At 38.5% G+C, this 144,179-nt stretch overlaps 1 protein-coding gene across 11 annotated transcripts; it reads left to right on the top strand.

Annotated features, from left to right (window-relative positions):
• The first annotated feature begins 46,674 nt into the window (after nt 1-46,674).
• On the top strand, nt 46,675-102,364 carry CYRIA (CYFIP related Rac1 interactor A). 11 transcript variants are annotated; one of them, XM_088162432.1, is made up of 14 exons: nt 46,726-46,861; nt 62,514-62,564; nt 64,357-64,426; nt 82,893-82,972; nt 83,150-83,229; nt 90,667-90,788; nt 91,709-91,814; nt 92,839-92,975; nt 93,060-93,137; nt 93,411-93,527; nt 93,622-93,701; nt 95,127-95,253; nt 99,036-99,106; nt 100,224-102,364. In XM_088162432.1, the coding sequence occupies exons 5-14, from the start codon at nt 83,157-83,159 to the stop codon at nt 100,285-100,287; spliced, it is 975 nt and encodes a 324-aa protein (XP_088018558.1). In that variant the 5' UTR covers nt 46,726-46,861; nt 62,514-62,564; nt 64,357-64,426; nt 82,893-82,972; nt 83,150-83,156; the 3' UTR covers nt 100,288-102,364. The 11 variants fall into 11 exon arrangements, 8 of the variants coding, with proteins under 8 accessions (XP_088018557.1, XP_014750445.1, XP_088018558.1 ...); XM_088162433.1 differs by lacking the exon at nt 46,726-46,861 and adding an exon at nt 46,986-47,162; XM_088162431.1 differs by lacking the exon at nt 82,893-82,972 and having other exon boundaries at nt 46,675-46,861.
• Nucleotides 102,365-144,179: the final 41,815 nt, after the last annotated feature.

Genomic DNA, 144,179 nt, shown 5'->3' with positions numbered 1-144,179 from the left:
TCTTCTGTATTTCATGAGAAATCCATGGTTTCTCAAGCTGAAGGCTGTGATATTTAGTGAACAGCCTCACTGCTTTGCTGACGAGAGATCAGCCTCACTACAACCTTTCCAAATGCATTGCTTCTTCATTTTTATGCACCACAGCCACCTCTTTTCCTGCAGACTAGATCAGTCTCAGTATTAGGGGGATTATACTGCTGTCAGGAAGCCCTCAGCTTTTGCCTCACATTGCTCTAGCATGAGGCTACATATTGAAGACTAGATGAGCTTGTCATTTCATTTCACCCATTCAATATGCAAAAAATGGAATTTTGCTTGAGGAAAAAGTGATTCCCATAGAACCTTATGTAGTTTTTAGGACAGACTCCCTCTTCTTTGTGATCTAGTTAAAGACAAAGGTCCTTCTTGAGTACAACTGACCAAGAATTCATTTAGTGCTTAGCCAAAAACAACCTGTAAATGTTGTAAGGAGCTGTAGGCAACATTTGGTAGAGCAATGGAAAAAATGGGGAAATACAGTCAAGATTTCTGAGTTCTGATCCTCTCTCTCACTCGGTCTATGCTGTGGCTTAACCTATCACAAAATAATTTTTTCTCTATCCTTCTAAAACTTTGGAGAAACTTGAAAGCTTTTTACTATTTTTGATAAAAACCTGCCAAATATTATGATATCAGTCATGTTTTAAAAAATATAAAGTTACATCAACTTATCAAATTTTTCTCCCCAGCAAAGCTGCATAAGCACTTACAGCTTTGTAATTTCTGGTGCCTGTGGTTTGGAATGGATCATACAAATAACAAATTTCAAAGGAAACTTCAAATTTAGAAAAGTGCTTTTTAAAAATAAATCACATGTTTACTCAAGAGCTCCATTCTAGATAACAATGTAGTTCTATTCTTAGTAATGGCTTCATGGTAGTTGGACTTTTGTTTGTTTGTTTGTTGGTTTTTGTTTTGTTTCTCTAATATAAATCTTTCACTCCTGAGGGGAAAAAAACTGAACATTAATAATCTCAGCTATGTATTTAGGGGAAAAAAAACCAAAATCCTAAAAAGATAGAGAAAGAGTAATGAGAAGATTTGTCCAAGGTAATAAATGGATTGGATCATTTCCAATGTGATTAAAAGAAAATTTAGGATGTAATCAGAAGGGAAAACAACACTTAATTTAGAGATATTTATTTTGTAAGGCAAGATTCTTCTATCTTTCACTGTCTCACAGCGTTCCTAATGCCTTAATTTTCCCACTTGGCTTCATCATTTTGTTATTTTCATTTGAAAAGTAGAAGTTAGAAAGAAGAAGTTACATGCCTGCAGCCTCTCAGAGGATTTTTGGCTGCATCTCCTGAAATAATGTGTAATGATTTGTTTATGTGAGTGGCTCAATTGCTGCTTTTAATGTGTCCATGTGGATGTGTAAGAATTGCCAAAGTGGATTCCAGTTACCAGAACTGACAGTAAATTTTGCATTCCTGGTTACTTCGGGTAACTGTGCATGTAAATGGAAATAAATCCAAAAATCTGGGGCAAGTCAGAGTGTCCTGTGGACTGGGGAGCACAAATGTGCAGTTAAAATTGTGCTAAAGTCAGAGGATGCCACAGAGTGTTCAGGAAAGGCTGTGCTGGAGGGTCCCTGAGCTTGTGTAACTGATGGTGCTGTTATACAAGTTGTTTTGTTTTGTACTGAGATTAATATTAAATGTCTTTACATTTCTTACCAGAAGGGTTCCTAGGAAGAGAGAGTGTATATCTACAGTCAGATTTATGGTGAGGAATATTGCCTTTTATTTTCTTTTGTGGGGTGGGATTGTTTTTTTCCCCCTTCTTCCTTTTACATTTTCTGTTTCACAGTTTCTCTTAGTCCTCTCTCACCCCAGCACTTCCTTCTCTAGAAGAGTTCTTCAGCCTTTTGGCTGTTCCTCCTACTTCTTGTTGATTTGTTTAAGGGCATCATTTTAGTATGGTTGATAGTGAAATTCATTGATAAAGACTAAATCAGGCCATGGAAATATGTTGGCCAGATATCTGACCTCCAGAGCACCTGTCATGTGAAGGGTTTGGGGGTTTATTTTTTTCTTTTGCTGTATGCTAAAGGTTTTAATTTGTGATGAAAGTGCTGAAAGAAATGGGAAAATTTATTCTTATTTTCTCCAGTGGTAAATATGAATGGGAGTAGGCCCTTGTTATAACAAAGAAATTACCATTTCTGTCACTTTGTCCTGATCTGAGCATGAAATAAGCAATGGAGCAGAGCAGCAAGACCAGAGGTTCAGGCACAGCCTTGGGAGGCTGCTTTAGCACAGGAAGACAAAATGTGGGCTGTTCCTTTGCCACAGGCCAAAGTGGGCACAGCAGCAAAACCCAAGCCATGTGCACAAGAACAAAGCAACAAGCACATTTAATTGGAGGCTGGGTTGAGTTGCCAGACAGGTGAATTCTCTCCCCATGCACTTGGTCTTACTTGCAGGGCACATCACTTCTTTGTCCTTCCCTTTCTATTGACTACATGTGATGGGTTTATTGTTAATTTTATTTTAAAATATCTGCAGAATTATGTAATTTTTAATTTTAATTATAATAATATAATTTTTGAAATTATCTTTTTTTTATACATGGAAAAAAATTAATTTCTCAACAATTTTTTCCTAAGTGTTTATGAAACATAAATAGATTAAATACTCCTGTGAGGTAATGAAAGAAGAAAAACAATGCAAAACCAAAACTGCAGATGTTAGCAAATACAGTTTGTCAGGAAATTTTGGAATAGTTTGGTTTCTGTGCCAACTTGTGCTTTTTTCCTGTTTTTATAGGTTAGAATTTTATCTAAGAGCAGCTGACTGGGCACTGGCTATTTATTTTAAAATTGTACACACCTCTTGCCTTGAAAATAGAACTGCTCATTGAATAGCTTACACATGGCTTTTCTCCTTTCTACCCACAAGATATTCACAAAAGCATTTAACCCAGTCATATTTCTTCCAAATCTGCAGCACTCTGCAAAAGCCTGGTTTCACAATCAGGAATTGCAGATGAATTCTCAATTCCCATCCCTGAGCTGGAATGTCAGAAGTTCTAAACCAGGATTTTCTCTTTAGATTGATGATTACATGAGGCAGGAAGTAGCTGGGGAAATCTGACCAGTCATTGTCTGAATTAAATTACTTCCAAGTGGATTGAACTCTGTCAGTTAAAAGATTTTTTTTGTTGCAGGATTTTTGTTTTTTTTCTTTGTTGGTTTTTTTTTTGTGTATGTGTGTTGACATTATAACCCATGATAATAAAGTTACTTAGATAGAAAAAGGTGTCACAACAAAAGTAAAAAAATAATAATTTAAAGAAATAATATCAAATTAAAAGGCCTCTGAGTTAAACGTATTGCATAGGTCTGATTTTCAAAAGAATGGGGGAGCATTTGTTGTTCTCCACAGTGCACAGCTGCAACAGTGATGTGAAATTAGAGAATGGTCTGTTGAATTTGTACTCACATTGGTGACTTATTTGTATGAGAGTTCCCATCCAAATGAACAGGAGACATCTGAAGTTACCTGTTACCAGTATTTAATAACAATACTTGAGATTTCACCTGCGCTTTGTTTTTCCTTCTTTCTACAAGCAATCAGCTCTTACCCAGATTTTATTCAGAGCATGATCCTTTGAATGTAGTGATGCCAAATGCCTTCTCCTGTTCCCCTTTTAAACCATGGCTACGGAGTAGGTGAGCATTTGTATAAGCTATTACACAAATACAAATAGGACATTTCAATTTAAGTGTATATAATACATTTGGTTTATATGAGAAGAATTGATGGAGTTGCAGCTGTCAATAAAGCCATTAGCTTCAGGGAAATTACTCACTGAAGCAGGATGTGTTTTGGATTCCACAGAGGAAGGGAAGATATGAGCCGCTTGTTTTTCACTGAAACAACCCTCCTGATACCACTCCCTAGGCTGCTCATATTAAGCTTGTGTTTTGAAGCACTTCAAAGCTGCAGGGCTGCTTTGAGGAAAGCACATGCTGAGGTTCAATAAGCTATACTACAGTTAATAATGTGGTTTAAGTTTTGAAATATATACCAGAGATATGAAATCATATGAAATCTTTTTATTTTCCTAATGACAGACTGTGCTCCCACAACTATGCAGTGATGTTCTTGTCTTTGGTCCAAACATGTTTTGTTTTTTTATTTCGTTAACATAATTAGGTGCTAGTCAATATAAGAAAAAATTGTAGATTTGAATCTGCTGGTTTTGGAGAGGAGCACAAAATCCCTTGTTTTACTTGGAAAAGAAAGAATATTTATATCCAGAGGCCCATCCTTTTCCCTTCTCAGCTTTGATTAATTTATTTACATATTAACTTGCAGGTTACCCCTGAGTGGGTCTCTAATGTCAGTAGCTGTTGCAAATACTAATCCTACTCTACCCTGTGCTGATGGATCTGACTGCCACACACGACATTGTGGCCCAAATTCTTCTCCATAAAAGTTTGGGAATAGGACGTGGCTCACCTTGGAGCTCCATGTGGACCAGGATCAGTGCTGAGCAGCACTAGCCATGCTCTGCAGGAGCCAGGCTGAGGGCACTGCTGTCACATTTTGAGTTTCATCAGGGAGCGTTTTGGAGATGGCTGTAAAGCTGCATTAATCTCATTAAACTTCTTCCTGTGATACAACATGGGACAACAATGCTCCTTCCTTGCCACAGGGGGGAAAAGGAAACTGGAACATTAATTAGTGCCTGGGAGTATGTTTGCATCGTGGAAGAGTGGTAAGTAGCAAACTTTACCATGTCACTACATAAGATCATTACAATATAGTGATAAACTCTCTATAAATACTAAAACAATATTTGTTGTAACATAGCTCCTCCTAGGCAGAAGTAGAGCAATTGTATCTTTGGGGGTAGACACATTACAATTTCCAGAAACTTCCAGTATTGTGAAGGGAAAAAGGAGTTCTCTAAAGATTAAAAAAATTAATAAAGCCACTCCAACTTATTACTGTTGCTGCTATGGAAACTGAACAAAGAACAATAACTACTTGCCAATTTCTTCTGGCTTCTACAGTGAATAAGCCTAAAATACTGACATTTCAAGGACATGAATTGCTGTCAATAGCTAAATATTTTGCTATTCTGGGATATACCAGCACATTACCTTGAAGGTGTTTAATTTCTAAATCTTTGTGAAATTCGTTGTTTTTTTTCCTGAAGTACAAGACATTACAAGTACATGATGCATGTTGTTATGGAAAAGCAAATCATTTTTACATGGATAAATCAATTAAAGGGTCAATCTAGTCTTGAAATTAGGAATGTATTCACTATATGTTATTTGTATTTATAAAGGACAATGTTTTTACAAAAAGAAGAAACACATTAAATTTGCAGATGTGCCTAGCCCTGCACAGCACCTGGGAGGAATGAAACATCCTTGTTTAGATGTTTATAATAACTCAGTTATAATATGCTCAGTGCAGCTGTATCTGTGTAAGTGGCTTCTGCTGAGACTCCTTTCTTCTGACTCACAGGTGTTTTTTCTCTGTACAGGAGAAGCAGCCAAAGCATTTCTGTCCAATAATAATGTAAGGTTTACAATATATTTTTAATACATTCTGCAGTTTGGACTTCATCAGAAAATGAAGGTGCAGTTATTTTAGGGCACAGAATAAATATTTAGTATGCTTTCACGATGTTTTGCCACTTCAAAAACAATAACTGAATTCTAAACTTAGTGGAATGCAATGGCAGCATTCATTGCTTGGCTTGGCAAAAATATTTACTTGTTAAAATTTAGAATAGCATAGTCAAAAATAACCACAGGAAAGTTTGTATTTGTGGGGGGAAAGGTATCTAGACTCTTTTGGCAAGTAAAAGGTGAGAGAATTCACTTCTGTTCTCCTTTGCCTAGATTTACTGTGGGTGTTCTTGTTGAAAAATATCTCTGCTGTGAGAGATGGACATTCTTTTATTCAAGTTCCTCAAAATATTCTCCATCCTCTTTCTCAGTCTGTGTTAAGGCATATGGTATTCTTCCAAGTAATTCTCTCTGTCCGATGTTAATTTGAGTATCCTATGTGCAACAAAAAGAGATATAATTGAAATACCTTTCAACTATAATTTATCCTATGACATCTCAGTGGCAGGAACATAATTGATGAGGGTTGGAGAGAAAAAGAAAAGTGATGGGACAGAATGGGTTATGAAGGCCTTTCAAACTGAACGACAAGATGGGATCCATCCCAGGGTGATGAGGGAGCTGGTAGATGAGCTTGCCAAGCCACTCTCCATCATTTACCGTCATTGCAACAGTCCTGGCTCACTGGGGAGATTCCAGGAGACTGGAAGCTGGCCAGTGTGACATCCATTCATAAGAAGAGTGGGAAGGAGGATCCTGGTAATTATATGCCAGTTAGCCTGACCTCAGTACCTGGTAAGGTAATGGAACAGTTTATACTGATGCCATCACACAGCCCTTACAGGATGGCCAGGGTATCAGACCCAGCCAGCATGGGTTTAGGAGGGGCAGGTCGTGTTTGACCAACCTGATCTCCTTTTATGCCAGGTGACCCAGCTGGTGGGTGCAGGAAAGGCTGTGGATGTTGTGTACCTGGACTTCAGCAAGGCCTTTGACACTGTCTCCCACAGCATTCCCTGGAAAAGCTGCAGCTCAGAACTTGGACAGGAGCACTCTGTGCTGGGTTAAGAACTGGCTGATGGCTGGCCCAGAGAGTGGAGCTGCATCCAGCTGGGTTCAGTCACCAGTGGTGTCCCCCAGGTGTCTGTGCTGGAACCAGTTCTGTTCAATATTTTACTGATGATATGGATGAGGGTATTGAGTCATCCATTAGTAAATTTGCAGATGACACTAAGATGGGAGTGTGTGCTGATCTGTTGGAAGGTAGGAGGGCTCTAGAACAGTTGGATGGATGGGCAGAGTCCATAGGATGAAGTTTAATGAGTCCAAGTGCCAAGTCCTGCATTTTGGCCTCCATAACCACCTGCAGCATTACAGGCTGGGGATGGTGTGGCTGGACAGTGCCCAGGCAGAAAGGGACCCGGGGGTGCTGGTCCACAGCTGACTGAACATGAGCCAGAAGTGTGCCCTGGTGGCCAAGAAGGCCAATGGCCCCTGGCCTGGATCAGGAATAGTGTGGCCAGTAGGAGCAGGGAGGTCATTCTTCCCCTGTACCTGGCACTGGTGAGCCCACACCTTGAGTGCTGTGTCCAGTTCTGTCCCCTCAGTTTAGGAAGGACATTGAGACACTTGAGTGTGTCCAGAGGAGGCAACGAGGATGGTGAGGGGCTTGGAACACAAACCCTGTGAGGAATGGCTGAGGGAGCTGGGGGTGTTCAGCCTGGAGAAAAGGAGACTCAGGGGTGACCTTATCACTCTCTACAACTCCCTGAAAGGTGTTTGCAGTCAGGTGGGGTTTGGTCTCTTTCTCCAAGCAGCAACTGACAGAACAAGAGAGCACAGTCTTAAGCTGTGCCAAGGGAAATTTAGGTTGGATATTAGGAAAAAGTTTTTTACAGAAAAAATAAAAAAATACTGGAATTGTCTGCCCAAGGAGGTGGTGGAGTCACCATCCCTGGGTGTGTTTAAAAAAAGACTGGATGTGGCACTCAGTGCCATGGTTTACTTGAGGTGTTAAGGCATGGGCTGGACTTGATGATCTTGAAAGTTTCTTCCAATCTAGTGATTCCATTGGGATCTCGGTCTGACCCCTTAATTATGAACTCTAGGAAATTTTACACAGTTTTCCAATACCATTTCTTAAGGACCTTTTCAAGCATAATTAATGTTAAGGGAAATCACAGATGATAGGGAAGGCCACTTACCATCAGCAACATTCTCTAGAAAGGGTCAGTGATTTTCCTATAGTATCATTTCTAAATGGTTTTGCAAGTACACTTCAGTCATAATGGGTGTGATAATCTGGAGGAGATACTATCATTCAGAATACTAGCAGCCTCAAAGTTAGCACCTTAATTCCCAAGCATTTCCAATTCAATTAGGTTCTTTCCTACAGAAGAGTTTCATAAATTAATTTCAGCCATTTACAGGAGCCACTGGAATTTCTAATATGGCCTTTAATGTAAAGCTTTCCTGAATATAATTAATATAATATAATATAATATAAGCACAATACAGCACTGTCAGTTGTTACTCTTTTTATTGCATACTTCTTTTTACGACAGACAACTTTAAGACATTTTCCTGTCAAGAATGCATAACTCTGGAAATCCCTTGCTGTTACAGCATATAGCAGAAGCTTCTGCTTTTTTTTAGGAGGAGTTTCCAGTTGTATTTTTCTTCATCATTACCCCAGTATAGCAATGAATGCAAATGACATTTCTGCCTGGGGCTTTTCAGTGTGCAATCCACTTATGACACAAACCTGCCTCTCATTTGTCACTCTCTGTCCATAGACAGTAGTTAGTCCTTCAAATGTGGAAATTTAAATTAGCTATAAAATCTTAGAATTATAGCATTGCAGAACTGATACAGTAGGCGGGGAAAACAATGAATTTAAACCACAGAATAATTATCTTATTGTTTTAATATAACTGCAAGGTATCTGTCTCTCACACATAAAGTTATATTTTAAACTAATTTGCTTGTATAGCTTGTCATTGTCTTGTATTTGTTAGTAAATTTAATTCAATAATTTTGACAGGATGAAAGTAATAGTGGATTTAGTACACTGAATAAAGATTCTTTCTTGTCTCTCCTCCAATAAATAGAGATACTTTCAAATTTTCTGATAATTTATTTACGAGTTAAATAGAGAGAGAGTTAGGAAATATTTGCAACTAAGATCACCTGAGTTTCACCATACCATGAGTGGAGGGGAACGATTGCAGAGATAAACTCTGCAATCCTAAATATAGGTCCATTAAATTTGTCTACAATTATATCAAGACTAATCAGAATTTTGTCTACTACAAACTTGTCTATCTTGTGGTAGCAGCTCACTTCAACACTTACAATATAACAGGTGGATTTTTGGCTGCATGAAACTGAAGGGTAAAATGCTTGTTATTCATAGAGAAGCCAAGATTACACACTGCATTTTTAGATGTTTTCAGAATAAAGACATCAGGAGTGTTCATCTGCAGGAAGTGATTTCCCTTACACCAGACTTCCTTTAAAAACATGTCATTGCTTGAAGTCACAGCTTACATTAGTAAAGTTGTGTTATTGAAGGAATCATTAGGACCAGACTTCATGGTCTGTAAAATTGGTTCAAGACTATGTCAACATATTACACAGTTTGGTGTCAGCAATTTTGAATGCATTTGCAATTTGATGCATATCCTACATACACACACAAAAATAGGATTTCTACACCATAATATCCTAGAGCAGTCATTTCTTCTCTCCAAACCAGAAGTAATATGAAATGAAGCATTAATGACACTTTTGGTTAGTTCAACAGTTTAAATGTCACTCCCATTTGCTGGATGACCCCCTCCTTCCCTCTGAAGCAGATATAATGGAACCATGGAGGAAACACTTTAACAGAGGCCTTAAAAGGGTTAATAAAAACTTAGCAAATAATTTTCTAATGAAAAGTAGGGAGTTTTACATAAATGTTTCTATTTGTATTCTTCTGCAGAGAATGGGTCTTGTTGCTTCTGCACTGGTAAACTGAGCAGGGAATGGACCTGAGCTCTGTCACTCTGCTCTTAAACAAGTGAGATCCACGGCACGGGTCTCACTCCAGCTCACTAATGCTTCCAGACAATGCCTGGATGTGCTACAAGGTCAGCACCTGCCAGCACCATGAGCGACAGAAAGTTTGGGTTTGAACCCCCTGTTTTGTGGAAATAAGGAAGACCAGCTGTAAGGACACAGACTGCATCATGATCACAAACGTGCCTGATCTATTTCATTTGCACAGATGTTGCAAATGAGAAGAGAGAGAAAACCTACTCCTAGAGATGTTTTTGTAGAAGAATAATATTCACTAGGTGAAAATTATACTTCTGTGAGAAGACTTGCAAATATTTCATTAACAGCAATCATGTTTTGTATGAGATTAAACTGAATCACTAGATCAGCTTCTGCTTTCATGCCACATTCCCTCACTGCTGCTTGAAAGAAATCAGGAATATTTGAGCTACTTGCTAGTGGGATCAGAAAAAGACACTTGGTCTTCTGTTTGTGTGTGAAGCCAAAAAAGAAGAATGGTAGTATGGTTATGTGTGCTGCTAGAAGATTGATTTGTCATGTCAAATGTGTAAGAAAAAAGAGGCATCAAGAACAAAAGAACGTTGTTGTGTTTTAAGTAATTATCTATTTATCTATTGTGTTTTGTTTTGCTTGATTGGTTGTTTTTTATTAGCTCTTCCTAGGTACTAATCTTTCAGCTTTACTTTTTTTCTTTTTTTTTTTTCTCCTACCTGTTGATTTTTCTTTATCTTTTGGAGAGAAGTTGTGAAATTGTTGGTTTCTTATTGGCAAGCATGAAAGCTTGGTATTTTATCATCAGTATTCACTGCAACATTCAGATAAGAATTCATTCTGAATATAATCCTGTGTGAGGAGATTTACTGCAAATTACTGCTCTCTGTGCAAGGTTACAAATGCCAATAAGATACTGGAGGCTCAAAGATCATGCTCAGCCAACACACAAGGGTCAGCTAGATAAGTTAAAAAGCAGATTGCTTTCCATGACACTGATAATTTCTATTTCATTTGGCATTTTGTCCCTGCTTAATTATATACTTTATCTAAATCAAGTAGAATCTGAGAAACTTTTTCATTAAGATTTTTGCATTTAAATAAAAAATAATTAAAATCATTTCTGTGCAAAAGAGTGGAAAATTTTGAGTTTGTATTGAACAGATCATGCTAATGCAAGCAGCCACATGAAAAGATGTTTCTAAATTGTCTTTTCTTTCTCTCAAAGTGGAAGCAGTCACAGTGTCAGCACATTTCACTTGCAGATTCATCACTCAGATCTTAGTGTTTCTCAATAGTATTCATCTCCAAAAAGGATCAAAGTGGTGAATAAACATCCATTTCCTGTCTCTAAGCTCCTACAGCTTGCAGTTGTATTAGGTTTGCATCCACTGACTCCCCTTTTCCTGAGTTCATCAGGAAACATCAACACAAATAACCGTGTGGAGAATAAATATATTTGGGTACTATAAATAATTAAAATAAATATATTTGGGTACTATAGCACTTAAATCACCAATATTTGGAGTTTTGTGGATGGGATGACTTCCCTGGGCTGTGGTGAAGAAGGTGCAGTGGGAAAGAGAAGCCAGTTAAGTGAACATGGGTACACAAGCCCTTTGTTCCATGTGAGAGATGGCTCCTGCTTGCAGCCTTGGTGGTGGGCACAGTTCCTGCTGGGAGGCTCCCATGGGCTCTCCCTGCTCCATGAGTCCCCCAGAGGGAGAGATGGTCCCCAGTCCTGGAGCATGGCTAGGGGACTTTCCTCCCCAGAGCTATTTTCAGACAATTTTGTTTATCCCCATACCCAAACACACTTGAGTGTTCTTATCTTTAGTAGTGGCTAGAGGAAACCTTGCTGATGATCAGACCGTTTCAGTTTTGATTTGCTGTTGGTTTCTGCTTTGCTTCACTATTGCTGGCGCTCATGATATGCTTGTTCTGGACACTATAAGTGGGACTTCTTGAAAATCTACAAGTTGTTTTGCCAATTTGGCTACTTCCTTGGTCACAGCAAAACTATTCTGCTGCCTGAGACAGGGGGATGATCGTGTTTTCAGCCACGAATTTTAGACCTCTGATTTATGAAGAATCGGACTGGGATTCAACACATAAATATATTTTATCCTGTTCTAGAAGGAGATCCAGGAATTCAGTCTGGACTATATAAACCTGTATTTTTTTAGTCTACACTTGACCTTCAAATTCTAATGCCTTAAGTAGAGAAATTTGTAACCAAGGAAACATGAATTATTTTCCTTATTATTCAGTAAATTTGACACAAGCTACAGAAAGCATCCATCCATTAGCACTCTAAAGCTAGAATGGTGTCCTACTTCCTTTCCTATAATTTCTTTCTGTCTTTGATAAATGACTTATAGCTTCAATGTCAGATATCATGGATATACAGACCATAGTAGAAGAAATAAAAAGAAAATAGCAATTATGCTCCTTGACATATATGAAGAAAGATTTATGATTTCTCTTTCATCTGTAGATGAAATATTTCTTGCAGAACTATAGTACATTACCCAGCAGTTCCCTTTGAAAAGGAGAGGGGAGGAGGTGATGGGAGGGGGTGGCAGTTGTGTCAAAGATCTCAGATTGTTATGATTATCTCTGGTTTTAATTAACAGTTTTGACACCTTTCAGACAGAGCTAATTCTGAGAAAGTGCTGATAAGAATAGTGATAATGTTATGATTAATGCACATAATCAGGACTAGAAAGACCAAAGTTAATACTGTTGGTTGGCTACAGAATTCTCTGCTCTGTTTAAAACAATGTTCAAGATTTCCTAATCTTAGTTAGACCACAGCCAGGTTGAGTATTGGAGAAAATATGAACATGCCTTTTATTGAAAGATAGAAGGTGATTAGAAATAATCAGTTAATGCCAAATGAACACTTTGGCTTCTGCTGCAGAAATAAAAATAACATCCTGTATGACTTTTAAAGGTAATACTGAATTTTCCATTCTTTGGGTTTATGTTTTCTGTTTCTTCTTTCTCTGTCCACAGCCATCTAAAGTGTACCAAATAAACAAACATACACAAACCAGAAGAGTTTCCCAGCTTACTATGTATGCAGATTTTTTGCAGGCAGCAGTCATCTTAACTAAAAACTTGCAAGGAATCCTTTCTGTGAAATTTCTTAACAATTTGAGTTGAAAATCAAGGTGTCAAATTGTGAAGGTAAAAACAGCAGTGAAATTCTTCAGAGCCTTTTACTTTAAGTACACAATTTATTATTATCTCTCATAGTACCAAAACAACTGGTGGCTGGGGAAAGAGAAGGAAACTTGACTTGGTGTGCATAGAAATTAAGATTAGTTCAAAGCCTTCCAGTGTAACTATATCAGATTGGCAATATGATATAATTTATGGACTGTTAATTAAATCTCCCTTCTCTGTGTCATTATAAATATCTTTATCCAGACAACCAAGCCATAATTATCTGATGAGTGTACATGGCATACTGATGGAAAACTAGACTCAGCTCAAAACTTGGCAAATATGGCAATAAAAGACAACCACAAGCAGAATACATGTCAATTATTCACAAATAAAATAGAACATAAATAGTATTTGCATTTTCTGTAATCATGTAATGGAAGTTATAAATATATTGAGTGAAACCTCAGCCAGTTTGCCAGTGACATTGACACCAGGCTGTGTGGTGTGATCTGTGCAAGCCTCATGAAGTTGAGTCAACAAGGGCAAGTGCAAGGTCCTGCACCTGGCTCAGGGCAATCCCAAGCACAAGGACAGCCTGGGTGGAGAATGGATTGAGAGCAGCCCAGAGGAAAAGGACTTGGGAGTGTTTGTGAATGCAAACATGGAACGTGCACTCACATCCTGGAAGGCCAACCACTTCCTGGGCTGTATCAGAAGATTATATGGTTCAGATTACATAATGAGGGGGGAAAATCACTAGAAGAGGGTTTAGACACTAGAATAGCTGCCCAGGGAGATGGTGGAGACACCATCTCTGGAGTGTTTAAGAAGTGTCAGGATGTGATATTTGGGGATATGGTTTAGGGGTGTTAAATTGGTGCTGGGTTGACAGTTTTACAATGGGACTACATTATCTTGAATATCTCTTCCAGATGAGTCTGAGATGAGCACTGTGACCAGTGGGACAAGGCTCTCATGAGCCCTCACCTGGAGTTCTGTGACCTGCTCTGGAGTTCTCAGCACCACAAGGACATGATCTGTTGGAGCAAGTCCAGATGAGGTCACAAAGGTGCCCAGAAGGCTTGAGCACATCTCCTATGAAGACAGGCTGAGAAAGTTTGGGCTGTTCACACTGGAGAAAAAAAGGCTTCTGAAAGACCTTATGGCACCTTTCAGTACCTAAATGGGCTTCTAAAAAGCTGTTGAGGGACTTTTCAAAAGGATAGGATAAGGAGAAATGGCTTCAATCTGAAACATCAGATATAAGGAAGAAATTCTTCGTTATGGGATTGATCAGACACTGGCACAGGTTGCCCAGAGAAGTTTTGAATTCCCCATCCCTGGCAGAGTTCAGGGCCAGGTTGGATGGCATTTTGAGCAACCTGGTCTAGTGGAAGGTGTCCCTGCCCATGGTAAGGGATGGAACTAGGTCGTCTTTACTGTCCCTTTAAAGCAAATCTATTCTACAGTTTTATGATTCATTCATAAAGTAGATTTGATTCTATCTGGCTGATAAAGTTACCAAAGGTAGGGGTTTTTATTTGAGAATAACTTTAAAACTGAAAAATAGCTAATTATTGTTACTATATTATGGTTAATCTATTGACAATTACATGGGAATTAGCTTTGCTCAGCAAATAGAAGCTATATCTGTGGCATTCAGGTCTATATATTATAATGGAAGCAATCTCTTTCATAAAATGAGTTGTGCAAGGGTGCATTTCTCATCACTTGATCCATAAAAGAAAAATACTTTCATTAAATAGCTTTGAGCTCTAGCAGCTCCAGATAAAAACTCAGTACTCTTAGAACAAATTTGGGTTTTTTTCTATGTAGTGTCATCATCTGGCCCATAACTTCTAGTATACATAACATTATTGGACTCCATTAAAAGAAGCATCAAAATGGAGCGGTAGAATATTTTAACAGTTAACATGCAGAAGAATATTATAAAAAGTTAGATTTTATGCCTCTGTAAATGCTAGCTAAATCTTGATCTTCTAATTTGCTTGAGTAAATAAATTTTAATTGTTCTGAGAGTTCGGACAGATAGGATGAGTCCTTTTTGCTGTAGTATTCTGTATTTGCATAGCACCTCTCCTCTAAAAGGGGAGCTACATGTGACAGGTAAGTATTGCTTATATTTCTGTCTTCCTTTATCCTTCAGCCACATCATCGTGGTCTCTGTTTCTTGTTGTCTACTATGTTACACCCTATTCAGCATTATGGAAGACCTAATGCTGATGGCATTGCTATTCTACAATTTATCAACACAGAATAATAGTGAAATGGGAAGGGATAATTACTAAATGTCAGAAAAGAGGTCAGGTGAAAGCATTCTATAGTTCTGATATTATTGACATAACATTTCTGTGAAAAAAATTAAGAAAACTCAAATTATTTTTCTTCACAATATTCACTGGTTCCAGTGCTGTCACAATTTCTTTTTCAATAAAAGACAAGTAAGCACCTTAAAGTAATCAGATCATTAATTCTGGGAAAAGTACATGGGATAGAAGGGAGAGCTTTTGTCTATGGTACAAAACTTTCATCACGTCTACACGACATTAACATCCTTCACATCAATTTCACTTGATTCTCTGTGCATTTAATTTCATTTATTTTTCCTGACTTCTATCTCTTGTTATGATGGTTTGGATGCCCACCAAAACCACTCCATCACTGCTCTCCTCTCCTGGGCAGGGGAGAGAAAATAGAACAAAAGGCTCATGGTTGAGATAAGGGCAGGGAGAGATCATTTCCCAGTGACTGTCATGGGCAGAACAGACTCAGCCTGGGGAAATTAGTTTAACTTATTACCAATCAAAAGCAGAGCAGGATAATAAGAAGTAAAACAAATCTTAAAACATCTTTCCTTTACCCCTCTCTCCCTTCCTGGCTTAACTTTATTTGCAGTTCTGTATTCCTCCCCTCCCAGTGGCTCTGGGAGGTGTGGATGGGGGTTATGGTCAGTTCATCATGCGTTGTTTCTCCTGTAGCTTCTCCCTCAGGGAGAAGAATCCTTCCTCTGCTCCAGCGTGGGGTCACTCCCACAGGACAGACTTCCAAGACCTTCTCCACCAGGAGACCTTCCCATGGGCTGCAGTTCCTTGTGAGCAGGACCCTAGAGTGGAACCCTCCCAAGGGATGCAGTCCCTCAGGAACAGCCTGCTCCAGTGTGGGTCTCCCATGGGGTCACAAGTGCTCCAACGTGGGCTCATCCCTCCACAGCCACAGCTCCTGCCAGGAGCCTGTTCCAGGGCAGGCTTCCCACAGGGTCACAGCCTCCAGGCACCCACCAGCTCCACCGTGGGCTCCTCCCTGGGCTGCAGGTGGATCTCTGCTCCCCCATGGTCCTCCTTGGGCTGCAGGGGCACAGCTGCCTCTGCATGGGCTGCACCAGGGCTGCAGGGGAATCTCTGCTCCAGCACCTGGAGCAGCTCCTGCCCCTCCTCCTGCACTGACCCTGGGTCTGCAGGGCTGTTGTGCTCATGTGTTCTCATCCCACTCTTCTCTGCCCACAATTACTTCTGCCCAATAACTTTATATTTCCTTCTTAAATATTTTATCACAGAGCTGTGGCCACCACTGCTGATTGGCCTGGCCTTGGCCAGCAGTGGGTCCATCTTGGAGCCTCCTGACCTCAGCTCTGTTGGATGTGAGGAAACTTCTGGCAGCTTCTCAGAGAAGCCCTCCCTATTGGACCCTCTGCTATGAGAACACTGCCACACAAGTCCAAAACACTTGTTCTCTATCCCAAACAGAGAGACAACAGAAAATTCATTTGTCTGAACATTAGCATTCCTGTCTATTTGAGTTAGCCTAGAGATGCCTCCAGCTGCTGCCGCAGAACGGTGAGAGACTTGCCAAGACATGTGCTGCATTTGTCAACACCATGCAGGTGTTTGGACAGAGTGTGACATCCCAAATCACGTGTTCAGGGGTCTGAACTGAGACCACACACATTTCCACACGCACATTTTCAGAATATAACTCATCCTCTTTGAACCAGGTAGCTCACAATGATGAAGTGCATTGGGAGGAGGCACCTACCATTTCCCTGCATTTCTCAGAGAGAGTTTCATTCAACTGAATTTCATTCAATTGGCTTCTGTGGCTATGCTTGTCACTAAGTATGTGTTCAACGTTAATTGACAAAAATGGAAAAATTTATTTAAGCATAATATTTCATAATATCAACCTTAAAAATTGAACCCAAATTAGAAGCACCACCACCACCCATTCTCCCCAAAAGTGTCAGTAGACATTAAGGTTATCCTCCTATTGTGAAACTTAATCTTCTACTAGGAAGAAACCATTCGAGATTAATTTAGGAGCAATGGCCTATGAGAAATTCTTTAAAAAGAGGACTGGAATAGTTTTGTATTTCTATTGTCAAATATGTCAACACAGAAGATAATGAACTTTTGGGAAAGAAACCTCTATTGGATATTTTTGCAAATATGTTAATAAATCACACAAAATGGTATCTTCCATGAAAAACTGAAGCTGGCACTGAAGTCCCAGCAAGTAAGTAGTTCAAAAGTTAGAAAGTTAGACAGAGTTTAATTTCTTCCTCCAGTTTAGGCCTTTTTCTTAATTTTCAATAGTATGTTGGCCACTAGTATACAATATCCTTCTAATCTTTCCTGACTGATCTGTTCAGGTGTGTATAAACACACAGGTGTGTATAAACACACCTCAGTAGGTGTCTGATTTCTCTGGGCCTGTCCTAAGCCCCACCCTGCAGAGCTGGCCAGGTGCCCCATCCCAGACTGTGGCTGCTTCCACAGAAGCTCCAGACTCAGGCAAGGATCCAGTACAGTAATTGAAGGTAAATCCTATAATTATTCTTTTAGGTAGTATGAAAAAATGCAAAAGATTTTTGAAAATTCATCGTTTTGCTGAATCCAAAGCAATTACTCAAACAGCTAATAATCCATTGCTTATTAGTACAACATGTCTTTTTCAAGCATCTGGATGTGGGTGTTAAATCCCAAACAGCTGTTAGTGATTCTCTGCTGTATTCCTGTATTTTTTTATTGTAATCCATGTATCTCTTGAATATTAGAAGCATTTTAACACATGGAGTTACCAAGCAACTGCTCAAGATAGCTTTATTATATGCACATTTCCTGCATGCATCGTGAGGCTGCTCTGTGAACAGAATTATCAAAGCACAGGAACAGAAGACTAAGCTGGAGAAAGAGACCAGCTAAAGGAGACAGCAATTTTAGAGGACTAATTCTATGAAACTCACTCTATTTAATAAACATCAAAGACTCAAGGAGCATAGAGGCTGTCAACTTTCTACAGCTCCAGGCTTCACATTCTGACATGTGAGGCTGTCTGCAAGCTCCTTGCCCACAAACAGGATTTTAAAGATTTAAGTCTTTCTTTCTTGGCCCTAGAATTATACTTGTGTAGAGCATATTCTCAAACATTAAGCCTTAAGTACAAACCTAATTATCCCAACATAAATGAGCAGCTTAATATGACAGTTTTTATGTGGTAGTAGTGCTCCTACAATGCAGTGTCAGTATTCCTCATTTTATTTAGTCTAATTTTTGCACCTTTAGTTGCACCTCATCATATTTTTAGGCCTTTTGTCCAATATCAAGAGAGCTCAGACCTTAGATCTTTTATAAATGCCAGATATTTCCTGTAATCACGTGATTTCTCTAAGCTGCAATGCTTGGAAGTAAGCAACTAAATATTTATTTTATATATTGGTCAGCATACTTTGATTATAGTAAGATTCTAAGAAACTATCATGCCATGGTGTTTTTAATAAACTGCAATTTATATACACATTAATGCTTAAACTGTAACAAATATACAATTTAATTAGATATATGAGGAGAAGATGGTAATAATGTTCCCTTCTGGAAAGTTAGGTATTTCTGAGAATTATGATACCAAACACGACTAGAGCATTAAAAAAAAGTAAATACATGAGACATGAAATGTTGTTCATTGAAAGGATTTTGGGTTTAGGGATAAGTACTTTATAATAAAATATGATTTTGTTATAAAGCTGAGAAATACAAGCTGTTTTTCTTTCCTTCTGTACTTCTAACTCCAAATGTGCTATGGCATTGTGGAATGGATTTTCTGGGTCTTTTTCTAGCAGTAACACCCACAAGAGGATCTGCAGGAGTTAGTACATCTTCTGCAGAGCTTGTGTTCAGGCAAAATTAAGAAATCTTTCTGGATAGCAGCTGACACGGAATAGAGCTATTTGTCTTTTCCCTGTAACCTTGAGAAATCCAGCTTCCAGGAGCACAGCTTACTGCTATGCTAACAAGTTTGAGGTTTACTGACGGGCAGTTGTCTTAGGCTTTGCTGCTTGCAAAGCCGTGGAAGCAAAATAAATGCATTTACTGGCTACTATGCCTGGACTCATGTTGAAGTTCAAGCAGAACAAGCACCAGTGTCTGATCTACAAGTTGGATAAACTATTTCTGAATAAATGAGAGTTTTCATGTAGAAATGCAGTATGCTTTCACATAGCTAATCAAATGGGATGAAAACATGCTGAAAAGCTGTAGCATCCAATTGTCTCATTAAAATGATGCTCACCTTAGAGTTAAAGAAAGTGAAAACGCTACAGGATAACTTGAAAAATGTAGTTGCATGTTATTATCAGGGCAAATATGATAGTTTTTCCAAAGGATACTTCTGGGTCAAATTGATTCCAGATTACTTGGAATGTGAATTCACATCAATATCTGTGGCAATCCTTTCCTGAGCAAGTTTCACACCAGCACTGACGTAGAAGTTGTCATAAATTACCACCAGGGAAAGGGAGCACTGAAGAAAGGATGGGATAACTTTCTGTCCCATACCTAAAACCAAAGTGGGAACCACAGCAACAGCTGAGCATGAGACTACAGCATGTTTCATATGACATAAAAAACATGATAAATCTGGTAGACTCTCACTGGAAGATTTCAGTTTTTAAGTGGTTTATCACAACATGTGAACCCTAGTTTTATGTTCAAGGACACAAAGAAAATTTGCTTATGGGATGCCTTATTTGGTCCATTAGTAACTGGCCACACAATTTCAGACATTAACATCTGCTTTCTTCCACTAAGCAGCTCTAAAGTTAACCCGCAGTTGTGTGTCATAAGGCATTAACCCCTCAACACTATCTGAAAGACTCATCTTTGTTAGTAAATAGGTCCACTGATTTTTGAAGATGGACTGGCAAAAGTCAACACTAGAATGGCACAGAGCATTATAATTTTCATGCTGTTTCAGGCATCTTCTCTGGAAATACACTCACCAGCCTTTCCTCACTCACCTGAGGAATTATGCAGAATAATAAAGATAATTTAAACTTTGTTTCTTTAGACTGCTCTATTTTAGCTGTAGAAGGAACATGGCATTGTTGATAGAATATGCTTCAGCCAAACTGCTTTTTTTTGTGTAGTATCTGGAAAAATAAACCAGCTTTGTATTTCCTTTTGCATAATACAGTAACACTCTGTCACCTATAAATACTCAGACTCAACCTCCTGTCAGATTCCATTTGTATTTATATTCAATATTTTCTTCCCCTCCTTTCAGCACACTCTTTGACACTCCTCGCCTTTATACTGGCTTTTTGGGAGCTTGTCTGCACGTGACATTAATTTAGAAACTCCTTTTGAATATTCCTGTTTTTAAATCTTACTTTTAGGTTGATTTGATTTCTGAAGTAATCTAATAGGTGATAAAATACCCTAATGAAGATTTCTAAATACATTGGTATTCAGGAAAAAATACTCCAGATTACAATCATCTCTACCTTAATCCAAAAGAACATTTTATTTCTGGTCTTAAAATAAAGTCTATTGCTACTGAGACTCTCCCTAGTGAAGTGAGACTATGATTGATTTTGAAAATATAAATAAATTAATAATATAATACACTGTAATTTGTAATTGTAATATAGTTCTACCATAGCAGTCTTTTCTAATTCTATTTTATTTCATATAGTTCCTGGAAGATATGAATGATTCTGGGAATAGAAGACTTCTATCTGATAGACTTCCTACTTTCTGCATGACCATTGCAATGCAGAAGTGTCCAAAGATCTTCTGCAGTGAATATTTTTAATTTGATTAGTATTGTCAAGCTGGTTTTGTTTTACCTCTCATCACTTTGAGCCACTCACATGAGGGTCCCCACATCATTCCATTGGCTATGGATGGAATCTGGAGGGTTTGAATAAGGAAAAATTTGTCTCTCAATTTCTGACTTCTTTTATCATGCAGGCCTCATGTGGACGCCTCAGCTCTGGTGGATTGGTGTCATTATTGGTCTCATTATTGGAGTATTGAATACACACCTTCCTTCTCCTCCTCCGTGGTGTCTTTATATGTCTGCACTGCAGAATGAGAAATGTCCCGGGAGGGACACTCAGCACTGAGACCCTTTTCCTACACTCAGCACTGTTATTTTCCCTGCCTGTTTCTGGATATCTCCAACAATATGTCTCCAAGACAAATCCCAGGGCAATCTTGAGGGGCAGTCTACCTGCTAGGAGGCAATATCATTAAATATACCCATTTCCCAAATGCAAGCATCCCTAACTCTCACTCATGCTGTGACAACAGGCCGGTTGCACCATACCTGCAGAAAAAGTACAAAAATGTTGTTTCTGGTCCATAAGTTCATCAAATGTAGACATGTGGCTTAGTGCTGGGCTATATGGTCACATGCAGTCTGTCACAAGGGAACTAGACCAGGACTGGGAGTTGTTTTAAATAATGAGTTGAATTTACTCATTCTTATTCCTTTGCCATCACCCCCACCCCCCACCCCCAAACCAAAGAAAAATTTTATTATTATCCATTTCTACCAGTGAAACACTTAGAATTGGCCTCAAAGAGGCAGCTAATTACCTCAGTACAATTATACAAATTGTTGACGCCAGTCCTGGAAATCTTAACATTTCTTTTTATTTTAAAACTATATATGTGTTTGTATGCATATATTGCAACTGAGAAAAGCCACTACTTAGCAAATAAAAGCATATTGTCAATGGAAAAATTGTCAAAATCCCAATTTTCTACAGGCTCTTACAATGGTACATTTTTCTAGCAGCTTTTTTTGTCACCAGTGCACTTGCTGAGAGTAGACAGATTCTGGAGTTTACACAGGTTAAATTACCTTATGACATTGCATGATTGCTTTGGGACACAGCAATACATCTGCTGCATCCAGTGCTTGGGTCCTAGGCACTAGCAACATTATTTAAACCAAGGAGCTGTCATGAAGATTCTGCACTCACTTTGTCCCAGCAAAGTTCAGCAGGAGGATACAGCTGCTTCATGTTTCCAAAGATTTTAGCAAAATAAATCACATTTTTTTGTTCCACACTTTTTATTCTGCTTCTGCTAGTTAGGATACAGACCAAAATAAGGATTTCTTGCATTTAAAATGTAGTGAGATCTGAGCTCCCACTGAAGGGAGAGGGTTCAGGTGCTGTACTTTTGTTATCAGTAAGTTTGGGCATTTGTCCCTGATCTTTCCCTGGCTTGGGATTATAACAGCTATTTTCTATATTGAAGAAGGAGGAAAAGAAAAAGAGGAGCAAATGCCAACATGGTGATGTGTTTAAAAGGTCAGAATTAAACATGGAGTTAGAACTGCCAAGGGACAGGACAGCAGTGCACTGAACAGGGAATGACCATCCCTGAGGAAGTGTCCTGGCAGTTCTGCACCAGGGCGACAGCCAGGAGTTTTCCCTGTGTTTGCCAGCAAGGACACAGCTCCCTGCACAGTGGCATTGGGGCAGTGAAAAGCCATTCTCTGTCCTCTGCATGGACTCCACAACTCTGCCCAGCTGCCAGTGGCTCTGCACTGTCCCTTAGGCACGGAGATGTCACAGCTCCAGCCTCTTGAAAATCTGCCAGGCAGTTTCCAAGGCATTTTTGTCAGATCCCATTGACAACAGACATCAAGGCTCTTCTTTATTGTACAAAAACAAAACAAATATCTGATATATCCCTGATTTTACTTTATAATATCTAATATGACTGGAAACACGTCACTTGTAAATATGGACAATATTTGACTTAATTTTTATTTTAATCAATATCTCAAGACATATTCCCAAGGATTTTTGTTAATACTGACTTTAGGCAACTAACAGATGTGATTCTTCTGCCAAATGTTAATTAAGGTAGTATAGTGAACAATCTGTACTAGAATTAGATCTTTAAAGGATGTATAGAAATTCTCCTTAAAAATCTGGTGCTTTTCCACGGTAGTTAACAATGCTTTCCACTCATGTTATGATGAAGCCTATAGGAATTTGTAGGAATTTCAAAGCAGTCTAGACCCCAGTGGATACCATTAAGGAGCTGGCAGAAGACCTGTCAACAACTAGCTAATACTCCCTCTCACCCATCCACCACCTAAAACTAATTATGAACAAACTTCAGTGAAATTATATTTGCTGCAGGATTATAAATCACAAAAGAAACAAACAAAAAAACCCAACCCAAACCAAAACAAACAAAAAAGCTCTGAAACAATTTTTTAAAAAACAAACAAAAAACCACAACCACCAAAAAAAAAAAAAAAAACATAAAACCCACTAAAGAAGCTGTTAGTCACAGAGAAATATAAACAACAACAACAAGCTTTCTCTGTTGCTCCTTCTTCTTCTTCTTCTTCTTCTTCTTCTTCTTCTTCTTCTTCTTCTTCTTCTTCTTCTTCTTCTTTTTACTTAATAAATTTCATTTTGTTTGTTCTGAGCACCATCTGCTGGATGTTGCCAGCTTGCACTAATATCCTTCCCTGGAGTGAGAGCAGGTTATTCACACACAAGCTGAGTGAGCAGATCCTGCTCCCACATACAAAGACACCACCTTTTATAGAAATATCCTCCCATTCCTCATAAAACTGACATGTGTTCTATCATTTATTTTTAACACGAGAGGCACTCAGTAGGTCATGGATTGCATCAGTGTTGGAAGTGCTGAAATAAATCAGTGGTCAGTGGTGCAGCTGAGTGCTCTTGTATCAGGCACTAATCTGCTCTTACCTCCAGACAAGCAGAGTGTGTCTGGAGAAAGACAAGCTCTAATCCTAATTATCAGACTCATGTTTCCTTGGTGTAAAAAGAGGGGTTTAACCTTCTGCTTTTGTTTTAGGCTTACTACCCTGCCTTGTGACCACAATCTGATGTGTTTGTTCCTTAGAAAATCCCAATTGAATTTCTCCAAAATGTCTGGTTTCACTGACTCTAGGGCCTCCCCATTAGAGCCTATTAGACTTGTATAAGGAAAACACAATCTCATCTCATTTTATAATCCTCAAGACATCTACTTCAGAAGCCTTTCAAACTATGTGCATGTAAGCTGTGACATTAAAGTGTCCACACTGGTCTTTATTAGCTGCTGCTTAAATTTTTTACAATAATTTTGCAAATTAGAGGGTTAGAGGGTTTTGATAGGTATTCATGCAAATTTTGGGGAAAAAAAAAAAAGCAGTATTATAAATTGTTATCTGTGCTGAGTCACTAACATACAATTATTATCTGTGTGGACCTGATACAGTTACGAAGAGAACTGTACCAAACACTTCTGAGCAGAAAAGTATCCTTGACTGACCTGTATCTTGAAGACAGAATGAGATAAATAAGGAACCCTCTCTTCCAGAATTGTCTTTTATTTTTTTGCCACAAACCCCTGATTTCTCCCTGAAAACCAAGGCAAAATGGAGATGCTGCTAAGGGCAGAGGCAAAACTAACTCGTGCAGAGAGAGGGAGCAAAGTACAACATGTCAAGAATCACGTGAGAGGGATTCTATCCACGTGCCCTAAAATGCAAGCCATTTACTCCACAAGGAACACATGTCAAACAGAAACCACTTCAGGACAATTTCTACTTCTTATTTTTCCTTTGGTAGTGCAGGATATATAAGCCAAATTTATTAAACCATCTACAGTGTTTACAATAAATAAATTCCTTCTACTTTTGATTTTATTGTGACTATATGAAGAATATGAGAGTCTAGACAGTAGTATGTGTCTGTAAAGGGTAGATCAAGAATCATTTTTAACACTGTGAATGTTAGAACACCCTCATAATTTCTTTAGAGATTTTATTTTCTGAAATGAAAAAAGATTACGAGAAGGCTTTTTTTCCCTTCCTTAGTCCCAGTGTGATTGCTCTAGAATTCCAAAAGATAATATTCAGGGGTTTATTAGCAAAGAAATAGACTGCTGGGGGACAAAATAAAAAAGTGAGGAATCATTTTACACCATCATCAAAAGCACTATTGTTAATAATTTACTCTAGATGGCACAGCACTATTGCCACTGTGATCCAATTGAAGTAGAAACAAAAATATTTAAGATTTATGGAAATATAGAGGAAGCTGATGTTCTTATTGACTGAGAATGTTAATGTCTGATAATATTAAAACACATTTACTGAGGTAAAATCAGGGAGTTGTGTCATAATATAGGTTGAAATGGGTCTTTGGAAGTCATGTATCCAACTTCCCACTCAAAGTAGAGCCAGTTGCAAAGCTGAATCCAACTTTGAAACCATAAGGTGATCAGGGCTTTGTCAAGCCAAACTTTATATCTAAGGATCAAGATCCCACAGTCTCTCTGGGCAACCCATTCCAGCGATTTATCACCCTCGTTATAGTAATTGGCTTTGTCTTACTTCTTAATTGGGATTTTAACTGTCTGCAGCTTGTGCCCATTTCCCCCAGCACTGGAGGCTGTGCACCTCTAAGAGGAATCACTCACTAAACTGTTGGAGAAAAAGCAGTTTATTTGCTCTTCTGTGGGCTGCACAAACCATCTCTCTACAACCATCTCTGTGTCACACGTGCCAATCCCCCAATCATTTTGATGGCCCTCTGCCATACTCAGCTCAATTAATCAGTGTCTTATTTGTACTGAGAAGCACAAAATTGGATGCAGTACTTTCAAGGCAGTCTTAGGACTGCTACACTGACTAGCCAGTAGCAATCACATCCCTCTTCTGTGCCTGTCATCTTACTAGTACAGTCCTTGATGTTTTTAGGCTTCACTGCAATACATACAAACCAGTTGCATGTAAACCAAACACTTCTGGGTATTGTGTTGCTCTAATATAATTGTAATGTTGTGTTGGACTGTAAGTGAATTTCCAGAGAAAATGTGCCATTAACTGCAGTTGTTATTTAATCAATAAACACATAATGTAAGCCATGTTATCTATTTTAAAGATAATATCTTAACGAAGTTCTGTAAGCTGGGGAATCCCTCCTATCAGCTATTCAACAAAATACCATGTGAGAAGATGCAGCAAATGCAATTGCAGTAGAAGCACACACCCCTTTGCACTGCTGCAGTCAGTTTTATCCAACACTAACGAAGCTTTGTAAAATTCCTACAGAGCAGATAATTATTACATTATAGAGGGGAGGAACCGAAGCATAAATAAGCAACTGAACTAATTTTGAAGTCCGCAGTTATGGCCTAAATGACCTCTTACTGAGTGGGAGTTTTAGGAATGATTTAATTAGAGGAGAACTGGGTCAAGGCTAAATGCTTTTGAAAATCTCAAGCTACCTTTTCTAACTCAAGGTCGAGCAGAGAACAGAAGTCAAAAGAAAGCTCCTCTTCTAATCCTTTGATTTATTTATGCATATCATACCCATAAACAAACTCCTACCCAAGTTCTAACATTCCCATTGGGAGTAACACAGAGTGAAAAAGGGGAAAAAACTGGTTAGTTCCACAGTTGTGGGGGATAAAATCAGTCAGATAGATAGTGGATGGCTATATTATATAGGACTTTTTTAAACCATTTTGTAATTCAGATATTTAGTGTTTATGTACAATAAACTGGTATCCAGAACACTTTTCACACATTGCAAATAAATTATATCCCATGAACATCATTTTTATCAGGGCAACCTGTCAAACTACCTTCTCGAAAACATATTTTCACAGCATAATATTTTGCTTACCTTCAAATCCTGAAATGTCTTTTAGAAGATGTAAGGATTTTTCTTTCTATTTAATGATATGAATTTTTTTAAGTGAAATAAAAGATCTCAAAAATATTCCTGAGTGAACAGGGAGATTTTCATGTATCATTTTCTTAGACAACATTTCAAGAATAATCTTAAAGACCTTAAAATTAGGGGTGTTTATTGTATCACAACAAAAATTAAAACTCTTGAAAATGTAAACTTTATAATGTAATAGAACAGAAAAAAATCAGGAAATAACCATACAGGTGATGAGTGCCACAAGATGGCACTGCTTCATGCCATCAGCTCGATTCTAAGTATCCTAAAACTATAAATAGTTAAACAGAGTTGATAAACCAGTAAAAGATACATATATAGGTTTAAAAATATAAAATTAATATTAATAAATGAAAAAAATATATTTTAAAGTTGGCTAAATAGCAGATTCCATAGAAATATGGTAGAACTCATTCAGCAATGGCATATTTACCTCAAGTTATCCAGAGGGGGAGAGGGCCTGGAAGTAAAGAACCCTTTAAGATTGTCCAGCAGTAAAGTTTTCATTGTGAGACTTAAGATTCAGGAAATATTTCTTTCTTTTGAAATATAAAATTTGACTACACTGGTTTCTCTGGTCAGAAAAGTATTTTGCAGAAGAAAGGAGTTCTGTAGTATGGGCACTTACACATTTGTGCAGAGTGTATTAACATTATTGACAGGCCTAAGAAGAATTGCACCCAAGCTTCCCAGAGCAGCAGCGTGACACAAAGCACTGTGTTTCCATCCTGGAGAACAGGAATTTGTTTCAAGCTGTGAGAAAGGTGGATCAAAAGAACTTCTTGGGCACACCCAATACATTCAGTTTGGTATTGTTGGTTGAAACTTAAGACAGCTGATGCTTATTCAGACCTAAAAAGTTGTGCCTCTTCTATGAGTGGGTTGCTTCATAAAGCTCAGGTAGCTTTATTACCACATTCCTTCATGAATGTCTTACCTGGAAGGTCTTGCCCTAGACCTTCTTTGCATTTCTCAGAGAACACTGTGTTCCCAAAGGCCTATGGAAGAAGGCACTCCTTCCCACTGACTTCACTGGGAAAATGTAGGCCATTAAATCTTTGCCTGGTTAGCAGTCTTAAGTTCTATGTACAAGTCCTGCTGTACATATGTCATCCAATTAATGCAGAGCCTGTCTTTATGTCAATACAGGGGAGGGAAACTTTCTCCCTTATGGGAAAATGTCAATTTCCAATATTTTTCAATCATATCTTAGAAAAACATGCCTGGGACATTTGACTGAGTTTTGAGTTGCAATTCATCACAAGTAGAGTTGTGTCTTCAAATAAAGCCAAAGATAAAAATTTAAAGATAAAATTTAAAAGGATGTCTGAAATTCTTTCCTTTTTGGATTATTTAAATATTACCCATGTTTTCTTCTACCTCTGTATTTGGAACATGCAGGGAAATAAAATAGCTACAAAATGTTCATGGCTATGTACAACAATATTACCTCAAGTATGAAACATCAAATTTGATAAGCATTGCTAGAAGCCTTTAAAAAAAGTATTAGTTTGCTATTCTAAAACATTTCCCAGCCCTTTATCAATACTGGAATAATTTAGGTTGGAAAAGAGCTTAAGATTGAGTTTAACCATCAACCCAGAATTGCCAAGTCCAGCACTAAACCATGTCCCACACGTACATGCCTGCAGGGATGGTGACTCACTTCCCCATCCCAACGTTTGACAACTCTTCTAGTGAATAGATTTTTCCTAATATCCAATCTAAACCTACCCTGGTGCAACCTGAGGCCATTTCCTGTCATTCTGTTGCTTGTTACTTGGGAAAAGAGATTGACACCCACACCACCACCCACCATGGTGAAGTGCCCTGGCATAGTCTGCCTTGAAAAGCTATGACTTCATTGATCAAAGGTCCTTTCATCTCTACTATTGGGAAAAAAGATTATTTTAGCAACCTTCATGGAGAAGGAAAGCAGAAAAAAAAAAAAAAAAGGCATCAGGGATTTGGGATACTTTAATCTGTTCAAGACAGGAAACTAATAATAAGTGTGAATCTTGGCAAAAGGTTTCTCATCTCAGATCTTTATGTGCTTGCTGGGAAGGGAGGAGGGACAGGAGGGGGGTAAAACAGACACAGAGTTTGAGAGATTGGCTCAGGACCCTGAAATATGTGTTTGTAGAGAGTTCCCATTCTGCAGATAGTCCATCCTTGTCTTGTCTCTAAGCAACAAGATCTATAAAATGCACTTGCAGTAACAGAGAGTAAATTGCCTCAAATGTGCATAAATTTTAAGCCAGATCAGAATCTTTATTTAGTGATTGGTTTCTTGTCACAGTAAGTAGGGGAATAAATATTGTCATGGCTTTACAACCTTCATAAAGCTTATAATTTTTCAATAATCATATAATATCTAGAAATTATTTCTACTCAGAGTTCTGAGTAATGCTCAAAATTGTGGGCAATGCTCTTAACCTGAAAAATTCATCTCTTGATATTTTTGAGAGGATAGTGCTGACAGAATGTAGAAATCTCTGGATTATGGAATATTAATCTATGTCATACTTTTATGTGAAGCACACATTTTTCCTAGCGCTTGTGATCTAAATGACATGAAATATTTATATAAATAGTAATAAATGCTCAAAATCTAGAAATAATTTGAGTTGAATTATGAAAAAAAATCATAATTCCATTATGTATTGCCACATGCAAATATTAAGTATGTTACCTCTATTCCATGTATATTTATATATGTAATATACATAATTATATTTATTTTTTATTAAAAATGTCACATATTGTATTTAAACATTTCTGGTAATTCACAACATTCATTAAAAACTGTACAAGAAATTAAATAATATTTTCAAATGGAAGAAAACAGTATTTTGAAGATTAGGAATAAACCAGTATTTATGGGACTTGAAAAAGATTGGACTTTTATTCTTTTTTATGCCTGCATTAAGGTAACTGGTAACATTTCAATATGACCTAATAGGTCTACTATAATTGATTGAATTTTAGAGCACAGAAACAGCACTCTAGAGCACAGAATAAAGAGAAGATAATAAGTGCTCAAATGACATATTAAAAGTCATGAAATTGGCTATCATGATAAAGTTGGTGCTATTGAAGATATGGGAGTTTTATATATTCATTAAATATGCCAAGGTAGGTGTATAGCAACAACATTCTGACTGGGAACATTTGAGGTTAATGTGTAATCAATACAATTTGCTGTACAACTCTATATAGAACATACAAATTAGCTCGGTTGGACAGGAACCCAGAGAAGGTTCAGTGTCTGTCCCTCACTTGACAAAGTCTCTTTCACTGGTAACATCCTCTGGACTGGATAGTCTTGTCAAGTAATAATAAACACCAAGCACACATACAGACTCCTGCAAGTAGAAACATAAGTGCCTCCATCTCGAGCTGAATTCCCTCCTAGATGTATTTCTAGAAGACCATTAGAGAGCTGATGTGATTGTCCACACCTCGATTTCTAAGATTGCTAGATACATGTTAGTGTTGACTTGGCCCCTACCTGCCACTGCAGAATGGCCTGGATCATCTTTGTATTTGACACAGCTCTTCAAGGTTTCCAAATATGCAAGGCATCCCAAAAAGCAGTGGGTATTTATGTGTGAGCAAGTGAAGAGGATATTTTGAGTTTCGGTATTGCCTTACAGCACAAAAATGGCTCAGCAAGCACCCAACATCTATAATTTTCCGGTCACTGAGTAGCTTTCCCTCCCCCCTTTCCTCTGTGGAATGTCTTACACAGTCTTGTCTCTGCCTTCAGATAGTTTAAATGGCATTCATCTGTCCTATTTTACACATTTTTATATGATCTGATCTCGTAGAATAATTTTCTAGTCAAGGAGGCTATGACACATTTTTAGACTGCAATTAAATGTGTCCTAAAGTACGTGGTTAAAATAGGTCAGATGAATCACATACCCATTTCTCCTCATTGTTTATACAGTATGGCTAACTCAGGTGTACACATCTAAAGTCGGGTCAGATGAATCATGCAATGTGGTATCCCTCAAGGACAGATTTGGAGGGAGGAGCTGCATTCCTTTCAAAGTGACTTGTTACCACAGTGTTGTCAGAAGTCAGAAAGATTAATTCTACTTGCATATTTGTATGAAGTATGGTCGTCATTTTGCATGTTACTGTTTGTAAGTCTCAACAAGAGAAAAGTTTCACTGTGGGAAAATAGGTATATCATCATCAATATTCAACTGAGCATTTTAAAATTATTTGGCTTAAAAAGAAGCAGATAATCATGCTTTCACAGCATTAGTCTCAAACATATGGCACAAAATTTGTTGGCTCTATGTCTTTCTGTCATTCTGAACACAGGAGAACAACAAGCATTTTATGCAGCACAAGAGGGACCAGATAGACAATGACTTACTATGCCTAGCAGTGCAAGGTCCATGCTTCACATAAATTAATAATTAAAAGAGACTTGAATTTACACAGCTGGTTTATAACAGAATTATTATTATCATGTGATTATTTTGTTCTGGTGCTAGAAGTCCTAGACCTAAATTTACTCTGTCCTCTAAACAAAGATGGAGAGTTGAATGAGGCCTTGCTGGGATGAATATTTTAGCAGGTGCTTTGTTCTGCATAGAATAATCCTCTTCACTTTTGATCCAATTCATCAAATCTTCCTTTAGGCAAATACAATTCCTAGTGAAACTGGATTGTACACAGATCAGTGAAATTATGGAAATGAGAAATAACTGGCAGCATCTATAAGTTCAGCAAACAGGAGCAGAAAAAAGAGTAGAAAGCAGGGATGAAGGGGATGAAGGAGCTTCACTAACTGGCTTTAGTGTCAAGAAAATGCCATATGTTTACTGCCAGGCAATAAATTACTGCATATGGCCATGACGTGCATATGTAAGTTGCTAAAGCTCAAGGGGCTGAACAACCATGAAATGCCAGGAAAGTTGAAAATACTTTCCTGATGAAATTGAGGACCAAGAAATCCTTAAAGAAGGAAAAGACATGGAGGACTAAACCTGAATATCCTTCAAAGTTTCTGAGTTCAGATTTGCGCCAGTTCTTGTGCAGCACGGAGATTTAATAGTGAAGGAGGTACACACACATACCCTTAGTCAGAGGACTGTGAAGCATCTATAAGTTAGTCAGAAGAAGGATGAGAGAAACCTTTAGAATCTAAATATTACATAAATGTTACATTAATGTTACTAATATTTACCTGAAAACTGTGTTTTCTAAGACTTTATGGTGGAATTGTTTATCTTTGCTCGTCTGCCTTCTTAATAAGAGCTCGGCTGACTTTAGCAACTCTCATTGGATGACCTGGCTCCACACCCCCAAAGCCTGGAACTTGCACGAGTTGGACACCACAGTAAGGGATTAAAGTTATGTTTAACACCTTGCTATTTCCTGTGAATGGAAAACCGAGAGATCCAGAAAAAAAAAAAAAAAGAATAGACAGGAAAAAGAGATAGCAAAAATAACCTGTGGTTTGCAGTAGTCAGGGAGATGTGAGTCTTTATTAAAAGGGATGTTATGTGCCTTAGGAATTCTTTTTGGCTCTATTTTTAAAGCACATGAATGAATATTGTAACATGGCATTTTTTGTTGCACTTCCATGCATTCTATATTATCTATAGCATTGTGTCTCTGGGAAAGTTATGAATATTTAAGTAATTTTAATGTCTTGAATTTTGCATCCTAGCTTTTTCATTAAAAAAAAAAAAGGAACAAAGAGAAAAAAAACTTTAGACATGTATCCAAATGAAAGATAGTATCTATAAAAAAGATCATCTTGAAATAAGCCAGTAGACCTCCCAGGAATTTTCTATTACAAATATTGTTGCAGTTGGAATGAATACGTCCTGCAGCCTAAGCCTGCTACCATAACTGGTCTGACTCTGTCACAATGCATCCCAACAGGGAAAAAAAAAAAAAAAAAAAAAAAAAAAAAAAAAAAAAAAAAAAGAGCTACATTTTAACAACGTGCCATGACTCTTAAGGGCTGTCCTCATTTACTACGATACAAACATCTAATGTTCTTAGTGTCACTTTCTACAATCAGCACTTTAGTATGTGCAGTAATTTAAAAAAAAAAAAATTAAAGGAGATCCTATTTCACTAGATCTTTTGTACGGGCTCTTTAGGACTGGCTGCACAGAAGCTGCCAAGACCCGTATTTGCCAGTTCTTTGAACAGTTAAGCCTTCTCTCAAGTGACCTCTCTGGTCGCAATTGGGCCACCAGCCCTACACTTTGTTCCTTTTCTTCTAGCATGCTTATAAACAAGAGTAACTGCAAGTGTGTATCTATAAAGAAGAAAAGACATACAAGGTTTGATCAAGAACCAGCCTGTACCTTTACAACTGCCTACAAACATTTGACTTGTGACAGACCTCACATTACATTCGAATATCTGTAGTGCCACATATGGATCTCTGAGGCAAAAGGTGATGAAATGCTCCTGCAGGCATTTGTGGGTCTGACAGAAATACTGGCCTCTGATGAAGATTCAGAACAGATATGTACAAAAAAGAGCCACTGGATTTTTAAGTAACTGTTAAGAAAAATAAATACTACTTTCAGACATAACCAGTGGGAATACAGAAGTTAGGAGCTTTGCTTTTGTCAGAAAACTTTTTGCTTGACCCTAAGATGCACTTAATTCCATTAAAATTCATGATTCTTACAGAATATACTGTGAAATAACTATAACAGGAGTGCATTTTGCTAGCCTTGGTGGCAGGGGCAGTGGCTGAGCTGTTCCCCCAGCCTGGGCTCTGGCACTGGGGAGTGGCACTGGCAGAGCAAGGGCACCCTTGGTGCTCCCCAAACCAGCCCCTGCCCTGCACCCCACTGCTCCATGGCACTTCGTTTGAAACACAGAGACCCCCAGCCCCTCCCTGGGTGCCTTCTGCAGAAAATGAATGGAAGAAGCTCAGTATGCCGTGTCCTTTGCAGGGGACCTCCAAGGGCAGCTGTGATCCCAAGGAGAGGCTGGGCTGGCAGGCAGAGCTCTGCTCCCACCCTCAGTGGGCAGCAGGAAGGTGTTGGCAGCTTCTGCTCATCACCAGGCTGAAGCAGAGGGCCTATTCCTGATTCCTAGAACGGGCTTGATTTGTGAAAAGAGAGTGTAGATGCTTGCTCTAAAATTTTAGTAATTTTAAGGAAAAGCTTAAACCAAAGCCGTAGGAAGCACAACTGATGAACTATAGAAGCAGCTGTGAAAAAAGTGGGGATTTTGAGAATTGCTTTCCAGATTAAGATGTCTAATTTCAGCCTCAGACACAAATACCACAACTCATCACTACAGGCATCACCTATGTTTTGAGGTGACAGCTGCTACAGAAAAAAAAAGATTTTTATAATCACAATAGAATTTTGTGAAATACACTGTGAAATTTTTTCTTTTTCTTTCCTTCATAGCACATATTACTGCTATAGTTAGGTCAATTATCCCAGCCCTTTACTGCTGTTCTTAGCAACTTATCCAGGTCACAATAGCCATTATGACTTGCTGAGATGCACATATCACAGTATAGTACTAATGCTCCAGCTGTGAATGGGAAATCAGGGATGGAGTCACATTTTTCCTTACTGCATGCAGGGAGTAATTAACTCTACTAGAGATATTCTTCACTGGATTCTCTCATGGCTCTCTGAAGTTCCACTACCAAACTTTATTAAAATACAATCTGTGCAATGCTTTTCTGTGCAATGCTTTTCTATGCAAGGTATAAAGTCCCCTTGAGAACAATTGTCTGTGAAGTGATGGGCTTTTGTTGTGCTTTAAAGTAGTTCTAATATTTCAGTATACACAGGAATACACGTCACTGTACACATGCAAGTACTTGGTTTGCAGTTTGGGTTTTATCAGCCTACGCTAACATAAACATGCCCTTGACAGTTATGGGACTATGCAGATACAGTATCATAACATTTTAAGACTTCAAAGAGGAATTCTCACTGTTAGAGGGTTTTTGGGGGTCTATTGTATGCACAAGAAATGGTTACAACCACAAGGAAAGAGAATCAGAATGCTCAGGTTTATTTAAGAAAATCTAATTAATATTGCTGCTCATTTTGAGCTCTTACTTCTCGACTTCATGCTTCATGTTTTCTACATAAAATCTCCTCTTGGTTTATTTGTGACTCTTCTAAGCAATGCAGACTAAAAGTTCAGTGCCAGCTAATTTTGCCTTCTATCAATTTTTTCAATGACAAGAGCGTATGCACATGTGTTTCCTGCTCGAGGTGAGATTCGTATTTACAGGATATGGAAAGTTAACATCACAAAAGTAATGGCTGTGTAGAAGGAAACTCACTTTCGTTAGCAGGCATCCTATTTACTCTACTGTCACCTCCCATGATATGTCACATACCATTTCAGACACCAAAGTTCTTTTAGTGAAAACTTCCTGCACAGAAAATGGAAACCTCAACCAGACAAAAAAAAAGAAAAAAAAAAAAAAAAAAAAAAAGAAGAGAGAGAGAGAGAAGCTGAGTTTACCCTGGGAAAAAAAATTATCAGTGATATCTTTCCTCAGATACACCCACCCAGCTTCTACTGAGCCCACTGATCACATGTGAACTTGATCACAGAAGATTATGAAGAATTATTGGGTGTAATTAAAAAAAAGCCCATTTTTTTTTAAACCCACTGCATTATACTCACTGAGAGGACTGGCTCTGGCTGTCTTCAAAATACTTTTTCCAAAATCTTTTAGTTATGACTGAAGCTTAATTTTTCTGGCAGTGGCTGAGGAAGGATTCCTGGACAGAGGAATAACATCCAGTGGGATTGAACAGTGGTCCTCAGCAGTTATCTATAGGATTACTGTGGGATAAAGACAGACAGCAGCAAGTTTGCATTCATAAATCCTCATAAAATGGATCTAGAGCCCCAGCCACCACATTCAAACCAGTGGCTGGATTCACAATGGGAGAACTGCAGGGCTTACAGTGCCTCTGCCCACAGATGGGCATCGTAAGAACTGGAAATTAAAGGGAAATAATTTTTCATGCATTTAACTCTCCTACAAATCCTCTGCACTTAAAAACTGGGGTCCATGGGACTGCAACTCAAAGCACTGAAATTAATATAAAACCCGGAGAAATTCCTATGAACTGATGCAAAGACTACTTTTGCATAAATTTTTTTAGGGTTTATAAAAAGCAGTAAGAAAATAATTATTAATTTGAGTGCTGCAAGAAATGGCAAAGTTTGCATCTTTGTTTTAACAATTAAAGTTTTGGATGCTGATTTTTCCCCAGAATCACCTGGAACCATTCTTTTGCAAGGGCTATAACACTAAAATTTAAATGTCATTTACCCACATGATAAATTATATTCTGTGAAGCAAGATTTAACCATAAGTCAGCTTATATGAATGACTGAATTTAGAATCATGGAATAATATTCTTCTCTGCTCTATGATGCATGAATTTAATTTTGCACAGTGATACGGATCACTGAAAATGACCATTTGCAGGGTTATGGAAGAGCTTGCCACTGATTAGGAACCATTGAGTGCACCTGAATTGAGGAAGAAAAAGGCTGAGAATCAGTATAAAGATCTGAAGTTTTAGCTCTGAGAAAAAAAAATGTGTGAATGGTTCACTAGTTACTAAAATAGATGGAGTGTTACAACAGCAAGAGCTTGTAGACGTTACTTGTGTAATAAAAAATATGGGCGGTAGCAAATTATATTGCTGTGAAGAGCAGATGAGGAGAGACGCCTACTGAAACCTGATGGTGCCTTTGAACTTTAAAATTTTGACTTAATAAGCTTTGCAGTGGCGCTGCTTAGCAAAGAGCTGTCACGAAGGGCAGATTTGTTTCACAGCAGAGCTGCTTTATTAAAAATCCTCAGCATTTCCATAAAGTCCTGATTCAGAAACAAGAGGAGGAGTTACACTGAACTTGACTGCTGACCTGACAGTGAGAATGGAGCTATTGTGCCCAGGACTGAATATGCATATCTGTGCTTCTTCACAGGGCAGCTCCCCTCCAAGGGAGAGGAACCCTTTAGAGATCTGAAAGCTGCAACTGCCAGATACTGAAACCCTGAAACAGACCCTAAACTCTGTAGTTTCATAGCCATTAAGAGGTTAAAATACAACTTTTAAGCTTCTCCCTTTTTTTTTTCCTGTTTGCTGTAGGGTAACCAATGGATGGCAAGCCATGTGCAGCAGCGTGGCCCATGGCGTCATCTTTGTGCTATTCAGCAAACTGCAAGCTAGATGTGCTCAATTAATAGTGAAGATTGTCAGGGAAGCAGAGCTGGAAATGCTTATTTGGTACTGCATGAATTGAACCTGCTTGTTTGAATAAAATACTAATTACCTCACTGACTCTTTTGCATTAAGCCTTCTCTTTATGCTGTGCTTTACTTGGTGGGAAGGAGTTAGTACAATTCAGCACAAAATGTGATACAAACTAATGCCTGGGAAGGAAAAGCTCTAATGGCACATTAAGTGTCGTCAATTGCATGGCTTTCTCTGTTATTGCTGAGCTTTCAGGATAAAGAAAATACCATCTGTAATCATTGGCTGCACAAATAAAACACACAGAAAGGAAATTCATTCCCTCATCTTGAACCTCAGAAAAAGGCAGGGCTCTTTTCTGCTCTGCATGTGTTACTAGGAAGACTAGCATGCAGCTAAATCACATTTTTTCCCCAGATTTTAACTGAATTTAAAACTCTGTGATGCAGATAAATCTGCTTGTGATTTGATCTAGTAATGATGATAAGAAAAGCTATTTTATCTGATTTCTTCAGTGCCACCCTTGAGACATACAAGCTGTCTTCTCTAGGAAATTTTTAAATCCTTTTTCAATCTTCATCTGTGGTTTTCTTTTGTATTCATCCTGATGGAAGCTGTGGTGCAGTTAAGCATTTTCTTGTTAAGGCTGCACTGAGACAGAGCTCTTAGTTCTAACAGCTCCTTCTAAAAGTGATACCAGCAGCAGTAACCACTTATTTTTAGCAAAGACATGCTGAAAATACACTGAAAGACTTAGAGAATATGCTTCATTCCTTTTTTGTGTTTCATTTGTTTTACGCAAAATTAATTGTTCTATAATTCTGTGCTCAGTTTCTCTTCTAACAACTGAATGTACAGAATTTTTGTCAAAGGAGAAACAGTTTTCTATTAATTTATTAACCTATTAATGAGCTAGAAAAGACTGTTTGCATAATCTGTTGTCTGAAAAATACTTTGTTTTGCAGTGAAGTGAGAAACTGAAATCACTCTACAAGGTAGAACTGCAGGATGTCTAACTAGGACTATTGCAAGAAGCAATGCCAATGCAACAAGATCCTCTGAGTTCTTGTCACCAGTGGTGAGAAGCTCCTCTCCCTAGAATGGAAGCTCAAGGCAACATCATCATGGAAGATGGCTTTGTGGGCTTTGGGATGAATGGATCTCCAAAGATAAAAGAAGGAGGGAGGTGAGATTAGGAAAAATGATGTTGTTGGGTAAACAAAAGAAAATGAGATGGCATAAGATATTTATTTCTTAATCGTAGGATCTGATGGGAAAAAAAGAAGCAAAGATTTACTATCTCTTGCTTATCTCTACTAGGTGGGAACTAATAGCAGCTTTCTAAGGTCCTTGAGAAGGCTATAAAGAAGAGCTATCCCTTCTGCGTCCCTGGAAGTTTTCAAAGCCAAGTTGTATGGAGCCCTGAGCAACGTGGTTTTGTGGAATGAGATGATTTTTAAGGTTCCTTCCAACCCAAACCACATTGTGATTGATTCTAAGAGAGGGACAGGCTCTCGAGTGGTGCATGGCAGGTGGAGCAGTTTAAATGCATGTATGCTGGAAAGAGAAGTTCAGACTGGTTGTAAAGCAGAGTCCTCAACACGAGGACAGTCATGAGCAGAACAGATTTCACACAGAGGGTGTGCAGTTTACTTTTTTGAGGGTTTTCAAGATCCAACTGAATAAACACCAGAACAACATGGTCTGATCTCAAAGTTGACCCTACTTGGAACAGGATGTTGGACTAGAAACTCCCTGGGGTCTCTTCCAACATGAATTATTTCATGATTCCTTGAGACAATGATTTTTTAATTTTTTGTGGACACAGATCTTTTTCCACACATATAAATGAACCTTCCATTTATCCTTATAATTGACTCAGAATTAACTACTGTTCATTATAAACATGTTTGACTGCTGACTATTGACTTTCCATAATTACTGCTGTATTTATCTTTCAGATTATTGATATTTTATTTCATTTACATACAGACTCAATGCTTGTAAGAAGAGATGTAAGATTATTTAGAGAACTCAGAACATGTTCAGCTTCTAGTTCAGATGCCAGAAAAGGCTGAAATAGTTTACTAAGAATAAGGATATTTACTCTTTTTAAAAGTATTTTTAACATAATCTAGCCAAAAGATAGTATATGAGCTATAATTATTCTAATTCTAATAAGACAGAAAAAATAATAATGCACTTTTGGGAAGTGGGGAAAGCAGTATCTCAATGCTCCTAACACTTCTATTGCTGTGCTGTTTGTATTACATGCTAGACAAATGATAGTCTAGGCTTGGAATGTCTAAATTGTAGAGGGCTTAAATTGTTTTCATGTTGGCACCATCTCAAGTGGAATCTAACAGTACTGATACACTTATATTTTCTTTGAATTTTTGCACTTCTTTTAAAGAAGTAGCATTCTTGGATTCTTCAGATTTTAGGTGAGAAAACATAACTATAGGAATGTGAGGATTTTTATTGTCAAATGACATGTAAGCCAGTTTTAAACTTATCTTCCTTGTTTTCCGAAAAATAAAAAAAGAAGAAAAAGAAGAGGCCAATCTCGTACTGGCTTGCATTTAGTATAGATGTTCTACATTTTGCATGGACAAAGAGGAAAAAGGGCCCTGCAGAAAGAAACTCACTAGATTTACACCAAGTGATTTTTATACATCCTGATACAGCAAAGAACAGACAAGTCCAAGTGACTTTGATAAAGGCTATAGCATGTGCTTTCAGTTATTTGCTATAGCAGAAGAGTCAAATAATCGTAGGAGAACTCCATTTTTTAAATTCCTTGAATTTGCTGAGCACTAAGCAGATGCCTACTCCAGGAACAACCAGCCCATCTCTCTCCACTTTGTGTTGGAGACTGCCACATCTACTCATGTCTTCTTCTAGAGTTGACATCTTAATAGGGTTCAGTCAAAATGAAGTGACCCAGGAGAGAACTACTACTTAAACTGTTTAATCTAACCTGTCTCATTTTGACTACAATAGCAAATCACCCCAGCAAATCTTTGGGGACAATTAACAGGGGCAAGCTGTGGGTGGTGATATGGTGGTACCAATACAATGGAACTGAGAAGATGACATCCATTCACACCTTAATGTTCCTGCAAAGGAAGGTCTGCATTCAGCAAATCCTTTCCAAATAGTTTATGCAAGACAGGGTATTAGATTGTATTTGGTTCGACATATTCTTTAAACAATGGTGCTGCATACATAAAACATTAGCTAAGAACAGTATTAAAAGCTGCAAAGTTTGGATTTTAGGAACTAAGAAATATCAGAATCAAGAATTTCATGTACATTTCCCATTGTCCAGTTGGGCACCTACCCTTTATGACTGAAAAGCAGAGGCTTGGGGGATTGGTTTATAAACAATGGGCATTCCTATATATGGATTTTTCAAAAGTTGGATCCACATTGATATAATACGGGAAATTCAAAGCCTGACTTTTCCTATTACTAAAGACAGGAATCTAATTTAGTAACCCAGCTGTTACTTCAAAACACTTGTGCAATTTCCTATAACAGCTCATCACTTCATACATCTTCAAATTGGAGTCCTGGCCTTTTAAATTGCTGACAAAGACTCCAGCACAGTTGAAGTTTGGTGACTGCCATGCAGCAGTGGGGCAAAATTAGATGGCTGAAATTTCCATTTCCATTAGTTTTGTCCTCCTCTCCTTTGAAAGAGCCTGCTGTACTCAAGGAAAGCTCAACTTCTTATTTCCTGAAGCATGATCCAAATATTGTGTTGGTCAATAGTTATATGAATGTTAATTGAAAGAAGGGTCCTAGGCCACCTGAAAACTTCAGTGGCTCAGGAGTTGCTTCAGAAACAGTTCTCTTGCTAGATGTACATTTAACTCTGACACACGCACAGGAAAAGTGACTGAGGACTATTTCAGTTGTCAAATTTGAATTTATTCTGGATATAACTGAGTCTTACTGGTCAGCAGAGGAAAATAATTTTAGGAGTAGAACAACAATAGCTATCATGTTCAGTGAGAAGGATCTATAGGGTTGTAGTTCAGCCATGCTGCTAGAAAAAGCTTCATTTATTGTTGTTGCTTTAAAAGGAACTACATAGGCCTGGCTGTTCAGAATATTCAGACTCTGTGATTTTGATTCAGGCTGAGAGCTCTTGAGGAACACAAATTTGAAAAACCAGGAGAGAATAATCAACTTTTATGAATATTCTGCATATATAGTGTATTATACATAGTACATTTCTATAAACAAGCTTTGTTCCTGATGAACGCCGTAGATCTTCCAAAAATTTTTTTTAAAGTTTTGTGATACTAGAATGTACCAAAGATAGATACACAGGTTTCTCTAAACTGCCTTCTACAACAAATGTAAAAAATAAGTGACACATAACCACCAAAACCAGAACACAGCTCTCTGAAAAATGTCCTTTCAATGACATTCACACATGATATGATAACACATATATATAGCACTTCAACTTCGTGTTGCTGTAGATGCTGTGTTAGCTTCTCAAGCTTTCAAGTCAGCATTCCTAGGTGTGGGAATGTTGGGAGCCTTTGCTCCTCTGCTTCTCTCCATAAGTTCTATGAGAATTTGGTGAAAAAAACAGGATTTTCAACACAGAAAATAACAGAGAAGAAGCAGGGCTGTGGTTTGGGATAATCATGACTTCATGGGACACAGGTTGGGTTGCTGCTTGCTTTCCATCTTTGAGTACAAAAGTATGTGAATCATGCCAGATACACATTTCAGCTGGATAAAGACATTGAAGAAAATGTCTAGCAGTTTATTTAAAAAAATCTAAATCACAAATTCCTAATCATCTATCTATAGCTCTGAACGATGGAAGTTATCCATCTTGTATTCTTGTGATTTCTGCAGTATTGGTTACCTCATTTACATAAAATGAATAGAATAAATTGTTACGAATCCAAAAATATACGGTTGCCAGGATACATCTTGCTCGATGCAAATGAAAATGGGTTTGTGCCGACCAGCTTAAAGTAGTTTGGAACTTAGACATTTTCTTATTAGCATTAATAGTGATAAATGAAACATTACATATCCAGTGAGCTATTGGAATTATTAATATTTGTTTGGCAAAAAGAATGTTACTTCAAGCAAATCTGAACTAATGGTTGTACAATGTAATTCTACTAAAATACCCTGAGGTTTTACTGTAGAAGCAGCATTCAGAATGAATATTCCATGCTTGCTTCTTTATAAACTTTTGAATTTAAATGGTAAGTTTCTTGTTAATTATTTTTATGATTTTCAGTTCCATAGCCTTAACAACAAGCCTCTATCACTATATAGAAACAGCAATTTTACGTTTTGTCCATGCATAATATGTGGCTAAAGTAGTTATAGCTGACAACCAATCAGAAATAAGCCCTAGGATCTAACAATGTTTCTAGACAATGACACAGGCAAACTCTTAATTAATGTATATTATTCTGACTTGCTAAAAATGACAAAAATATAATTTATTTTTATTTTAAACATTATATTTTATAAATCTCATTTTTTAAGCTGCACATCCATATCAGGATTTTTAAAAGCCTGCACTAGAAGTGAAACTACATCACTTTTTTGAGTAAATATGTTTAATTTGCATTGAATGCCTAATGAAGAAAATTAATGCGTAAAATAATTACATTTTTATTGTTTGCCATTCAAGTTGTATAGATGTCTTTAAAAGGGAATTGTAAATTCTATATATTCACTTCCAAACAGGCAGATAAATGGGGATCAGATTTCCAGCTGTATTCACACCAGACTCCAGTGCTTTTGGTGAGTGGTGTAGCTGCTCTAATCTGCCATGGCTGGTCCCTTGTCAGCAAAGGGCTGGCTGCCCATGCCTCTGCCAATGTCATGTGCCAGTTGATACAAGAGAGAAACTGCTTACTGCAGTCAAGGCTCAGTGTGCTCTGAAGCAAAAATACTCTGCATGCTGAAGATACCTGAGAAAATTGAGATGAGGAAATTTTCTCTATCCCTTACTAATGGTTGGTTCGATAGGAGAGGAAAATACTGACAAAGCCACCCCAGCACTGTTCTTTCATAGGAAACAATTTCAGACACAAGACAGAGTTGTAAAATTATAGATTAACTCCCTCCTCTCCTCTTCTGATTTGTTGTGTCTTGGAAGCTACTGGCTTCACTCCTAATTTTCAGTCACATAACTAAAAGAGATTATGTCCCTAAATTACAAAATAGCACTGAGGTTTCCTCTTCACAAGTTGCCATTACAAACAATATCAGTGTTATTGTCAGTTACACAAGTGATTACAAGATCCTACTGAATATTCATATAATTTACTTCATAGAATATATAATTATCCTTTATTTTTGTGTTAACCACAAAAATAAAGGGCTTCCAGACTGAGGAAACTATTAAGAAGCTAATGGAATGGGTATTGAAATTAAAGACCCTCTCCTTTGAATTTGGTAATTTCTGAACAGAGTTCCAAACCTTTCTTTTCCTGAAAATGCTCCTTGTACTAACCTGTTTCCTTTCAGTCTGCACAGAGCTAAAATGAGCATTAAGGAAGATTTCCTTTTGTTCTACAAATAAACTCCCACATGTAATACTGGAGAAAAGTGCTAGATAAATACATTAGTTCTGCTTAGCAAGTTAAAACATCAAAAGCTGAAAACTCATGTGCCCATCTGTTCTGAGACTGCTGGTTGCATCCAGGTGATTTTGAATGCAATGCTGCATAAAGCCATGAGTTTCAAGACTTGTAAGGCACCATACTGTACAAAAGACTAAACAACACTGTTCCAGGTAGATAAAAATACAGGTATTTGCCAGTATTGCAGATGACTTTATGAATCATTCTTGTTTAAAAAAAGAATCTATGTCACCATTCAAATTTCAGCAGATGTTATAAGGCCAGCACCTAAAAAAATCCAGAGATTGCTGCAATGCTGCTATGTCCTAGTTGAGCCATGACAACTGGTTGTGTATACATTGTCATAACCGTGAAATGTGTTCAAATCCCCTCAGATTTCAGATTGCAAATCGATTTGGATGGGATTCAGTGTGAGATTCAGAATCCTAAGTTTTAGGTGTCTGTCAGCAGGTGTCTTTATCTAAGTGACTTAAATTTCCACTGCAGTGATGACAGATTCACTTAGATAGCAATGGGCATTCTGACCTATGCCTATCTTCAGGTCACAGGACCTACAGGTGCTTCTGGAAGACTAGTAGAAAATGAGGCAAGATACTCAAGGGTAACTTCAAAATCTCTGCATGTTTGTGCTTATCCCAGCCATGAATCAGGATTGGGGTAGCTTTAGGCTGTGATAACCAGACTGTTACTGGCTGACCCATTGCACTGCTCACAAGAGAACTGATTTTAGGTGCCTACCTGCTGCTTGTGATGTGAAACTACTTCATGAAAGCACCAGGCCGGGACTTTAGTACTGACTGTAATGGGAGATTAAACACCTAAATAATGTCTAAGAAATGGAGGTGTCTGTATACCCAAATTTAGAGGCACAATTTTCCAGTGTAAATGCAAGCACATCCTTTCACCTGAGAAAGTTGAGGGTGCTTGAGGTATTGGGATGGGGCAAGTAGAGATGAGACAGAAATTTATGGTATCTTGAATCTCTTCAAAGAAAAAACTGGGTGATATGCGAGATCACTCACACAGTCTAAGTGATAAGAAATTACTTTACTGAGGAATCTGATCCCTATCCAATGTGCTGCAAACTGAATTTGTCTCACACAAGCACTAAGATAACAGTTTCACACAGACAGGCTTGGCTACTATGCCATTAGGCAGTTAAATAATTGTTTCCTGGTCTCTAACGTCATCATCCGAAGCTGAGAATCTGAAATCTATCACTCCCCTGCCATTTCCCCTACAGGCTGATCAACCTCAGTCTTACATGTATGTGACACTACATGTAAATGTTCTACAATTCGTTTTATCAATATCCACCAGTCCCTTTATTTTGGCAGGATTTAAAAGCTGGATTTTTCTAACTCCTAAATATTACCTGTATTCAGAACAAAAATATTCTTCTGGCTAAGTCCTTGATGTATTCAGAGCAGACAACTTGAGACCGTACATAGCATGCAGTTATAGAGTCAGGATATTTCCTAAAGATAGCTGCCTCTTCTTTTGTAAAAGCATCCAGTTCAAGACACAACCATTATAAAGCAGTCAGAATGCATGCCCCAGAAAAATAATTAAAAGGGGACATTACGTTGCTAGCTGGGAATCTGAGGTTGAGTTCTCTCTCCTGGTTCAAGTTTTTCATGTGACTGTTCTTCCCACTTGGAAGTGGAGCAATGCTATTTACTTCTTTTAAAAGGTACTTTGAGACTTGTGGGTAAAAAATGCAAGCCAGCAGCTCAGTGTTCTACTAAAGCTGGGTGCTGTAAGAGTAGCTATACTAAATGTGCTACAGCAACAGACATACAGCCTTTTAATAGACTAAGTATGTCACTTGAATTATTTTCTAGCTAGACAATTTGGAATTTTCAGACCAAAAAAAGAACAATTCAAGGACATCTGGACCCAGCCTGGGTAAAAGGCAGAAGTTAAATCATGAAAGTGATGCTGCTCTGGAGTGCTTGCTCAGAGGGAGTGACAGGCCAGAGGGTCAAGGCAGCAGCAGGCCCAGCATGCTCACAGCTCCACCAAACCACTCGCTTCTCAGGCTCCAAAAACTTGCCTTATTCATGAGAATCACACCTCTCTGAGCACACAGCTCTCCTCAACACATTCGCCCGAGGCAGAATGCAGCTGTGAACTCTCAGCTGGCACAGAGCTGTGATGGCTTTGTGGTCAGCATCACAGCTTCTCACATTTAAAGAGCTCAGCATGCAAAGTCCTTTGAACAAATGAGCAGGTATTTCTGTACTGTACTTCTAATATTGCCACTTGTAAGCTTTTTGTTTTGTTTTTCTTTTCTTGCTTTCTCACTGTAAGTGACGCACAGGCTAGCTTTTAGGGAAGGGGGGAACGGAGTGCTGCACAGACATTCTAGTGACTTTAACCTCATTTAACCCTCAGCACAGCAAGAGGAAGTACAAAGTATTTTCATGAGCTGTGAATGGGCTCAGATCTGGTTTTGACGTCTTGAGGAAGCGCTGCCTTCTGCGAAGCCAGAAATACAAAAAAATGTATGTGAAGTCCCGAACTCCATGGTTTACACACAGACACTGTCCCGTCCCGCTTCACCCCCCACCCAAAACAGAGGCCAGCGGAGAGAGGAGGATGGGATCCCTGCGGGATGGGGAGCGTTTAGGACAGCGCCGATGTCCCCGGGCGGGGCGCAGCTCGGGTGACAGTCACACGCACCCTGCCCTGATTCCTGAGCAGACAGCCCAGCGCCCCGACCCGCCGGCTGGGGAGCCAGGGGGTCCCCGGGTACGGTCTGCACGGGGTGGGGAACCCTTCCCTATCCCTCTCCCTCTCTCTAACTCTACCCCTATCCCCATCCCGATCCCCATCGCCATCCCCATCGCCTCGCCCCCGGCGGCGGGAGGCGGGCCCGGGGAGCCGCGCCCGGGGCGGCCGCCGGCGGGAGCCGCACGCAGCCACCGCGGGGCGGGGCGGCTCTGCCAGCGTCGCGCTGGGCCGGGCGGGCTGGGCCGCGCCGCAGCGCCGGCGGCTGATTCGGAGGCAGCGGCGGGGGATGGACGAGGGTACCTGCGGCGGCCAGCGGCGACGGGCGGCCCAGGTAAGAGCGGGGAGGCACGGCGGGGCCGGGGGCTGCACCGGGTGGGGGCTGAGCCGCCTCTGCCGCTCCTTTCCCTCGGCGCCCCCGCATCGCGGCGGGGCGGGGACGGCGCGCTGCAGCCCCGGAGTTTGCCCGCTCCCCTCGCCCTCTGAGCCTCCGCAGCCGCCTTTGTGCCCGCTCCCCGGCCCTGGGTCACCCTCCCCGCGGGGGCTGGGGCGGCCGCCGGGGGGACCCGGAGAGACACAGCCAACTGTTGCCTGGGGAGCGCCGGCCCCGGAGCGCTGCCAGCGGCCCCAGGGCGGTGAGCACCGGCGGCTGGATTCGCCGCCTGCCCGGCTTGGAGAGACATCGGGTGCGGTGCGAGCCCGAGCGGAGGCTCCCGACTGGCCTCGCCTAGCCGGGGAGAGGCTTCCCGGGCCACTGGGCTCTCCCGGGTGGAAGTCTCCGGGTTTGCGCTGCCGGCCGGTGGATGCCGGAGCCGCCGCGGCCGCAGGGACGAGCAGCGCGGGTGCGGGCGCGGCTGTGCCCGGCAGGGCCCGGGGAGCGCGGCGGGGCTGGCCCGGGGTGTCGGTCAGACAGCGCGTCCTGTGCCTGGCTGCACTGAGTGCCGCGGGGGAGGGGGGCAAAGGCAGATTAGACTTCAAACTTTGATTGTACCGAAAACTTTCTATTCCAGCTGCTGGTGATTGCTGGATGCGGGGTGCCGTAAGCGTGGTGTTTGCAGAGGAATGTACCTAGATAGGAGATGAAAGACAGGCTCTGTAGTGCTGCATGCAGTCTCGTTTAAATCGCTGTCCATGTTGGGAGGTGTTAGAGCGAACAGATAGCATGCTTGCTATCTATTCTTCCTATTATTATTTTTCTCCCAATTTGATCCCAAGACGGTTTAGTTTTATTTATTTTTATCTGGGGTTTGTTTTGCTAAGGTCTCAGTAACACATTTTGCCACTGTGTAAAATCGAATGCTCCGTAATTCGCTGGCTGCACAGCGAGGCTCTTAACTGCCCAGGCTTTCAGTGGTGCTGCTAATAACTTGCCGAGGGTGGTGATGTGAGTTGATTTCCAGCCTCTTCCTGGTCTCTAATTGCCATACAGACCATCTTTACACTCTGTTTTTTTTAGCAGTTCTAAACTCCGTTTATATGTGTTTGGGGAAAGAGTAGGTTAAGGGGGAGAGATGTCTTTGCTTTGCTTCTTCTGTTTTGACCATCTGCAAGGCCATAAAAAGAATTAAATTACTTTGGCAGTAAACTCTTGGGGGGAAGAGATTTGGAATGAAATGCTGTCGTGACACGAGGTTGCGTTGTGGGCAAAGATTTTCACATGGTCAGCACAGCTCTACAAAAATACCCCAACTCCTATTACACAGGGAAGGACTGAGCTGATACTTCCTTTTTCTCTGTTATGGTAACTTTTGTATTTCTATAACGTGTAAGGAAGACTGTTACATCAGCAATGTACTTTTTAAAGTAATTTTAAAAAATAAACCTTGTAATTTCTCGTGTTTAAATTTCCTTTCTGCTCTTCTATAGTACGCCCCTCCCCCATCTCACCAGGCCCAAATTAAAAACTAATTATAAAGTCCTACTGTTTCCTATGGTAGACTTAAAAAAATGTTTTAATGAAATTGAATTACAGATTATGGGAACATCATGAAAGGTTTGACTTAAGTTTATGGAAAGCATAAAATAGCAACTAAGAATAAAATTTTAAGAATTTTATTCTTCAACTTAAATTGCTGTAATATAGTTTAACTGCTGGTCTTTAAAGTTTCACTTGATGTAAACTCTGGGCAGTATAAGCAAGGCTTTCTGAGTTACTTAAATGATTTCTCAAAGACTGTGCAGTATTTTACTGTATTCTGCTCTATACTTTTTCAGTATGCTCCTGTACTGCATTTGCAGTGATGCTTTGTTTTTTCTCCCATGAACTTCTGCTCTTTATTAAAAACTGAAAATAAACAAACCACAAGTGATTGAAAAGACAGTATATGCCAGTAATTAGAATAAAATCCCCTTGATTAAGTCAGAAAGGAAAAATGGTGATCATCTTGGATACTATTGCATAGTTACTGTCGTCAGATGTCATTTTGCCATGACAGTGAATTTTACAGTGCTGAAAAGATAATTCATTGTTAGTGTGCTTGGCTTGTCCTCATGACATCATTTTTTACACTATTTTGTCAGGCTGAAATATCGTGTCCTCAGCAGTATGGCAGCTGTACAAAGACATTGAGGATTTACATGTGCAGTATGTTGCAGATTTCCACGTTGTGTGATACACAAAACGAGCTCAAATACTAGATGTTATTTAAATGAATAACAATTCCTGTTCTTTGACAGAAACAATATTTTGCAGGTATCAGATACTGTAAGTAAGACCTCTTTATCATATTTTTATCTACTTCCAAATGCCATTCTAATTAGAGTTTTTGGAGAAACTGTAAAATATTCATTGTGGAATTGCTGGCATTATTTAGCACTAGATGTATATTACATGCAGTAGCACATGAACTTAATCATCCAGTTCACATTTTGTACAAATCAGAAAAATGCTATTCCATATCCAAATCCTGTATATGATCCAGACATCATTAAGTCTCCAGTTAAAGTCCCTGGAGACAAATGGGGTATTTTACTGAAGCCTATAACGTCAGTGGATAGGGGTGTATGAATGCTAACAATATATGTTAATTTCAAGCAGGCAAACCTCTTAATGTTTCCTCTGTACTGAATTCAGTATGTATTTGGAACCATTTCAATATTATCAATCATTCTTTTAGCAGTGCTTTCTACTCATGTTATCTAGGAATGCAAAACAGTAACACTATATCAGAGAAAACAGTTTGAGGGGCATGAATTAAAATATTTAATATATGGGGCAGTTTGAGAGCTGCAAAAAAATGCAGTCATAAATTTGAATTTTGTTGTTTATATTAAAATTGTAATAGAAGCTGTTCTGCACTCGTGTGAATGATGACAAGAGCAACCTGAGCTGTACAGGTCCTAATTGTTATGAAGTACCAGGAATTTACCAATCTTCTACTCAGATGAAATTCCAATTCTTGCTTCCAATTAAAATGAAAAGCATATCTTATTTTCTGTCTTTACATACTGCTTAATACAAGTTCTGGATTTAAACTGGTAGCAGTAGTTGATTCTACAGAAAAAATAACAGTAATAGGTATAGGACAAGAACCTCTCAGGACTAGTGTGACCCAGTGCAGCACTAACACACAAGGGCTTGAAAGATTTTTTATTTAGTATGGTGGGTTTAAAATGTTTAGAAAGATGCCAGCATGAAGATACCAACCATGAGATTTAGTTAAACATCACTTAGTCTTTACCTTAACTCAGGAATGGTTACTTCAGCATGCTAACAACTGAAATACTCTTATCTAATTTAGGAACTTTTCCAATCAACTAGAAAACCAGTGCTCTGAGGGACTTCTTTGTGCATATTACCTTTGGTTTTTTTCCTCCTGTCCATGACTGTACTTCTGTAGTGCTTTTCATCATGGACAGGTTGACAGATTTTAACAACATGACCAGCAGTGCAAAAGGTGAAGCATCAGAAGTGCATAAGTCCTAGTTTTATCTTTGAGTAAATCTGTATAAGGTATTTATTTATAAGGTATTTTGTAATGTGTGAAACATTTATTTGAAGGTTCCAGTAGCAGTGCAGCTTGTGGTGTTAAGTGTATCATAAGTGCTAGTCTGGTTTGGTTCAAGTCTTGGGTTAATATATGTGATTCAGGAACATGTGTTCCTGGTGAAGAGCATCCATAACATCCATTCAGCATGGAGTTGTCATGTCTAGAATATGGCGTGGAGCATACTGAAATCTTGAGTTTGATCCCGTTTGTCTGTGATGAGCTTGGGATGACAGAATGCAAGTTCACACAATATAAAAACACTCTGGAGGTGGTTTGGTGTTTTTAAGGGAATGTGTAGACTTAAACTGACATTTTAGATAAAAGTCATTCTGTACTGCCCTCTATATCTCTGATACACATAGATTTAGCTTAAAATTTAAATAGTTGTTAGAAGCTTTCTTATATATAATTTATGGGATTTGGGTGTGGGGGGGGAGTTCTCTCTGCTTTATTGCTGCCTGAATTCATAAATTATTTGAGTGGCCTATTTTGCAATTAGATGCCTCAAAGCTGAGGTTGATGGTCCTAAAACCCATGTCTGAAAGCACACTTTTCTACATTTTTTGCTGTGAATAAAATGAGAGGCACAGACCTTCTGTTCTGCATCCATCCATAGCTGTGACCACTGAGACTGTTCTGGAGAGTGGAATCTCCTGCCTCACTGCCTTTGGCATCCAGGGATGGGAATATTCCCTCAGGATTAGGAAAGCTTGTTTTGCTAAGAAATAAGTGTGAGCTATTTACTCAAACTTGAGTAGAAGCATTTGCAATGTTGTTAAACTCTTCTCTTCATGTTTTATGGTGCATTAGTGGCATCCCATATTCATTAAGTGTGACACTTGGTTCTTTGTCCTTTTAAGCTTTAAGTACCTTGAGCTCACATGACCCTCTTCCCAAGAGAGTGAAACAGGCAGAGTGTCATAAGCTGTCCTTTATTTCACCTGCTACCTTTGGAAAAAAATAAAACAGTAATTAGGCCAGGGACCTAGACTCCTGCCCTGTGATTAAGGCATTCAGGCGAGGGAAATCTGGTTTCTATAGGTGTTTTCGTTCTTTCATCCAGTAAATATTTTTCCATTTCATAACTTCTGAAGGAATAGTCTTAGGACAGACAATAGCCTGTGGTTTAGGGCACTACCCTGGTGTGCAGAGATGTGGTTGGAAGGCAGTCTCTCAATCTGTAAAGAGCCTACCACCCGCTTCTACTTCCTCTGTGGATGCTTTCCTGATGCTTTAAAGTAGCTCGGTGGTGCTTGAGGGCATGCTCCTGCCCTCTCATCTGAAACTTCAAAATTGTATGACTCCTTTCCTCAGGAGCTTGTGAAAGTAATGACTTTGTATCTTGCTTCTAGAGAGGCCTGAGGGTTTTACAACCCTTTTTAATAACATAGGTACCTCTTGAGCTTCCAGGAATAGGTGACATCAGTTTAAGGTACAGCCTTGACAACTTTCTTACCTATTACATTAGGTGGCTTCCTGCTTGCTATCCCAGTTATCTTACTTTCTCTTACATACCCGAATTTGTTGCAGCCATGCTCAGAATTCTCCTGTGAGTCCAATTTGAGTTTGTAGACTAATATGGATTAGTAAATCTAAGAAGCGCATAGGTTTTGAAGGGATGAAGGCCAGACTTAGGCAAGACTGAGGACTTCTGGAGAAAGTCTGTCTTTTGGTTTTAGGACACAGTTTGAGTCTGGTTTGATTCAGTTGTCCAGTGTAAATGTTTTGTCCTGGATGAGATGCTTTGCAATAACTGCTGGCAGGAGCAAGGAGGCCAGAAGACCCATGGCCTGCATAGACCCATGTCCTGGAGCACCCATTGGGATATTTCAAAACAGCTCAGTAGTATTTGCCTCTGCAACTGAACTGAGCCCAGTTCAGTGTCAGTGTCCTAAGACTGTTGTTGCCTAAGCTGTATGTGGTTATTCTGAAAAGTGGGAGGAAAGGGTTGTTTTTATGTTTTTCAAAGATATTTCAAAGCAAACCTGCTTTCTGTTTTATTTTCTTTATTGTGAGTGTATTTAATACCTAGCTTGATCATTAAATCTTTCATTTTGCAGCTGCTCCAGATAAAATCTGCAAGGTTAGCTTGAGTTAATGGCTTTCTGGGAAGAGGGGAGAAAGCTCATCTTCTGGTTTCTCTCGTGCATGTTAATAATGGTGTGGAGCTGTGGGACAAAAATTCATTACTGTTTTTAGCTGGTATTGAAATGCTGAGTGATGGTGCCACTTACACAGCAGAATTGGTTTTGGAGAAGAAGGAAAATTCTCTCTGGTAACTGATCCTTATGATTCTATCTCCAGTAAATTGATTCCAGAATTGTGTTTAAATAGATTCCATGGGAGACATACAGTAGTGTTTATTTGGTATGGGTGATCTGTTGGTCCTAATTTTTCAGAGGAGATTGCTATAATACTGTGGAAACTCAGGAGGGAAGCAATGACAAGGGGAAAATTCTATAATTCTGAATTCTATAAAAGTCTATATTTCTCAGAGTTGTTGAGATCTGTTTAGAGAAGGCTAGATTGTTAAATTTGTTATGTTTTATTTCCAGGAACAGTCTAATTTTGTCTCAGTTGTACTTTCTCCCACCCACATACACACAGTCTGACTCTCTGTACTGTATTCCTCTGTAATTGCAGTATTTTGCTTCAAGGATCATCTGTAGGCAGTTGGCGACTTCTTCAAGATTTCATGATGGACGTTGGCATGTTTAGAAGCTTCTGGAAATAAGTCTGTAATCCTCTCCCTAATAATTGATGGTGGCAGAGGAAATGGGTTCTGATATTTTGTAACCGTTTTCCCTATTTTTTCTCATTAACGCATAAAAGCCCTGTAGGACTGACTGGAACGCTTCTCTCACCCTCTAACAAGGCTGTGCTGCAGCAGGGCTCTGTAATACCAATTACTGCCGGGATGGCTCTGCTGTTCCAGATGAGATCATGATGGGGGTGCTGGAAAAAGAGCCCCTCAAAATGTGTTTATGCTCTGTATACATTAGAGATAGTGTTATTATAGTGCAATACTTAGGTCTTTGGGGTTTATGTTTTTAGTTAGTGAAGGTATTTAAAAATCCACTTAGAATTTTTTATCAACGTCTCTTGTATTCAACAGGAAAACAGAAAATATTTCCTGGTCTTGAAGTATTTTGGGACTGTGTTGCCTGTAGAACTGATTTATATTTCTATAACTAGATAATTCTACTGCTTTTACTTATTTTGTTTTTTTTCCCCAAAAGAGAAGAACAGAGCATACATATTAGAGGTACTGGATCTATAGGTAATATGTTTGTCCGGTTTTATACTGCGAGACAGAAAATTATTTGAGTCTGACTACTTATGCCTTTGTTTTACAGAGGTTTTGATTCATTAAGGCACAGACAGTATCATGTTGTCCTTTACTGAACTAAAAGTAAAACTGCCAAAAAAAATCCCCTTTTGTTCTGGTGCTGAGGAACACTGTGGGCTGCCAAATCCTGACAGTCTGAGTCACCACAATTGTAATAAAGTGTTTGTACTTTGGCGGTTGCTGTTATTCAGTGTCTTCTAATTTATTCATAAGGCAGAGGGACACCTACAGGTTTAAAATACTACTTTTTAAAGAAATAGTCCATGTTTATAAAGAAATAGCATTTGTCAATAGAGAATTGAATACACTGTGGTAAGACTTCAAAGCTTCTAAGGAGTAAATAGTTGATCTTTAACAATAAGAAACATATACATATATTTAACAGATTCCATCTTTTGTGCAAGAGCAAGGCTTCAAAAAATGATGGGATTATTTTAAACTCCTTACTGAACTCTGGTGTTTTGGCCATCTGATCTGACCTGATAATGATCTGATAACCAGGGAGACTGCTTCCTTCCTAAAAAAAAAAACAAACAAAAAAAAACACCCCAAAAAAAAAACCCAACAAAAAATTTTTAAGGACAGGGCCTCTGACCCTGGAAATGCTTATCTACATTTTAGCTTTGAAGTGTGGGCTATGACCCTGCAAGCACAGCTCATGTAATTGAATTCAGTTGTTTTCAGCATCACTTCCAAACAAAGTAGTCAAATTTTAGTCATCAAATTAAGTTGTAATAGTCAAATAAAAGTCAGAATGAGCATGCGTAAAGAGCTGGAGGAAAGCAGGGTGGCTCTGACTCAGTGGTGGTACCTGTAAGGCTGACAGGTGTGTTCCCAGACCCACAGCAGGTGTTCTGCCAATGGCCATGTGCACACTGTGGTGCTCTGGCTCATGGATCCTGCTGCCTGTGCTTGGGTAGGAGATAGGAGTACTTACAAGTTCTTGATCCCATCACCTGTGCATGGAGGGGAGGTGGGTTTCTTTGTAATTTCTCAATACTGTAGCTGTTTATGGATGTGAGTCCTCATATTGTCTAATGTCAGTTATTGAGGCAGAAACAATGATTCCTTTCTTTCCATTGATAAAAAAACAATAAGGCTTTTATTCTTGATACATAGGGAATTTTGTGTGTCATTTACCTTTCCCTAACATTGGGCTAATGAAATTTACACAGTTCTCTCTCTCAAAAAAAGCGCCAAATTTACTAAACTGGATTATTAATAAATTTCCCCAATTCCATCTTGTCGAAGCACTGATGAAAAGGACGGAGGTGGGTGTGGGTGGTAGGCGCTGGGGCACAGTGGAACACATGGAAATTCTTGCAGCAGAAAGTACTATAATTTTAATTGCTGCTCAGTGTCATACTATCGCTACAGCTGTTTCCCAAAGAGGACGTTTGCCTGCTATTGGCAGGACATTCACAAAGGAAGGAGATGGTAGATAAGCAAATGCAAATATATTACTTGCCTTCTATCGTTTGGTTTTTAATACATGCTGTGGTGACGAGTTCAGCATGAAACACTCAGTGACATGTAATTATATATGCATTAAGTGGAAGTGGATTCATAGTGTTCCTCTCTGAGAGTATCTATCCATAATGCACTGAGGTAGGGATGCGAGAGGAGCAGCACAGCTCTGAGCTGCTTAATTCATGTGGCACTGCAGTCCTGCTCGGCTGCTGACTTCCTTTCTCCTTTTTTTTTGCCCATAAAAGGAGAAAAGTGCTGCCATATGACTCGCTTGAGAGAGAATCACAAGATGAGGTTGGGGCCGGAGGGAGGGGGCCACGGGGGGGAAGTTATTCAGGTAGCTTTGTTTCTTGTACATGATACAAAACATTCTGCTTTCTGTGTTTAATGTGGTATTACTAGCAAAGTATTGCCATCAAACATTGTATTCTTATAACAACTTCTTTTTCCTTTTTTTTTTTTTTTTTTTTTTTCTGCATGGATGAGGGATTCTGAAGGGAAGGGATATAAGTGAGTTTGGAAGGAGATAACTTCAGTTCTTAGGGATTAGGCTGTCCTCCAAACCTGCAGACACTTTCCTGCTGGTTGTTAGGGAATGACTGCATGTGGTATTCTCCTATCTTGTGCCAATGACTGTAGGTAGGCATGCCTGAATTCATTGCCTAATTTTGCACTGTTAAAAAGCTTCATCTCCAGTTTTTCCAGAAAGCAGACTAATTGGGTGATTCTCTGAAGATTTGCTCAGAGATCAAATCTGGACAACTCTATGCCTTTTCACGAAGTCCTTGAGCTCTCTTACTCTGCAGTCTCATAGTGACTCTCAGTGTACAATAAAGCAAGAGTTGCCTGACTTCCTTTGACATATTCTGACAAAAAGCACAGCCCTCTCACTGATGAAGGTCACAGTCTCAACACAGAGCAAAGGTAATTAGCATATCTAAATGAGTTCCACTCAGTTTCTGGCATGGGCTATTAGGTGGTGTTTGATGGGCTCCTGATTCTGCATCAGAGTGCACAGCAAGGACCAGAATGGTCAACTCCAGCCATGCTGCCAGCTGAAGACCTGTGTGTGTGTGTTCAAAACCATCTCTGAGTTGATGATTCACAGTATTGATCAGTTTGGGTTTAGTCAGCCTTGCCTGTTCCCTTTATTTGCTGATGCTGTGAAGCAGTTTGACATGGGGGCATACAAGTCAGCTGTCTCTCTTCTTGCTCAGTCCAACACAAGATGTTTTAGAAATCACAGCAAAATGGATGTCTCTGTGCAAACCAGACTTTTTTCTTTAACAACTATGAAACATTGAGATCTTCGACCCAAATGTTTACTTCCATGTGAAATGACGCTGGAGAAAATTAAGGTCTTAGTAATGAACAGTCATGTCCTGCATTTCCTAGCATCACCCTTTTCTAATGTCACTGTAGGTATCCTGGGAACAGAGCAAAAGGACCATACTAATTATGGATCTAAAGGTTTTTTTTCTTTTTTTTTCCCCTCCAGCTATTGGTTCTTGGTGGTTTTTTTTGTTTTTTTTTTTTTTTTATCAGAATTAGGATGTAGGCCAAGATCTGTGAAAAACAGATGTCTTTCTCATGCCTTCAGTGTTATCATCACTAGGATTAATAAATTTGTTACTTCACGTATGTGGGTGGGTTTTTATTGTGTTGTAGACTTTTGGTTGTTTTTCTTGAAAGATCTGATAGTTTTATTGTTTATTGGAATGATGGTCTTTAGTTGAATGTTGATGTCATTGTTGAGATGTATTTGTCATCTTTTAATCTCTTTTGAAGACTGAATTTGTGCCTGCAGTTCAAAGCACTACAATTAAAGTATTCTTGGGTAAATCAGAGTGTGGGAGTTCATCTGGGACTATTAGGTTGGAGCAGATGGTTATTAGGTATATTATTAGGTGGACTCACTGGACCAGATTGGCAGCTGGTATTGCAACAGTTATAAGTGAGTGCTCAAGGTTTTACAGAGTAATAAGCAGTTTTGTCAATACTGAGGTGGGTTTACCCTGGTTGGATGACAGGTGCCCACCAAAGCTGCTCTGTCACTGCCCTCCTCAGCTGGCAGGAAACAGAAAACATAATGAAAAGCTTGTGTGTTGAGATAAGGGCAGAGAGAGATCCCTCACCAGTGGCTGTCATGGGCAAAACAGACTCCACTTGGGAAATTAGTTTAACCTATTACTGATCCTATCAGAGTAGGATAACGAGAAATAAACCTAAATCTTTAAAACACCTTCTCCCCACTCCACTCTTCTTCCCGTGCTCAACTTCACCGTCAAATTCTCTACTTCTTTCCCTCAAACAACATAGGGGGACGGAGAATGGAAGTTGCAGTCAGTTCAGTCCACCTTTGACACTCCTTCCTTCTCACATTCTTCCTCTTCTCCAGGTCCCTCTCACAGGAGACAGTTCTTCATAGACTTTCCTAATCTGAGTCCTTCCCATGGCCTGCAGTTTTTCATGAAGTACTCCAGTGTGAACCCTCCCAAGGGATGCAGTCCCTCAGGAACAGCCTGCTCCAGTGTGGGTCTCCCATGGGGTCACAAGTGCTCCAACGTGGGCTCATCCCTCCACAGCCACAGCTCCTGCCAGGAGCCTGTTCCAGGGCAGGCTTCCCACAGGGTCGCAGCCTCCAGGCACCCACCAGCTCCACCGTGGGCTCCTCCCTGGGCTGCAGGTGGATCTCTGCTCCCCCATGGTCCTCCCTGGGCTGCAGGGGCACAGCTGCCTCTGCATGGGCTGCACCAGGGCTGCAGGGGAATCTCTGCTCCAGCACCTGGAGCAGCTCCTGCCCCTCCTCCTGCACTGACCCTGGGTCTGCAGGGCTGTTGTGCTCAAGCACTCACTTTCTCTTTGGCTGCTCTTCTGCAGCAGTTTTTTTTCCCCCTTTCTTAACTCAGTTATCCCAGAGGTGCTGCCACCATTACTGATGGGGTTGGCCTTGGCCAGTGTCAAGTTGAATCATCCCGTCCTGTTCCCCTTCAGTGCCCTCCCCACTACCAAAACCTTACCACAGAAACCCAATACACAGTACCATTGCACTTAAAACTCCAAAGTAAGGAGTTGGCACTGAAGATGGTCTATAGGTCAGCAATTGTGAAAGGGTTGTATGTTTTTGTATTGTCAGGATGATATTTTCAGTCCCCTATGACACTACATAATCACATCTATACAGAGTTTTACACACAGTAGTTCTTGCCAAGTACAATATTTACATCCATATTTATACCATGGTAGTTGTGTTTTCCTTTGGAAAGTTTTATGTGCCTTTCTTGTCTTTACAAGAACTTCTCGCTTGTGTTACTTTTTGTGCAAAATAAGGGTAAATGTTTTCAATTCAGGTTTGCATGAATTTTTCTAAGTAATTAATTTGGGATTTCTGACTTAGATGAAAGAAACAAATTTGTGAAAACATATATAACTTTGTGAATTATTGAAAAAATACCACAGATTTGTTCCTAAAATGCTAATCTTGTCAGATTAATTTCTTCCTTGCCCATCCGATGTGGGTGACGTTTGGAGAAGCAGAATCTCAGCTCTGTCTTGGAATGCATCTATGCCCATTTTATACCAGCTGACAATCAGGGCAAATGTTCTACTGGCAGCAGTCCAGCCTTGCCAAAATTAGGAAATCAGATGCTCGTCTTCAGTCCATCTGAATACATTAAAAAGCTCCAAAACCTAGAGAGTGCAAATTTTCATGTGTGCTGCATATGATGCTCATGGAAATGCAAATGCTCAGATGTTACATGTTTATGTGGTTCTGTTCCCCTGATTTGAAAGCAACAAGCACCTAGGCAAGGGTGACCTGTTAATTCTGAAATGTATTTGGCTGGTTATGGAATTAACTTCTAAAATTATGTTCTCCAGAAGCAACTGGGTACTGTATTTGTGATGCATGTTCATAGTAGGAACTAAATAAGGAGTGGGTATGGCATACTACTCTACTGTTGCATTTTTAGTCCTGCTCATGACACAGTTTTGTTTTGTGCCAACTAACACTTTCCCAGATAATGCCCAAGCATAGTTCTGGGGTTAGGAGAGACAATGGACTGTTTCCAAAAGGCTATTTGGATCTGGCTGGGCTGTATGGAGGAATAAGGTTTTAGTTGTCCAGCTAGAAACTGTAACGTATTTGCTGGTTTCAAGCCCAGAACGTGGCTGTGTGCCCTGGCCTGTTTTATTTTCTGACATATATATGGCCACAGATCCTGCTTTCCAGGAAGCTGGGATTCAGCAGCTTCTTTGGGAAGGCAGTGGCAGCATTGTTATAGTGTGCTTAGGAAGGTAGAAGAGAAATTCTTTAAAGCCTGGAAGTGAGAAGCTTTCTGGAAGGCAGGAAAAATGAGCCAGAGTAACTTAAAATCATGGAATAATTGAGTTTCATATTTCTTTTATAAGACAAGCCCCAGAGAATACACAATATAATGAGCCATTTTGAAAGCTCTTGTTTAAAATAAATATATATTTGAAGAATTATGGCTTGGCATTTTAAATCAAAATGAATAAACTGAGTGATAAGCAGATGGCATCTACGATGTCCTCAACTGGAGCATGTATATCCTGGCAGTAGAGTAAAATTTATCCCTGACCTAAGCTTTTCTTTCTGTTAGCTAAAGGAGCAGTGCTAGTGCAAACCTGAGTTGGCATGATCCTTAGCTTTTCCGTGGGGAATCCCTGTCTTAAGGAGATGTCTCAGCCCTCTTCTAATTGTCTGTTTGCCTCCTGTCTACGAGGTGCAAGTCTAACCTTATATTTAGCAAAAACTGTAGGGTGTGAAGTTTTGTATGTGGGTGGGTTTTTTTCTTTAAGCAGTGTTAAAGCTATTAGCATCCTAATGACTTAACAGTGTCTGGTCCAACAGACAACTCAGGGGTTGACTCTAGTCCATCGAGCACAGCCATCTGTCTCACCACCTCGCTTCTGCAGGACATGAGGAATAGCTGTTGGGATGGCATAGGCTTCTTGATGACCTTGTCATGTGTTCCTCCACCTGGAAGTGGTCCAGCGATGTAAAATTGACCTCCCAGTCCCCACACGGACAGTGGCATTCCTGGGCTGGGAATTCCTGTGCTTTGAGAGTTGCGTGGGGAGGGAATCAAAGCTCAGGTCAGGATGCTCTGAGGATAAACTGCCCTGAATTACCTGTATTGCCAGTGACATCTCTAGCATTTTTCTGCACAAGATTTAAATAGTACCAGCTTGGTAGCAGAGGTTTTAATGAGTCTGTGCTTTTTCAGTTTATACATTGGTAAGTGTGTTCAGCTGCTGCTCCTTTTTTGGCTTTGTATTTTAAATCAGAATAAAATTCATTGCTTCATTTTGGAACTTGTGCTTTCTACTTCTTGAGTAAAGTGAACATGAAAAAATGTTATGATTGCATAGTTAGGATAGAGAGTTTGGCCTCTGACGCACACTTAATCTCATTTAACTCTTCTGTTTTGCCTTTGAACATAATGTAGTCCATTCTGTAACACAGCTTCACTTAACTCCTTATTTCCAAATAGAATTAATTTAGCATCTCTGCTATTTATGCTTTGTTGAATACTGATGGTGCAGCCTTAATTATTTCTTACACAGCAGGAAACTTTCAAAATAGCAGCTGTGTTTTTCCTTAAGTCAAATTAGTTGTGAACTACGACTGCTCAAATCCCTGGGTGGATAATAAGCTTTACTCCCAGCAGGTCCCCCAGACTACTATGCTAAGGGAACCGAACTGACTCCCATGTTTCATTATATAAATGCATTTTAACTAGAGATAAATTGACTTGCTGGAACTTCCCAAAGTACTAAATGAGAATTTTTATGTGTTAATATGTAATGGTTTGCCTCTTTGTTAATATCGTTCCCTTAGAGCAGCTTTAAAGTTTTTACTGAAGTTTCCAGAGTGCCTTATTTATTTCAGTCCATTTTTATCAGGCTGGTATTTAAGAAATGATCACTTTCCTTTCTTTCTGACTCTCAAATTCTCCCAAGAACAAGAGAGATTTCATAAATACATTTCTTCACCCTGTGTTTGAGTCACAGTGTTGTTAGAACTTGATACTTAGTTATTTTTTAAGCTCATTAAAGTGTTGTTCCTCTTCATTTCCCTCAGCTTTCCTGTGGAAAACTGATACCAATCTTGGGATGTTTATCTCCACTTTTTAAGGAATATTTTAAAGATACCAAACTGGAAACTGGAGTTTATCCTCCTTCCCGCCCATGGCATTGGATTTCCCACTCAGTGGCATCTCTGTCAATCCTAATGTGATACCTCAGTGAACTTGCCTTGCAGCCCATTCCATGAAGTTATTGCTGACAAACAATAAATGCTTTCTGGCATCTGTTTGTTTGTCTGTCTTTTTTGAATGCCCATTTCGTACCTGCTAATCACATTAACCATGCAAATTATACTGGCATTGTTTTTATATCCCATTTGATATTCTGTTTCATTTTGTATTATACTGAACAACATTTAGATATCTGAGATAATTTTTTTAAAAAGTTAAAAAGCAGACTTCCAGAATGTTGTGTGTATTTGATTAAAAATCTAATTCAGTCCTAGTTACTACTTAAGTTGGGCTGAGGGATAGCTATTCTGTATAAATTGCAAAGGTTTTATAATTTTCTAATTCAGCTGAACAGGAGGTTCTCCTTGATAATGGGGTTTTCTTTCCAAAACTTGGTTTTTCTAAATAAATGTAACCAGTGCTGGAATTCCAGAGTCTTTCAGACTTGTAATTTTTGTTGTTGCTGGGTCGAGAGAGAAGGAGGTGTGTTTTCTTAAATCTTCAAGCAACCAAATGCTGTACTGTAATGGTATTTAGAGCTGGTTTTTGCAGCCCTGTAGCACTGGAGGATCAGGAGTTGTCTCTTACTCCATCATTTGCTCTGTGGAAAAGGTTGGGTGTCTGGATTCTCTGAGGTGCTGCCACTCCTTTCCCTCTGCTGAGGTGTTCTTGCAACAGCCCTTCACTACCCTGGTGTGCACCAGTGTGAGATTAATTGACCTTTGCCTCTGGAAGTAATGCACAGTAGAAGACACCTTGAAGAGTATTCTTTGCTTTTGAAACAAAAGAGAAGTTATTATCTATTGAAGGCATTTAAATAACTTTTCTAATTTTTACTCATTAATTGAAGCAGTTTCTTTAATAATAATCCTTTTAAATAAATTTTTAAATCCACAGATTGCAGACTCTATCTAAGTATTGGGAAGACTCTGGATCATCTTCAACAAGGTAAGAGTCAATTCTGGTACTTTCAGACTTGCACAGAACAGCTGTGGAGCAGATTTGAACATCACCAGTGATAAATGAACACAGCCCCCAGTTGAATACCATGATTTATGCAGTTTTACTGTTGCACCTCACTGACGCTTTCAGAATGTTATCTGGGCATAATATTCTCACCTTGAGGTTTTTATTTGTTTGCTTTTCTTATTATAGAACAACAGTTGACAATTCTTCTTCCCATGTACTTTTTTCATTTACTCCACTGTTTGTTTTGAGTCCTTTCACTGTTATTGTTCTGGTCTGTCTAAACCCTTGGGACAGAATTGGCTTAGGCAGAGAACAGGATTTCTTCACAACTCTTTTGAAGTCCTGGTTCTGTGATTTTTATGGGTCTTCTACTACCATTTTTTTTCCCCAAATCTTGACTGAGTTCCCATCAAACTGTCTGAAATATAAGTTGGAAATACCATGCATTGCTACAGAACTGGAGAGAATTTGCAGCCAGAAGCAAAATAAAACAATGCTAAAAAAAAAAAAAAGTTTTTCCTCTAGAGAAAGGGAGTTCCCTGACTTGACCAGCTACTAATTGGTAGAAAGATTTATTTGCACAGAGGAGCTATTCCTAATTAGTTCCCTGTGTGGGTGTTCTACTTGGGAAATTAGTGTTACATTTTGATATAATTTAATCTGCTTTTATAATGAATTGTTAGAATTTGCAGTAAGGAATTTATTTTTAGGAAAAAAAAAACTGCCCTGCACCACACGAGTTTCAAGAGATAATTCCTCTTTAGCAGCAATCAAGGTTACTATTTTGAAGTTAAATGAATAAAAGTCCATAATTAGATTAAACCCAGTTTTTAGTGACATATTTATAAATATAGCTGCAGAAACACCACTGTGTGTTTTTCAAAGCCAAAACTTAATTAAGCTGAATTCAGCTGATTTATGAACCGGATGGCTTGACCTCTGAGGTTGTGAGGATAGTGAAACTGAATATTTGGGAAAAGTGTTTGTGGAGTTATATTAGCATTATTGAGGTTATGGGTGAAATTGAAGTTCACTTCCAAGCTTTTTTGTAATGGCTTTATTTTCCTCATTACCTTCACCTTTATTCTGGGAGCAAGATTACATCTCAAGTTATTCTATTTAGAGAGTTAAAAAAAATAACATTAAAATAGCTGTCTGTATAGAACCTTATGAAGGACCTGGTCCCTTTGTTTTTCTAGTGTCTTCCCCACCCCAACGCTCAGAAAATGATCACTATTGGGCATTTAAATAACATTCTTTATTTCAGTAGCTTCAAAAGATTGGAAAACTAATTTATGAACTTAGAACTGCTTTAACTGGACTTTTCTCAATATAAATATTTTTTAAAATAAATATAGCCTTTATACTAAATTGCTAAATGTTTTGGAAATGTATTCCCGTTTCCATGATAACATTATTATATCTTTTAATTCTTAATATAATGCATACTACTACCAGTGCACATTATTTTCCTTTGGCTGCACCAGTCTTGGCAACAGCTCATTATAAAATCCAACTTAAATTGAATCTATTTAGCAGAATTATATGGGATAATATTTGGTTTGAATATCTGATCATTTCAACCTAGCTGCATTTTTTAATGTAATGGTATTACTACAAAAATTTTTTGATGTTAGAAATTTCATTTGAGTAGAATAACTTCCATTGCTCATGGAAATTTCTTTTTTAAACTAGAAAGTTTCACTGCAAAATTGAGCTAGGGAAGATCAAAGCCAACCCCCAGTGTAATTTTGAATGTTTTTCATGACAGACAGACAATTGAATGTTTAGCATCACCTCTTGGGATTTTTGAATGTGAATTGGAACCACTTTATTTCTAGGTAAGACATAACTGTGTTTGTGTAAAGTGCTCTCTTCCTTTTATATGTGAATTGTGAGAAAGGTAGAGTGCCATATGCTGGACTTTGCTTTGTGTGGTGCTTATGTATTTGTTGAATGAGTCCAATGTTATTTGAGATTTTAAGTGCTAATAGTTAATTTGTCCTAAATGTCTATATTCCCTGAGAGAAACCACACCAACCACTCTGTATGGTTAATATATGTACAGGACTTAATTTTGTGATCAGCTGTATAGTTGTTCTATTAGCTCATTGCCATCTGGAGGGGTAGGTGAATGTTGTCTGCCCCTCCTCTGGCATCAACACCTTCACTCAGCAGGATGTAGTGGTTTAGGGAATTTGCTGCTGAAAATCTGTGGGATTGCAAAGGCTTCCCGGAGGATTACTCTTCTGTCAGTTTAGACCTCTGCATCAGCACACTGCAGATTCACACAAGTACTGGTATCAACGCAAGGGAATCAGTGCCAGTACCTGCAGCAACAAGTTGTGTTACTGGCTTTAAACTTCTTATTTCTCTCTTCTCCAAGAAAAGGTTTGATACATGAGAAGGACTATGAAGAGGTTGTGAACAGCTGCAAACTTCAGTATCTGAGGGGGAAGTGGAGGATGATAAAGATGGACCAGAAGGTTTTGATCTGTAGATGTAATTAAAAGAAAATTTGTCACTGAAAACAAGCTACTTCTTAGTGGAATACTAAGTTGGTATGTCAGAAGTACTGGTTGTGCCAGTCTGGCCTCTTATGTTTTCTACAAAGATTATAGAGACCAGAAGGGACATCTCTGTCCTACTTCACATGCAGCCTAGTTGTGGTCAGTGCTGCACTGGGGCTGCAGGGCTGAGAGACCTGGACATCAGCTCTCCTTGTGACCCACACAGTGCTGTTTGCCAGTCCTTCCTGGATTCCTGGGAAGCATGAAGCAGACAGGACATTTCACCTGGAGCACTTGCAGCATGTAACACCTAAAATCTGAAAGGCAATAGTATCTTAATTGTATTGTGGGTAGGAAGGCCGTGTGAGATGATAGCTTTGGTCCAGTGGTTTCTCAGAGAGATGGAAGCCATTGAAGTGTGGAAAGGAATCTTTAAGTTAACCCTGCTTTAGTAACAGTGAATGCTGTCATTAGTTCAACTTGCTGTGAGAGGCATCCAACAAGTAGCGCTGTGGGCAAAAGACCACAAAAACTTCAATTTGTTGCAAGTGAAAACAAGCCCAACACGGCAGCAGCCTGACCGGGTTTATATCAACACTGGTTCACAGTAGCCAGGTGGAGTCAGGGAAGTTTGTTAGAATAAAGGTGTTTGCTGATCATGTGGAGATTTGTTCAAAAGAAATAAAGCCACCTGCAGAGGTGGAAGGTGTAAAGCTTCATCACTTAAGGTCACAAAGGATGTGGAACCAGCACAGCTGAAAGACAGCGATATTCCTGTTTCATTTCATTGGATGGGTGAACAAACCCAGGTCCAAGGGAGGAGATGGATGGGAGAGGTGGCTGGAGGAAAGACTGCAATCAGAGCTTTGATGATTTCTGCAGGGTAGAAAATTGTTCTCTATGTTTTAAACTACTGATGTAAACTTGTAAGGACTGTATACACAACCAGCAAAGCTATTTTGCATATTTTTTTTTTAGGTTTTACTTTCTCCATAGGTTTCTTCCAACCTTCTTTTTGGTTGCAGTCATATGGGAGTTGAAATAGCAATTATGTACATGACATACGTATTAAATTTTATAATAGAATTTCAACTAAAATTAATGGCCCAAGGATGATCCTTCTGAGCAAGAGAGGAGAGAATCTCAGAAATGGGTGCTCAGCATGGATTTATACACTCCAGTGGCTGGGACTGAGATGAGTTGAAGGGGGATCTTAGAGACGTGACAAGTAGAATGAAAAGGAAAAATAAAAGGAAAAAATGGTAGGATTGGAGATGAATACTCTTGATGTGACAGAAGAAACAGGAAATGGGGAGAAAAAAAGAGAGTGAAATGAGGAAATAAAGATCTGTTAAATTATGGACTATTTCATATTTAGTCCATAAAAAGTTAATATTACTGCAGCGTAGTTCACTGTTTTTATTAAGTTCATTGGTAGAACATAATAAATTGGTAGGAATTACACTTGGTAAGAAAATTAGTATTTTTTTACCTGATAGATTTATGAAGTCCTAACTGTTGGCTGTTAGAGACCTTTTAATTAAAATAAAATTAATAATAACAAATATAATAATAATAAAATTAAATTAAAACTTTTTTCAAAATGAAACCCTTAAATATGACTTTACTAATCTTAAAGATTGACTTTTTTCAGACTGACCAAATACAAGCTGCAGAAGCACATGAAGATTTCTTTTGTGTATAAAAGTTCTGAAAATCAAATCTTAATATAAAAGTGACAAACCAGTAATAAATTCTAAATACTAATACAGCAGAAGCAATTTCTGTACTCTTAGATGTGAGCTATTTGAGCTGTGCTGGGAACCTTACATGATAAGGTTTTCATTTCTGTCAGTGCAAAGAGGAAAATTGAATCTTGTAGACTGTTTTTAAAATGGCCAGTATCCCTTACAACTTTTGAAAAATGTGACATGAACTATTGCTTTAGTTTTCCAGAGTTTGAATGTCCTTAGCAGATTAAGTAATAGTATAACTGTTTTTGATGTGTTTTGTATCCCCATGTATATGGTCACCTATTACTGTTGTTTTTTTAAATGACCTTGGGAGCAGAGAATATGGAGTGGGAAAAGTTTTCATGTTCAATTTCCTGTTTTCTAAGAATACATTGCAAAGTTTCTTAATTAAATAATATTATAATAGACAGTTGGAAGACGAACTGTGATTATATTCAGGTCTTCATATGGTGAGTATGTTCTTAAAATACTAACTGCTTGACAAGAATTGGGCATAACTTTTCACCAAAAGTAGTTGAGCTGTTTTAGATGAAGTTAGCAATGCAGGGAGACCAAGATCAAACATTTAACCTAATCCAGACAATTAAGTTGGGTGTCTGAAGTAGGCTTCACTAACTGCTGAAGGATTGATGTAGAGTGCCAGAATTCGTATCTAAAGCCGAATCTCTGGAGTGAATTTGTACTTCACATACAAATGCGTCCTTGGTTTACCTTAGGCCATGATAACTTGCTAACATCTCAGGTATCTTGATAAAATGAGGAGCACTGTGGTCGTAGAATTTCAGTGTGCGTTTCAGAATTTTTTTTTAGAAAGTAATTAAAAGTTTATAAATGAGATGATAACGTTTCACACCTGTTGCTGTGCAGTTTTTGAGACTGTTTCTATCTCACATAGTATCTTGTACGGGCGTGTTCTGTACAGTTAGGAGGAGTACCATGTAATGAAGTTTTTGACACAGACCTCTAGTTAATTCATTGCCAGGTATTTTACAGATATAATGCATAAATGTGTTTTAGGGAGAACTGTGAAGACAAGTACTGGGGTAATTGTAGGGGTTGCCTTGTATTGTTGGCCAGATATGTTTTCCCAAGAACTGGGCATGCTCTCAATCTGGAATTCAGCTTCATGCCAGATTTTGGTTTGTAGTGCTAGACTGTGTCTCAGAGCCTAAAATTAAAAGGCTTTTCCTGAGTTTTACATCCTCAAAAAAGGATGGTTTTCCAGCAGGTGTTAATGATGAGGTGTCTGCTTATTTACAGACACCTCAATGAAACTTCATCAAGTTTTCGAAATTAAGGGTATAATTTTTCAAAAGTAGCAAAAGACATAAACTCAGTTACTTCTTCTGGAACAAAAACTCCATTTTCCACTCACAGGAAAAAATAAGGCCTTGAATTATCTCTTTTTTAATAAAAAAAGCCATTCAAGTATATTTTTCTTTCATGAAAAAAATTGCAAGCCCTTTTTTTGCAATGTTCACCTTCATTAACACAATTTGCTGACTTCCTTCCTCAACTGCAGTTCTTCCTACACTCAGAGGTCAGAAAAGAGCAAGATCAACAAGCCACACATCTGGCTGTCTCTCTTTCCAACTGGAACAAAGAAGCAATTTTTTAATGGCTTTTTGAGTTAATTGTAAACAATTTGGTTTTGGAGTCGCTGACTTGCAGCAAATGTTTGTCGTAGGCGGATGTAGGGAAAAAGGACTATGTCCTAATGCAATTCCTCTGTGGCCAGCGAGGAGAAAAAAATCACTTAAAAAAAAAAAGGAATGTCTTACTCCTTGTAGCATTGAAGTATGCTGAGAATTTTGAGTGCATATATAGGATATTTCACAAGGTTTAAATATGTTTTGATGATGCAGAGAGACAGAAGTACTTGCTCATTTAATTTTCCTGTAGTCTTGTATACAGTAACACTAATTTTTCCACCTCCTTTATTTTCATTAGCTGTTTTTGTATGAACAAACTGACAGTCATAAAAGACCAGGGACAAACAATAGGAATAGGAGAAAACTATTTAAAATGAGAGTTCTGTTTTAATAATTTTCTCTGGTGTTTATATAGTTCCTAAAGGCATTTTTCCAGTAAATAGGTTTTAGAACCCTATATTTACAGTCATTAACCTTAAATTGATATTTTGAAAACAAATCCTTAAATAATAAGTGAAGTGTAGTAATTTTCTTACTTTCCCAGTTGTCGTAATCTTTTATAATCTCTAGAATCGGGTAGCATCAGTGCATCTAAATTATTAAAATTATCTTTTTTTTTTCAAAGTGTTTTATGTAAAGTAAATGTTAGGTGTCACTTTTATATTTTTACCCTTCACAACAGGCTTGTTGATTTACAGCACTTCTGAAACCCCAACTACTTTTAAAATACCTTGCTGTAGTTTTATGTGTCTTAATTTGAACTCACATTGCTCCCATATTTTGGTTGCTTTGTTTAATAGTTTTGTGGTGATGGTTTTATTTCTAATCTGACCATCCTGCTAAATATTTGCAAATGTCTTAATCTGAAAAGTAAATTGCTAATGCTGTTTGGAATTATGCCAAATCTTGTGACAAAATGGAATAAAATGAATCATTCAGAGGAAATATTTTCCATCGATTTGTTTGTAGGGGGTAAAGTGTTCTGTATTACGATTATTTTTTGTCAAAATTAGGTGTTTGGGTTGCTAATGCCACTTAGTGGATATCTGCCTTAACTGCAGCCTGTTCCAAAGCCAAATCAGGTGCCACACAGCTCTCTTGATTTGTACACTGGAGTATTTTCTTCCTGCCTAGAATACGTTGACTATAGCATGTTTTCAAAAAACTTAATTATCAGGTGGGTTTTAAGAAGTTTATTATAGCTAGTTCAGTTTTTTTATTGAATTTATTAAAATGAAGGAATTATTTATTACAGTATTTTGAACTTAGAGGAAAATAAGGATCTTACTTGGATATTTGATTTGAAACATTAAACAACAGTCTTAGTCACTTTGCACTGATTCTTTAGGTTAATGAAATATTAATTGATAGTAAGGTGATAATTTGGTGGTTTAGGTAATGCTTTGCTTTAGCCCTTTTGCTTAGTGACTTGGCAAACACTGACCTAGAACAAGGTGATAGTTCAAGAACTGAATCTGTTATAAGAAAGCAGTAAGTACCTTTTGTTTGATGTATCCAAAATGGGGATAGGTCCTGCTGTATTTGGACTTTCTCAAACTTCAAATAAATGGTGAGAGCAGAGAGCTGTTAATGCCCAGGCTGGGTGTTTGATGCCCACGTGTGCCATTCACTTCAGAGCTGAACTCAATGATCCTCATGCATCCCTTCCCACACCGAATATTCCATGATTCTGTAATTCTCCTTTGGAAGAGCAGAAAAATGAGATAGACACCAAATATCTGTTCTACCACTGTCATTGAAAGTTATAATTTCCTGAATATATGTTTTTAATAAAGATTCTTTTTTGCTAAGTAGTTTGGATGGTAGTATTAATAACTTGATGTATTTGATACAAAATGTAAATGTATCTGATACCAATACATACACACATATATAATCTATAGTGTATATATTTTTTCTAATGTTAGTGTTTCAAAAAATATCTAGTCTATAGGAAAAGAATATTATCCTTCTTGTAATTTAAAGGCTTTTCTTAATGGAAAAAATATCTTGCACTTTTGAAATGTGTATTGATTTAGGTATTTGAATTTCTTTTTATTCCATAAACTCTGTTCTTTGAAATTTTTTTGACCTCTGTAAATTTCCATTGTTTTCCATCTCTCGGGCTTTTCTGAAGTTTTCATTTATCCTGTTTTTATTAGTAAATCAGTTGAATAATTTGCAACTAAAATGGTAATTGACTCAGTGCAAAATAAACCAAAATTCAGTTTCCAGACATGTTTTAGTGCCATGTATTACAGGCTGGTTAAATTAATGATGGAGATTGAAAGACAATACAAAGACTTTTGGTGACGTGAGTAATGATATTTTTTTACAAAACTTCTTATCTTCCATTTGTTTACAATGAAATTAGGAATAATTGCAGGGTTTTATCTGCCTTCTGCTGTCCTCAGAGAACTCATGTCATCTTAAGTCATGAGCTAAGAGGAACCTGAGCTGTAGGACTCTTTAAATGCAGCTGAAGTCACCCATGCATTCCTCCTGCTCATTCACATCTTTCAGTCACCAAACAGAAAGCTTTGGTTAAGTCAATGTGTTTAATCTTTTGATTTTGTTATAGTTATAATCTGGATATAGCTAACATTTTTTTCTGAAATAAGCAGCCAGTTCTCAGTTCTTGGCTAAGCAAGTTCATTTTCAAGTCCCTGTGTACATGCACATGGTGGGTATTTGCATGTCTGTATGTCTAGTTTTTTACAAAATACAAGTTTTTCAACAAAGTTTTAAAATATTTTTACATTTCCTATTTAAATAGTTATTTATAATTTGAAATTTTCTCAGAGACTAATGGATGGTGCCTTTTCAAGGATGTATTTATTTTAGACGTGACTTCTGTCACCTCTAAGTGTGATGGCAAGTTAGTTACAAGTGAAAATGAAACAAGGTTATGCAAAAGTAAAATGGTAAATTTTGTTCTAAACCTAAATATGGTGTATTTAGTATCATTCCTAGTTCGAGAAGGCATGATTTTTCTTTAAAATTGGATTCAGCAAAGACAGTAAGAAAGTCTTTCATAAGAAGGATTGCTTCCTTCCGTGTTTGGTAGCAGGCATTTTAAAATTAGAGATCTCATCCTGTGTATCGCGTTTATTCAGACTACAAAACCGTTTCTTCACTCTCAACTTCTAACCTGAATTCAAAAGAAATAATGTTAATCCATACTTCTTGGAAAAGTGTAAATAAAACCAGTGTTCCTGTACAGATTGGACTGGTGGATGCCAGGCGGGGATGCCCTGCTGAGAACCCTCACCAGCCTCGGGATCTCACTGTGCTAAACCTGAGCAGCCACTTCTGATAATTTCAGATGCAGTCACATCTACTTTTAAGCTAAACTCTGAGTTTCATCAGGAAGAAAAGGAAAACAATATGATTTGATTTCTAATGTTGGTATTAGTTCTGAAATGTGGTTATTGTATTGGCTGGATTAGTTTGGGTTTTGTTTGAGCTGTAAGAGTAGAAGAGGTCATGCACAGAAATGCTGGCTGATCGTGCAGGGGGAGGTTGTTACTTTTGGGCTGATTTCGGCTGCTGTGAAGGCTCCATGGCCTTTATTTGAGTGGGGAAGTGAGCTATGGAGACAGTCAGGGAACTGGGGCACCTCATTTGTAGGGAAAGGCTGGGGGAGCTGGGGCTGTTTAGTCCGGACAGGAGAAGAGTGAGAGTAAACCCATCAAAGTGGGTTAAAGGGAGCTCAGCAGTAGGACAAGAGGCAAGGGCAGTGATGCACAGGAAATTTCACCTGAACGTGAGGAAGAACTTCCCTGTGCAGGAGCAGATCGCCCAAGAGGGCTGTGGATCGCCTGCAGGGACAGTGGATCGCCCAAGAGGGCTGCAGATCGCTCGGAGGGGATGTGGATTGCCCAGAGAGGCTGCAGATTACCCGCGGGGGCTGTGGATCGCCCACAGGGGCTGTGGATTGCCCACAGGGGCGGTGGATTGCCCTGAGGTGCTATGGATTGCCCGGAGGGACCCAGGGGGCCTGTGGATTGCCCTGAGGGGCTCTGGATTACCCGCAGGGGCTGTGGATCACCCAGGGGGCCTGTGGGTCGCCCACAGGGGCTGCAGATCGCCCGGGGGGCTGTGGATTGATTTCCCTCGCTGGAGCCGTTCCAAAGCCTGGGGCGGTGCAGTGGCGGCTGTTCGGCAGCAGGGGGCGCTCCCACGCCATCCCGTCCGCACCCTCCGCTTTCCATGGATAATGGAGGAGGGATAATGGAGAATGGTTAATGGATAATGCATAGTGGATAATGGATAGTGGATTATGGATAGTGACCCTCTGAAGCCTGTGCGCCTCCCAGGATAGGAAACCAACTGGCATAAATAGGTCTGGGACCGGCCACTATCTGCACTGGTCAGTCAGCAATACACACATACAGCAAAGTGGGAGTAGCATATAAGTCACTACCATGCATTAATTTTATTGTCTTAATAAAAAGTTATTGTGCAAATTTCATTACTATACTAGGAATGGCTTCCAGGAGTGATTGCAATTAATTACTACAGAGCCTGCCAGGGTCAGTACGCGCTTTCAATTTTCATTTATGCTTACAAGAAATATAATTTTTAATTAAAAGGATGGTTTTAATTCTGCATCATGCATAGTAGTGCTTCCCTGTTTGTAATTTTAGGCAAATGACAGAATTGTTAATGTACTCAAAAAAGTTGCAGTGGTTTTAGCAGCTCATGTTGAGGCACAAGGCTTGTTTGCCAATCAGTGTAAGTAAAACACATTATTTGAAGATAGATTTACTATGGAATGTGCTTCTTAAAGTATTAGACACAGTGCAAAATTAAGAATCTCTTTGTGTTTGCATCATTAACAGGGCTAATGTGCTTGTCTATTAAGACAATTTTCAAGGCAGGCTGTTTTGCAGAAAAATGCCACACACCCATTCTGCCCTGTATGTCTTAATTAATTGAGTCTTTAATTTGAAAGTACGTTCACTAACAAAATAATATCATAAGGATTTTTAAAATTACATGGAATTAATTAAGAAAAAAGGAGGTATTTTATTGAAATTTATGCTTTCAGTAACTCCTGCATACTTACAAGTTAGACTAGTGTTTTGGAGAAAACCTTTTATTGTTCAATATTCAGTCTCCTCATCCTTTCACCTGACTGTGAGAGCAGTCATTGAAAAATTCCAGAGCTTAGGAACTTTCTAACCTGCCTTATGTTTAATTTATAGTCTAGAAAAATGATTAAGTATTTTTTCCACGATCTTTCTGCTTACCAGTCTATCTACATTTGTGGAATTGATTTGTTTATATCGTTGAGTGGAATAATTTACATTCATATTTATGGAATGTCTTCTAAATAGTATTTCCAGTTTATTAAAGTATTTTGAATTACGATTCTATTTTCCAGAATATTTTCATTTCCTTCTAGCTTAGTGCATATTTTAAAAGGGTATCTTCTCTGCCTGTCGCTAATTAAAAGTATTGAACAAAACCAGATCTATACAACAGGTACTGTTTAAAAATACCATTGTCTATTTTTTTTTTCCAGTAAACTGCTGACAGCTACTTTTCCAGATTTTCCGTGTTCTAGCAAATTTATGGTAGTAAATAACATTTTTTCTTTCCTCATCTCTAGTGCTTTGTCAAAGCTCCTTCTATATATTTCTTCAATTTCACCCTATGCTTATACAGGTGTACTGATTTCTGAGCCTCCGTTTTGTCTCTCTTGTCTATCAGAATAACCTGTTGTGTATTTTCTTTTCTGCTAAGTTTCCTGCACTCCCTTATCCCTGAAATCAACTTTCCAAGAGACCTGTCCTTCCAGATAGCTGATTTTGTGAAACCCGTTTAATTTGCTGTTTTCTCCTTGTTTACTAACCTCCTCTAGTTTTAATTTCTCCTGTTTCCATCCCTATATTCAGTTAATTCTCCCTATAATTACCATAAAAGTCAATAATAGCCTCTCAAAAGGGCATTTATTACTCCAGAAACCTGTAGACATGCATGGTTAATTAGTTCTCCTGAAGCTTCTTGCCCTATTCTGTTACTCATATGTCTCCATACCTCAACAGAACTTTCTTAAACACTTCCCTGGGTTATGTGGTTTCTCAAGTTGCAGTTTTGGTATATTACCTGTTGTTTCTTTTTTTTCCCTCACCCAGACACACTTAGAAGTTTTTCTTTTATATTTTTCTGAAAATTTTTAAAATATATTTCAAAAGTATTCATCATCCTCCAGTTTATTTACAGTGGGTTTTGATTTTTTTTTTCTAGTGGAACTCTTGCTATTTCCATCGGCAGCCTTTTAACAGCCTTGTAATAGGTCACCAAGTTTTATTATTTTTGTAATGAGATATTAAATAAGACTACAATGACAAATTTTTAAAGTAAAAACAGCAAATCCCTAGAAAGATCCACATTTCATCTTTAATTCCTCAAATCTTGAGCTGTTGGTAAATATTGCCAGCCATAGCTGTCTTAATTCCACTAATGTCAATATCTTTGATTGAGTTAATTGTCTGTTTAGTATTTTAAGATGTTTTTTGACTTTTTTCCCCTTTCCTAGGAAACCATACTTGTAAAGACTGTGTCTGATCCATATCTTATAAATTATTACCCTCCAAACCATAAATACAAAATGGCAAAATGCATTATATCCTACATACTGACACATTCAGAGCAGATCACTAGAAAATATGCACTAAGAAATCCAGTCCCTGCAGGATTTATGTTTGACTCACTGAGATTAGATGTGCTGCTTTGGCATTTATGTATTAAAAGGGGAAGAAAGATAGAAAGAGAAGAAAGCTGGCATGCAAAGACTTACTCCTGTTACCAACTGGCATAAGAAATAACTGGAAAATAAAATCACTCTGAGGAAAGTTCTTGTTATAGTGACCCAGAGAACTAGAATATGATGGTTTTCATCTTGTTTTTTAGACATTTGCATTGGATTTTCTCAGTATATAATAAAAATATTCTGTGTGGCATAGTCAAAAGACTGAAATATCAGCAGTCATTTACAGGCAGGAAGGACCAGGAACGTTTTTTTTCCTGGTTTTTGACCCAAAAATCCTATCTCTGATTCTTATTACCTGATCTAGCATAGATTTTTCACTCATTATATTCACAAATATTGAAACCAGGTACCTTCTTAAATGTTGAAATCATTAGATCTCTAAAACTGAATGTGTTCTAAGATGGCTTAATCATATTCCCACTATGAAACTCCACTTGGAACAAAATAGTGTTTTTATCTTGGAAGAAGAAACACTCAAACTAGGCAAACATGTCCTGTGTTTTTTAAAGGTGTCTCCCTGCTGTGAAAACTGATAGAGGCTCCATTTGTTGTGTACAAAAGAATTGTGTCCCTGGTTTGTGTAAAGCATCTGTGCAGGCAACACCATATTCAGATTAGGTTACTTTAGTTATTCTGTGCTCAGGCAGAAGGATCAAAGTTCAGCAGTACTTTCTTAAATTCAAATACAATTTTGCTCTAATTACTTAATTGGATTCCATTCTACGTTTCTCTTGGTGTTTTTTGTTTGTCTGGTTCGTGTTTTGTTCTGTTTTTTATTATGACCTATGAATCAAAATCCAGATATTTTGGATACTTGGATTTCATTCTTTCATGATGGCTGCTCTGGCATTATATATTCGAAAAATATACAGGAGTTCTGTTCAAAGTAAATTCAGGTGTGAGGGTTGGCATATAGAAAAATCCCCCTCTTGGACAAGTTTTAGGTTCATCTAAGGTAATTTTTACTTTTTTTACCTTTTAATTTTAGAGAACCGCAAGCCAAGCTCTGTAATCCTTGGGGCTACAGGTACTAATGCTGGCCAACTCTTTAAACATTTTATGATTACTGAAAAACATATTTGTCATTACAACCCATTTATTAATTCCCTTTGACTTGTATCACTTTTTTGTAGGTTTTAATTGTGTCCTGCAATCTGCATATCAGTTAACAGCAAAAGCTCTTGGCTGGAAGTGTTCCTTAACTAGGAATTTTAATAAAATGATTGTTCAAAGAGGGAATGTTTCTTTTATCTTCAGTTAGTTTCACCTTGAGCAACTTTGTTCTCTTATTCCACTTTTCACTTCTTTATAGCTGTTTTCTGGCTTTGAGTTTTGTTGGGGTTTCTTTTTGTCTATTCATACTTCACCTGCCTAAGGAATGTGTGGCACTGATTTTTCTTTACTTGTGTATAGGTTGCTACTTGGTGCACTTTATGTGTATTATTTCTATTATGAAAACCTAATAAATCCAGTGCTTAGAGGCCAGTATTGGGAATAATTTACTTTTTTCTGGAAAATGAATATAGCTTGCTTGGGGAATACTGTACATACTTCATTATCAAATATCTTTGGAGGTTTTGTGCAATTATCGCCTCAACACAAATGTATGACTATTTTTACTTTTTTTCTTAGTATAACAATACGTTTTAAAACTCATTTCTAGAATAAAGTCCATAGAGAAATAATACCGTTTTTGAAAACCAACTGTATTTGCACAACTGAGAGACTATTAAATATCAGTTGTTACATTTTTCTTCATCAATGCAACTGCCATTTGTAAGATTTATAAAGCTCAGCAGTAAAACAGCTGAAGATTGTAATAATACCATATCCATGCAAATATTCTCAACTATAAGAAAATTGAAGAGATTATTAAAAAGAAACCTACTGTGGAATTTGATGAGAAGGAGTAATAGAAATATAGAATCATTTAAGTTGTAAAAGATTTCATTTCCAATTTCATTGAGTCCAGCTGTTGACCTGATCCTGCCAAATCCACCATGTCCCTAAGCATGACATCTACAAGTCTTTTAAATACCTCCTGCGATGGTGACTTACCCACTTCCCCAGGTAGTTTGTGCCAGTGCTTGACTGCCCTCTCAGAGAAGAAAATTTTCCTAATATCCAATCTAAACCTCCCTGATGCAACTTGAGGCCATTTCCTCTTGTCTTATTGCTTATTACCACTTCCCTGGTCCTGCTGGCCACTCTATTGCTGATACAGCCAGGATCCCATTGGCCTTCTTGGCCACCTGGGCACATTCTGGCTCATGTTCAGCTGCTGTTGACCCACACCTCCAGATCCTTTTGCTCTTGGCCACTTTCCAGCCACTGTTCCCCAGCCTGTAGCACTGCAGGGGTTGTTGTGACCCAAGGGCAGGACCCAGCACTTGGCCTTGTTGAACCTCACAGCATTGGCCTCAGCATCAGTCCAGCCTGTCCAGATCCCTCTGCAGAGCTTCCTGCCCTCCAGCAGAACAACACTCCTGCCCAGCTTGGTGTCATCTGTGAACTGACTGAGAGTGCAGTTGATCACACTGAGGTTGGAAAAGAGCTCCAAGATTATTGAGTCCAACCTTTGATTGAGCACCATCATGCCAACTAGAGCCAAGTGCCATGTCCAGTTGTTTCTTCAACACTTGTGGAGTGGTGACTCTACCACCTCCTTGGCCAGTCTGTTCCTGTGTTTAACCACTCTTTCTATGAGGAAATCTTTCCTGCTGTCCAACCTGAGCCTCCACTGGTGCAGCTCTAGGTCATGTCCTCTTGTCCCGGTGCCAGTTGCCTGGGAGAAGAGACCAAACCCCACCTGGCTACAGCCTCCTTTCAGGTGCTTCTTGAGAGTGTTAAGGTCTCCCTTGAGCCTCCTTTTCTCCAGGCTAAACACCCCCGGCTCCCTCAGCCGCTCCTCATCAGACTTGTGCCCCAGACCCTTCCCCAGCTCCATTGCCCATCTCTGGACTCGCTCTAGCACCTCAATGCGTTCCTTGTAGTGAGGGGCTCAGAACTGGACACAGCACTTGAGGTGTGGCCTCAGGACTACAAATCCTCTTGTCCAGATAACTGGTAAATATATTAACTGGGACTGGTCCCAGTAGTGAGCCCTGGGGAACACCACTGGTGTCCAGCTACCATTTGGATCTATCTCCATTCATAACCACAGTTTTCTACCCTTGTACCTGTCTAGGCCATGAGCAGCCAGTTTCCCCAAGATAATGTTTTGAATCTTGTACTTCTGCTGTTTCATTACAAGAACTTCAACAAAGTGTATGAGTGGGTATCACAGTGATTTGGAATCATGCTTTTGATCTGAGAGATCTTGAGTTTATTCAGATGCTGGTATATTTTTGAAACCACAATTCATTATTCATGCAGTAAGGTGGGTTCCAGTGCTTTAATGATGCTGATGTGCTTAGTACATCATTCCTTCAGACTGTGGACTGGATGCCTCCTGTCTCTACCCACTTAGGTGTGCCACTAGAAGTTATCATTCTGAATCATCCATTGCCACTCCTGAGCTTGGGAGCCTCTGTTTCTCCTGAAACTCCCAGTGGAGCTGCTCATGAAAACACACACAAGCCCTGCTTTCGTTAGGATGATCGAAATGAGGTTAAGCAGTACGTATTTGCTGATCCAGCTCATTTTGACAAAAGCCTTTCAGACCATGTTTATGTGAGCAGACAGATTTAGGAAATAGTATCTGGCAAAGGAGCACTGATGAGCTGCCGAGGCTTGAGCTGGTGAATGTGTCCTTTTTCACTAACACAAGGTTTTAAAGCTTTGTGTCTTTGTTACATCTTCAGTGTACTGCAGTGCTGCTGCTGATGTTGAATTGGTACTGATTAAATTAGTCCTGTAAGAGAAGAAATCAATCATTACTTCTCTAGCAATTTTTATAGTACTGTGGCTGTTATTTGAAAGTGGTGCAAAACTCCACACTTGAAAATTGTGTAGTTACTTAAAGCTGTGTTTTACCAAAGATTTTAAAATTTTAAAACCAAGATTTTAAAGAAGCGTTGAATAACATGATATTCAGTGTTGAGTTAATAATACCCAGTTTGGGAACACTTAGTAAATTTTCAAAAGTGGATTTAAGTATATAATAAATATATTTCAGTATACTTTCAGTATAGGTGTGTAAAATCCATGGCAGATTTGTAAGATTGAATTCTGATTTGTTTTGTGGCAATAGTATTTTATATATCACAATTCAGAAATAAACTGATTGATTTAGTGGGGTAGAAGGAATTTATTTTCCCATGCAAGGGAATACCAGTAGAATGTTAAAACTAAATCAGTGGAATTTTAGGAACACAGTTATTTGTTGGAAAACCAGCATGTGATATTGTGTTCAAAGCTCAAATTTTAAAACATGCTACTGGATAATGGTGAATAAAATGCGAAATGCTAAATGTACCTTCCTGTTCATTTCTGTGTTATAGTATATTTATGTCTTTGTGTTATTAATTAAATGTTGAGCATCAAAAATTAAGCAATGAGCTTTAAAATGTCAACAGTATCTTTAAAAGTATTTTTTATATGCTTATGTAATATCTTAGGGTAAGCTTTAATGGTTTGGAAAACAATAGGGCAAAATAAAATGAAAACATTGTTGTCAAGGTCATACTTTTTAAAGCATAGTTAAAAATTGGAATTTTAAGGGATTTAGACACTAAAGAGAAACTGCTAACATTTAGTGGTGCAACATCAGCAATATTTTTATAAATGCATTGAGTCTCAGTTCAACATTTAAACCGATTTTACAGCAAGTAAAGTAAAATGCTTCCTGGTTTAATGAAATAGAATTTTATGCTCCTACGTTAAACCTTTATGATTTGCTTCTTTACATCAGCTGTTATTTGCATTTCTGTTGCAACCGTAGTGTATATATATGTTGACCTGCTCAGAATATGTGCCGTTAGTTACTTTGAAATCTCATTAAAATTATCCTGGAGGTGACTTTCAGTTCCTGAGGTTTGGAATATGTTATTAGAGTTTTTGAGGAAAGACGGTTGGAAAGAGCCAAGTACTGGGGAGCAGCAGGCTATGCAGAATAAAATAATTCCGTTTGAGGCAAAGATTTGTGTTTATTAGCACTTCCTTTAAGATGAAGTTTGGCCTTTTAATTTTAAATTAAAAACTTAGTGTTGAATGATGAGTTACACTTGAAAGTGAGAACTTCTTGGAACCAGATGTTGCTTTTAGTTTTGTTTTTTAGGAAACCATAAAGAAATTATATAACAAAAAAAATTGAAACATGTTTAGCAGCTGCCTGAACATATTTTCTGGATGTTGATGTTGAATGTGACTATTTTTGGGGTTCATGTGCTTTGAAAATAGATGGTGTCAAACCAGAGCCTTCAGGATCACTGGAGAATGCCACTTGCATGTGTGGTAGGCTTCTATTCCATACTTGTGACCTGAATAGCTGGATGAGTTTCTGCACAGGAATTGAAGGAGAGGGAATAAAGTGAAAAACAAGCTAGGAAATGTTACAAAAGTTCCGGAACAAAACTCAGAAATCCCCCCAAGCCGAGATGTGCTGTACTTGTTTAAGAAGGATCAGAGGCAGAGCTTGGGCACATGACCTCAAGCTACTCCATGCAAATGAGGAAGCGTATCCTCAGGTTTTTGGCACAAAGGGTTCCTCGCTGTTCGAAGCATGCTATCAGCTAAACCAGTTCTGGATGCAGTGCAGGCTTTGGCAGCAGAAGAAATGCTTGGGTACTCTCTGAAGATTGAAGGCGATGAGGTAAGATATGGCTTAAAAAGAGTTGAAAGTGAAGAATCCAGGCTGAGTCAGTCATTTTGATTGTGATAGTATTACATAATACAATTTTTTCAAGGTTATGAAAAGGAAAATAAGTGTGTGTACTTTTTCATGTTTCTCCTTGCTAATGCGGACAAAATGTATTATACTAGTGTGATGAAAATATTAAATTATTGAAGATAAAAGTTTTAACACTGTATAAAATCTATTTTGCTGTGTTTCCATGTTTTTCCCCTTTTTAGGCTAATCAGAAAGTCAAACTCAGTTTATAAGGTGCCGATACTGTTCTGAAAGTAAAAGTGTAAATATTTTTCCTGCATGTAATGAATATAACTTTATGAATAATGGAAAACGTATCTTTGTGTTTGAATTTTGTATATGCAAGATGTTGCTATTTATGAAGGGCTTGACAATCTGCTCACTGGATTTGTTCTGGAGAGAAAATTTTGAAGAAGTATTTAATGCAAAACAAAGCCATTTATTTAACAAAAGCCTCGCTTACATGAAGTTGCATGTTCTGAACAGATTATCGATTAAATTTATATCATTTTATGGTATGACTGTGGCTGCTTTGAAATCTCCAAGCCTCATATTACTTTCCTAGGTTTTCCTGATGTAGAAATACATCCTTTATATGCACATAGAAATTTGGGTTGATGATACTTTTCCTACTGTAATGCTTGTGGGAAAACTTGAAAAAAGCTTTGTCTCCTCATGTAGAGTATCAGCCATGTACATGCTTAGAATAATTTTTTGTGGTCTGATTCCTTAAGTGGGAAAAGATTTAAACTGAATCACAGATGAACATCAGATGTGAGCCCCAAGAGCCGTGGTTTAGAGTAATGAGAATATTTCTCTTTGAGGCAAAAATCAGTTTTCAATCTGTGTTTTAAATCTAAAATTACATTTTTCTACATCCCTCCAGGCAGATCCCTTTATCCTGATATATGCTTTTCATGGTTTAATTTTTCTGTCTTCTGAGAAAAAGTTTAAGTATGACCAAGAAAGTTCTACTTCTGCACAGTTTTAGAATAATTTATCTTCCTAAAGACTGTAGTGGCAAAAAAACCTTTCTTCAAATCTCTTTCCTTTTTATCTTCCATAGAGACTTGCTTTTTTGAGAACTGGTCACTTTTCCTTTTGGGAGTTGTTCATAACTTGAAATGCAAAGAATTCCAAGACGATAAAAGATAGAAATAACAGATAAAAAGATAGAGTTCAAACCTTCCTTTTTACTCACTCTTTTTTTTATGCATACATACACTTTTAAAAGTTAAAAAGCTTTTTAGCTGTCCTTTTTGATAGAATTTTATAGATTTTGTATAAAATCTTATATAAAACCTTATATATATATCTTGTATAGATTTTATATAAAATCTTACTGACTAGAAACAACTAAATATTTTTTTCCTTATAGTGAGTTATTTTCTTAAAATGACATGGATTTTTTGCTGAAGATCTAAGACAAGTGTTAAGATGTCAGTTTTTACTTTGAAATGGTATTTAGTAATCTGGAGTCCAGCAATTTAGAGAATTAACAAATAGAGATATAGCTCTGAGTTTATTTCTCTTGCTAAGTAAATAAACTCATAAATATCTGTTTATACACTGGGATGTTAGCCTGATGTTTAAATTCCAATTTGTGGAACAGAATTATTTCTGTGCTTATCTGAGGTCTTTCTCTTTCTGCATAAATACTACAGAATTGATAATCAAAATGTTTCTCATGGTCCAGAACTTGCCAAAATATTGAATATATGATGCAGACTGTGTCAAGCTCTTAGCTGTAGTATTCTGAGTTTATATGTATAACTGTTTATGATTTTGTTGCATTTACTAGGTTTGCTGGGATGGGTAATCTTCTTAAGGTCCTTACCAGGGAAATTGAAAACTATCCACATTTTTTCCTGGATTTTGAAAGTAAGTTCAAACAATTACAAGACAATGAGAGAATCTTTTCCCTGACTTAGCAGCAAACTGAGGAAAAACTTTTAAAATCTGATTGCTTATACTGTGTATTTTCCAGCACAACCAATCTGTCCTCTAAAATCATTTGTTCACTCAGGACTCCTTTTCTCTTCCTTTTCTATTTTTCAGGAACCAAATGGGAAATCTTTTAAAAGTTCTCACTTGCACAGAGCTTGATCAGGGGCCAAATTTTTTCCTTGACTTTGAAAGTGAGCAAAGCTTCTTGCCTGGCTTGCCTTCTTTGCTTATTCTTTCCTAATAAACTGCATGTGCTTATGCATCATAAAGCAATTCAAAAGGGATTTGCAAACAAATCAAATTACACTTCAGTAGAATATTGCTTTCTGATATACAAAATTACTTCATCCTGAGCAGAGAAAGGGGCAGAGAGGTAGATATGCAAGTAAAACCTTATCTTGAATTAAATTGAAAACACGAGCCATTGTTAAACTTACATATGAAAGAACTCAACCTCAACTTTCTTTAACAAATCAGGGTTGAAAAAAATTATTATTCTTCCTTGAATGGAAATACATGTTGGAAATAAAAAGCTGGAAAAAAAAGCAGTGGAGGTGGAACTATTTGTTTGCTTGGTTTGGTGATGATTTAGCTGGGTTTATAATTTCTAAAAAGTAGTGAAATGGTCAAAGTGTATGTGCTTGATTGCATCTCTCTTAATTGCATGGTTATCACTTGCAGAGCAGTGTTACCCATTCCAGTTTTCTTGTCACGTCTATATTTGATCCAAAGCTGCTTTCACTTTTCCTGACTACAGTTTCCCTGCATGTACTTCTAGACACTGTCACCAAGTCCTTTAATATGGGTTTAATCTGTCTTCACTACATACGTGAAATGCATTTTATTTGAAACACTACCAGTGTGATATTTTCTCTCTTAATATCTCTATTCTAAAAAAAAAAAGATAAGCCAACCAAAAAGTTTTGAGAGAATCCAGTGTTTTTAAAATACTTTCCTTTTGTAGCATGGTTTAAAAAAGCATTTCAGGTGATTAGACACATATTTTGTCATATTGAAATAGTTTTGTTCTTTAGTCATTTATTTCTAAATTATTTTCTGAAAGAAATAACTGACATGCTATGAGTGTGTATGTCTGTGTACACTCAGAAGCACTGCTTTAAAAAGTCATTTAAATGCACATTTAAATCTTACTAAATTGTTCAAACATGCTTTCTTAGATGAGAGCTAGAATGTATGACTGGAACTAGGCACATACCTTAATCTTCTCATCTAGAGCTTAATTACCTCATTATGAAAAATCAGTTTTAAATTATGAAAAAAGGGTAATTGTTTCATTTGTGTTTAGGAGAAGTCATGTATCCCTTCTCTGTCTATATAATTTGAAAACTTTACTGTTATCCCAGTCAAACCTCTAGCCAAACCATCACTTAATCTTTTTCTACCAAACTTTTGAGGGCCTTGGCCATCTTCTGTGGCTTTGCCAAGCTATTGTGGAAGCTTTCAGCTGCTCTGAGCTTACAGGTTTAATCAGCCCCATTGTGTCCTTGTTGGCAAGAAAGTGTTCCTGACCCAGGCTGTAGGCTTGGCAGGAAACAGGTGCTCTGGCAGTGGGGAGCCTTGGTAGAGGTGTGGTGAGAGAGGGAAATATCGAATTTGTTGCCTTGGCAGTGAAGGTTGTTTTTCTTTCCAAAAGCTTGTGGCCAAGAACTGAGTGAAATACCCTCTCCCACGGGAGGTGCCAGTGGTTAGGGCTCACTAGTCAGGCACACCTACCTAGAGAGAGACAGAACTGCCATCTCCGAATTTCAGGGAATTTCATGCCTGTAAGTGAAAGTTTAAAAGTTGTTCTCACGAATACAATCCCAGAGGTTTTTAGTGGCACAAAACCTGTATTGGCTCTAAGGGATGTGACTGAAAAAAGGGATGTGGTTTTGTGCTTTGGTCTCCCATAATTGGCCATTGTACAGTGGAAAAGGCCACTGAGTGAGGGATATGGGTCAGAATCTGGTCTGGGCTTGCTGGATATGTGGCTTTCTGTGGCCTGAGCTGTCAGTTCAAGCTCATGGGTAAACGTGGTCACTACAGTTGGCCAGTTGGAGAATGATGGGTGTGCTGAGCTGATGTGTTTACTGTATTCATTATTTGCACCAGCATCTTGCCTTTTAAAATTCCAGAGAAAGAAAGTTTGAGATCATCTCCTTTCCCCTACTTTTGTGCTGACGTCCACATTGTGAGTTGCAATTCTTTTTGACACCTAATAATATTCTTCAATCCAAACTGGAAACCAAGTTTTGTAACTCTGTGGTCATACTGGAAAAACTTTGAATCCAGCATTCATTTCAGTTATTGCTGTATTGCAAAAGCAATTCTGTTTGCACCCCAGTACTCAATTGAGAGCTGGGCAGTTATATTGGGTCTGGTGGAGAATAACATTCTCCATGCAGGTGGAAAGGCCTTTTCTTTGAGGGATATTGCAGACTTAATGCATTTAGCCAAATTACTATTTTTTGAAGTCTACTGAAAGGTATAAATAAAGAAAAATAATTTCATCCTTCTTAGAAAATGCACCATATTGCTGTTTTACACTTGGATCTTCATGGGAATATTTTTAATCAAGCTGCTACCTCTTGGGTTTGATTATATACCACTTACTTTACCTTAATTCCTTCTTAGCGCTCAGCTTGAAAATAATGTTAGGAAAAGTGAGTGCCTGGCAAGTCTTGAGAAACTGTGGATTTCAGGATTTCACATCAAATTCTCTTAAAATAGACTTTGTCAGTTCAAGAACTGTTTTGTACTTCAAATGTTGACCTTATTTAAATTAGTTACAGGTAAATGAATTCTGGGTATTTGAGCTCTTTCTGTACCATCTTAAAATCGCTCTTTTTTGCAGAAAATCTGTTGTCAAATCACTGCTGACTTTTTCAGGCAAAGTAAACAAATGATTCCAAATGAATTCTTGGAAATAATTTGAAAGTTGAGGCAACAATTATTTTGAATCTAAAAGATTAAAGCTTAATTCAGTGTCCTTAAGTGTTATCTACAGTCCCATCCTCTCCTCAAATACTTTTTATAACATGTTTCTAACCTTAATGTGAGCAGGTTCTTTTTTTTTTTTTTTTTTTTTTAACGGTGGATATCACTTGATCCTAGTTAAATCCCTCTCAGCCCCTCCAAAAATCTTATTTTCTAGGATTCCCCCACATCCCCAGAAAGACTCTTGAAATTCTCAGTTATTATTCACGTACGATTAAAAGGATCTATTATTAGAATGTGTCTGGCAGCAGAGCAACTGCCCACTTTTCATATAATAGGCTATTAATTAATACCCTTGTTGCACAGGCAGCAAGGCTGAGGATATAATCTGGGTCCAGCCAGTGGGAGGTTGCACTCAATTCCTGAGCTGTGGAATACCCTGAGCCAGAACCTGCAGCTCAGAGAGGTGCTGTGTGTCCATCCCCCATCCGCCACAGAGCTGAAGCTGGGCACTGATCTCCCTGGCACAGCACCCTGCCTGGAGCAACTGTTAACAATTCAGTGATCTTCACTTTATTCTAGCTAGTTTAGAAAGAATGAAATCTAAAAATCCCGTGTAGCCTGGATAGGGTACTGTTTCTATCCAATATAGGGGGTTATTTAATGTGTGCAGCATAGCAGGTTCGAGTACCCTTTAAAGTGCATTACTTTCTGTAGTTATAATGCTTTTTCTCATTTCTAAGTTTTTCTTTTAATTTTGTCCCGGATTGGCATGGAAAAAATCACTGTCATGGTGACAAATCTGAAATAGGACTTGAGCATTATGCAGTTAAATATGTGTACTGCTCTCTAACCTGCTGGCTGATGGAATTGTTTGCCATGTTCAGCAGTGAGCATGACAAGAAAAGCTGAAAGCAGAGCCTCTGAATGCTCTTGTTTAACTCATTTTCTTTTCCTATGCTGTTGAGGGCAGAAGGGCATGGTATTTTTATGAGAAATATGATTCTACATTCACTGAAATGGAAGAACTAACCAACCTCAATGGGAATCTTCTTAACCACCTCAGCTTTTGTTCTGCATTTCAGATTCAGAAAGTTGAAAGTTCAGTTGCTAGTTGAAAGTGCTTCTTTTAATACTGCTCTTAGTACTCTTCATAGCACTGTTCTTTCTTCATTAAAATTTATTACTGAGATACTGTTACACTTCATTCGGTATAAGTAAAGGCATCACATCCTTTCTGTATTTAGTCTTGTCCTATGAGTACTAATGTCTGACCTACCTAGAAGTTTCTATGTTTTTTTTTCTGATTCACATTTGGTGAAGGATGAGGTAGATACCTTGCATTGTTATGAACGTTTTCTGGAACAAATGACAGGTATTTTGCTAAGAAAATAGTGATGACCCCACTTTCATGTGCCACCATTCACCTAAAATGCTTAATGCATCCCCAAATGAACTGTAGTGGGTCCAGGTTTCCTCTTGTTCTTTGTGAAGTCTGAAGTTCTATCCAAAACATAGCATAGAGCATGTGTACATGTGAAAGAGAGCTTATGTAATGGAATGGATAAATTACCATGTCCTGGTTATTTCTGATGGAGCCAGTGGAAGTAAGTGTATTTCTCCCCAGAGCTAAAATTTTCAAATTTTGCTGGTAGAATCTGTATATGGGAGATTCAAGCCTCATCTGACTCTTGCATTAATTCAGTACAGGATTCGTGTAGTTGCTTGGTTTAGAGCTCACATTAGAAACATTTATCCAAAGGAAGGAGAAAAAGTTCTCTGTTTTGTCTTTTTAAAGACAGAATGCTTTGATTGCTAATCATGAGTATTCTGAAAACAGCTTTGAAATGCAGTGATTCTGGCCATTATGGTAACTTGCTACTGAGAGGGCTTGCACTCACCATGGGTTAGTCAGTGGCAGTGATTTCATTAATAAATGGGCTCAGGTTCCTGAAGCACGTGGTGGTTTCTCTAGTGGTATGGGGATAAGAGGTGAGCACAGGCAACCAGTGATTCCACACTGTGATTCAGGACTGGCATTTCTTAATTCAGAGCAGAGAAACAGGCTTTGATTTTGTTGGAATAGCAAGCCAGTTTTAAGTCAAAATCTGTCACGAAGAAGTCTCGATTCCTTTTAGTTGTTGTTGCTATTATTATTGTTGTTGTTAACAGTAAGAAGAAATTGTTTTCAAAGTGATCCACTATGGTTATTTTAGCTGACCATTTTTGGCAGGATCTTCTTGTAAAATCCCTTTTGAAACATGGCCATGGTCTCACCAGAACATGTTTGCATAACTTCTATTTCATAAATAAATGCATGGTTTGTTTTTAAGAAAAGCCTGAATCATCCACCTTACCTTTCTTTTTAAGCTAAACACTTCCAACATAAATAGAAACTGCTTCTGCAAATGCAAGCTAAGCCTGTTGCTCTGGAGCCTTTTCAGCCCTCTTCCTTCCCTTTCTTTCCCTCTTTCACACACATACCTGCCTCTTGCTCCTACTTCCCCAGGTGCTGGAACACTCAGAAAGTTCGTGTTTCAAATATTGCTCTTTCCACCAACTTCCAAAAGATAAATTGGGAAATTTTTAAAAATACTTACAATAAAGGGTGTTACTAAAGGCCTTTTTGAAGTCCCAAAGTGTTGGGCAGTATATAGCATTTGCATCCCCCTTAAGCACTAGTACTTCTAAAGCAAATAAATTGTAAAAATTAGCATAGAAGTACCTTGTAACCAACAAGGTTAAACAAGATGCTTCAGGTGACCTGCACATGCAAATTTTTCATTCATGAACTGCACTAACAAGTTATTTATTCTGTTTTGTGTTAGTATTCACTGAAATGTTATTTTCATTAACTTATTTAACTGTTAAAATGCCGATACTGAATTTTATGTGAGTCCTACCTTCCCCTGCTCTGTTGTTGTATGGTATGTATCTGTTTCTCAGGATCACTGCTTTCCTCGTTAAAGTCAGAAGGGTTTTCTGTTTTGCTTCTTTATCACAAAATGGCAAGCCCCTTACAGTCTGTACCTGAGGTATCTTGCAGCTTGAGGAAAGAACCAGTCTGGAACACTGTAAATTTAATGTGACTGATGGGTCAGTTCAGCAGTCATGTCCCAGATGGGGTTTTCCTGGGGTGACAATTTTTCCCCTCGGTGTTCCTTTCCCTCGCTTTTTGAAGGATAGTGGAACTTTTTAGTTACATGAAATATTGTGGCTATAAAACCCAGCTAAGTAAGCCTAGTTTATGTTTATTTTCACTTTCTAAAGAAGAGAATGAAAACTTGCAGAATAAAAGGAAAATCCAGTCAGTATTATGTGCCCAGTCTCATGGGACTCATGGTGCCATAAGAATATGGGAAGGATTTTAAGGATGAGTTGCTTTGAAGCTACAGACGTGTAAATCTCAGGCATTTGTGTCTTGTTCATGCAAGATCTGTAGATAACTTGAAACATGTAAACAAATTATCTAAACCTGAAACATCGTGGAGGGAATTCCCATTTTCCATACACGCCCGTGTGAACCAATTCAGTTATTTCTGGGTAAATGAATCCCATACTGATACATGGGTAGAAAATTCTGTCAGTTTTCTCACAGAGAGTGAGATGACTAAGTAGAAAAAGTATTTTTAATATTTCTTGTATATTAATGTAGAGAAGAATACAATAGCTCATCCTAATTGTTGAGTTTTGAACTGAACTTATCTCATTGCTTTTGATTCAGACAAGTAATCTTTAAGTTCTAAGATTCAACTTCAAGGTGATTTTTTTCTGTCATAAAAATTAGCATTCCATCTTTACAAGCTAATACAAATCTAAGGGGAAAAAATAGTTGTGTCTCTGTAGAAATCTGCTGGGACAATGTCATTGTTCCATCACATATAGACTGCAATCCCATATATAGGTCATCCAGTCTTTGGTCAGTGCCTGTCATCTTTATGTTTAAAAGCAAAAAAAGACAGATCTCTACCTTGTCCAATGTGTCAATGTTCTGGGGATAACATCACTCCCTAGTGTCACACTGCTGTGTAAATCCCATAGAAGGAGATTTGAATAGGAAAATTGATCATTTCTCTCAACAATAAAGGTCTACAGGTCACTCACACCCTGAAAACTGATTACTGACAGAGCTGGGTTTATTTTAGTGGCAGGAATAATCCCTGACATACATGAGAAAAAAATGTATTTTTAATAGTACTGTATCTGTGTTTTACAAAAGAAGAAATAAATTGCCCTGGTTAAGGAAGCCTGGAGGAAAGTCAGAGTGGAGCAATATCCCACTGCTCCATCCATTGAAAGGCCTGATTTTTTTCCCCAAGCTGCAAGAAAAGTGAGCAATTCTTTATAATTGAGCCACGGAGCTCATGAAAGAGAGGGACTGATGCATTATCCTATTTTCTAATAATATTGCTTTATGATACTGCTGCTCTTTAAAATGCTGCGTTTTGGGAAGAGGCATTATGAGCCAGAGCATACAAAAACTGTGCTGTTTTTCCTTCCTTGCTATAAAAAACAGAAGCTTGGATGTTAGCAGAATGTCAGTATAATTGTATATTTGGAAAAAAGCTACATCAGAATGGAGTTACACATAGTCAAGCTGGATGTGGTATTGTTAAGTAGAACTGAGTAATCTTGCCATTTGTACTGCAGTTTACTTTTGACTTTGTGCATTTTGCTTTTCTCTTTCTTAGATGCACAGCCCACAGATGGAGAAAGGGAGGTCTGGAACCAGATCAGTGCAGTTTTACAGGATTCAGAAAGCATGCTTGCAGACCTTCAGGCTTACAAAGGAGCTGGACAAGAAATTAGAGATGTATGTTTGTCAATGACAGTTCTTTGGAAGCAAAATCAGGCAAAACTCAAATGTGTTCCTTGCTTCTGTTCTGCTCTGTTCATCCAAGCACATTCTATGAACTCGAGTGAAAATGTCCTTGAAATGTATTTATAAAATACATGACAGATTATGCATAACATTGAGTATAAATCTCTCGTTTGAAATCATTAAATGATGGCCGATGGGACTTCTTTCAGGTTTTTTGTTAGTAATTAGTTGTATTTTTCACTTTATGAAATACCATTGCATATACGTTGTTTCATGTATCTCAAGGCAGAAGTCACTTTGAGGACATGGAAGAAGTAATACTCAGGTGTCAGAAATACATGACACAGATAGTTGTTCTTTTCTGTAAGTGTGGTTCTGTAATGAACCACAGTAAATTATAACTTTACATCCACTTTAGAGGCATCTTATTCTGTGAAACTGGTCCTGAAGTACAGTTTAGAACTGTAACTTAGCGTTTTTCTCAGATGACCAAAACTTTTCCTGCATCAGTTTTGCAGATACTCTTAGTGTGAGCTGTTGCTTGCTTAAAAACCTTAACATGCTGAAGTTTTCGAAAGCCTTAAAACTGGAAAGAAAGGCTGCTTTTGCAACCAGTAGTCACACAAAAGGTTTTACCTGATGCTTTTACAATAGTTTTGCTCCCAAAAGAATATGCTAGAACATATTTCTATATGTCAGTGGTTCATTGTAATTAATGATTTTAAAACAGTATGTTACAGGGGGAGAGGGAAGGTGAAAAACCTGATATTTTTTTGAATCCTATGCAATGTAATTTCTCAGAATTCTTCTGTGTTTTACAGTACTTTTAAAAATAATATAGAAAAATTCCAAACCACATCTTGCTTGTTATTTATTTGTCACAGGTCTTTACAGTAATATTCTCATTTCAGGCAATACAAAATCCCAATGATATCCAGCTGCAAGAAAAAGCATGGAATTCAGTCTGTCCCCTGGTTGTAAGGCTAAAGCGCTTTTATGAGTTTTCACTCAGATTAGGTGAGCCCTGTTTTAGTACGTCTGTTTTATAGGTTTTTTATATATAATGAAAGAGGAAGCTTTGTCTTTCCAGAAACTTTTGAAGTTTTAGAGTTAATATTATTTCTATTTGATATCAATGGACATTTAACTGCAATTGCATTTATCAAGGCATCTCTTTAATCTTAATTTCATAGTTTGTTAGTTTGTCTATATTACCTAAATAGCATACAAGCAAAAAACATGATAAAACTACAAAGTTTTTCTCTGTTTCCTTCCACGTTTCTGCACATCACTGGTCCATTTTGGACTAACGCAATTTATTTTTTGCAATTTGGATCCTTTGGAGTTTTAAAGGGAACGTAAGCCAGTACTATTTTGAGACTTTAAAAATCTCAAAAAGCGGGGATAATGGGGAGAGTGAATCAATAAACTCTCTCACAGCGTGAAAATCCAAAGTTGAATGTGTTGTGCGCTGACTTTGTCATCCCAACAGACACAAAAGGTGATGTAATTACTCTTTGAATTAGGACTCGAATATAAATATGTGTATGAAGTGAGAGGGCTCCTAGCACAAGGGGATTCTTGTACAGCATCCTCTAACTATGTCTTTCACTTTTTGGGTTATGCTAGTAATTACAGGCACAGAAGCTGATTTATATTGCTGTTGGTGCCTGAGTACACTTTTAGTAACAGACGCCAGAATAATCTCTGTACTGAGCTGAAGGCTAATTGAGGAAGATGGAAGTGTTGAATATCTGAATGCAAGAAAAATGCTTCCTCTAGAATTTTTCATAGGGATCCCAGATAAAGGGTGACAAAAATGGAAAATAATTCAATGATACAAAATGGAGCGAAAATGGCAGAGCCTAAAGAGGTAGGTGTCTTTAATTAGTGCTTCTCACCCCAGAAAAGTAAGAAAAAACACTTCTGTTAGGGCTCGGCATGTTCAGGGGGTTTCTTCCCTTCAAATGCATTATGTTTAAATACGTAGTTAAAACTTTGTGTGGACTGACTACAAATTGTGCTTCTGATTTTTATCCAGAGAAAGCCCTGCAGAGTTTACTGGAATCCTTGACATGCCCTCCCTACACGCCAACTCAGCACCTGGAACGGGAACAGGCTCTAGCAAAAGAGTTTGCAGAAATCTTACATTTTACTCTTCGTTTTGATGAACTTAAGGTTAATAGAGTCTTTCAATACATGTTGATTTTTGCTGTGTATTTTGAACCAAAACTGATTATTTCTTGTTTCTCTTCCTGGAAGATGAGAAACCCAGCAATTCAGAATGACTTCAGTTATTACAGGCGGACAATAAGTCGCAACAGAATAAACAACATGCATGTAAGTGAATAAACTCTGCTGTGCTGCATGCAGTGAGGTATTTATTTATCAGAATGCATTTGTGCCATTTGTGGTAAAGTTTTTACTTTTGATCCAGTAGCTGTCGTGTTCCCTCCTTCACAGCAAGAGTTAATCAGCAGTCTGGATGAAGTGATTAGAGAGGACTTCAAGCAACAATCTACTTGCTGACATGAATATGAACTGCATCTTTTTCTTGCTGCTGGCAAGATTTTAAAGAGCTGTACTGACTATCTTTTCTCGTGTTTCCATCAGCTAGACATTGAGAATGAAGTGAACAACGAAATGGCCAATAGGATGTCCCTGTTCTATGCAGAGGCCACACCAATGCTGAAAACCCTCAGTAATGCAACAACACATTTTGTTTCAGAAGTATGTAAAGGGGGAGAAGGGCCTAACAAAGACATTATTGATTTTAATTTTACAAGATAGTTTACTGAACATTGTGTTTTTCTTACCCTTCCAGAACAAAACATTGCCAATTGAAAATACAACGGACTGTCTAAGTACTATGGCCAGTGTATGTAAAGTCATGTTGGAAACACCGTAAGTTTTATCTTAAATCTTGGAGGGTTTGCATGATAGAACTTATATTTTAATTAGCCATCTAAGATAACATGTTTTTTTCAAAGTAAATTCCTATATCTTTGCCTTAAGTTGTTACTCCTTTTGTCTACAAAGCATTACCTGATATTAGAAAGCCTTATCTCCTGTTCTAAGCACCTTATGATATCTTTCCAGAATCAATGTTGAGTTCTCTTGAGGAGAGCTTACATGGTCAGCCTGTGTTTCCACAGATGGTTAAAACACAAATGTAATAATCTTATGCACTCACAGGCTTCAGTGTCTTGTCACTTGTCACAGAGGGCAAGATTTTAGCTCTTCTGAGCAGTACTTTAGCAAATACACAGGGACATTTGACAAATGATACAAGGATCATTTAAGCAGATTTTTTTTTGGTTGTAGCCATCGTATTCTAGATATGAAAAAAAAATCAGCTGTATGAATTTTCATTCGTATAAATGTATTCAGCTGTACAATTGTGTTGATATCTGCTAGTGTAGGTAGAATAGCCAGTGGGGTTCTTTTATTATTATTTTACTATGCATTTAGTGAAGTATATTTTAGGTTAGATGTCTCTGCGACTGGAAAACACAAGGTAGTCTTTCTGCCTATGAGTCATTTGTTCATGGAGCCATGTAAAGGTAGAATTCCTGAGGTTTTTGTTTGTTCATGAAAATTTTGGAGAAGTGTCTGTAGGGGTGGGACTCATGTCACAATCCTGAGACATCATAGAAGTAGTAATTGAAAAGTAGCCTTATGAGTCAGCTCTTTTTTTGGCAAAAGTAGAGAAAAAAGTTGAGTCATCTAGAACATTATCTGATGTTTAATTCTAATTGTGGGGTAATCAAGCATTTTCAAATCAAAATTTCTGTAACCTTTTAGTCTGTTCATGTTACGATGCTGTGGAAGAACAAAAGTTGTGAGTTTTTGTAGACTGAGAGGTACTACAATACACAGAGAGAGAGCACAATGACTATTAAAATCCACCTTGGTGAAGCCCTGACCTTCCCAGCTGCTGAACTTAGGTCCCACTTAACTATTCCAAAGTAGGAATTTAAGCAAAAACAGTAGCTTTCCTTTGGGGTCCCAGAATGTTGTGTTTCTGAGATTAAACTGAGGTATGATCAGTCTCCATCATATTTCATGAAGTTTTCTATGAAGCCATCATCACATAAATTTTGAGGATCTCATCTATGCATGGGTATGACAAGAGGTTTACATCTGTCTACTCTCTAACCATTCTTGTAAATTGGCACAGGCTTACAGAATTCACAATATTCAAAGTGTTACTAATGTGCATCTGCAACCTTAAAATATATTTTTGGTTCAGATTTCACACCCTCCCAGTCTAGTTTTTAAAATTGTCTAGTGAAAGGTCTAGAATGTTTCTTTCGTTCTGTTTTCCAGAGAGTACAGGAGCAGATTCACCAGTGAAGAGACCCTCATGTTCTGCATGCGAGTAATGGTGGGAGTTATTATTCTGTACGATCACGTTCATCCTGTGGGAGCTTTCTCAAAGACATCAAAGATTGATGTAAGAGAGGCCTTTCTTTGATACTCTGTAGGTTTGAGAATACTAGTCTGCAGCTCTTTTTCTGCACAAGCTTACAGCTTGGTATAAATAATTTTAATTACTTTTGAATGGCAAAATTTAGAATTTGTCTTCACCTGTGCACTTTAATGCATCAGTTTGTTTGAAAATAAAATAAGGACAAGCTTATTTTCTTCTAGACACAGATAATAGTTTTTCTTTGTTAGCTCTGCTTTCCTGTATAGTTAGGCTAAAATAATTTAGTACTACACCTAGCCTGGAATATGTTCCTTAGTCATAATTTTTTTAAAATCATGTAATTTATCAAAGCTGAAATGCTCATTTTTCACAGTAGTTCTCTTGTAAATAAGTAGATATTCAATGTTGTCTCTGCTTTGTCTGAGATCTGAAGTAGCAGAGCTGAAATTACTGTTGTAATGTTGATAATGGTTCCTCAGTTTTATTTTTGGCATGGCCAGTCACAGAGAAATCAATTTTATTTTTCCATTTGAGAAATTGCAAGCACACATGGAAAGAATACTCTTGTTTTTTCTGCATGTTTTTGCAAACCTAAATCTCATGCACCACTTATTTCAGCAGAAATAAGCTGTTATTAATGAAAAAGATGCCAAGTTGTTTCCCTTTACAAGAGATCCTGCTTAAAAAGAAAAGAAAAAAACCATATATTGTTGCACTCCATGTCACTGGGTCTTCACTAGCATTTTGCATCTGTGGATACCAGAATTTTACCACATCTCTTTGACTCTACAGATTGAAAGATTTGGCACAGGGGTGAATAGATTTACTAAAGGTCTTGAAGCAGGCAGAGCCCGGGACTTGAATGCAGATTTCTTGACTGCTAGTTCAGTCTCTTGCCTACATAGGCAACACAAAAGAAATTTTGATGGAACCAAATACACATTGTGTGCACTTTGCTTCCCATATTTATCCTAAAGACCTGTAATCTTACAGGAGAGTTAGCTAGATGTAAATGGGAGGCAGGAGATGTATTACTCAGTTTTAAAAAAACGAGTACGTGGTCCCAAATCTTGATTTGCATAATTAGTTTAGTGATTTTTTTGTAATTCAAAAAATTCTCCTAATGATGAGTTTGTTTTACTGTGGTAAATAATTCTTTTCTCCAAACTGTTCAGTTCAGTCATTCAAGCCATTTCAAGAGAATTTCAGGGACAGTCGAGTTTATTACCCTTTCCTTACTCTTTCCACACTAGAGGCTGTATTTCAAGCTATTAATTACAGTTTCCTAGCTCAGACATCTGTCTCGGTTTGAAGGACAAGTGTCTGCCGAGGAAGGTGTGAACCTTCCTTGGAATGGAGAGCATGACCCCCTCCCTCCAAATTATGATGACTTTGAAATCAAGGGGCTTTCAAGCAAAGATATGGGAAAAGGAATGACAGTTCTTTACTAATATGGATGTTTATAAAAAGGCAAACAAACAACAACATGGCACTGACAGCTAACAAAAGTAAAAACCCCAGAAAACCCAATAAACAAAAATCTGTTCTTGCTGTCTCCGCACTTTCCCCTTTAGTGCAGTTCCGGGCACGGCCAGCAGGGGGCGCTGCTGCTTCCCCCGGGCAGGGCGGGGGCGGTGATTCCTCCAGGCCTGCAGGGGGCGCTGTGCGCAGGGCTTGGGCAGCACGCGGTGATGGCGGCTGGGCCGAGACGGGAAGGGATGGGAGAGAGGCTTTGGTTTATAAACCCCGGGGCAGTGTCGGTCCCAGTGCCCAGACGGGAAGGGATGGAGGAGAAGCTTTACAAATCCTTGGGGCAGGTGATCCCAGTTCCCCAGCAGGACCCTCGGGAGCAGCAAGCTGGAATGGTCGGAATGAGCAAAAGTCCCAGGGTGTGGAGGAGCTGTATCAGAAGTTGCACAGCTGTCGCTGGAACCGTGGGGTGTCCCGACAGGCAGGGGCTGCAGGGCTACAGCACAGCAGAAAAACCTGAGCAGTGCAAGAGGAACGGCGGGGCTGGGCAGCAGCAGCCCGGCTCCGAGGGGCCAGGCAGGTTTGGGATCCCAGGGTTTCCCCTGAGGCACTCCAGGAGATGGTGCAGGGTCCCTGTTTGGTGACGTGGGGTCTCAATAAAGGCCCAGTGCAATGGCCGCTCTTCCGAGCAGAGTTCACTCATGGTAGAAGGAAGGCAGCAGGAGATGGAGCCCTGCAATGGTGACGAATTCTCCCAATAGCGACTGCAGGCTCTCCCCTCTCTGAATGCACAAGAGAGCTAGGAAAGCCATCCCCTTTTTCCCAGCCCAATGCTTGTGGTCTTCTTCCCAGAGAAACCCCCAGGTAAAAAGAGAGTAGCCAGCTGCTCTCCTCCCCTAAGCTGTGGCAACTTATTTTGTCTCTCTTGAGTACCTGGTCCTTATTGTCTCCTAGCAGCACATATGGGAGAAAAATTCCCTGAGAGAAAAAAAACAAAAGGAAGAATCCTAAACCCCAACATTATCCTATTTGTTTTAGGTATAGTGATTCTAACAAAAATGAAAAAGAATTGTTTGAATTTTTATCCCCTTTGACTTGGCCTGATCTGATCAGATCTGCTGGGGCAGATCTATGCACATTGACTTCAGTTTTTCTAACCTAGGAAGAATAACTGTGTCACTTCAAAACTCGTGGTGCTAGCCTGAGAATCTCCTGTAATCTGTTATTTGCAAAGCTAGTTACACTTCCCAGGTAGAAATGAGCCAAATAAGCAGTGTTTGTTGGGCTAGTCCTTGTCAAGGATGCTAAGCTACATTTTCTGATTCATTTTTACTGGCACATAAATGGACCCTGACTTTTAATTTAAGTGCTTCATCATCTGCTTCCTTGCTAAGGCAGAGGTGCTCTTCAGCTGCAAAGAAAATTCTGACATGTAGGCTTTGCACTCCAATGTGACTTGGAAAATTAAAGAATTCAAATCTTCACTCAGGCATGTCTTTATGTGTCATTTTGAATAAGATGGAATTAATCTAGGTTAATTTCTGGATAGCTAGGTTCAATGTCTTCATAGCAGTGGGAAGAAATAAGTACTAGTGGGGCATAATTCATTACATATGAAGATACATTCTGAATAGGTTAGAAGAATTCCTTGTTTTTCTCTATTGACTAGCTAGGGAGTCTGTACAATTGGTCAAATGAGTTCTACTCCTGCTCTGTCTGCTTCATTTCGCCTTTTTGTAAATTTGGACAGTTTCAGCCTGTTTTTTACAGTTTCTACAAAGGTGTTCGTTCAGTGTGGTGTTAGAATCAACACCACAGGCTTCATAGATTAAATTTTTAACATCTAGTTATGAAACAAGTAATAACTTGTCACTGGTTAAGTTTACAACTAAAAACTGAATGCTGAAAATTACTTCCTTGTATGCAAACATAAAAATAGAAGTCAAAGTTGAAACGTCTCTTCTTAGAGTTGTTAACAGCAATGACACAGAACTCCCAAAATCTCTTTTTTTTATGTATATCAGCTTATATCAAGTGCTTTTGATTTTTGTATTTTTTAGTTGGAATTGAAGAAACAGTGTACAACTTAAAATATAGATACATGATACATAATTTGCTCTCTACAAATGCTTATTAAAGTAGATGTTTTCTCCAAAGTTAAGTTTTTAACATTGAGATAATTTTTAATATGTTATAATGCTTTTATTGTGTAATTTAAAGCAGCATTAACACTCAGTAAGAAAAGAAACCTGCCTTTATACAGTGAAATTTTTCCATGTTTTCAGCTAGTGCAATTCATATGTTATTGTTCAATAGTGGCATGCTTCTGTTCCCAGATGAAGGGATGCATAAAAGTTTTAAAGGAACAACCACCTGACTCTGTGGAAGGACTTCTGAATGCTCTCAGGTATGTGTGATTCAGCCTTAGAAAATTCTTTTTTGTTTTTCTCCAATCTCTTTAAGATTCTTCAGTTTAGAAGATTGATTTAATAAGATTATCCTCTCAGGTCTGCCTTCATCACCTGGGGTTTTCTAAAATTAATTTCTTCCTATTTCATTTCACTTGAATGAACAATAACTATTAATATTGTAAACAGTATATCCTAGCTAAAATTTGCTATATAAAATACCCCAGCATCTAGAACATTTTACAAATGAAGGGTGAGATTTCTGTTTATCAAACTCTTAAGTACTTCCCTCTCCCTTTCCATCTTAATAAAACGTTTTTATTTTTTTTAAATATTGCTAAATTATAGAGCTTCAAGAAAACAGTCCTAAATCCCAATGCTGTTTATGGTGCTGTCTTGGGAAGGAAAACACACAGGGGTCTGACACTTCTCTGAAGCTGAGAAGGGAGTCAGTACCAAGTTTTTCAGAGCTGTTTTGACTTCTCTAGCTGTTAAATTCTTGGATAGAGGGAGAACTGCACCACCACATTTGATTATGTCTTTTGAATTAAAGTTGATGTGGAGTTAAATCCTACAGGTGTCAAGTGTGTTTCAAGCTTATGTTATTACCAGTCTCCCTATTAGCATAAACAGTGGAGAATGCTTGGGTTTAAATGGAAAAAAACACACTAAAGCTCTTCAGTCCTCTCAGAATGTTTAAGAAAACTGCTTAAGTAATAGATTATGCCAAAATTCAGTCTAGATTCTGAAGTGATTTTAGCATTTACCACATTTCTTATGGCTCTTCATGATTTTGCTTCTTTTGAGGCTTTTAACTAGAAAAAATGAGAGGTAATGTTGACCCAAGACAATCTATGACAATGTCATAGATACCAAACAGGATTTGGCCACGATTCTCCACCTTTTAGCAGGGACTAATTTATTGCCTAGGGTATTTAGAAGATAAAGAGCACTAGATTCTTACCAGTTGAATTCCAGGGATCAGTAGAGAGAGGAACATGTAAATTCCTCCTTTGTGTAACTGAACTGTACTTATTTTAAAAACAGGCTCAAGTGTTCAGACTTTTCCTATCTCTATTCATTTTATAAATTATTGTTTTAACTTGTAATTTCTAGGTTCACTACAAAACACCTGAATGATGAATCTACTTCAAAACAAATTCGAGCTATGCTGCAGTAGTATCCAGAGACAAGTAGATGTTTGTATTGATCACAGAAGATGTGTATGTTTACATAATTTAATACAGTTTGATGTTAATACTTGTGTGTATTTACATAACCATTTTCTTCACATTGCTAAAATATATATCTGTTCATAACCTAACTGACTTTATATAGTGCAACCTAAGTTTTTATTCTAGCCTTTATCTTTTGACTTTTAAACTACTTTTTTACTTAGATACTTCAGTTATGACAGTTTATCTGTGCATTTTAATCCTTAAACACCTTCTCTATCAGAGAAGTAAGTAGTAGTGAAAACAAAATGGAAATCAAACCGAAATGTCAAAGGTACCACAGAAAAGGAACTTTAAAGAAGAAGAAAGTTAATATAAGAGAAAGTAAAATTCATTTTATATGTTTTAAAGAACATGTGCACATTTTTTTGGTCACTTTTAGGATCTTGTCAAACTAATATGAATAGGAGAATACCTGAATGTTCATTGCTCTCATGAATGCATTGTCTTTCCTGTAATAAGTGGAGATCCACCTAATTTTTAGGGTTATGTGCTGTCTGGAATCCAAAAATCTGTTTCAAACAGGTAATTTTACCTTTTTACTGAAGTATAACCTATACCTTTCAACAACTGAGGAGATTAATATCCTTTCTCAGATGCAGTATAAATAAACAGAAAATATACTTAAAGAACATTGATAGATTTTGAAAACTCTGTATAATTTTATTAGACTTAGAAAGGAAAGGGAAAATACTAATGCCTTGACTTAACTGGAAAAGATTTGTCAGTGTAAATATATCACAGTAAACTAACTACCAGAGAGCTCTAGCCAGTAAGTAATTTTTGGCTTATCTAAACCAGTACACTCTTCTGTGGCAAACTTCCCTTGTGTCAAATCAGCCTCATCAGACTAGGGATGGTTTAAATTTAAGAGCTGATCTGTTCTTAGGAACTCCATTAAGTTCCTGATAGTGTTATTCATTAGATGGTTCAGAGTCACTGCTCTTCACTGGCTTTTGAGATGTGATTGATACTTCAAGAAGTTTCTTGCTGAGTTGTTTGTTCTTACTTTCTGGTAAATTTTCCAGTTAATGAAATAGAAATACTTTGCCAAAAGCAGCCAAGTGCTCATGCTCTGTTAAGTGTGTCTCCTGAGTGGTCTGCAGTTGCTGTACATATTCTTGCAGAGATCACATTCTGAAAATGTGTTTGATTTTTGTGTACTTTGTTTGCATGTATGTGTGGAAACTCCAGTGCTTGTGCACAGATTCAGATTTGAATTTGCTTATTCCCATATAGATAAATCAGGGTTTGTGTGCTTTCACTGGAATTTTCATGCACATCTCTTCTAAAAACATTACCTTAGGACTTTGAAGATGCATTTGGTCTGCTGGAACCTGGCTGCACTGTGACAAACTGTCATTGAATTCAGTCCTTAACAGTATTAATGTCATAAGTTCTCTGGAATAAGGATTGACTTGAGAGCTTATTTCTGAGCAGAGCAACCCCTGTGAGGTTTCTCAGACCTGGTCAGAACCCACAGGTGCCAGTGTCAATGCATGTCCTGATACTGGACAGCACCACAACTCCAGCACTCATGTCACACCTCTGCAGGTGCAGCAGCCAGTTGCTATGTTGTTGTCAGGGTGAGAGTTAGAACTCACTCACATTAGATCTTTTTCTTTTTCTGAAAGCAATGACCACACTTTTCACAGTAGTAAATCCACTGTTTACAGGCTCCATTTCTAATGGGCAGACATTTAAAAATGTATGTGAGGGAAAATCCTGCTTTGTTCATAGTTACTTTCAGTTAGGTAAATTAGGTGGATGACAGGCCATTCTGTTGAGCTTTGGTAACTGAAGTTAATATATGCTTACCTGCAATTTTTTGTCAAACAATGAAGTCTTATCTTTAAGTAGGCCAGAGGAAAAGCTATCTGTCACTTGTATAATAAAAATGTAAACCTTAAAGCATTCTGTGAGTTGTCATGTGCTGTTTGCTGAAGTCATGGGATTTCTTTGCCTGCTTTGATGTTTTTGTACAGAAGTTTGTTTCAAATAATAAAAAATTTGGTAAAGAAAGCTTTGGGACTCCCTATATTTAGTGACAACGTAAACTGGTTGAGAAATACCTCATTTAAAGGCTTGGATCATATAGTAGGCTCACCTTTATGTGTCCAGTTTGTAGTTTATTTTAAAAGTATTTGTTTCACTTGTATGCTACAACACTGTAACCTCACATCACTTAAAAAATCTTGTTTTTTTCTGACATATATTAATTATCATTTGTTTGTCATTATCATCAAGGGAAATTGTTGAGGGCATTAATCCCTTCTCTTTTATATCTTCACATTAGTCATCCTGACCTATGGGGGCCATCTCAGGTTGTGTTTATAATCAATAAGGTCACCAGAGGATTATTCATTTAATTGTAAGATAAGTTCAAATGAATAGCTTTTGGAAGACGAGCTGTATAGAACTAATGGTTAAAATTATTGATCTCCATTTTGTCAGTGCTTCTTCTTATTTTGTCTCATCATTATGCAAGAGTACATGTTTGTAATATTATAAATATTTAAGCCTCATAATGACAGCACTTCAGAATGCTCATAAGTGAGTGTCAATAGTTTGATTCAGAAGAGCCCTAAAAATTTTGTGGTGGAAGGAAATACTATTTTAGGGTTGTATGAATTTGAAAGACTAGTATTTGTCACTTTGAACAATAGAATGTATTTGAAATATAATTTATGATTTCTAAGCTTTCTGCTGCTACTAAGTGGTTGCAATGAAAGACAGCTTCTGAGATTGCATTTAACTGGTCTCTGGAAGACCACGTCACTCAGATAAATGATCTTACGTTTTCCATGTCTACTAAAATTTACAAACCAACAAGAAGTCCTCTCTGTGTTGCTTTCTCTGTTGTATTTCAGCTAAATCTGAACTGGAAATAAGACATAAATGTATGAAAATGCTTGCATTCTTACATTTATTCTGAATTAAACAATGTAGGACATAAATTCTTCGTCTGAAATTATCTGTTCCTCCCCCATTTATTTCTTGAGCAGTTTAGTGTAATCAATATATTCCTATGACAATACAGTGCCAGTTCAGTAGATTCCCATTTGGGAAATGGTGCATCACTTTCTCAGGCCACATCTGAACCAAAGCAGTACAGATGTCCAATTGTCAGTCTGTCAAGGTCACTCTGAATGACAGCACAACCATCTGGTGTATCAACAGATCCTCCCAGTCTTGTATCAGCTGTGAAATTCCTGAGGGTGCCTTCTGCCCCACCCTCTGGATCATTTTTGAAGGTGTTAAATAGTATTGATCCCAGTACCAACCACAGGGGACACCAATAGTGACTGTCCTCAAGATGCATTTTGTGCTGCTGATGACATCCCCTTTGAGCTTAGAGTGCAGCCAGTTCTCAGTATACCCCACTGCCAGTTTGTCTCATCCAGAGTTCACCAATTTGTCTATGAGGAAGTTACAGTGACAGAAGCCTTGCTAAAGTCAAGATAAACAAGACAGCTCACTCCACATTTATGGTCCATGTCACCAGGCCCCACTGATTGTGTAGGTCCAGCTTAAGTGTTCCCACCCTTATTCCTGATCTGCCCAGAGTTAAGTCTTTCTTGCTCCAGACTTTCTGGTTATGGGGGCCTGGGATTCCTGAAGGTAAATCCTACCATTAAAAGACAGGTCCCATAGCCTATTTAGCAGCAGGCAGATGTTTTCCATAGCTTTCCTATTGCTGCTAATATACCTATAGAATCCCTTTTGTATTGATCTTCGTGTCCTTCACCAAATCTCACTTCAGAAGGGCCTTGGCTTTCCTAAGTCCAACCATGCCATCTTTGCTTGGTTCCATGCTTGTCAGGAAGGACCTTTCTTGAGCTTGGATGAGGTGGTCCTAAAAAGTAAGCCAGCTCTCCTGGACAGATCTCTCTGGGGCAGTTTTCCATGCAATGCTTCCAACCAGATCCCTGAACAAGCTAAATTAAAATTCCCAAGGTAACTCTTTTTTTGTAAATCATCTTTTGGCTTTATAGTCAGAAATATGCTTTTAATGTTTTTTGAGTGTTAGAAGTGTGTAGTTCTGTGAACATCAAAATTCAAGAAATACAAAATCTTGCATATCCAAAAGTTTGCTTGTAATTCCAAGTAGTTGGAAGAGGTGGGGGTTTGGTTCTTTTTCTTTAAAATGTAGGACACTAATTACTGTTTCTTTGCCTCAGATGAATTCTCTTACCCAAAATTACAGAATCTATTACTTTGTACTGTGAAGCACTCTAGGTAACACAGTGCAAGTGAGCAGGCTGAAGCAGTGACATGAATTTGAATTGCCAATAAGAAAATAAAACTGAGTTTTGGTTAAAAAGCCAATATAGCAAACTAGTATTTTAATTTAGCAGTCTGTAATGCTTCCTGTTAAAGACTAGTAAAGGTAAATTCCTGTCTGACACATAATCCAAATTCAGCAAACACAGAAATTTTTCATATATATTTGAGTCAGATAACTCAGTGGACTTCAGTAGAGCTGTTTCTGATTGACACAGGTGTAAACAATGCCCTTTGTCCTTTTGCAGTCGTAGCCTTTGACCCAGGTTGCTTATTACTGAGCAAATTGAGTCTTTTTGTGGGGATCAATGGCGTAACACAATAATCTTGCAGAGATCTCCTGTCCTTGACTTCTTTGGAAATAAAGCTAAAATGAACAATGTAGTTAGGTGTTCTAGAAAATAAGTATATAGTTAAAATACAGACCAACCAAGTAATATTCCCTAGTTTAAGAGGAAGAAACATCATTATTTTCTAACACATGTTAATTTGCAGTCAAGCTGGAATTAATATAACTCTCTTGTCTTGGGTATTTTAGCTGTTGACAATTAAATATGTAGACTTGGGTATTAAGAACTTGACATACCTCTTGACATTTTAAAATTGCTCCCAGAACTTAAAGGTTAGAATATTTTTATGTAGCTTGGATCAAAAGTGCTATTGCAGCTTGTGATAATTCTCGTTCTGTGAGGATCCATTTCATGTAAGGTGGAGATTGTTTTGTCTTTGTTTTCTTTTTGTTTGGTTTTGGTTTTGGTTGGGGGATTTTTTATATTGCATACAAGGCTGTGGTTAGCTACAGGCACTTTCACTATTAAACTCAGACTTAAATAACATGCAGCATCAGAGCTCAAAGGCTCTTTAATAGAAACCTTCCCAAACAAGATGCCTTACAGAGGAGTTGAATTAGGTTTCTTAGATGAACTTACTGAACAGGTAAATGTGGTCCTAGTTGCTGAGATACTGAATATATCAATATAAGACGGAAGCAGGTGTTACATCTATGGTAATTTTTAGTTTGGGGAAAGAAAAGTTGTGGTATATAGCCAACCTAATTAAAGGGTTTTGTGGAGATTTTCGTTGCATATCAAATTATATGAACATATTTGTTCTGAGAACATATTTGTTCTGATTAATTTTGAATTCCCCATATACAGGTATATATTCATAATAATATCTATGATACTTTTATAATGAGAGGGTTTTTTTGTAACCACTGACTTAGCCACTGTGTTTGCAGCTGTGTTTTGAAACTACAGAGTGAATGCCACATTTGTTTTACACAGCCTGTCAGATTGACATTTACTTTATTAAATTTGAAGCTTAAGATTCCTTTTGTTCAGTGGTTTCAGATTCACATTGAGACCCACTGTTCTGATTATATGTTGTACAACTAATTAATTTGAGATACACAGATAAGACCATTTTTTTTCTTTGTTGTCATTTGCTATATAATTGACCAGAGTTTAAAATAATACAAGGTTAGGTTAAATAGAATCAGCAAAAGTAAATGCATGCTACGTGAAAATTGCTTTAAATTATTTTGCTGAAAAATATTTCTTCTGAGACAAGATTCCTTTTCAAACAAATAACAGTAATTTTGTATTTTGTTTTTTTATATAGGAACTGAGGGTTTACTGTTACAGATATTGACTGAGTATGTGAGTAGTTTAAATCAAGAGGTGCACTGTAACTGAGCTGAGAAAAGACAACAATTTTGTTAGAGCTTGACACAGGTGCCCAAGACACTGATTGCTGTTCATGTTGGAAATTTAGTGATTCTTCAATTCTTTCATAGTGATTAAATTAGAAGAAAAAAAAAACCAGTAATTTGTCTTTGACCCCAAGCACAATTTTAAACACCATACTTAATAAAAATTAGCCAGTCTAACAAGCAAACATTGTAAATTTTAGCTTTGAAAGGCACAGGCTTCAATTCAGATTATTTTCATGTCAGTTACTAGTGGGGCCATTACCACATGAAACAAAAGGCTCAGGAAACAGCAAAGATTTGGCCTCCCCAAAGTCAGACTGGGGTTTTGCGTGTATGTGAAAAGTTCAGTTCTCCTGGGGCTTTCATTCAGTTCACAACTGTATTGGAAACTTCTGCTGGAAGAATTCTGGTACATCTTCTATTGACTTTATGGGTCAAAAAGCATAAAATGAAAGATAGCAACTAGACTTGGCAATATCAGGTCATTTACCTCCATGATCTTAAGACCAAAATGAAACTAATTCATGGTCATAATACTGGTGTCAGAGTTCCTAAAATGTCATTTTCAAAATTAGAAAATGTATTTTTGCCTCCATTTGAAGTAGATCAATTCTTCCACAGCTTTACTTATATACATAATAACTTGATGTGCTGTTTGAGGCACAAAACTTTTTATCCTGCCTGACACAAATACCTTGAAAATAGAGGTGGCAGGTGTTATAAACTTATTCATGTGACATTTCAAGGCAGAGCACTTAGAACAGCCATAGGTTTTAAATGCTGGAGGTAGCAAATTATGCCATATGTGCAGTCCTCCAAAGAATATAGAGAGAAAGACGCTAAAGACCCTTGTTCTTTGTGTTCAAGTAGACTAAATTGTACCCAGAAATCATAGAGTGGTTTGAGTTGGAAGGGACATTAAAGTTCATCCACTTCTTACCACCCTGCAATGGACAGCGACACCTCCTGCTAGACCAGGTTGCTCAAAACCCCCATCCAACCTGGCCCTGAACACTTCCAGGGATAGGACATCCACAAATTCTTTGGACAACCTGTTCCAGTGCCTCACCACCCTCACATTAAAGAATTTCTTCCTAATATCAAAACTAAGCCTACTCTTAGTGTGAAGCCATTCCCACCTGTCTATTCAGGCTCTTGTAAAAGTCCTTCTCCATCTGTTTTGGTGGTTCCCTTCAGGTGCTGGAAGGCCACATTTAGGTCATCCCAGAGCCTTCTCTTTTCCAGGCTGAACAATTCCACCTCTCTCAGCCTTTCCTCATGAGACAGGTGCTCCATCCCTCAAATCATCTTGGTGGCTTCCTCTGTACTCACTCCAGCAGCTCCATGTCCTTCCTGTGCTGAGACCCACAGCTGGACACAGCTCTGCAGGTGGGGTCTGAGCAGAGCAGAGCAGAGGGGCAGAATCCCCTCCCTCACCTGCTGCCCACACTGCTTTGGAAGCAGCCCAGGGCACTTTTGTCTTTCTGGGCTGCAAGGGCACATGGCTGGGACATGTCCAGCCTCTCACCCACAGCACCCCCGAGTCCTTCTCAGCCAGGCTGCTCTGGATCTGTTCATCCCCCAGCCTGGAGTGATACCTGAGATTGCCTCGACCCTGGTGCAGCACCAGCACCTGGTCTTGTTGAACTTCATGAGATTCCCATGGTCCCCATTCTCTGTCTCTTCACTCTTGCCTGTGAAGATCCTGGGTTATTACATTGAATGAAATGCCAGCTCTTACAGTCTTCTTCAGGAGAGGCAACAAAGCATCTAAGTGTTTTCAGTATCTGAAAGTTTTTGCTTCGAGCAGTAGCTGTTGCTATCCTGTTCTGGGATTTCTGCAAGAGCAAGAGGGAGGCAACACAAGCAGCCTTGTAAAATAAATGACATGGTTTTCATTCTAATTTAGTTTATCTTTGAGGATCTGATTCAAAATCTGTTTGAGTCATTAGCTTTCAAACTGCCAAACTGAAAAGAAACCTAAAAAAGGCCAAGCAAAACTTCTTCACTCTTACAAGTTGTAGCTTTTTCTTCATGTGTGCTTATAAATCATCTTCTCTGTCTAGTAGCACTCAGCTACCTGACAGCATCACCAGCAATGCTAATTTCCTCAATAGGGTTCAGTAGTTCAACCTTACTGGGTTACTAAGAACTCCTTTGACTTACTCTCTCTGGTCTCTTCCATCTGTATCCACTTAGAATAAATGTCCTCTAAATACCATGTTTTAAGACATGTTACCTTACATTTGCCAAAACACGAGCTTTTTGCTCTGCCACAGTAGTGGAGTTACCCAGCATTTCTTTAGTAACGTCTGGGTGCAATTCTGTGCTCATTGTATGTCTTAATTACAAGAATCTTAATTGTAATTACAAGTAATTTTTAATTCTAATTACAAATAATTGTTCCAATGGAACTATTGAACAGATACTCTAAAGCATTTACATTAGCAACTGTATGCAACAACTCATACAATCACAGAGCTTTTTTATCACATAGATTCTAGAAACCGCAGCATTTACTAAAATAAAACTAAACAATAAATATAAATAATATCTATTTATATTATTATATTCTGGGAGTTTGCTTGCATTTTATAATAAATATATTCCCCATTTTATGCCCATTATTGTGTTTGTTTTCTTTGAGATATATGGAATGTTTGCTGATAGAACAAGGTCTAAGTGTGGATTCTAGAGCACAGAGAGGTAAGATTTGCTCCTGAAGCCACTCCAAAAGTTTTCCTCATCATAACAAAGAATAGTAAACCTTCAGCTTAGCTGGAGATTTCAGCAACAGAGCAAACCACTGTTCAATAACTTTCAAAAAAATATTGATATTTTGCATTGGAGTCCACTGAAGAAATTTATAAATTACTGATGGGAAAAAATTACAAAATAATTCAAATTTGAGCTTAAACTTGCCTTCAGTAGAAAGACTTCATGAATCTTGTCTGACTTTGGACCAGGTTTAAGCTGATTTTTAATGATTACCTTTTTTTTCATCAGATCAGGTACAGCTAAACATACAGCTCATTCTCAAATTTATTGTGATGGTATGAGTGGGAATTTTTTAAAGTAAAGTTGAGGAACTGGATTGTTTAATTAGAGTGAAATTGCTTTTATTATTTTTATTTTTTCCCTGAGTTAGGCATGATTACTGTAAACATTCTGCCAACCATGGGCAAAGACCTCTCTGCTGGCATAACCCCATTAATATAAGTGTCAGAGACATAAAAACCAGCCTTTATCACACATGTGGTCTGTTACATGAAGCAAAGGCTTTCATGTGCTATTTATACATTATGAAATGCAAGACAGCAGAGGGAAGGACAGAATTTGGCCCTGAGTTTAATCTTATTAGGCATTTATTTTTTCTGGAGTTTCATTGTGAGACAGATTTCTTCCTTATTAGCAGACCTACTCTGGCAACTTTTTTTTTCCTGTACTTATATTTCATAGAACTTTTTTATTTTACTTCTTCTCAGATCTGCTTTTGTCTTGTAGGGAAAGAAAACTAAGAGACTGGTCCGTTATCTCACATTTCAGTTAAATCTAACATATATTTGCTTAGGGGTAAAAAAGGTTGAGGAAAAAAGGGAAATGTCAAAAATGAATAATAAATGGCATATAAACAGAAGCAGATTTTCTGTGATATGTTACCCCTGATAAACTTGATAATGTTTCCCAAATGTGTTGCCTTGGTTCAAATCCAAATCTACTGGTCAGGTTTTACGTGCTATTTTTAATTTTACTGCTTAAAAAACTTTACATCATCTTGTAGGAATTCCCTCCTACTGCATAGCTGTATCTAGTTATTTGTAGGTTAAAATTCATCTTAATATAGATTCATATAAAACATGTGTCACCACAGAGGCAGCAGAAAGGCAGATCTGGGTGGGTAAAACAAGCTGGATTTACAGGGAAACTCTTTTTTCTTTTAATGAAATATGTTTTCCTTTGAGGTCACTCTGCTGTTTGATATTGTAGACTCCAAGGTCTTTCCATTCAGTAAACTTACCTTGCCCTTTAAACACTGAAATCAGAACGTGAGAGGTGAATACAAACAACCAGGGACAGGGAGACCTGGAAACATTTAAGATCCACAAAAAGCCTCTAGAACTAGGCAGTGAACTTGAGACATTGCAGAGCAGTTCAGCTTTTTGGAATGCTTAAAAACAGGGACTGTTTCCTATAAGCATTGACTTGGTAGAGGCACTCTACTTCTACATTGATAGTAGTGGAGATGTTTATAGAGAAAGAAACTTTCTCAATATAAAATATTGAAGATGTGAAAGCATTAAAATGGATGGAGAAAGGAAAGGAATTATATTTTCAGTGGCACAATACTGAGATGAGAAAACAGAACCCTGGTGACAGAAGAGCTTTGTCGTGTTACTTGCTGATCAGTCCATTAGCTAGTGTTTATTCACCATTATCCTTCAGCAAGTAGGAGATATCACAGAATCACAGAATATTTGAAGGTAGAAGAGCCCTACAAGGATTATCAAGTCCAACTCTTAAGTGAATGGCTTATATGAGGATCAAACCCACAATCTTGACATTATTAACACCCTGCACTGACCAACTGAGCTGATCTCATACACTGCAAGTAATATCCTTAAATACTGATTCCGTGCTTACCAGCCTTAGCTAATAGCAACATTTCATAGTAGAATGGGCCTCATGAACTTCATCGTAAGGAATTTGATGAACTGGGTGGGTTAGCATAGAGTGTAGTTGCTTCCAAAGGAGAGGTGACACATGTGCCTGCCCTTAAAAATCAGGTAGGGGAGTGAAAATAAGCCTGCATAGATAACCATGCCAGACCGTGTCAAAGCAGTAGAGTTTCCTTAAGAGAAGGAAGTAGCACAGAAGAAGCAGCAATATGAAGTTAATTTGCCTCCATGAGGCTTTTGATACTGCCCTACACTGATGGGCTGTAAGCAGCTGAGGCAATGTGGTCTAGATAAATCTGTCCCAGGGTAAATAAACCCCCTTTCTGGGTTGCAGACCCTCCAGCTGTACAGGGCATAGGGTGAGGACTGAGAGCCTCTCCAGCCATGCTCCAGTCCCACCCTGTGCCCTAAGAACCCTAAAGGCTTCTATGTACAGCTTTGAGCCTTTGCTCTGTCAGTTGGGACGGGGTTGTTTTGGAGGCAGAGGCAGAATAAGGGCATGGCTGTAGCCACATCCTGCAAGTCATCCCACTGGCCAGAGACTGCACATGTTCAATTTATTAGTAGTGATGTAGCCTTTTTGGGTAGACACTTGGAATCTTGCTCCAGGTAACTGTGGTTCAAGGAGCTGTTGGGTGGGGGGAAAAAAATGGTTCATCTGACATGTTTTGCATTCCATTTTACCTTTTGTATAGTTATTCCTTTAAACAAACACTAAAATCTGTTCATTTGTATTAAGGAAAATGTTCAATTAAGTGGTTAATTATTAAGTGATGTTAAGTTATTAATTGTTAAGCTACATTTATATAAGAATGTAGCCAGCTGATGAAATACAACCACTCCTATGCAGTCTAAAATGTGAAGCACTTAGATATCATCTCTTGTACCTTGTTGGAACAATATAATTGATTTTAAATGTAAGAGTTTATCCTGACTGAGCTTTGTGAATGTTAAGGCAAAATACTAACATTCTAACAATAATACTTCTAAAGCTTCAGTAGGAATTAATGGATAAGATATCCTTGTGCAGGCTCCCACTAGGAAAGCCACCATTTTGCCTTTATTTACCAGTTCACAGAACAGGAATAATTAAGCAAGGATAGATCATTCAATCAGTGGGTTAATAGGGCTTGCATGAATACCCTGGAGTCAGAGATTACATTTGGTTTTTTTTCCTTATTTGACTGCCCTTTAACTGTGTGGTTTGCTAAAGCCATGAATTATAACTAATATAATCTGAGAAAGGTGAAGTGCAGCATAACTGAATATGGTAAAATGTTACTCTCACTCTCCTATTCCTGCTATATAATTTAATCAGCTCATAGTCAAAATAGGTAAGACAAGAACAAATGAAAATCTAGTTGTTATAATGACAGATGTAATAAACGTAGATGCCAAGCAACAGCAAAATTTTGTGAACCATTCTTTATCTCACTTCCATCAGTGCTTGATCTTACCTGGGGATGAAAAGACTCCTCTCTTTTCAGTGTAAACTGTTGAGAACAATATTTTGGCAGCAAACTTAAGTATGACACATTTTGTGATCTCTTCCATTTCTTTGGGGGGTGGTTGGTTTGTTTGTTTATTTTTTTGTTTTTGTTTGATTTTTTTTGTTTTTCTCAATACGGCTGTAGAGTGAAACAGGGACATGTGAGTTACAGCTGACACTGGTTAAATGCTGAGCCGTGGAGTTCCCAGCCTGTGGCTCACTTTGCTCAGCAGCCAAGGGTCTCAGGATCTGCTCAGAGGAGCTCGCTGTCCCTGGCCAGGGCTGCTGCTGCAGTGTGTTCCTGTGGTCTGCAGGCTGGTCTTCCTGCTGAAAGGCAGGAATCTGAGCTCTGCTACATCCTGCAAAGAGGCCAAAGAAGGAAGCAGAAAACAGCAGCGGTAAGAATATAAGGAGAAAAATGGGCTGTGTACAGGACTAGAAGAGAGGAAAGCAGCAATAAAACACAAAAAGGCCTCTGAGTGAGTTGGAAGAGGGAACAATACAGCTTTTTACAAACCACACTCCATGGAGAATGATGTGTGTGCGGCTCAGAACAAGGATTTCCTCACTCAGACGCCTGTGTAAACATGACTGAGGAGCCCGAGTCTCTTCTTTTGCATATTGTTTATATTTTTATGTAATTCTATTAGTTTAAATCCCATCAGAAGGCAATTTTCAAAAAAAAAAACCAACAAACCTTTCCTTTAATCTAAATGTTAGGAAAATAAATTATTATTCCTCTAGTAAAAGCCTAAGAAGAGAAATCTCATCTCTTAGATACACATAATATTGCTCCAATCATAGTGGGAAGGTAACAAGGGCAGTGCAGTATAGAAATTACATATGCCTTGTATCCTGTTGAAGCATAGAAGGGTGCAGGTGCAGTTTTTGAGTGCCTGTCCATGAAAGCAAATTCATACAAAGATAGAATGATATCTAGAGAAGGCAGCTGAGATCTCTGGTGATCAAGGTTCCACCTGAGTAAGGTCTCCTTGAAAACTGAGGAGATATCAGTGTTGGGTTTAATTCTGGATATATGACAGGAGAGATATGAAGCCCCCTAGCCACGTCATTTAGGTTGTAATTTTTGCTTGGGAGAGCAGATTTTTTGCTTGTTTTGTCTCCTGCCTTGTTTGAAAAGGTAGAAGCTGGAGGCTGTAGGTGAAACAATTTTATGGAACACAGGGATTACTACAGATGTTATGTGCAGTAAGTGTTGGCAGCAGGTTTATTATCAGTTCGCTGACGAGTGGGACAGCCTTCTCTCTGTTTTGCCCTACTACTTAATCATAACCAAACTGGAAAGACAACCCCAAACCCACACAGGTAGCACAGAAGCACAGGATCAAGATGGAGTATTTACAAGTCATAAAAACCTCCCCAAGTTTCAAAGGGGAAATTGGAATCTTGTGAGCACCTACAATGGACATCTGTATTTCTTAAGTACAGAACTTTACTCCTATCCTATTTAATTCTATTTCCAGTGAATTTCCCACTTATCATGATTTTGTCCTCTGTTTCTGGTTTTCAGTGTTTATTGGGGTGCAATTGCAAGGTGCCTTTACAAAGTCTGGGCTGAAAGGAACACTATTCTGAGCCAGGTGTATCATGCCACTTCCCATATACCATGGATGTCAATTCCTATATGAATGTGTGTAAGAGAAAGCAGGGAAAACAGCACCATTTTTCAATAGCAAGATGTACCTGAGTCTTTTTGTTGCATTGTCAGTCCCTCCTACATTGCTGTTACCTACAAATGTATTGGAAGTATTCTCTAGTCCATTTACCATTACTTTTTTCCTTGGGAGAAGAAATTGTCACCCAAAAATCTTTTGATGCACACCTTCCTTCTAGCAGTGAACTACTGATTATTGATTATTTTCCCTCTAAGACATTCATTTAAGTGAATTATTTTGGATTAATATGGAAATTTTTTGTTTATTTTGTTGGTTTTTCTTTTTTATTTTTACAGGCGGATTTGTCTACAACAGTGTTCATGCTAAGTTGATAATTTCTAAGGACAAGTATTGTTTTGCACTTTTAGGGTATCCTTGGACAGGAGCTTTATATGTGCAGAGATGTCAAATAAAAAAACTGTTTCTGCCAACTGTGAGGAATATATTCCTTCATCAGTGTTCAAGGATGCTGTGTCTAATTTTTAGGAACTTCTTCTTCATATTAAAACATCTCCTGATTTGGCACAAATCAGAATAGCTCTATTTAATGAGTATCTCTAATTAATCCGAGTACAGGATGTGAACTTACTAAGCACTGCATTTTGAGGCAAAATATGGACAGTTTATGCTTGAACTCTGTGGAACTATGTTGTCTGTGTAGAAATATAGGCTCCTATTTTTGGTCTTCAGTTATATAACTATATAAAAAAAGGCAAAAATAGAAGACAGATAAGATTTCAGTGTGAGCTGAGGATAAAATGTAATTTTTACCCAATAGGCAACAGCAGCTACAGAACTACCAACACTTGAAATTCTGACAACTGGGGCTCCTGGACATCAGCATCACCTTCATCAGTGCCAGGAAAGCTACACACACAGAACATGCAGAATGGGTTTTAGCTGTACTAGTTTTGTGCAAAGCATGGAGAATTTTGGATGCATTGGTCTCTAAGGTCAGGTGGTAGGTGCTACAGCCATAAAGTGTGCTCATGCACTCTGCATTCTGCTTCTTGGAGATGGTGAAATAAGGGATGGGTACGCCATGCTGACTTCCCAAACAGGAATACAATTTCATCATCACATCATTTTTACCAGTGTCTGCCAGACTGGACAACAAATTCAGAAAGCTTTGTCATTCCCATTAAAAAACCACAAAAACAAAAAAAAACAACCAACCAAAAAAAAAAAAAGAAAAAAAAAGAAACAAAAACAAAAAACAAACTTCAGTGCCACTCTTTTGAAGAGAGAGAAGAGAGAGATTTATCTGATTCTGATGAACCTTTTTATTCAAATCTCAAAAAATATTAAACAAGAAAAAATCAGGAGATGGGTAAGAGGTATGTGCAATTTCACTACAAGAAAACAAGGCTTTTACCTGAGAAGACCCTGGTTTTGGAGGAAAGAGATCTTACATGTATGGGTGTGAGCCAAGCTGTGATCTTTGGCATGGGTTATTTACAAGCATAGACATAGCCTGAAATCATCAGACACATATTTCCCACTTCTTTAATGTCCAATCTGCAGATCAAGTTGAAGAAATGTGAGTTGCATTTACCTCCTCTTCTCCATCAAATTAAATGTGTGAGGTGGGGGTAGGACTGTTGTGGCTTATTTTGCATAGGCAACAGCCCATGGCTGGATCTGAGATGAGGGAGAGTGACATGGCAGAGTTTGCATCCATATACAGCAGGCCTGTGGTAATAATTAAGCAACATATTTAGGTGTATCTGCCTTAATTTTTTTAATTTATATCCAGGGGAATGGAGTTTTTGAAGCAGGTCTCTGACCTATGTGGTGGAAATTTCTTGGAACACACAAATAAACTACTTTGCCCTGATAACAAACCAGGTGATGTGCTCCAAAAGTTCACTTCAGAGCTCTGGCTTCTAATGAGCATTCATATCATGTCACCAGAATAGAATGAACTTCCCTTTAAAATTCTACTGTTGCAGTGTTGAGTAATAAAACAAAGTCCCAAGATTCTAAAACTTAGAATTTCTAGGAAACCAGTCTGAATTTTTGCCCATGTCTGGAAGTGTGCTTCACTGGAGGCAATTTCACCCAGCTGACTGAGCTGGGATCCTGTTTAGGATGATCATCCCAAGGGGCCAAAACCCAAATTCTCTCTCCAATTTTTTTCCCATGTTCATCTTCTTGTTTCTAGCAGTTGCTTGAATAATTTCTGAGTGTGGAAGCCTGATAGGGTGAAATAATGGAGAACTTTTTGCTGTCAGCAGCAACCTGAACTAATTCTGCTCTATTAGCATTGTGCAGGATTATTTCTTGCCAAACTGTAAAGGCTTCCTTGAGAATATTTCTAACAAAATCTTCTAGAAGTTAGTTTCATCATGACATACAGATATTTTCCAAATTCTTTACTGTATATTTTCTTTCAGAAATATTTAACAGCTGATTATAATCTCATTAGGCAATCTCAGTAATCCAAAACTATTATATCTGTATAGAAAATTGCTCATAGCAAAGTTTTTCATCAGTAAGAATGATAAAGAACAAGTTGAAGTTGCAACACATGGACAGGGACTGAACACAGAAGGATCAGGTACTATAATTTATGGGAGCATATTATCAGGGTGATTAAAAATAAGTACTGTGACACACCTAACTTTTATCAGTGCAGGTAGTCAAACATTAATGGCATGATGTTATAGCATATGTTAGCATCCCTCAGAAAATAAGATAAATGTTGCACAATTCCACCATGTCAATAGTTTCATTAAAACCATGAGGAACATATGAATGACAAAGCAAGTGAGTTTTTAATTGCAATTTAATATTTTGACTATGCCCAGCAGTGCTTCTCTGAGCCATAGTGAAGAGAGGTATTCCCAGGTTTCTGTTCAACTCTATTCACTCATCTAAGTCAAATTCTTTGGACTGGATCCAGCAACTTTACACAAGTGCAAGTTCTGCCTGCTGGAAATGTCAAGATCACCTGTGATTTCAAATAAAATCTTATGTGCTTGCGATGAGTTGTGCTCCAGCACCCCAACAGCCTCATTAAAGCTGGTCTCAGGAATGCAGAAATCCAGCACCAAAAAGTGAGCAAGTTAAAGGGGGGTGCAGGAGGAACTGTAAGGGGCCAGTTAAGGAACTTCACCAGTGTCTCAAAACTATCTCTATTAGATAATCACGATAAAATACAAATTGTTTAAACCATTTATTAATTAATTAGAACCACTCTCACTTTCTGCAAAGTATCACAGAAAATTATTTGTGGATATCACCAGTTCATGCCTTAAACTGAGCACAGGAGAGTGCATCAACCAAATTCATTGAACAGCATGGAAATGCTAGCAATGGTTTGAGAACAAGCTGTCTAAAATCATCTATTGCAAGTTATAGAAATAAAGGAATTAAGGTTTGTTTGGTTTATTTTTTAAATGTAAATCCATACAGCTTGCAGCTAGTTTATTCAATGAGAAGGTATTCATTTGAACCTGAATTTTTTTAGTGTCTCTAATACTGTATTGAAGTCAATTAAAAAAAAAATAAAAGTATCACTGCCTAAAATGACTTTACTGCTCTGCTTTTAAATGGCTCGTTAGTATGCTGACAAAATGTAAATAAAATCTGACCATCAGCAATATGAAGTGCTTCATGAAATTAGCAAGAGCAGGTCTGTGTGTTTTGTGAGTTTAGGAAATTGCCAGGCTTAGGAGCTAAAAGTTTATACCAAGTTTCCCTTTTACCTTAGAAAGCCAGAGCACTTCACCTCAACTTTCAATCTTGTTACTTTTTCAGTCCATGTAGGCGTTGTTCTGGACACTGGTTCAGTGTCTCAGTGTTGTTACTCCTGTAGCAGCCTGCTTTCCTCTTTGCTCACCTGGAGTTTGAATGTGTGACCTGTGAGCTCTGTAACACTCTGGGCTCAGAGGCCTCTCTGTCAGTGTTGCTGTGTTTCATTGAAAATATTAGTCTTTGTCTATTGGCTGTTACTGGGTACATTGGGCAAGGTCTATCAGAGGAAAGTTCAGGCCATTTCTTCTTGCTTCCTCAAGCTTCTTTTTGTGTCTCTAAATCATCATCTATAGGTGCAACTACTCCACCCTATGTGCACATTGAGGATGAGCATTTAGTCCTCTCCCTAAAGCACAATTTCCCCCCCTGCCAAATTAGCTGTACTCAATAACTTTGTTTGCAAGGAAAGCACACCCTTATGCTGGTGCATTAAAAAGGCCACGACTGTGGTATTTCTAGACTTGTTTTAATGACAACACCTAGAAATATTCTCAATTTTGTACACATAACTGTTCATTAAACTCAACTCTTTTTAAAGATCACTTGTTTTCCATTCTGTCCTTATCTACTTCCAAGGCTAATTAATTACATTATCTCTTTTATAATATTTGTACTTAATCATTCATGACTCTTCTTGTCTCATTATTTGAGATATAATAGAAATTGAATGAAAAAATCCAGGTTAAACTGCAGGGTAGCTCCTGCTTGCTAATCAGAAATATTTTTTAGCTTAAAAGTGGTACTACTGCTGTGCTAACAGAATTTTTAAAGCTTCAGATTTTTTCCTTAGTAAGTATGAGTTTGAAGTTCATATTCAAGAGAACTTTAGATACTTCAGAGCATCAATAGGACTACAAAGATTAACAGGGGATGGGAGCATCTCTCTTAGAAGGAACAGGTGAGGGAGCTGGGCCTGTTCAACCCAGAGAAGACTGAGAAGAGACCTCATCAATGTCTGTAAATATCTGAGGAGAGGGTGTCAAGAGGATGGACCAGGTTCTCCTTGGTGGTGCCAAATAATAAGAGACAATGGGCAGAAACTGCTGCACAGGAAGTTTCACCTGAACATGAGGAAGAAAATTCTTTACTGTGCAGGTGACCACACACTGGAACAGATTGTCCAGAGAGGCTGTGGTTCTCCCTCACTGGAGATATTCAAAGCTACCTGGGCACAGCTCTGAATTATGTGCTCCAGGGAACCCTGCTTGAGCAGAGAGGTTGGAGGACATGACCTCCAATGGTACCTTGCAGTCTTAACTATTCTGTCATTCTGTGATCTTAGACAGTTTTGAGTGAAGTGATTAAATCACAGAGTTAAATATTCTGTCAATAGGGAGCTAAAGAAGCTGCAGTAGAGGTGTGGATATATACTCACATGGAAGCAACTAGACTGAAAATCTTGACCTGCCAAGGAGATTAGATAGTTTCTGTCTTTTTGGACAAGAATCAAATATATGTTCACAGACTAAAATCTTCTTGAGCTGCAACTCATGGAAGACTGGATTCTACTGTCCAGTGAAGGATGGAGCAGGAGGAATCCACCTCTTGGTCTCCTGTTCCTCTCCAAATGTCTCCCTCCATGAGCCTTGAGGAATACTGTCCGTATTATTTGTGCAGTAGTCACGTCTGATGGCAATTACAAGCACAAAGCACAAGAGTACATCATGGATGAGGAGGTGATGGCAGCCAACACCCAGGAGCATGGATCAGTGAAAGGTCCACAGGCTTGGGTGCCCTCAGCACACACACTGTGACACATGGACACAGCAGTGTCACACATCCCAGCACTGTCACACCTCCCAGCACTGTCACCTCAGCAGTGTCACTGTCACCCCCAGCAGTGTCACACACACCCCAGCAGTGTCACATGCACTGCAGCACTGTCACCCTCTGCAGTGTCACTGTCACCCCAGCATTGTCACTGTCACCCCCATCAGCGTCACACCCCCCAGCAGTGTCGCTGTCATCCCCAGCAGTGTCACCCCCATCACTGTCACACAGCCCGGCCATGTCACACCCCCCAGCAGTCACTGTCACCCCAGCAGTGTCACTGTCACCCCCGGCAGTGTCACACCCCCCATCAGTGTCACTGTCATCCCATCAGTGTCACTGTCACCCCCGGCAGTGTCACACCCCCCATCAGTGTCACTGTCACCCCAGCAGTGTCACTGTCACCCCAGCAGTGTCACACCCCGCAGCAGTGTCATTGTCACCCCCAGCAGTGTCACACCCCCAGCAGTGTCACACCCCGCAGCAGTGTCACTGTCACCCCCAGCAGTGTCACACCCAGCAGTCAGTGTCACTGTCACCCCATCAGTGTCACTGTCACCCCCGGCAGTGTCACACCCCGCAGTCAGTGTCACTGTCACCCCAGCCGTGTCCCGCGGGAGCAGATCCCGCTCCAGCCGCTGGAATCTCGGGCAGTCGAGGGCGGGATCGGTCTCTCGGTGCCGGGATGCGCCGGGGCAGCCGTGTCGGACGCTGCTCATCCCTGACCCGGCGGGGCCCTGCCCGGCAGCCCGGGATGAAAGGCTCGGCTTTGTCAATTGTCCGGCTGGAGCCGCTCCCGCCCCAGCGCTGCTGCGGGTCCCGGAGAGCCGGGGCTGCCCGGCCGAGTCCGTGAGGGAGCGTTTGGGGACAGATGTTCTGCTCTGTTCTGCTGCCTTGCCTTCCCCCGATTCCCTCCCTGTCGTGCGGCTCTGGAGCTTTGCCGGACCATCCCAGCGTTTTCCCATCATGGCCAGGCTCCGGGTCGGGCTCGGCTGTGCCCGCAGTCGCTCCCCCGGCGCTGGGCTCTGCAAAGCCGCACACAGCTCCCTGAGAGCTTTTTGTTATCCGTTGAGCATATAATGGATTTTTAAATTATCTATTTGACATGTGCTAGCAGAGTGTAAGGAATGGTGTCTCTACGCTGGGACAAGAGTCTGCATCTTCAATTCCACAAGGAACACCTTGTCCCAGCAGCAGTCTGAACATGGGCAATCTGTTCTGGAAGCACCAAGAGTGGTGATGAGTGATGTCCCTCAGAATCTGTATTAGGATCACTGCTGTTTAATATCTTCATAGGTAACATTGGGGTCACTCTCAGGAGAGACTGGGAGAACTCATTGAGAACAGCGCTGCTGAGAAGGACTCGGGGGTGCTGTGGGTGAGAGGCTGGACATGTCCCAGCCATGTGCCCTTGCAGCCCAGAAAGACAAAAGTGCCCTGGGCTGCTTCCAAAGCAGTGTGGGCAGCAGGTGAGGGAGGGGATTCTGCCCCTCTGCTCTGCTCTGCTGAGACCCCTGCAGAGCTGTGTCCAGCCCTGGGGTCCCAGCACAGGAAGGACATGGAGCTGCTGGAGCCTGGCCAGAGGAGGCCACAAAGATGATTTGAGGGATGGAGCACCTGTCTTGTGAGGACAGGCTGAGAGCGTTGGATTCTTCAGTCTGGAGTGGAGAAGGCTTTGGGGAGACCTTAATACAGCCTTTCAATACATAAAGGGGCTGATGAGGAAGGCTAGCTAGACGGATGAGGATGGTGGAACAATGAAACAGGTTACTCAGAAAGGTTATAGATGCTCCATCCCTGGAAACATCCAAGGTCCTGTTGGACAGGGCTCTGAGCTACCTGATCTAGTGGAAGATGCCCATTTTCAGGGGGATTGGACTAGATTACATTTAAAGATGTCTTCCAACCCAAACTATTCAATGATGCTACGAGTAAGAGCTCAATACTGTGGATACAGCCAGCTCATGCAAATTGACCTGGGAGCCCAAGGACAGGGCTTTGTCTCTTTTGTGCTCCAAGGATTTCTGTCTCCAAGGAGCTCACATGAAGAGGAGAAAGTGAGGCTGCAAAAGGTCCATTGATACAACAATGTACAAAAAGTGAAGGCTATTTGCAAAATTCAGTCATTCTTACAAGGTCTTGAACTATCTTGTATGGAAAAGCATAAATTTTTCAGAGGGCTAAGAGTTCTGGAAATAAAATACAATCATGGTTTCAATCAATATTAATCCTGCATATCACCAGTATGGTATGGTAACTGAAATGGATTTTAAATGCTATGAAAATAAAGAAATGTCTTTTTCACACTAACATTAGCCTCTTATTATTATTTTGTCACCAGCCAAAACAGGGTTTCTGTCTCGCTTTTAGTCATTTTGCAGTAATGGGCAAAGGAGTTCTTGGTTAATGATTCTATGGATTGGTTTGGGTTTTTTTCTCTGAAAACCTGCTACCTTTGACATTCCTCTTTCTGGAGTTTTTCCAGTGACTTTGCTTTGCACAAAACTCACTTAATGATAAGCTTTTTGAAATCCCACCTTAGAATTTTTATTTAGAAGCTGTTGGAAAAATCAGATTTTAGTGAGAAACAATCAATAAACTTGACAGAATGCAAGTAATGCATATGCAATAAGAGAATAGTATGCATTTTCAATCAGTTTTACAAGAACTAAGAAAGAATGGACTTGCAAAGAGACTTCTACACTGCAGGTTTTCTCAGTGCAACTAACCTAATCAAGGGTATTTTTTGTCATTAGTGCACAGGAGGTCTGGATGCATAGGTGTCTCAAACACATGCACTGTACTCTTGTATTTGTATGCTGCTAGCTTGAATTAACCCCAAGGTGAGATTTTAGATTTCACTTCTCTTGGCCCATAAGAAGACTCCATTCCCTTAAAACAGTGAGGATGAATTGCAGCTGCAAAATACCAAAATAAGGACAAGAATGAACAGTTCCAAGTCTCATTAAAGTGCCACTCATTAAATGTATTTCAGGGAAGGAATTTTGAAAGCAAGGATACAGTATTTCTTACATCTGGTGGCCCATAGAAACTTCCCATCTCCTAGCATTTGTGTTCATAAACTTTTGATGATCACTGTAGCATAGCATATTTTCCTCCTTAGCAATACCATTTTAGGAGTTGCCTCCTGAGATAACACAAAATGCCAATTACTTTGTTGTGTTCATACTCCCTGCTCCCAGCTGGCTGGTGTTATCTAAATCAAAATACTTATTGTGGATAGACTCCACATACCATTTTCTGCAGTAGCCAAAACAAACAACAACCAACCAACCAAACAAACAAAAACAAAACAAAACAAAAAAACACAAAAGAAAAAACAACAGAAACCCCCCTCCAAACTGAAAAACCCCCCCACACCCCAATAAATCCAAGTCATTCCCCAAACCCCAGAAAAGCCACTTTTCAAGACTTCTTTGTGTGCATAAACTTGATATTGTTTAAAAGCTTTGTTGTGCTACATATTGAATAGGAAAAGAACAAGATCTTTTGGTGTGATATACAAGCTCCTTGGGTGGAGGCAGAGCTTAGAACAGAGCTACTGAAAGTAGTGCTCAGCATTTATTGAGGCTGTTCTGACAGCTGAAGGATGTCTTTTTAAACTCAGGAGATATTTGCTAGTGTTTTTTCTATGAAACTGACAACTGACATTGCATTTCAGAAGTGCATGAGCAACTCTGATGAATCTGACTCCTGATTTTCCTGAATCCCTTGTGACCAGAGTTTCATGGCTTAGTGCCTGCCAGCTGAGTGTCAGTAGCTCGCATTTCGTGTGTGCATTTGGTTTGCAGCAAATGTGGTTAACAGGAGTCACAGCAGAGCTCGGTGGGAAAGGTAATACTGGTGTGTTATCCTTGGTGGCAGCAATGGGCTGCGATTAAGCACACAGGAGCTGCTGTGGTTTAGCTGATGCAAGGTAACTCATTAATATTCAATAACTTGGTCATGTGTCAGAGCCCTCTGTTTTCTTTAGCTCCTTTAAAAAGTCTTAGGCAGGGATTGTACCTTGGACAGGTATGATTTTCCCAGGAGTTTAAGCCTGCAGCAGCTGGAGGGTGTTCTGCCCTTGAGATTTTGCTGTGAATCACATCTAAATAAGAAAAAAATTCAAATCCTACCCTGGCCAATGGCTGCTGCAGTAAATCTGTAAAAATCACTCCTGCTGAGTTGCATGGATCCACATAGGCCTGTGCAGAATATAAATCACATAATCCTGAGAAAACTGCCAGGGCTGCATAGGAGAGAAATTGCAGCATGCATAGAATATGTAAGAGTGTGGAAAGGCAGACTCTTCCCCCCACAGGTGATTTGTGAGAGTTAACATTTGTGTTGTGAGATATTCAACCAATGCCTCCTCCTCCTCAGACTGTTTGGCTAGAAGGGAAGATGCAAGCAGATCCTTGAAGCATAAAAAACCCCTGTGCTGGGGGGGAAGGCGGGGGCCAGGCAAAAATAAGTTTTTACAAAGCAGATTTTTAAAAACAGGCAATTAAACTCAGGATATTATACGCCTTCTGTCAGCTAAAGTGGATTTTTATGGATATCAGCTCATGGCGCTTGACTGGAGGTATGCCAGGAATGCTGGATAGGTCAGCTGGGTGATGAACTGACATGTCCTCAAGCAGTGAGATATGATGCAAGAGCAATACCACCATTAAAACGTGTGTTAGGTATGTCAGGACAGAAAATTATCAACACCTCCTACTTTTAATAGTCCTCAGTCTGCACTCAGCAGCAGTGAGTGGACCTTGAGATGTTTTATTGATGACTCCATGCACTGTGAGACAAACTCCATAGATAAAGGTTTTCAGGTTTGCTTTATGGCCTTTCCAATAAAGAGTAATCTATTTTTCAATAAGATAAGAATTATTGGCAATCCTTTAAATTATAAGAGATATCTGAAACATACTTTAGCTAATTTAGCATTAATAGGAAGATAATTACAAAGCCAATACACACCTATTGGTTGCTGCAATTATGTTTACTGACCTTCATCATCTGTCTACTCTTACATGAACACAGTCTGCCAGATCTTTCAATCCATTTTTTAGTCTTAGAGAAGGACCCATATTAAGGGTATTGTTAAGGTTATTAGGTATTAAGTTTAGCAGAATTTCTGCATACAGGAAACCAGTTTCAGTTGTTTAGAAGTTTTCCGATTTTCTTGGCTATTTTTTTTTAATCCAAGAGTCTGTCTTGTATGGAATTCGGTGCAAATGCACAGACATTTTTATTGAAAATTCTTCATCTATTTCTGAAAATTAATACAAGAGTTTTAATAAAATTATGTTTTAATAGCTGTTACAGAGAGATTATTTACTTCAGGTAATTGAGTTACCTGCATGCCATGAGACTTTAAATACGGAAGAGCAGGGATTGGGTTTTCTGCAACATCTTGGTCTTCATCTTCCCACAGCAGCACATGTCACCACATTCTTCCTGTAAAGTCATTCCTTTTCTCAGTTCATTGTCTGCACTTTTACAGACCCACATGTTCTCAGGCCTAGGCTTTTATTGGGCAATATATTTCAGATGTGGAAGCTTGGACAGAAACATCCCAAAGGTCTGGCCCAGGAAGCTGGTTTGACCTCTGTTTCTCTGTCCAGCCTTAGCTCCTCACAGCCTGCTCACAATTTCCTCCCTCCTCTTCTGACACAACCTGCTTTATTATTATTATTGTTATTATGTTGTAGTTGTTATTGCTGTTTGGTTTTTTCACAGAAACACAGTGTCAAGTTCAAATCCTCATTTCATATTCCTAAAGTTTGCTGTTTGTGAACTTTATTGTGGATTCCTTTTCCCTATATTTTTTTCCCCTCAGTTTTCCTTGGTTCTTTTCCTTTTCTGAGGCACATTTAACTCTGTCTGGATGCGTCTAAATTCCTGTAGTGCCATGCTAAAACTGCAGCCTTTTCCCTAGAGGGGACTAAAAATATTAGAAAGAGGGGTAAAGCTCCTTGAAATTTCACCTGCACACCTGCACAGGGGTGAGGCTCCGTGTTCTTCCTCAGGGCTCACTCACACCTCATGACCTCATTCAAAATCCTCATTCAGGTAAAACTCCCCTTGAAATCAGTGGCTACAGAGACTAATTAAGAACTTCTGGACTGGAACCAGACATCTTGTTGGAAGCTAATTAGGGGTGATTATCTACAGCAAATATAATAGGCATTTTTGGTTTTCTTTTCTGCTATTCTGAGAAAGCTGACAGTGGCTGCAGAAAAAATGTTTGTGTTGATGTGCTTCATGTGTGGCTGTAGGTTGTGACTGTTCAACACTGCACAAAATTTACTAAAAGAAAAAAACAAATAATAATTAAAATTTTAAAAGGGATAACATTCAGAGCATTCTTTCAATGACTGTGTCTGAGCTGTGTACAGTTTATAGTTCCTGTAGACACAAGAATTCCTGTAGAGTTGAAATTATTATTTAAGAAAATATGTTCTCTGGTGACAACAAAAGGAGTTAGTTCTTACTTAAGATGATGCTGTGGGAACCTGGGTCCTGATGCCAAGCAAATTGGCTTGAGTATTTACACTGCAGTCTGAGATATGTAGTTTGTGTGGGAAATTTTCAGTGAACATACCAAAACACCAAAAATTGACATTTATAACTTTATTTTTTCTCTCAATGACCTGTAGAAGTTCATTCATGCTGACATTCATGGACAGTAGCTTTCGAAAAACAAGCACAGACTAGTAGGATTTTTGTGGAATATATTTCAGATGTGGTAATCTTTCTCTGACTCTATTTCTTTCCTTGACCAAGTGGGGGTGTTCTTGGCATAATATTTCTCAAGTATACAATCCACAAATATATGACAATTTTCTGCTGCCACCTGAGAAGAGTTGGTTTCAGTCTATATTCCAGCTCTGATAGCAACCAGACCACCACTTCTCAGAAATGGTCTTGTTCTGAGAGTCCTGTTATAACAAAATCCACAGCCATAGTTCTGGAGCAATGCATTATAATTAACACAATCATTGAACACAATGTGAAATATTTGTCCTGACAAAAATGTTCTCTTTAATGTTTAAATCTCTATCTGAGGGAAGATTTAGGGAAAAATAAAAATGTTTTTGTTTGTTTTGTTGGTTTTAAATAATGGAACAAAATAAGAATTCTGTAAATAGTTTCCTGTAGTCTATAAAAAGTTAGCCTTTTTTCTGAACTTAGTTGTTTATCCTGTCTCTGTGAGTGACTAAGTAGCTCTGGAATTATATTAATCTTGACTTAATGTTTACATGGGTGTATATAGACTTGTATGCTTTTTTGCCATTACACCTAAAAAGAGAAAGGAGTTGTAGTTTGCCATGATCCTGTTAGACAGGGTGAAAAATGGTACAAGATTTCAAGTCACAAAGAAAGGCTGTGACCAAGTCAGGAAATGAAGTCAGGGCAGTGCCAAATATAACACCATCTTTTCTATTTTCTTGTCACTCTTTAATGATGACTAAAAATAAAAGTAAGTAGCTTAAAAAACTGATCCACTTGTCTCATTGCCAAGAAGAACTGAGCATGAAGAAAATTCATTTTAATTTTGCAGACCTTTACATTAGAGCTGTGGACTTTCTCTTAAAGGTGACTTCTGCTTCCCAAAATTGGAAGTGCTGTCACCTGAAATATCTACTCCATGGTCACATAAGTGGGATAACCAGCAATAAACAGTCATTTTTGTCATCATCATCATATAAGGTGAGAACTCCTCAGCTTACAGGGACCATGAAAATGTGATGTGGAAGTAATGAAGAGGATCACAAAGTGGATGGAAGGAATTACTATTTTATTTTACAAACAGGAGCTGTAGATGAAGCTACTTTTCCAAATAAAGCATAAAGTCAGATTTCATGTTTCCTTTGTCCCACACAGTACTCTACCCACAAGCCTGGACTGACTCTTAAGCCAAAAGGTGTGAGTCTTCAAGAACACATCTGTACTCACTGTCATCTCAGCAGACATCATCACCTCGACACAGGCATGTTTCAGCTTTTGTAATTTAAATCACAAGCCAGCATTACCCAGGAGATATTTCCTGGACCCATGTGATGGTCCCTGCAGCAACCAGTGTGAGATTACACTCCACTTGTGCATATACAGAAATCTGAGCACATGGGTCTGCCTACGGTCCATCTACATCCCAATAACTCTGAATCACTTAACTAGTTTCAACCCAGGATAGCAGAAGTTAGCAGGAATTAAATATCCTGTTTTGTAGGAAGAGGTGGCTGAGCAGGAAAAAGAGGTGTCATTAGTGGTCCAGCCAAGTCAGACCTTCTCTGATCACAAGGCTGCAGTGTGCTCTCCACCCACTGGAGAATTCACACAGAAGACAACTATTATGACTGCCCCAACCACAGGAAGAGTTTTAATTGGTACTCGCACCAAAGAATCCAATCACAAGGCACAAATCCATTAAAAAAACCCAAGCTTCATTAGATCTGTTGCAGATGGAGCTGATTGTCTCTCCAGGAACCACCCTTTACTTTATTTGTGGCAATTTCATCAGACTTTTCATGTTCCATTTCATTTGAGCTAATCTCTCTCCATCACAGCTGGCCTGCTGAGCTCTGAGGAGCAGATGTATGTGGTCCCTGACTGCTGCTTGGCAAACGTGGCTTGTGCCATTTCAGTGCTGAGTGATTCTGCCACATCTGCTCCCTTTCTGATCTCTGAGCACTTTGAGCTATCACAGGGCAGCTGTGGATCAGTGAAGGTTTAACAGAGTCCTCTTATATTTACAGGGGAAAAAAGTGCGTGCAACTCCATTATTTGTCTTCTTTTTCCAAAAAGACCACCTCCAGTATCTAAATGTTTGCTGATGGAGACAATGAGTTGGTTTGGGAACATATGTATTTCATCCCTAAACTAAATCCAGTTGTCTGAGCAAGCTTGGTATGACCTCCTTTTATCAATAAAGTGTTTTTTCCTCTTTATAAACTGCAGATTTTCCTCTCTGTGTGAATTGCTTAAAGGATCACTAACTACAGAGAAAGGCAGGCACCTCTGTCAGCAGACATTCAGGCCAGCTGTTTTTAGGACATGTTATAGGCACTGCTTCACAGTGCCTATGTAAATTGCCAATGTGCAGGAGGGCCTTTCTTGATGAGTAGCTTTGATCAGGTATCTAAACTTGAGCGTGGTTTAAAATGTTACAAAGTATTACTCAAAATATATAGACTATAACCTGTCCATACATAATGTAACGCAGAACATAAATCCCAATTGAGAAAGGAGGTTTGAAAGTTAAGAGATTTTTTTGGTGACAGCCCAATCCTCATTTGAAATAGATTGGCATCAGTAGCCATCAAAATCAATAAGATTTTGTAATAAAACATCAGCTAAGGATGTGGACTGAAGAGTATTTTATTTTCACTGGATAGAAAATCCTGGGGAGGCAGCTGTGGTCTTGAGAAGAGCCAAGCAAAGCCATACTTTCTCTATGCCCATCTCTGTCAGTAGGGAGGAAATACTGACACAAAAAAATGTGTCAGCTCAAATGGACAAGAGGCCAGTGAAGCCAGTCTCTTTCCACCCCAGATGGGAGCTCGACATTCTTTTTGCCAAGAGTGGACAACAAGATACAATTTCCCATGATGGCAATGGACTCATAGAGATGTTAGCTACCCCCTCATGTTTAATTTGTAGTGCTCTTTACCTATGGAAGAAAGAAAACCCTTAAGCTGTCATGCTTGGGTTCAAATCAGATGAGCTACTTTAACTACCAGATTCTTAAAGTTCTCTAAAGGCTCAGGCCCCTTATACAGGTTACAAAGAAAAGTAGCAGTTAATGTTTTTCCGAAATTATATCTTACCCTTATGGTATCTAATAGATCCTTTACATCTCTAATTATAATAAATCCTATTTCATATTAACATATAAGGCTTTTTGATTCAGGTTACTTTCCTAATCATTATAAAAATTATTAATCTCTTCATCCATTTTCAATGTAAAATTCTGCAGTATGTTGGAAGTACATGACAGTACCACTCTAGATTTTAAGACCGGCTAGAGAAGAACAGCTGTAACTTACTGAGATAGCTGAACAATTTCAGAAAGCTGCCTATCCCCAAAAAAGTTGGCTGCAGATTAATATCTTTTTGCCCTGGAAAATAGGCACTGCAATATGCAAATCCTCCATCACATTTTTATGTCACCCAAGGGCGATGGCACAGAAGGCTTTAACAGAATTTCGGGAAACATCATCAGAATTTTCTGAAATATTTCATCTCTAGGTACAGTTCTAGAAGTCCTTGATTTATGTTAGAGCTGACAGGTTTGGTGACTACAGTGGAGCATATTCCATCATGTGCGATGCATGATATTCTGTCATAAAATCAGCTAAATGGAAAGATGGGACCACAGTAGCCCTATTACCTCTTAAGTTTTTGAAACCTTAGGATACCAGAATTTCTTACTTTAACATCTTCATGTGAATATCAGGAAAGAAATGGGCACTACTGACAGATGTGCACATTCCTGGCAAGATGCCAGCTGTTCCTGTTCCATCGCATTGCTGGCACCAAGCCAAGGGATCAGCAGTTTTGGCTTCCATGAGGAAAACATTCTTCCCAAGGAGTTTCTATGTGATGGGGTTTTAATGTGATCCAGGATGTTTCTTAGGCCTGCAAGTATTTTCTGTGTGGTGAAAAGAAGCGTTATGAAGGGGAAGGCCCTAAAACCTGGCAGTCAGGGTGTTTTTGGAGGTAACCCTACCCCTGCTCTTGGCGTGCTGCCCCTCACTGCACGCAGGGAAACTGTGTTCAGTTAATGATACCCATAACTGGGGACTTCAGAGAGCTGTGACAAATGCAGCTGATTGATTGCTTTTCTCAGGCGTTGCTTGCTCTGTTTTCCAAGTGCAGACCAGCTGCTGGAAGATGTTACATCAGTTCTTGCTGTAAGGCACAGCTCTTAGTCTGAGGTGCTACTTCAGCCTTTTCTGGGAACAGTTCCCCCAAACTGAAACCTTGGACAGTGTACAGGGGCATTTGATTAATTTTCTTTTTGTATTTTAAGCAATATCTGTTAGCATTCAAATTACTCTCTGCTTCCTGCAATGCTCCCTAAGATAAGAGTGGTTCAAGAATGTACGTTTGTGGTTGTTAAACCGTCCTGAAAGTGCAATGTCAGGAAATGTATGGTTCTCTACTCTTTTTTTCCCCTTCTCTTTTTTTCCCCCCTCTTGCCAGCTACTTGTCTATTTATAGAAATACACCTCACCATTTACTTCAGAGCAGTGACATGGAGAAGCAGATATTTAGAGGAAGTCCATTCTCTTGACAAAAACATCCATTACCTTTATCACCAGTGGAGACCAAAAAAGAATCAATTACAATACTTCACTTGGGAATGACTAATTGAATTGTGAAACATACTGACACTCTGAAGTCACTGTGGTGAGCTAAATACTGGCACTTGTAAAAGGCAGGAAATGTAGATAAGATGCTGATTCAATTGATTTGAGGCTAGAATGCATTTTCAGTTTTTGTTGATGCTCTAAGCTTGTCTAATTTCCACCAAGTCTTATTAATCAAGGGTCAGGGAATTAGCTCAGAAGAGAGAATTGCAGAGGATTTGCACCTACTTGGTGAAATTAGCTCTGAGTGCTAAATACACCTCATCCCATGCTGCAGTCAGAGATCAGCTGTCAACCCCGTGTTTAATCACAGAACCACAAATTAGTCCTTTGGCTGGCTCTAGTGGTGCATCTATCTTATGTCCTCTGCCATCATCCTCCTCCACACTTGCTAACACCTGCAAATCCTGCAGGTGAAGGCAGAGAAAAGAGGCAGAGGGTGTTGCTGGGTGGCCTCAGCTGGATGTGCTGAGTCCTGCTGCTCCTCAGCTGTGTCTTATATTAATATACATTGAGAAGCTCGACTGGACATTCCAGAGACTGGAACTTCATCACCTGTGGTGCTAAATTCTTAGGAAGATCCTTGGCACAACTTTATCTGGAACCATCCTCCCTATCCCAAATGCCTCAGAAATATTCAGAAGCTATCACAGGGCAAATACCAGTTCCAGGAGCCACTTTGGGTGAATGGCTTCTATCTGGGTACTCATGCTGAGTGCAATTTTCTCATTTTAAGTTTTACTTTGTCCTTTGACCTCAGTGGCAGAGAATGATATGACTCAAATTTAATTTACTGGTGCAAACATTGTTTCCATGGTGCAATAAGTAACTGTTCAAAATAAAATACTGAAACTCAGGAAATCTAGCAAAAAAAAAAATATATATATTGCAAAATTAATCAAAGAATATGTTAATAAAGGTCAGTTAATTCAAATATAAAAAGCCGCAGATGGATATAATGTAATTACCATGCTTGCTTAGTAACAAGCATGTGGTTCATTATTGAAGGAGACTTGCATGTGCTCAGGGGATCCTCTCTTTCCCATTCCCCTGAGCTCCAGGAAGGAAGAAGGGGTGACCTTCCTGCCCCAGTGGAATCCACCCTACAGACACGTCCAAATCTAAAGGTAGTTTTTATTTCTAGGGCTTTCTGAAAAGCTTCTGAAGAGGAAAATGCTTTGGTCTTTGCAATGTCCTAGGGGCCTGAGCCAAACACTTTGCAAGCAAAGAGAATTGCTGAGTTTGCTATAGAAGGTGAAATCTTAGCCATTGAAATAAATGCTGTCATCCACTTGATCCACTGAAAGTAGGATTTAAGTTCATGTCTTCTTCAATTCATCATATTGAAGAATTCTATCTCTGTATCTCTCAGCTTTAACACTTTGAAATAACAATAGTTCAGCAACATGCTTCAGTGTGGTCAATGCTTCTTTTACCTACGAAGGAAATAATAGAACATTCTATAAGTATACTTAATTTAAACTGGTCTCTAATTTACTTTTTCTAATATATTTGGTTTAAACACTTGAAGGGTTGGTCTTGTTTACAAGATGAAGTGTTAGATTCTCTAGATTCTCTCCCTGAAATTGACTCAGTCTCCTTTGTATCTAAAGGATTTGTGATTCATCATGGTGTCAGGAAGGAATGTTTCTGGTAGAACTGATCAGGTTATTCACTACAGCAGAAGAAAAAATTCAGGAAAGAAATGTGTGTTTATGACCTGTGATCTGAAGAACAGAAGCTTTGAAGGGTAGAAAGTAAGAGACTGTGTCTACTACTAAGCTCAAGGTGGAGGCAAAGGGAAGGGAGAAAGAGAAGGAGAGGTAAAAAAGATAATCTGCATATTTTTAGTCCGTATTTACATTGCAAGATGCTTTGATGCCAGACATCTCATGAAAAATGGTGTTTTAGGTATATTCTACCAGTAGAATAACTGGTAGGAATGACTGGCACAAGCACCTTTCCATTTTCAGGCAGGTGTGATTTTGCATAAAATAGAGTTCACATGGCCCACGGGATGACATGATTCTATTGAGTGGGGTTCAGCACTATTTCTGTGTCAGGAAAGAGCAGTGTCCATAATTTAGATGGACAAATATCAGGGGAAGAAACAGCTGAAGTAACTTGCCTATGGACAAACAACAGCAGGCTGGCAGGACTACAGGTTAAACTTGATTTTCTAACTCTTAAATCCATGCCATGCTTGTTCAGTGATAACAGGCAGAAGTGTAAAACAAAACAGAAATTGCAACAAACTCCTCTCTCTCTTCCCTCCTCTTTCCCTTCCTTTCCCTTTCCTCTCTAGTGGCTTAAGGTAAAGCTTTTACTTAAAACATTGCTTCCTAGCTAAACTGCTTAAACCTCATTAAAATAAACTTTGAATCAATGAGGATACGATTTTGTGTCAGATAATTTTTGATCAGTTATTTCTGCTTTTGAATAAGATGCAATGAATTCATTAATATAGAGACAAAGCTGAGTCCAAAACGTAGCTTCAGAAAAAGAGCTTAAAGAACACAGACTTGTTAAATAGAGATGCCAGGTCATTTCTGTGTTCAAACAGGGAACATAGCAATTCTGTATTTTAAAAGCGGGTTTTCATATATGGTGTGGATGCCTGAATGAACATGTCCCAGAGCTCTTGAAATCCAACAAGTTTAGGAAATTGTGATGTCATCCTGAAAAATCAGATTTTTTTACAAGGGGCTTCTCAAAGTGTATACAAGAACAAGTACACACTTTTTCAGTTGTGTCACATGCAAAAAAAGACACTCACTCCAATATCATTGCCAAGGCTTTACACCACATATTTCCAGTGCACCTGTTACACAAATAAAAATTGCACTGCCAACTGAAATTTTATCTGACCACATTCTATAGTAAAAGCTGGCTTGCAACTGAAAAGTGAAACAGGAGAGCCTGAGGATGGGACTGAAGAAATGCTTACACAGACCCTCACTTTTCCCATGTTTTCAGTTAAGTAGAGGATGAGCTTCTTAGATGAACTTAATTTTGTACAAAAAGGCAGTCATGAGTATAGATGTACTGTGGGAAAATGAGTCTGGCCAATGAACTGGAATGAGATGCACAAGAATGCAAGCTGTAATTCTTGCAAGTCCTTTGGCAACATCTAGTTAGGTTTATCACAATACAAGAATGATATTTGACACAGTGAAGCCTTTATTTGTGTTCTCTTTTGTAAATCTTTACGCTAGCATCAATTCACAGTATTTCCTTTTCCTGAAAAATTACCTTAATAATCCCTTATGGAAATTATACCCATGTTGCTGTCAATATATTTTACATTGTCCTTAAATGATGACAAGTGTGCAAAGACCCCAACAACTGGTTAGAGCCTTGACAACTGTAAAACAAAGATGTTCTGTGCTGGCCTAAGCTTGCAAGAATGAGAGAAGTGCTGGAGCCAACCACATACTTTGGGAGTTTTCCAGTCTGTCAGAAAACCTTTTTTTTTCTTGTCTGGCAACAAATGGCACTAATGAGAACAATGAATTTCAGTAATTAGGTTAAGAGGCTTAAACAAACAACTTAACTAGAACAATGAAAGATAAAGATGGGAATATAGATTATTATGACCTTATTGTCATTGTATACTGATGAAAGTTTAGTTAGCTGGCTGGCATTTAAATTATTCATTTCATCACAAAGTTCATTCCAGACCTGCCCATTTCTCTATTTGCTGTTTGGGTTTAGGAGTAAAAAAGCTGCACAACAAAACTGGAAGAATGTAAATCTGAGAGATTCTGGGGGCTGAATTGACTGCACAGGAAGTACATTCCTTGTTCAGCCAAAGAACAGCTGTAGGTTTTTTCAGAAAGGAAGCTCAGTCCATGAGTTAATGTCTCATAAGTTTTTGGAAAAAAGGGTTCAAATCCCTCCTCTTCTGCTCCTTTTTTTTTTTTTTTTTGATCTTGAACAATTCACTTGAAGTTTCCTATTAGCTAAAAACGGCACTTAAATATGGAGACAATTCTGTCTTGCAGGAGTGTTGCAAAGCTTATGACATGTTCAGATAACAATGAGTTCATTTAAACATCTTAAAACGACTGTAATATTTTGCAAATTATTCTACTCATTGGCTTTGGCTGAAGCCTGAAGCCTTTGCATGCAGGCTGATGTTTTTGATGTTCTTTCTCTGTGACACTTTTCATGGCTCTTTACCTGAGAAGTTGCTATATGTTTTCCAAATTGACCCTTTTTTTTTTTAGCTGTATAGTCAGTCATAGTAAACATGTTTGCAAAGAGAGTTCATGTTTAAGACAGTTAGTAGAGAAATGAGGAGGCACACTTCACTGGAATGGGAACAACATTTTAGTCTTCAGGACAAAAACTGATGTAATCGTAAAAGTCAGTTTTGCTGATAAATTTCTTTAGGAACAAGTGAAGCTTCTTTCTACGCTTTCAAGCTTTCCTAGTGATGTAACAGCATGTGTTAAGTGATGAATAAAGGTAAGAATGGTGTTGGACTGGAAATATGCTGCTTAAAAACCACTGATTGCAATATTTAAGGTGAAGAATATATGTCTCAAATATTATTTAGCATTTACTTCAGTGTCTTCAGAAGGGTTCAATTTATAAAGGCAAAACCAGTTTGACAGGATTGGAAATTTAGGCCGATAATGCATTTTGCTTTAAAGCATATTTACTACATACCTAAACCTTCTAATAATATACATCCAAGTCTCTCTATTGTTTATAAATAAAACCTGATTACATTAAGAAGTAAGACAGCAGTTAGGGGAAAACTGTAAATATAATGATATACAATATGTAGCTTGCATGTTAAAAAGTACTGAAAAAATAATGTGAGAAACCAAAAATATGGAGGAGAAATATTAGCATGATAAAATATAGATTTAATGTAATGTAATGTAGGCTGGTATAAAAGTATATCTGAAGATAGAGTGATGTTGGAAAATAGTGTCATGATGTTGGAAACAAATCATCCAATTCTTTTTGAAGACATAGAATAATTAAAATTCATAAAAATAGCTGGATTCCTAGAAATAAAATACATATGCTATACTTCTACCATATAAGAACAACAGCTTTCTTTCTGGTTTGTCATGGTCTGAGGAAAATACCAAGCAACTTTAAGTAGAACTAAACACTTCTAATTCAGTGGAAACAGATGTTTTGCACAAATTGCTCTAGGAAATCTTTAATCTTGAATCCTCATTTTTAGAAAATTCTGGGACACCATGAAAATTCCAAAAGACTGAAATTGAGTTTACAGTGAGCCAATATTGGAAAAAAAAAAAAAAAAAAAAAAGAGATGACTAGAGTTCAGTGTAGGTCAATTAGTCTGACATCTGTTCCAGAAAATATAACAGAAAAGCTGGGAATAGAATCAGCTGAGAAATAATTAAAGGATAGAAATAAAATTATTTCCAGACAACATGGTTTTATGTAAAGCAGATCATGTCAAAGAAATCTCACTTTATTCTCTGATGAAATTGCAAACTTGTTTGAGTAATCTGATTTCTGTAAAATATTTGAATTTGGCAGCACAGCATGTTCTGATTTAAACATTGGCATCATATACTATTAATAAAGCAAATGTTTTATGAATTAAGAACTGGTTAAGTGATAGATCTTAGAAAGAGATTGTCTCCAGGAAATTATCAACAGCTGAATATACTTATAACAGAGTTTCATGGGGATCAGTAGCAGACCTGATACCATTCAACGAATTCACTGATTATTTCTGAAAGTAAATAATAAAGCACTTATGATAATATTTGTAATTAAAGCTGAAAAAAGAAAAACAAATTGGTAAAATAGTACATAAGGTAAGAAAATGAGGCAAGATGATATTTTCACAAATAAGACCCTGAAAAAGACCTAGGGATCAAAATGAAGGAACAACCTAATGTGAGGTGTCAGCATGGTAAAAGTGCTGATAATTAGCTGTAATTGCAGTCTACCTGCAAATGCAGCTGTGCTGTTCTCTGGCTCCTGGCTCTTCCCTGTGCACTCAGAGCTGGGGTGTCTGTGCTGCACTTCTCTGCACTCCTGTGCTGCTTTGTATAAACTGAGACTGCTCAGATGCCTTGGATGCCTCTGCCAGCATGATGTAGTTTTGCCCTTGATCACAATCACACTACTTTCACAGGGAGAACGTAATGGGTATTAAATAACCCTTCAATCTAAGAGGAAGGAAGTAAAAAGAACCAATGTCTGGAAGTTGAAGACATGCACATTTGACTTAAAATGTATTATTATTGTTCCTATATACACATCACTGGAAGAAATTATCAAGGAAATGTCCAGCTTTAGTGAGGCCTGTGCCTTTGGAAGCATGTAATTTTGTGTAAAGGGGTGGCAATTTCCATGAGACCTAGGTGAAAAAAAGCACTGTATAACTTTCTCATTCTTGTTTTTAAGAACAGAGATCTGATTCTGTTCTGTTTACTGCTCAGAACAATTAGCTTGCTGACGCTGATTTTGGAGGAGAAAGTGTTGAAATTTCATAGGCGAGGTACATAATATGTACAGAAGAACCTGTAAAGAAAAAGAAGTTCACAATCTAATTCACTAAAAGTCAAATTTGAAGCTCTGCTCTCAGGCAACAAGCCTGCCAATCCAGTCTTAGATTGCCCAGGCTTAATGCTTTTCAGATGACAGAAAGGATACGACCTTGAGAGGTCATCCCCTATCTTAAGTCAGGATCAACTCCACTGAAAGCTGACTAAGAGAAAAATGAAATGCCAGTAATGTTAAACTCACAGGTATAAAAAAAAGTCCCTCCTGCAACAACATAAATGACTTCTAATCCATCTGAGGTGCCCTCTATCCCAAGTATTGCAGGGAAATAATAGCAGCTTCTCATATAACCTGTGAATGTGTGGACCTTTCCAGAAGAATCCTTAAAATTCCCCAAATGTGTTGCTCTCTCAGATACTCCAGGCTACAAACGTGTGTATTGTAACTAGTCTGAGTGAAGGATTAGAGTGTCCTGACCCTGAGTAAGTCTAGGTAGTGTGGGAGGTTGCATTTCAACAGCAGAATGAGAACAATGAGATCAACTACAAGTGACCAAATTTCTCAACATAGAAAAGGCTCCCTCTTTTAAATTCAATTTTATTGAGAGATTCTGTAGTCAATACCCAAACTTGCTTGTAACTCTTCTTCTGCCCACTGCTGAAACTAACCCTTCTGGACTTCAGTTCCTGTAGAAACATCCTATCTGACAAAAATATTGTTAGGCATCTTTAAATTAAAGATTATTGATTTGGAAAATCACAGTAGTTTGCAGTGAAAGAGCGATATTGAAATATTTTCTTGGTAAAATGATCTTAAAAATCACAGCTTACTGAGTATTTTTTGGATGTATAGTTGCACATCTTCAGTACAATTTCATTTAGGAAATGTTGCTGTAAGATGGGCAGACTGGGGGAGCATGATGCTGGCAGCGTTCATTTTCCATCATGAATTATTTGGGGATGTAGATGCTCTCTTATTAATGATTTGAATACAGATTTTAAAATATTGACTACAATATTGAAAGAGGTATCCTCCTTCCTCTAGACTGAATAATGTATGAAATAAAAAGGCTGATACAGCTTCTTTGGGAACATCTGAACTGTTACTTGTGTAAGACAATGATTGACACAATCTACTCAAATTATATCCTACAAATCCCAGACAAAGAGATAAAAAAATGTAGAATTGACAGTATTGATCAATTTTAACAAGCAAGACTTGACCTAAAAATAGTCCAGAGGAGACCACAAAGATGCTCGGAGGTCTGGAGCACCTCTCCTATGAAGACAGGTAGAGAGGGCTGGGGCTCTTTGGCCTGAAGAAGAGAAGGCTTTGGGGAGGTCCTATTGTACCTTCCAGTACCCAAAGGGGCTGCAAGAGACCTGGAGAGGGACTTTTGACAAGGGCGCTTTGCAATGGGGGAATGGCTTTAAACTGAAAGGGGGCACGTTTAGATAAAGTATTAAGAAAAAATTCTCTCCTTTGGAGCTGTGTGACACTGGAACAGGTTGTCCAGAAAAGTTGTGAATGCACCATCCTGGGGAGTTTTGAGAACGGTTTGGATGGGGCTTTGAGCAACATGGTCTAGTAAAAGGTGTCCCTGGTCATGGCAGCGGGGCTGGAACTGAATGATCTTTTAAGTCTCTTCCAGTCCGGCTCTTGATGACAAACCTTAAAGGAAAACCTTTAGGCTGCCTCAGGATGTGTTCAGTAAATGTGTTTCTTAGTTCCTGCTTGGTGGATTAGATCAGATGCTCTGCTTCTTGTCTCAAAGGTTATCTAAAATAGAGTGCTTAAAAATTCTGTTGGAACACTACTCATGTTTTACTATAAGCACAAGCTTATATTGGTGTAATTTTCTAAAGAGTTACTCTGCCAAAAGCTCACATACAGATTGAGTTACAGAGGTGAACAATATCAGCATATTCTAGTGTCTTTGCTGGTTACCCTCATCTGAACACCTCTGTACAGGCTTTTCTTCATTGCCTGGAGCTGTAGACACACTGTGCTCAGTAAAGCACTGTATGCTGCACTGTTGTCTTTCTCGCCTGGAGCAAGAATTAACCCTGAATTTTTAACTTGAACCGTTAAACTCCAAAGGTGCTGTAGCTGCAGAATGACAGCTTTTCCTCTGTACCTCCAACTGCCTGCATCACACTCAGCTTTGCAGAGCTCTTTGAACTTGTGAGTTCTCTTTGGTGCAATGCACAAGTACAAAGAGTAGAGGCTTCACCTGTGATTTTTCATGCATGTGCAGACTTCAGCAGTCCTGAATGCATAAACTTTACCAAAAGTGATGCGGTTGATTCATTTAATATTTATTTAAGCACTGTAATAATATTTTGTCATAGAACATTCCTATTATGGGCTTTGCTACTCAGATATAGCTTTTGCAGAACCAAAAAAGAACTACCAGCTCAGAAGATGAAGGAGTGGATGTCAAGTAAAGGGCCACTGTCCAGCAGAACACGAGAAAAGAATTAACACATTTTGAGGGGGCAGCGGCTGGCCTCTGAAGGATGAAACACAGTTCAGTGTTTCTGTCACTGCTCCAGCTGGCTGACCTACAGATTGGCTCCAGACATGGGAACAGCTTGACCAGTTATCAGCCCAGAAACAAATGCTTCAGCAACTGAGCTTGTCAAATGGAAATATAAGAGAGAAAGAAAAATGCTAATGTTATATAGAATTTTGTAGCGAAATATAGAAATAATGCATCAAAAATGGTATTGCTTGGGAGGGGAAAAAAAAATAAATTTTTGTCTGGGTTTGGAAAGGGCTAAATTTAAGAATCTGGAAAGTAGCATACATTAAATAAATAAATAAATAATGAGGCCCACATAAATGAATAAACTTTACAGACTTACATTACCAAGGGTACTAAAAAGAGTGTTAGTAATTATTTAACATACTTCCTAATTAACTGATGGCTTGTTTAGATCTGTTTGTTGTGGAAATGCAGATTCTAATTCCAAATCTGAAAAAAGTAACATATCTACCTGGGGAATGTGCAGTCCATGCAGAGCTGCCTCAGTCTGAAACTGTGTAAATATATCTGTTCATGATATAAGTAAGTAAATGAGTTCATTATGGGAGGAGTAATTAGCCATTAGATAGAAGTGGACCATCAGTTTGTGCACTGTGTGCTTAAAGACTGAGGGAAAAGGCAATGATGTGCTTCTTTCTATACAGAGTATATACATCTTTATTTTGTATGTAAAAATCTATAGAGGCTCTTTTTTCTCCACTGCCTGAGTCACTGAAAAATGAAATGTTTCGAAATACAATAGTGCAGAATGTTTCTCAGCTATTTGGAGAAGTGAAGAATACAGGAGAAAAGTGAAGTGTAGGCTCAGTAATGAATAATGCTGAAAGGCTGAATATGACAGGAATATAAGAAAGGCAAAATATGCCAATTCTGTGGGCACAGGAAGGACTAAACACCAGTTTCTATAGTGAGTGGAGGTGCCGCAGTGATGTCTCATAGATGTGAATTGGCCCTTGCTACAACTTCAGTCTTTCATTCAGCAGGATTGATGTACTCAGTAAATGGTTCCTGGATGATGTTTCCTCAGCCTTTTTGGACTGCACTGGTGTCTCTAGGTCTTCTTTTGTGTCACTCCAATTCTCCTGAAGTTATTACAGCATTTTCTTGCTCAAGTGCTGCAGCCAGGTCTGCAAGGGCCTGTTTTGGTACCTGGTGAGTCTTGGTTAGAGGATGGAGCATAAACCTGCTTTATCTGTGAGCAATGACATCACATGCCCAGCCAAATATCTGGTGCAGCAAAGCAAGAAGTTGGATTACATGGATTACATGATTACTTATTCTCCTCTCCTCCCTGCATTCTCAGGAAAGACTCGGCTTTAGAGAGCTGGACTCTCTAGCTTGGCTTTAGGCTATCTTTCCCCTCTGGGTTTCTGCAATATCACAATAAACATAAAGAGGAATAAGGAGAAGAAAATATGAAAGTTCTGAGCACAAAACCCAAGGAATGCATAAAATACTAATGTGTAAGCAAAATAAAAAAAGGACTTAAACACCTGCAGTAATAAAGGTTCTTCTGCAAAAATATGTTTGGACATTTAAATAACCATTTCAGGTAGCCTTTTGGGTAACAATACAGTTTTATTCCTGGCCATTTCCTACAATGGGAACTTAAGGGACATCCAGTATAATTTTACTATAACAAATAGAATTTGAAAAAAGCAAACTGTAAGGCTGCAAAGCAGAATGTTTTCCTGAACTGCTTTTCCCTCTGAAAGATTTTGTTGCCATGACATATACTGTTTATTGTTTTACATGTCTTTATAGGCTTCAGCCTCTCTCTCTGTCAACACATTACTCTTCAGCTTCATTGTGCTCTTCTGTCTTCTCTGGTGCCGTGGGAACATAAAGCAAATGATTCTACTGTTCTCAGCCAGAAATTGTTTTTCATTATAATTTCAAGAGGGGCTTTGAAGTATCTACTTAGGCTCTCACAGCTAATAAGAGACAAGCCAGTTGCTATGCTGCTTGTTGATTAAATGAAAACCAGACCTGATAACATGTGAAATCTTCCTGAAGGAGGTGTTTCTCTCATGGAGATGAGTACTGAATAGTTAAGACCTGAAGCTGTGTGTCTAAGGTTAAATGCCTAAATGGTCATTTTAAGCTCTGAAAGCAGTGAGTTGGCTATCTGGAGTCAGAGTGTCAGTGGGTATAAAACATCACTGACACTTCCTGAGCATTTGGGAACTAGGGGCTTTGAGGACAAAATGTCCACTTTGCATTCTGAGCATTAAAAATCCTAAATTTTCATTTAAGAACTAAATGAAAAAAAATTCTTTTTCTGACAGGCAATGTGACAGAAAATTCTAATGACACCCAGGAGAAGATACTCAGCTCTGCCAAAACCAAGATACCATATTTAAGGCCATAAATAACATGCAATATGTATGAAATAACATTTCATACTTGTCACGGTTTGAAAATGAGTTTATGGTGAAAACCTCAAAATAACACTTATAGTTCTGAAACAGAGTATAGATCTATAAATTCAAGACATCAGTCTATTCTAAAGCCCTGAATCTGTTTAGACACTGGAAGTTTCTTAATGTATGGGGTGTCTTATGTATATGTTTCTTAAGGGGTATGTTCTACCCCTCAAGTCAGATTTAACATATTCTGAGACCACCAAGTGCAGAATAAAACAAAAGTCACAATGCATTTCACTCTGAAACACAACAAAAAGAGGCTCAGGAGCATTAATGAGTTTGTATATTTAATTTAAAATATCATACTTAAAACTGCAACTCTTTTTTTTTCCCTTTGCTGTTGAAAATGGGCAACTCTGCAGCAAAGGATGTAAGAGTCATGAGACCAAAGAAAGAACAGGCAAAATAAAGCATAATTTTATAGTCCAATGATTTAAGCACTGTTGGAAGAGAACAGAACTGGTTCTGCTCTGTACATAATTTCCTTTTTTTGTGTGTTTGTCTGTTTCAATGGAAATGCAGAAGCATTCCCCAGCAGCAGAATAGAAAATGATATTACTCCTTGTCTCACTTGCTATATTTTTGGTCCCACACTGTGGTTGCCATGTGAACTGCTTGAAGAGTGGTGAATGTACCTATAAGCTTGTGTTTATCCTCTTGAGTAGGGATCTGAATTTCCCTTAAGCTAAGACAGGTTTTCTTCTGTTCTGGTTATTGGTAGCAAAACACCTGATTTTGTAGCTGCTCACAAGCAAACAAGATAGCAAAGACCTGCATTCTGGCTTAACTGAGGAGCAAATCTCAATTAGACAAAAACATTGGATGGCAAAATTTGAGACAAAGAGAGATTAACATTTTTCAGATACATTTCTATTTCCATCTGGAAGAATCAGCCAGCTGCTGTCAGCACCCTCCTCTCCCATGTGTTTTCCACTCCTTCTCCAGATTGTCTAGATTTGAGGTGGTACATTACCATCTGTTGCATCACAGGACTTTCTTGGAATGGAGCTCTACAAAGGGGTCATCAAGATGTGCTATCTACCAATGTATTTCATGCACACAGTATGTTAAAATTTCAATGATTGCCTTAATTCTTTCCTCTGTGTACTAGGGGACGAAATAAGAGTTCACTATCAATGTGTTGTTAGACAGTAAACTGGATTTTTTTCTGAAAATAGCAATTTTTTAAAAGAGAAAATACTTTAGATGTTATAATAATATCACATTTAATCTATTAATTTGTGTTTTCTGAAAAAGACATGAAAGTAGGGGGAGTAGTGTAGAGTAATAGGGCAGTAGTGTCCACAGACATTTCCCACTTTATACCTTTATTTCAGGTTCATAAAAGGAATATGTGTGCTGGGATAATTTTTTGTTTATTGTGTCAGGTTTCCTTTATTGCACTTGGCAATTTCATCCAATCTGTGCACTGAAAAAAGAAATCTTGTATTTCCAAAACAAACAAAAGCTCCAGTTGCATGGTAACCAGCCCACATACTAAGCCCTAGAAATATCGGATCCAGAGGGCTCAGGACTTTGCCAAAGAAACAGTGCTTTAAAATGATTTCTTCATGTGATAATAACAGGGATTTTAACCATTACATCATAAA

Source organism: Sturnus vulgaris, chromosome 3 (assembly GCF_052056855.1).
Source record: "Sturnus vulgaris isolate bStuVul1 chromosome 3, bStuVul1.hap1, whole genome shotgun sequence".
In the NCBI taxonomy this organism is placed as follows: Eukaryota; Metazoa; Chordata; class Aves; order Passeriformes; family Sturnidae; genus Sturnus; species Sturnus vulgaris.
This window is presented reverse-complemented; position numbering and strand designations above follow the sequence as displayed.

What these genes read in the sequence shown, in the direction of transcription:
- CYRIA (XM_088162431.1), top strand. Translation starts at nt 83,157, where the DNA reads ATGGGAAATCTTTTAAAAGTTCTCACTTGCACAGAGCTTGATCAGGGG. An exon ending in CTGGACAAGAAATTAGAGAT is followed by an intron (nt 90,789 to 91,708) that starts GTATGTTTGTCA and finishes TTCTCATTTCAG; the next exon opens with GCAATACAAAATCCCAATGA. An exon ending in TGAGTTTTCACTCAGATTAG is followed by an intron (nt 91,815 to 92,838) that starts GTGAGCCCTGTT and finishes ATTTTTATCCAG; the next exon opens with AGAAAGCCCTGCAGAGTTTA.